Source organism: Dipodomys merriami, unplaced genomic scaffold (assembly GCF_024711535.1).
Source record: "Dipodomys merriami isolate MVZ:Mamm:240054 unplaced genomic scaffold, mDipMer1.0.p SCAF_102, whole genome shotgun sequence".
Taxonomy (NCBI): Eukaryota; Metazoa; Chordata; class Mammalia; order Rodentia; family Heteromyidae; genus Dipodomys; species Dipodomys merriami.
This window is the reverse complement of record NW_027202294.1, coordinates 3,719,748-3,862,096: the sequence shown is the minus strand read 5'-3', so window position 1 is coordinate 3,862,096 and position 142,349 is coordinate 3,719,748. Positions and strand designations below refer to the sequence as shown.

Below are 142,349 nucleotides of genomic sequence, written 5' to 3'. Positions count from 1 at the left end.
AGGCAGGAAAGTCCAAGAGACTCTTATCTTCACTCAGAAAAACCACTCAGAAAACCAGAAATGGCACTGTGGCTCAAGTGATAGAGAGCTAGCCTTGAGCTGAAGAGCTAAGGGACAGCGCCCAGGCCCAGAGTTCAAGCCCCATGACCGAAACAACAACAACAACAAAACTTGCACAATTCTAAGTGTTTGAACTTACTGTTGATAGGAGAGTCAGAATCCTTGATCAGAAGTATTTAGGGCAGTAGAATGGTATATTTGTGTTGTGCAGAATGGTGCTTAAATTCATGATCTTTGAAGTAAGGTAAACTCAAGTTTAAGTCTCCATTCTACTTTTGTGCTCTGTGATCTTTGGAAAAATAATTTAATAATGTTCTGCATCTCAGTTACCTGAATAAAACTGAGTGATAGTTTCTCCTCTGTTAGGGTTTTCTCTGGATTGGTGGGGGAAAATATATACCAATACCAAACCTGGTAAATAAGTGTTAATATTGAGATTGGGTAACTATGAATTTGACTTGAGGTCATGATTCAGAGGCATGATATGGCATGTCAGAAGAATTTCATTTCTGTACAAGAAAAAAAAACAGATACTCTTTGTACTGAATGGTGAAACCATCCCTTGACCTTCAGTTCTCTTTAGAGCATTCTAATATAGTCATTTATCCAGTATCTGAACATTCCTGATGAGGCCTTAAAAGCTACCGAAATATTGACATAATGGCATTTGGCACTCTGAGCCAAATTCTGACTCCTTCCTTTTTCCAGTCTTTTTTTTTTTTTTTTTGTCCTTAGTGGGGCCTGAACTCTGAGCTCTCCCCCAGCTCTTCAGCTCAAGGCTAGTGCTCTACCACTTGAGCCATTTGAGCCATTTCAGGCATTTTACTGCTTATGTGGTACTGAGGAATCAAACCCAGGACCTCATGCATGCAAGGCAAGCACTCTATCACGGAGCCACCTTCCCAGCCCCTTTTTCCAGTCTAATGTCACCATTTGAAACCCATACAGCAACTCTCTCTGTTCTTTGGATCTCGAAGCCCTCCCCAGTGCAGGCACCCTGTCTGGTGACTGAGTGGCCAGTCCTTTGGTGACACTTCAGGGATGAAAGTGGTGTTTGTAAAGTGGCCTATTTCATACTGGAAAGCAGTAGTGGCTCAGCCTTTTATGGAGTATAAGTTGTCCCTGCCCACCCATAAAGTCTCTCCCTTGGACCTACTTCTGTCCTTGGAGCAGAACAGAATCTACTACTCTGGAGGTAGGCAGATCTGCATTTGAATCCTGGCTCCATTGGGCAGGTGACTTCAACTCTCCAAGTGTGGAAAATAGGTTTAACAACAGCACTCACATAGAGGGCTGTTGTGGGATTAAATGAAAAGTAAATGGAACACATAGCACAGGTCACAAGGTAGGTATTCAGAGTCAGTGAATAGCTATTCTGGTCATTTCCCTGATAGATAGAAGGAAGATGGTCCTGTTGAGTCTTTGCGAGTTTCAGAAATCTCTGAGCAAGGTGTTCCAGTTTGACAAGCTGATTCCTCACAGAAAAACTAGACTGGGATCCTCATTACCTGAAGAAAATGGGAGAACTGAGGAAGGAGACTCCAGGAAAGAATAAGTTTGCAATGTTCTTCTTCCACAGGGCAACTGAGGACATGACCCCTGGCATGACCAATGGGTTCTGTGGGCAGTGTGTTCATAACATTTCCCCTAAGTAGGATAGAGTGATCTATGTGGGATGTGTACTTTGTAAAAGCTCACTGAAGCCCAGGGAGGTTCTGTGAGGCCCCCAGAGAGAAATGCTTCCCTTTCCCAGAAACACACTGCCTCTTGACATCTCCATAGGAGAGAAGTGGGGTTGGTTGATTGCAACAGGCAGTGGTTCTCAAAGTGAGAACCTATAGTGCCGGTGTTCCAGGAGATCTTGTTAGCAATGTACATGCTTGGCTGGGAGCATAGCTCAGTCTAGGCTTCCGGGTGATTCAGTTGCATGTTAGTTTGCTTATCAGTGCGGTAAAAAAGGGAAGAGTCATACAGGCTGACATCATCACCCTATGGAGAACTCTGGGCTCTCTCTGCCTTGTTTTTTTTTTGGGTCCGGTCGTGGGGCCTGAACTCTGGGCCTGGGTGCTGTCCCTCAGCTCTTCAGCTCAAGGCTAGCGCTCTACCACTTGAGCCACAGCACCACTTCCGACTTTTTTCTTTTTGCTTATGTGGTGCTAAGGAATCGAACCCAGGGCCTCATGCATGCAAAGCAAGCGCTCTACCACTGAGCCACTTTCCCAGCCCTCTCTGCCTTGTTTTTGACTGTAGATTTTAGTAGCCTGTAAGCCTGATGTCTGTCTGATATCCTGGCTGGATGACCTCTTAGGGAGACTGAAATCTGCCAGGAGCATTCCTGCCTCACACTGTGAGGTTACTGGCAAGCTGTCCTTGCTTGTTAGGGAAAGCAAGGTCCAGCTTCACTTCTCTTACCCAAGATTTGTATGAGTTTATTGTTCTCCCAGTTGGACTAAGGAATGTGTTCTAATTTCTTTCCAACATCTACTAAATAGAAGTTGTCTTTCACTATTTTGAGGACATTGCCATTATAGGTCAAATATGGAGTCATAACAGTCCGCTCAGTTTGAAAATGATTACTTATTTTATTCTTCTATTACATTTTATTTTATTTTTTTTTAGCTTCCTACTGTTGGTTCAGCCCAACAAACAGAAACTGAGAACCTAATAAATACCAGGTGCTATGCCAAATGAATGAAACTCAGCACTTTGTTCCTAAGCAACAGGCCGCAAGGTGACCTGAACGACTTGTTGAGCATCTACTGTGCTCCATGCATTTAAAAGACATCATCATTCATCTTCACAACATTATAAGAAAATACATTCACCATTTTACAGCTGAGAAAGCTGAGACTCAGACTTACAAACTTAGGTCTGTATTGTAAGGGAAAGCACTGGGATTTGTTTAGGTCACTCTGTTTCCAGAGATCATGATCCTTCTACTACACCAAGTTCATTCTGGGACATGTCTTCCTCAACAGAGCTATTATCTAGTGAACACATTTTATTTCATGCCACCAATTTATCCATTAGTAGCCTTCATGCAAAAGAAAAAAAAAACATTGTCCTGGATCCATTCTATGATTGTGTATCAGGTTTAGTGTTTCTTTTTTTTTTTTTTTTTGGGTCCGGTTGTGGGGCCTGAACTCTGGGCCTGGGCGCTGTCCCTCAGCTCTTCAGCTCAAGGCTAGCGCTCTACCACTTGAGCTACAGCGCCACTTCCGGCTTTTTGCTTATGTGGTGCTGAGGAATCGAACCCAGGGCCTCTGGCATGCAAGGCAAGCACTCTACCACTGGGCTACCTTCCCAGCCCCAGGTTTAGTGTTTCTTTAGTCTACATAATACTGAGAAAAATTCTTTAATTATTCTTTGCCTTTCATGACTTGATCATATGGTAAAATTAATAATAACAAATTACAATCCATAGGGGAAAACACTGAAGAATGCATGTGCAGAAACATACATATCAAATGCACACACATATGAATAAAGGAAGGGAGGAGAAAAGAAATCCCTTCTTTTTTGGGGGGGGGTCTGGTGGTGAGGCCTGAACTCTGGGCCTGGGCGCTGTCCCTCAGCTCTTCAGCTCAAGGCTAGCGCTCTACCACTTGAGCCACAGTACCACTGCTGGCTTTTTTCTTTTTTCTTATGTGGTGCTGAGGAATCAAACCCAGGGCCTCATGCATTCAAGGCAAGCGCTCTACCACTGAGCCACCTTCCCAGCCCAGAAATACCTTCTTGAAAGGAACAACAACTATTAAATGCAATGGGAGTGAGGGAATAAAAATCACCATTTAATAACCATATTAACTACGGTCATGGATACTGTAACACATCTGTGTACATCTCTAGGGCCATGCCTAACTTCATTTCCTGTGTCCTCTGGGGAATGCAGATGTGAGCTGTGAGAAGGACACAGCCTCTAGGGTTATTTAGAACCACAAGTAATAGAATACTTAGATAGTCTTAAAATGTTTCCTCACAAAACATGTTAATCATAGGAAAATTTCTCATAATACTTAGATGAAACCCAATAGATATCACCTTGACGAGGGATCAAGGTTAACACCAGCATCATGGAGACAATTTATACCTCCTGATATGATGTACTAGCCAGGGCATCGCATTGCATCCCCCAAAACATAAACTGACTTTGATCATGAGGAAACATGAGACAAAACTAAATTAAGGGGGCTGGGAAGGTGGCTCAGTGGTAGAGTGCTTGCCTTGCATGCATGAGGCCCTGGATTCGATTCCTCAGCATCACATAAGCAAAAAGAAAAAAGCTGGAAATGGCGCTGTGGCTCAAGTGGTACAACACTAGCCTTGAGCTGAAAAGCTGAGGGACAGCGCCCAGGCCCACAGTTCAGGCCCCACAACAAACAAACAAACAAAAAAACTAAATTAAGGCTGGGAATATGGCTTAGTGGTAGAGTGCTTGCCTTGCTTGCATGAAGCCCTGGGTTTGATTCCTCAGTACCACCTACACAGAAAAAGCCAGCAGTCGTGTTGTGGCTCAAGTGGTAAAGTGGTAAAGTGCTAGCCTTGAGCAAAAGAAGCTGAGGGACAGTGCCCAGGCCCTGTCTGACAAAAACCCCAGGTCTGACAAAAACAGACAAAAACAGACAAACAAACAAACAAAAAACCTAAATTGAGGGGCAATCTACAAAGTAAGTGTATACTTTTTTTTTTTTTTTTTTCCTTCATGGGGCCTGAACTCTAGGCCTGGGCTCTGTCCCTCAGCTCTTCAGCTCAAGGCTAATGCTCTACCACTTGAGCCACAACACCACTTCCAGATTTTTCTGCTTATGGGGTGCTGAGGAATTGAACCTGGGGCTTCATGCATGTGAAGCAAGCACTCTACCACTAAGCCACCTTCCCAGCCCAAGCGTATACCTTTTAAAAGTCTGCCTTTAAACCAGATTACTTACAGCTTCTCTTCTTTAGGCCTATGTATAGGATAGGGTGACTGAGAGAAATTCTGTTTTGTTTTTGTCATAAGTCCCTTTCCCAGGAAATATCTGTACATATCAGGATGCACTAAACATGCCCAGGTACTGTGTCTACTGCTATTCCCATGGCTACAGAGTCATTGACTCTAGAAGCCAGGAGGCTGTATTACCATTGTAAAGTTTGGGCCAAGGTTTCTAGAATTTGGAGGCACTTTCCAAAGGGCATAAATAAAAGACAAATAGAGAGCCGGGCACCAGTGGCTCAGGCCTGTAATCCTAGTTACTCGGGAGGCTGAGATCTGAGGATCACAGTTCAAAGCTAGCCCAGGCAGGAAAATGTTAGGTTTTTAAAAAGAGGTAGCCGAGTAAGAACAGCACCAGCACGTGGTATTCAGGTAAGGGGTAGGTTTATTCAATAGACCTGCTGGGACCAGGTAAGGTTGGCACTCCACGTGGCTGGGAAAGGCCTGGGAATGAGAGAGAGCTGGGAGAGAGGAAAGAGAAAGAGGAAAGAGCTAGAGCAGAGAGAGAGCAGAGAGAGCTAGAAAAGAACAGAGAGAGAGAGAGCAGAGAGAGGTAGAGAAAGGCAGAGAGAGCATCTGGGCCTGGGCTAGGCTTTATCCTGGGCTAGCACTTATCTAGGTTATGGGCAGAGAAAGGTGTGGCCACATCAAATTCAGATGTGACCTCAGCGGATGCAGATGTGACCTCTTCCAGGTGTCCCAGTTGCCTAGGTAACGCAGGTACTGGGTGGAGACTTTGCTGCGAGGAGAGTGGAGTCCGCTATCCATATAGGAGTGGACCTTACAGAAAGTCCATGAGACTCTTATCTCCAATTAACCACCAAAAAATGGGAAGTGGTGCTATGGCTCAAGTGGTAGAGTACTTGCCTTGAGCTGAAGAACTGAGGGACAACACCCAGGCCTAGAGTTCAAGTCCCACAATTGACAAAAAAAAAAAAAAAAGGAAGCACTATGTAATGCAGAAAGCTCTTGGCTCTGAGGAGTAAGAACTATGAGGTTAAGCCGAGTCAGGAGAAAAAGATCCATTTCTGGAAAAGTTGCTGAGTAGACTGCAGTCTTTCTATGTGACTTCATAGCCATACCCTTCCCTAATGCCACCATCAGCCTTCTGAGGCAACTTCAATGAGTAGGTCTGATCGGCACCTATCTGGGTACATCTCTTGTGCCCGGGAAGTGGGGTTTCTTGTCTCCTCTGGGAAATAGGTCAGGTTGAATTAATAGATTAGACTAGAGCTCAGGTGGAGGTGGATGAGGGATTGGAATGTTGATCTAGGAATCAAACCAGGAGTTAGATTAGCACTAGGAGTCACAGGAGAGGCTTAACTTCAAACTACATTTTAAAACAAGTCAGGTCAGGGTCTGGTTGAGGTCACCACTGGGTCATCTGAAGGATCCAATAGTAAGAGACTAGAGACTAGCTAGGAGTCAAGGAGTGAAGGGAAAGGTCATTCTAAGCGCAGGGATCAGGCTGGACCAAGCCCAACCCAACTGGTGATTCAGTTTTCCCAGGGCCTACTTCTGAGCATTGATACAACATCAGAGCCTGGCCATGGTTCACACTTCTTCATCTACTTTGACTACCTACTGCTAGGGGTGCCAGGGCTATGAATATGCAACAACTCCTGTGTAGTACACAAGAACTTCAGGGAAGACATTTTGAGCTACTATTATGTCTACTCAGCAAAGAGCAACTCCTCTTTGGTCTCTTCAATGGCAAAGTGTGAGTGAGTCCCTGATTGCCCCTCTAAATCTGGCACCAGCCCAGAGGAACAACTTTCACTGATTCTTTAAAATACCTAGGGATGGACACTTTGAGAGACTTGTGTTTATTTCTCAGAATCCCAACTGTGAGTTATGGAAGAGCTTGGCTTGTGTTACTCAGGAATGGAGGAAGTAGGTTAGCAAAGAGATCCCAGACCACACATATGTCACAGTCACACAGCCCCGGTAAGAAAGTCCATGAGACTTTTAGCTACAAATAATTACCAGAAAACTGGAAGTGGAACTGTGGCACAAAGTGGTAGAGTGCTAGCCTTAAGCAAGAAAGCTCAGGGACAGCGTCCAGGCCCCACATTCAAACCCCACGACCAAACAAACAAAAAAGTTACCTGAGAAAGAGGCTGATGCTAATCAGCCATTAAGAAAGCCTGCCTCCTGTATCATCTTTCCTCTTCACATATGATCTGGTCTCCCATTCCCTCCCCTTTCCTTGCCTCCCTTCCTCTCCTTTTCCTTCCCCTCTATCTGCTTGCTTGCTTGCTTGCTTCCTTCCTTCCTTCCTTCCTTCTGTCCTTTTTGGTAGAAAGTAGAAAAAAAAAAAGACCTTTTCTCATTATATAGTGAGAAAGGGTCTCACTATGTAGCCTAGGCTTGTTTCAAGTTCAAAATTCTCCTGCTTCAGCTTCTCAAATCCTGGGCCAGTTCCATCATATTTGGCATTTTGAGCTTTCATTTATGCACTTGATGCTGTTTTCCTTTTTTGCCTTTATGACCTATCCCATTGGATGCCCTACCTTTTCTCTTTTATTCATACATTCTGCCCCTTTATCTTTATCTCTTTTCAATTAATATGTCTTATTCCTTTTCTGATCTCGGCTTGGAAGTGGTTTATGGATTCAAGTTCCTTATGGCCCTTTAAAAACCCATATATTTGCTACTTTAAACCTTCTCTTGGCCTTTAGAATACTTACCCTACACCAGACGTCCTCCCTCACCCCACTGGAACCTGGGCCTGTGAACACTTCTGCAGGGGGGATGTTTCTTATGCATATCTAATAATGTGGTATTAAAACTTTTGTGTTTTGTCCCATAATTTATATAGCACTATTCTAACCTGACTTTTGAAGTACACCAATTATGATATCTCTTACTTACCTGTTAGAGAGTTTACAAGCTTGCTTGCTTTCCTTTTTTTCTTTCTTTCTTTCTTTTTTTTTTTTGGCCAGTTCTGGGGCTTGAACTCAGGACCTCGGCACTGTCCCTGAGCTTCTTTTGCTCAAGGTTAGCACTCTACCACTTGAGCCACAGTGCTACTTCCAGCCTTTTCAGTTTATGTGGTACGAGGAATCAAACCCAGGGCTTCATGCATGCTAGGAAAGCACCTTACCACTAAGCCACATTTCCGGCCCTACAAGCATTCTTTCTTAATTACAGCTAGCCTTTTGTGATGGGTTATCTTAACTGGCATTCTGATTGAGTTGAAAAAAACCTAGGAGATTAGTAACCTACATCTCTGGGTGGGTCTGGGTGGGGTTGTCAATGATGGTGATGTCTATGACCTAATCAATTGTTCAATCCATTGGTGAATTCAGAATCTTAACTGAGAAGTGCTAGAACTGGGAAGGTGAGGCCTAACTTGAAGACGTGGACCGCTTGGAGTGTGTCTTTGAAGGGTATGTTTTGTCCTGGCTCCTTCTCATTACTCATAATTCTCTCTTGTTCTTCCCCAGAGAGTGAGCAGCTTTGCTCCAGGAGCTCTTTCACCATGGGACCAGCCAACCATGGACTGAAACCTCCAAAAGTGTGAGCCAGAACAAATTTTTCCATCTTTAAACTGTTTCTCTGAGATTTTTTGTCACAGTTATAAAAACTTTGACTAAAATTTTTCTTTAATATGATATTCTAGCCCTACCATAACCTGGGTCTAAGCTTTTTTTGGTCGGTCATGGGGCTTGAACTCTGGGCTTGGGCGCTGTCCCTTCACTCTTCAGCTCAAGGCAAGCGCTCTACCGCTTGAGCCACAGCACCACTTCCAGTTTTGGAGTGGTTTATTGGAGATAAGAGTCTCACAGACTTTCCTGCCCGGGCTGGCTTTGAACTGAAATCTTCAGATCTCAGCCTCCTGAGTAGCTAGGATACAGGCGTGAGCCACCAGTGCCCGCCTGGGTCTAAGCTTTTGAAAACATTTTATGCATTAAGATATAGCACAATATATTTAATGTAATACAACAAAATACTCATGTATCCTCCACCAGTTTAGTATAGTTTAGTCCCTTTTATAAATGTCTCTGGTCACAAATTCTTTCCTAGTGTCCTGAATTTGGTGTTCCATCTGCCCAAGTATATATTGTGTATGTGTGTTTGTCTATGTTTGTATGTATTTATTCCTAAATTGTAGATAGAAGGTAATTTTGTTTTTTGTTTTTTGGGGTTTTTTGGGGGAGGTCTGGTCGTGGGGCCTGAACTCTGGGCCTGGGCACTGTCCCTCAGCTCTTCAGCTCAAGGCTAGCACTCTACCACTTGCACCACAGCACCACTTCCGGCTTTTTTCTTTTTGCTTATGTGGTGCTGGGGAATTGAACCCAGGGCCTCAGGCATGCAAGGCAAGCACTCTACCACTGAGCCACCTTCCCAGCCAATAGAAGGTAATTTAAATCTTCATATTAAATACTTCAAAATACTTAAATAGAATTAATTTAAATATTTAATTAAGTAATTAAAATATTTCCTTCATTTAGTGTTGTATTTGTAATATTTTCCCATAATGATACAGATGTGTCTGTGTGTGTGTGTGTGTGTGTGTGTGTGTGTGTGTGTGTGTGTATTCATTCCATTCTCTGGTTAGATACTGACTTTATTCCCAATGTATTGCTGTGAATATTCCATACCTGTTTCCTTCTTTCCTTCCTTCCTTCCTTCCTTCCTTCCTTCCTTCCTTCTTTCCTTCCTTCCTTTCTTTCTTTCTTTCCTTCTTTCTTTCCTTCTTTCTTTCTCTTTCTCTCTTTCTCTCTTTTTTTCTTTCTTTGTTCTTTCTTTCTTCCTTCCTTTCCCAGTCCTAGGGCTTGAACTCAGGGTCTGGGCACTGTTTCTGAGCTTCTTTTCTTCAAGGCTAGGTCTCTTATCACCTGAGCCACAGCATCACTTCTGGCTTTTTCTGTGTGTGTGCTACTAAGGAATGGAACCCAGAGCTTCATGCATATTAGGCAAGCACTCTACCACTGAGCCACCTTCCCATGCCCCATACCTGTTTTCTTGTGTATAAGAGCTTCTCTAGAATGGAATTTTTAGAATACAGGATAAAAACATGTGTTTTTTTAATTTTTACTTTACTATGCACTGATAAATTGTTCTCCAATATTATACCAACTTAGAGTTTCACCAGTAGTGTGAGAGTTTCCACTGTTCCACTTTCTCACCAACACTTGATACTATCAAACCCCCTTCCAACCTACTTTTGTAGCTTCAATTCCCACTGCCCTATTTCATGAATCTTTTATTCCTGCCAAGTTGTAATACTCACTGGTCCTTGAATGTAGCCTGTACTTAATTTCCATTCTCCCTCAAGATATTATTGAATAGGTACCCCTGTCAAAATTCCTGCTAAATGTCAGGGAAACAAAGGTAAAAGGGCAGGATTTCTGCCCTAGAGGAGATTATAGTTTGTGGGAGAGACAGATTTACAAACAGTTCTACAATATAACTGTCACAGTGAAAGTATGTACAGATACAGATCACACTATGCAGAGTGGCAAAGGAATGGAGGAAAAGTAGTCAGGGAGATGGGGAAGAGGGAAGGGAAGAACTTACAGAGGGAACTTGGCACCTTTGCAGTAATCTTTACCTAATAGATCCATCCCCTGCTTTTTTGTCCATTCATGATCAGCTTGAAGACCGGCTCCCATAATGCCCCATCACCCTTGGAAACAGCATTATATGACCTGAGTTATATTGTTTCATGCTGTAAATATTTATATAAATATACGTTACAGCCTTTACTCAATTATGATTTCAGTAATAGAAGACTGTTCGCCTTCATATCTTCATATCTCCCAGACAGCACAGACTTGTTGACATGCTGCATGGGTTCAGTTAAGGGCTTGTTGGGTGACAGATTAAAATGAAAGGGGATCCATTATTGCTTCCCCTTCTCCCACATACTGGGCTTCAAACATTTTAAGTAATTGCTAAAGTGGACTGCTGTTCACTGCTGCCAAACATAACAGAAAGACTTTTAACACAAGCACTCTTCCTAAGTCATCTACTAGTCCCTTGGTACAATGAACATGTTGTATAACACTGTTAAATTCTGATCAATCCACTCTAGTGTTCTGTTTCTTGCTTGTGTAATATTGCTACATTCTCCCTTTAAAACCTCAGCCAACATTAATCCTTGACCACTGTACCCCTCAGCAGAATGAAAAATACCACATATCTCTTTGTGTGGCAGAGGGGAATGTGACAGGAAGCTTGGGCTTGGAAGCTACGGACTTATATTCTCTAGACTAGTGTTCCTCTGTAACAGAGAAAGACAATTGACTTTTAGTATATACAAGAAATTAATTAAAAATATATTAAAGTCTTGTGAAATAAACTCAAGTTACTTATAGTCAAACTTTAAGGATCAGTGTCCTCATTGTTACTTAGACTTTGGAAGTGCTACTGAGAGCACAGAACCCTAGAGAGGGAGGTAGCAGTTGAACATCCAGAGACTATTTTTTTTTAATATTTAGGGAATAATTGTTGAAAGTCTAGTAGATGTCAGACTACTGTCCAAACTAAGCTCCTACCTCATATGAAAGCAGGGAATTTGATTCTGCGCCAGGGTATTGTGGGATGTGTCCTAGCTCCTAACTCCAGGTCTGTATGGAATAGAGGTTTTCTCCCCAATAGCTTTCCACACATATCTATTTACTAATAGTATAAACATGACATCAGAAAGCGATTAGAAGCTCTAGAAACTTACATGAATATCTTTCCATATTGATGACTTCACTCCCTGAGTTAGAATTTACCCTGCATCCTTCTCAGGTTTTAGGGTTAGCAAAATACAGAGCAGATACAAAGACATCTCAGAGCCCGGGTTGTCCCGCGTCACCTGGTGACCAGCCCAGATACACCTAGGTAAGCTGGGTTTGGAACCGCATCTACTGACAGGACTACCTGAGGAACTCCTTCAAACATGGATCCTTCATGAAGGAGGAAAAGAGGCCAGGATTTGAACATCTTAGCAAGAATCTTTTGATTTCCTTCACAAGGAAGTCCTATTTGCATATAGTCTTAGAACCAAGATGGGAGATGGGGGAGAGAGAAGTTTCTCTTCATGGAGGTATTTGCTTAACAACTACAATATGCTTTATTTTCTTTCAGTAGTTCACAGCATTTCTCTGTCTCTGTCTCTGTCTCTGTCTGCCTGTCTCTCTCTTTCAATTTAAGACTTAGTTGCCAGAACAACCAGGAGAGATGCAGAAAACTGGCCCTTTCACTCTGAGGTCGATGCTAACACATCTTTGGTCACTCTGATCTGGTGGAAAAAGTGAAACTCCTCACAATGTTTCTAGGATGTTCTCACCAGGCTTAGGCTGAGACTCAGCAAGGACTATGATTGGTTCTATACCTTCAGAACTGTAGCCAGAGTTGGGCCAGGTGGGGGCTGCCTCTACTCCCATTAGTAGTCTTCCTATCTGTGAGACAATGAATTTCTCTGTTGGCGCTCTACATTCTCACACCACTCTGCACTCTGACTGTAAAGAAACAGACACCAGACCCTTATAATTCTACACTTGCTATAATCTGAAGGGAGTGCCCTTAATTAACTTTGGTTTCACCAATTTATAGTAGCTCATTCCCCACAGGCTTGTAATTAAATTGAATGAGTCAAAAAAAGGAAAAGATATTAACCAAGGTTGTTTTTTTTCCTATGTCAGTGAAAGATACACTTTTATATTCATCCAAACAGAGCTAAAGCTATTTTTTTTCAGAATCCTGTATTTGTAATCTGTGTCACCAAAACTAACTTAAGGCCAGATAAAGTGTCTAATTCAACCTCCACAACACTGGGCTATGTGAGAATTTCAAAACGGACAAACGGCAATGAAATACCTCTTGTGTCGGCTGAGCATCCCTACTTCTAAGCTCTCAAAATTCTAGACTCTTTGACCTGTCAGGGACCTTAGCTCATGTGACTGCCTCTCAGTCTTGCTACCCAGGACAATTGTCGTCAAAACTGTTCCTTTCATATGAAATCAGTCTTTGGTGCAGCCAATTTTTTTTTTTTTCTTTTTGGGTTACTCCTTTGTAACCCAACTGCCTGAGATGGCTATGAGGGTGTGGGTGTGGCTGGACCCAATACTGACCCCATAGTTCTTTCTTCACAGTGCTCTGCTTTCATGCTGACTCTCATGAATAAAACATATTCACATGACATTTTGTACTTTTCCTTGTTTATTCAGTTTATGCAGATAGCCACTTCCTTTAGGCAAAAAAGCATCTATTCCACGTGTTTAATGGTGATGAAAAGAGGCCTGAAGAAGTTCCTGAACTCACTTAAGAGGATGCAATGGGGCACTTTCAGTTCTGGGATAATAAGCAAAAGTCCTGGACTCCGGGTGAATAATTGTCTGCTTCCTTCCTATTACAAGCTCATCCACTTTCCAGGACCAATACCTTTGTTATTCTGGAAATAAATGTCTGTGTGCCCTGTGAGGAGTAGAGACAGAAGGAGCATAAATTCAAAATCAACCTTGGCTACAGAGTGATACCTTATCATATATGTAAATGATAAAGAAGAGAGGAGAGGAACTGGGCATGGTGGCTCACACCTATAATCCTAGCTACTCAGGAGGCTGAGATCTGAGGATTGAGGTTCAAAGCCAACCTGGGCAGGAAAGACTGTGAGACTCTTATCTCTAATAAACTACTCAGAAAACCAGAAGTGTGGGACTGGGAAGGTGGCTCAGTGGTAGAGCGCTTGCCTTGCATGCATGAAGCCCTGGATTCAATTCCTCAGCACCACATAAGCTAAAAAAAAAAAAAAAAAAAAAAAAGCCGGAAGTGGCACTGTGGCTCAAGTGGTAGAGCGCTAGCCTTGAGCTGAAGAGCTGAGGGACAGCGCCCAGGCCCAGAGTTCAGGCCCCACGACGGACTGAAAAAAAAAAAAAAAAGAGAGAGGAGAGAAGTAAAGGAAAAAGGAAGGAGAGAGAGAGAATAAGAAGGGTTTCATTTTGACTTTTTAGAAAAATTCAAGCTTTGGCCAATTTGGAAATACAAACCTTTAGTAAGGTATGTTTGACAACTTTGTAGAGCCAGGTATCACTTGGAAGAATATATCCAACAGTGGGGTTCAGCCAGGACAGAGCTGCGATGGCCACATGTCCATCTGAAAGTGTGGAAAGGACTCATGGGCCTTTTAACCAGGTCGGGCCATCTCTAGTTGAGACTTTTGGCTCCAAATTGCCTGCTTGGCATGTGCTGGTTGTTCCCATAGCTGTGGCAATTTGGCTTATGAAACGTTTACCCGCAATTTATAATAATGTGACAAAAGGCACAGGCAGACCCAGAGGGCTTTTTAAACTCTACTTTCTTAATTTTTGTTAAAGTACAAAATAAAGTTAGCAGGGAAATTGTCAACAGACCTGCTTGACCATTTGCAGGGCCTCAGCCAGAGAACAAAGGAGGCTCATATCTATGGGCTTATAAAGTAAATGAACAAACTGGTAAATAAAATAACGTAATGGAGTGCTGGTGGATCATGCCAGCTTCTAGCTACTCAGGAAACTGAGATCTGAGGATTATGATTTGAAGCCAGGATTTGGGGCAGGAAAGTCCATGAGACTCTTATCTCCAATTAACCACTAAAGAGCTCAAATCTTGAGTGAAAAGCTAAGGGAAGGCTCCCAGGCTCTGAGTTCAAGCCCCAGTACTGGCCAACAGAGAGAGAGAGAGAGAGAGAGAGAGAGAGGGAGAGAGGGAGAGAGGGAGAGAGGGAGAGAGGGAGGGGGGAAGAATGGGAGAATGGGAGAAAGAAAGAGGAAAAAAACAATAATATAGCCTTATTTTTTTTTACATTGACACATATGCTCTCCTATCCTTGAAGGGCAATCTGGATTTAGAATATTAAATCTGAAAACTCATGCACGGTGATGAATAACTTAATCCCCACACTTGGAAGGCTTAAGCAGGAGGATTGCTAGTTCTCAATCAGTGGGGCTTGTTCAGAGAAAGCTCCTGTCTCAAAAACCAAACAGTCCAAAAGTGGTAAAAAGTAGATGTGTGGACAGACATGGCCCCTCACCCCAGCCTCTAGTCCCTCCTAAAGAGGAGATCACTTGAGATTACTGAAATACCTGAACTTGGGTCTAGCATACGCCAGGCTGCCTTCACATGGCACTTAGATTCCAAAACCTAGTACCAAGCAGTCCCCTGCCCTGCATGACATCTCCTCCCTGCTTTGAGGACTGTAGCACCCCATTCTATTATTTTTGCATGTAAAGAAGTGTATTTTAGTGTGCAATTACCATTAACTCAAACTTAATCTCCCATAATGGAATTAAATCAAAATTGCTCTTTCTCTTCTCTACCATTTTCATTGCCTCTGCTTTCTTTTTTCTTTCCTTCTCCAGCCCTATTTCTTTCATCATGAGTGATTTTAACCCAAAGCCCTTAGTTAAGCAAGGTAGCTGTCATCACCAAGCCAGTAGATGGATAAAGGGGCAGAGGTGTCTAGCATGATGTGTAGAAGGGCCAGACTAATAGTTGGGTTTCAAGGTAACTCTGATTATTGTTTCCTTTTGCCTTAGATCAGCCTAATCTTTATCTATGCAAGTCAAAGGATTTATTGTCAGGCTTGGTTGGCCAGTGGAATTCCATGTCTCACAGATGGGCCTTGTCAAAAGCTCTACCCCAAATATCAAGGAAAGAAAGGTCTCTTGAGGAATTTCAGCACAGTTCTGTCAGCCTCTCAACCTTTCCTTGGCAAATAAACTCGCCAGTGGATAGAGCAGGGCATATTTTAAAATAACTATAAAACCTCTCTCAGTCAGCTAAGAAACTAAAACAGTTAAGTTCTTGGTTTAGGCATGTGATTTGCTGTATATCATCATTCATATCTCCAACCTAGTTATTGAGACATTGGAAAACTAATAAAACTATTTATTAACATGCTTTACACAAATTTTATGTCAATGGCAAGAAGACAAGGTAACACTTCCTGTCCTAAGGATTCATTTGTTAGGTTTGTACATGCAGGCTCTCTTTGGAAACTGGAATGATAAAGTACAGATTTTGTTCTCAAATTTTCCAGAATTATGTGACCAGGGAAAGCTGGCATAAAAGCATCTCTTCCCAAGCCTTTAATATATAAATCCAGAGTCTCAAAATACTTCTGGCCCCCAAAGTCTCAAACTGACCCCTAAATGACCTTAGAACCTACCAGCCCTTCAGTCAGGAGACTGCACACTGCACTGCACTGCTGTGCCTGGCAGCCAGTTCTCAGTTCCATGCTGGAGGCCATGTCTTACTTGTGTGTCCCCTCATCCCTGCATGTCTATGTCCACTCATTTCACCCCATCTAAGAAGAGTTTAAAGTTGATTTGAGCAGAAATCTGAACTCAGGGCTAAACAAAACCAAATCCGTACCCAGAAAGCAGTGTCTCCATGGTGCACAGAAGGTGCACATCTTATTAGATGTGATAGCATAGAAATCAGGCAAAGTCAAGGGATAAGGGAATGAGAGGAACACTATCCTTTCAATGGACTTTACTAAGAGGAAACATGATTTTCTGGGTCTCTGCTTCCAACAAAGCAGTGCTCCCAGAAGAGCAGATTAGGAGGATTTAAGGGATTTAGAGGTTAGCCCAGAATCACCTAGGACTGGAACTTCAGAACAATGTCTTCATTTCCCCCTGTGTTTCCCCTTCTACTCAGGAAAGTTTTTCTGGCCATCACAAACTTCCATTAACTTTTCTGTAAACCATTCCAGTCTAGGGCTGGGAAGGTGGCTCAGTGGTAGAGCGCGTGCCTTGCATGCATGAGGTCCTGGGTTCGATTCCTCGGCACCACATAAGCAAAAACAAAACAAAACTGGAAGTGGCACTGTGGCTCAAGTGGTAGAGCAATAGCCTTGAGCTGAAGAGCTGAGGGACAGCGTCAGGCCCAGAGTTCAGGCCCCATAACTGGACCCCCCAAAAAAAGAAAAAGAAAAACCATTCCAATCTAGCAGAGAGCCCTTAAGTCTGCCCCCAAAATTCATTTTTAAAAGTCTTATTAAATTTCTTTTATTTTCTAACATTATACCAAGCAGTATCCATACAGGTAGGAATTCAACATGGTCCTCAACTTTAAAGAGCTTATAGTTTGGGGCTGGGAAGGTGGCTAAGTGGTAAAGCTCTTGCCTTGCATGCTTGAGGCCCTGGGTTCGATTTCTCAGCACCCATAAGCAAAAAGAAAAAAAAAATGCCAGAAGAGGCACTGTGGCTCAAGTTGTAGAGTGCTAGCCCTGGGCTGAAGAGCGCCCAGGCCCAGGACCAGACCCCCCCCCAAAAAAAAAAAAACAAAAAACAAAAAAACAAAGAGCTTATAGTTTCAAAATTGAAAGGATTCTGGAGACCTAGAACATGTTCTGGAATAACCAGGTGATTCCCTGAGTGTCTCTTATAGATAATGCCATCTTCGGAGTCAGTATTATTGAAACCAAGACCCTGAGTAGGCCACAACCTTAGTGATCACACTCAAATTTTCAACTGCTCTTTAAGGAAAGAGTGTTTGCTTCATTCTTCCTTTGATTCATTTCTGAGGTGTTTTTCCTATAGAAAGCCTTTCCCCTGGGTTGGGGGGGGAGAGCGGGGAGGACTGGGTGGGAGGGGCAGGGGGGGGGAAGATGGGAAGGGGAAACAAAGGAGGAGGCTACAATGCTTGATAAGAAATGTACTCATTATCTTGCCCATGTAATTGTAACCCCTCTGTACAGTATTTTCACAATAAAAAAAAAAAAAGAGGGGCTGGAAGGTGGCTCAGTGGTAGAGCGCTTGCCTTGCATGCATGAGGCCCTGGGTTTGATTCCTCAGCACCACATAAGCAAAAAGCCGGAAGTGGCGCTGTGGCTCAAGTGGTAAAGCGCTAGCCTTGAGCTGAAGAGCTGAGGGACAGCGCCCAGGCCCAGAGTTCAGGCCCCATGACCGGACCCCCCCCCCCAAAAAAAAGAAAGCCTTTCCCCTGATTTACATACATTCAGCAATCCTGAGAGTAATGGGCACGTCTGGTAATGAGCGTAGGGTGGGTGTGAGAATTTTCTGTTCTCCCTGATTCTCTGTCTTGTTTCAGGAGTCATGTGCTGTATTATTCTATAGAATTTATGTTGAAAATCGTCTTTGTAAGCTGGGTTTAACATTTCCTATTTGATTGATTCACTTGATTATTAGAAGAGTATATTAAAACTGTATTATCTGGGCTCCTGAATAAAAACAGTATTTGACAAAGACAGTCCAAATGAGACATAAATCTGAGATGTTTCGACTATGACAATTAATATTTATTCCTTTCTTCCATTTTCTAATTCTGCCTTCAAAATTGTGACTATAGTGAATTTAATCTATAATTTTCAAACCACTAGTTAACAAATGCCCAGTAGATTAGCATATGTAATGTGCATATGTATACATATATATGTATATAGTCTGTAAGCTCAAAATTAAGTTACATAGATATTCAGTATTCATTTCATTCTCTCATTCATACAACCAACATTTACTGGAGGTCTTCTAAGGGGAAGGTATTGTTCTATGTGTTCAGAATATACCAGTAAACTAAATGAAACCAGTACCTTTCCCCATGGAGCTGACTCAACATATAGTTGAGACTATATGTGATTCACCAAAAGTTGCAAATAACAAAATTTGAATGAACTCTGTTTTCACAAGGGAAAGGGGAGAACTGACCCAGACTTGCATCATTGGATAGTTACGGCATGACATGGTCACCAGGCCCCTAGGGTTGAGCTCAGGAGACATGATTGTAGCCCTGGCTCTCCAGATCCTCCTTGCTATTTTTGGTTCTGTGTTTCCTCATCTGTTATTTGGTGGCCCTAAATTTCATAATCTCAAAAGTCCCTTGTGGGATGGAATAGTCAATGATTCTAGGATATGTAATAGATATTTACTTGTTTAATTAAGATAAGTGTATATACAATGGAAGGTACAGACCACAGGAGCTCATTTGTTTATTTAATATTTACTTATTTTTGCACTGATGGGATTAGAATCTGGGGCTCTGTGCATAGCAGACATACTCTCTACCACAGAGCCACACCCTCAGCCCAGATTTGGGGTGGGGAGGGAAGGGTTGGTTTGTTTGTTTTGTCTTGCCATCCTGGGGCTTGAACTCAGAGTCTGGGCACTGTCCCTGAGCTTTTTTTGCTCCAGGCTAGCAATCTGCCACTTGAGCCACAGCATCACTTCCAGCATTTTTCTGTGTATGTGGTACTGAGGAATGGAACCCAGGGGTTCATGCGTGCTAGGCAAGCACTCTACCCAGCCCGAAATCTAGGTTTTAAGTAAAGAAATAGGTAGGACTCATCATAAACTCATACACCTCCATTAGCCACAGCACAATATAGAATTGTATGTTATATTTAGAGCAATGACCCTGAGGCATTGCAGGATGTTGAATCAGTAAGAGATTTAATCATGTTCATTAGACTACTTATTAAAGCAGAAAATAGACTGAGGCTATTTAGAGAATTTTCAAACAAAAAGTATCTTCTCATTAACCCATAGTTAATCAGAAACTCAATTAACCAATATCTTCTAGGCTTTACTTTTACTGTTTTCAGACTTATTTATGTTTCCTTACAACCATGACCAAATCACTGATCCAGTTTCTGGCCATTGCACATTTATACCATGAAAATCTATGGATTCTTTTTCCCTGCAACAATATGAAATGCTTCCTTGCAAAACCATTACAGCAAATGAAAACAGCCACTTCTATAAGAAATAGGCATGATTAAAACCATACGATTCTGAGTTTTGCACTAAAGCAATTTGATATATTGTATTAAGTATATGTGGAATTGGAAAACAAATAGAAAATAAGAAAACATCTACTTTCAAAGTGTCATAATCCTTCCTAAATTGTAAACATCTCTAAATATAAAGCTGTTTAGGAAGAGTTTCTGGAGCCATGCCCCTTCCTAGGGGGCTGAGGATCAGAAGGGCTGCCCAACTTGACTTACTATGTCCAAGACTCCAGAGCTAAAGCAAATTCTAAAATTTTAGTGGGCAGGTAAACTGGCTCAATTACGTGGAACAATAAAGCAAGTTTTAAAAGTGAGTTTAGTCTTATAATCGATATTTGATGGAAACATTGAGGGAGTTTTTTGTTTGTTTTTTGTTTTGTGTTTTGTGTTTTGGCCAATCCGGGGCTTGAACTCTGGGCTTACATGCTTCTTTTGTTCACTCTACCTCTTAAGCCACAGTGCCACCTCCAGCTTTTTTGAGTAGTTTCTTGGAGATAAAAGTCTCATGGCGTTTCTTGGCTTCACATCTCAATCCTCAGATCTCAGCCTCCTGAGTAGCTAAGATTAAGGTGTGAGCCACTGGTGCCTAACTTGAAGGAGGTTTTAAAGTGTGGTCCATTATATTAATTCTGTAGACTCATTTGTAGTCTAACTTTTCCATCCAAAACTATAACTTTTAGGTAGGCTGTGGTGGCACACACCTGTAATCCCCACACTTGTAAGGTACAGGCAGGATTACAAATTACACATCAGCCTGGACTACATAGCAAGATGATCTCAAAAAAAAAAAACAACAAAATTATAACTTTCCTTTGTGTCTCTAGAGTCATTCCTTTTCTTTAAACTGCTGTGGGGGGACTCATTTTTTTGATTATGAATATCTCTTCAAATGTTATCATCCACCAAAATATTTCCCTTTTGTGAAAATGCTAGCCTTCCTACATCTTCAGTTCATGCTGTCTTACATTTGACCCTCTATTTCATTTTCTGGTCTCAACTATTTCCTTTCCTTGTGCCACTGACATTTTTTTTCCAATGTAAATTTTACTATTTTATTTGTGAAAAAACTACAAGCAGAATTCATAAATAGACATTTCTATTTAAAGCAGGAAAATGATAAAGTGGCTTCTAATAACATAGTCGTGCACATGCCAGTAACAGGAATATATTAACATCTTTTATTTGCTAGACAAAGAGCAGTGCCCAATATAAATTTCCCCAAAACATTTAAGACCTGTGAATTTCTGACCAGTTCATAAAACCACCAACACTGACATTTTTATTCCTTTCCCACTTCTTCTGTACTCTTCACTCTTCTAAACCACCTTACGTCATTATTCAACCTATCAGCCTTAATGGTTGTTTAGTGCATATCCCACAATGTATGTGGCACTGCTGCAAGATATAAGAGATGTTGGCTTGGAGCTTGAAGTCCTAAGGCTTAGAGTGTGGTCAGGGATACAGCTAATATATCCAAGGAAACAAATCAATGAAGAAACCATTACACTAGCCCCCACAAACTTGGCTATCAGTGGAATGCTAGAGCTATTTAGAGTAGCTACAAGAATCAAAACAGAGAAATAAAGCCAAGCAACCATCTGCCAGGAAATGTTAGGCCAATCTGGAGAATAATACACTCTTCTCAGTGCTAACTCCTCACGTTAGGGCCTAAGTGCATCTATTAGAATGAAATCATTGTTGGCAAGGATGTAAATTAGTAAAGTCATTATGGAAAACATGATGGAGGCAACTCAAAAATAAAGAAAACAACAACAAATAGAACTACTGAATGATGTAGCAATCTCATTACTGGTTATACATCAGAAAGAGATAATGTCAGTATGTTGAAGAGTCTTCTGCACTGCCTTGCTCATTGCAGTATCTTGGGTATCCACATACCTAAATTTCCAACAAGGGACAAATGGCTAAAGAAAATTGGTATAAATACACTGTAGAATACTACTTTTTCCATAAAAAGAACACAATCTTGTCTTTTGCAACAACATAGGTGGATCAGGGGGTCATTATCTTAAAGAAAATAAAACAGGAACAGAAAATTAAACACCACATGATGCAAAAAGCTGAAGTTGTAGACGTTAGGAACAATATAATGCTCACCATGGGCTGGGGAAAGTATGGAGGTGGGAACTATGAGGAGAGACTGGTGACTAGATATAAGATAGGGGTTAATAGAAGGAATAAGTTCTGGCATTCTGTGATCAATAGAGTATAGTTTAAAATGATGTATCATGTATCTCACAATGTTTAGAAGGGAGGATTTTCAATATACTCAACAGAAAGATATGATAAAGGTTCAAGGTCATTTCAGTTACCCAGAAATGATCATTTTACAATGTGTACAGTAACCAAAATGTCACTTGTACCCTATAAATATGTAAATTATTATATATTGGTCAAAAATGTTTTATAATAAGATGAATAGTTTGTAACTATTTCCTCCCATTCTCCAGGCTGGCTCTCAGTTCTGTTCATTCCTGTGCTATGCAGAAACTTTTTAGTTTGATATAATCCCATTTGTCTCTTTTTTCTTTTGCTGCCTATGCATTTGGTGTCACTCCAAAATCTATCATGCAGACCTTATGTCTTGAAGTGTTTCTCTTATGTTTTCTTGTTGTAATATCATTGTTTTAGTTTGACATTTAGGTTTTTCATCCACTTTGAGTTGATTTTTGTGTGCAGAGAGAGAAAAGAATCTAGTTTTATTCCTTTGCATATGAAGATTGATATATAGGATATATAAAGAACTCAAACAATTTGACATTAAAAATATAATTTATAATTGGGGTAGGGTGTGGCTCAAGTGGTCAAACACTGCCCAGCAAGCACAAGGCCCAGCATCCAAACCCCAGTAACAGCAAAAACAGGGGAGGCTAAAAACTAAACAGATATAACAAAAAACAAATTTTAAAATGGACTAAAGAACTGCAGAGATACTTCTAAAAGATATAAAATAGCAAACAAGTACAGTCTCACCAATCATCAGAGAATGTAAATCAAAACTACAATTAGTTATCTCTTCCAGTTAGAATGGCTATTATTTTTTAAAAAGCAGTCAAAGGTATAGAGAAGGGGGAGACTCGTATATTTTTGTTGGTAGGGATGTATATTAGTGTAGTCATTATGGAAAACTGTGGACAGCTCTCAGTAACTAAAAATAGAACAACCACAGGGTCTAGCAATTCTCTTACTACATATAATCAAAGAAACTGATATCATTACCCCCCAAAATATCAACCATCCCCTGTTTATTGAATTACTGTTATTATTACCTGAAATATACAATCAATACAGATGACCTTCAGTGGGTAACTGAACAAAGATATAGATATAGGTACCACTAAATGAATAATGAAATAAGTCATAGAAAGACAAATGCCACATGATCTACTCACTTGTGGATACTAACAAGTTAATCTTACAGAAGAATGGAATGGAATAGTGGTCACCAGAGACTGGGAAGAGAAAAGGAAGGGAGGAGAGAAAGACATTCAATAAAAGGTACTAACAACATATAGAGTAGCATAATTGTTTTGATTCTTTAGTCCACTAAAGTTAAAACCACATCCTAAATATTTAAGCACATACTCCTTTGTGTGTGCTAGCACTGGGGCTTGAACTCAGGGCTTTGAAATCTTGCTTGGCATTTTCACTCAGGGATCTACCTCTTGAGCCATACTTCCAGTCTTTCCATACACTTAATTGTTAGAAAAGTATCAAATTCCTAATATAAAAGTGACTAATGCCCCAAAAGATGGAAACTCTTATTACTTTGATTATTATACATTGTATATTTGTATTGAATTACCATAATGTGCATTATAAAAAGACACAAATATATCTACATAAAAAGGCAGTTTATTTTTGTTGGTCCTGGGCTTGAACTAAGGGCTGGGTGCTCTCCTTGAGTTCTTTTGCTCAAAGCTAGCACTCCACCACTAGGCATCACTTCCAGTTTTCTAGGGGTGAATTGGAAATAAGAGTCTCATGGATTTTCCTGCCCTGGCTGGCTTTGAACCACATTCCTCAGAGTAGCTAGTATTGTAGGTATGAGCTCCTGGCTGCAGTTGATTTTTCTAAAGAAAGCATCCAAGTAGATTGGTGGATGTACATACATTTTAATACGTCTTCCTTCTAGTCGTATTAATTTAGGTGTCACTAAACATTCCATTGAAGGAAGTATGGCACAAAAATCAGAAGTGTGTGTGTGTGTGTGTGTGTCTGTCTGTCTGTGTGTCTGTGTGTCTGTGAGTGTCTGTGTCTGTGTGTGTGTGAAAGAAAGGGAAGAAAGAGAAAGTAAATTTGCCAGGAAGGAAGGAATCAATGAAAAGATGCAAAATTAGAACAATAATGTAGTGGCCTGTATGTCGTCAAGTAAAAATATCACAGACAATAGGATTGATCCATGAATTACTGCCTGACTCATGGGTACCACATAAAATAAATAGAACTCTTTTCCATGACATATCTGACAGTGGCTTCTATTATAGACAAATGTATGTTTACAAGTGTTTATATAGGGATTTGGGGACCACCATAGTTTTACCCTGATCATGATAGTTATTATCAGGACACATTATTATTATCAGGACACATTGACTTTAATCTCCTCACAAGTCTTGCTCAACTCTCTGTGCTTAGTCTCTTCCCAGCCTTTTCCAGTTTCACCAGCGGTGGTTCGTGGTTTCTGATCTGGAGCAGATTCTCCCCTCCATGCCCTGGATGTTCACTAAGATCATCCACCTAGGTAGGCAAAGGAAATCAGTATGTAAGAACGTGAGGACGTGCTGCCCCCTGCAGGACTCCTTGGTACCTGCAGTCCCACTATCTATTAGGACAGCGTCCAGTACTTTTCCACAGGCTGTTGTTTCTCTCCACCATGAGGCGCTGCTATTCCAAGTGTCATGTCCAGCCAGCTAATGGAAGCTAAACTTCACGACAGCAAGAATGAGAAGGGATTGGGAGAAAAGAAAATTAAGGAAGAAAGCTAACAGACTTCTTGCCAGATGAGGCTTCCTAAGGACCCATTGTTTCTAACTCATTTCAGTGAGGAAAGTTATTGCTTACTTCATTCTGGAATATTTGGTCTAACAGTTCAGAAACCTGGCTGAGAAACAGAATCACCAGGGAAATTGCTTTAAAAAATTTTTTTATTGTAAAGATACTGTACAGAGGGGTTCCAGTTACAGGAGTAAGGTAATGAGTACATTTCCTATGGAGCATTGTTACCCCAGCCTTTGTTTTTCCTCTACCATCCCTTCCCTCCCCACCTCCCCAACGATCCCCCCTCCCAAGTTGTAAAGTTTGTTTTCAACATAGTGTCTTGTACGTCTCATTGTTACGATTGGGTCATCCTTTTCTTTTTTCTTTTTTTTTTGGGGGGGGTCCAGTTGTGGGGCCTGAACTCTGGGCCTGGGTGCTGTCCCTCAGCTCTTCAGCTCAAGTCTAGCGCTCTACCTTGGGCCACAGCACCACTTCCGGTTTTTTTCTGCTTATGTGGTATGAGGAATTAAACCCAAGGCCTCATGCTTGCAAGGCAAGCACTCTACCACTGAGCCACGTTCCCAGCCCCACAATTCAGTCATCCTGTATCCTTATTTCAGCATTTTGTTATTTCCCTTCCCCTCCCCAAATTAGAAAAATGTATATACAAGATGTAGAGCTCCAGAATCAAATACAGTGAAAACAGGGGTTATACTATGCAGGAAGAACATACAAGAGAAACAAAAAAATTCACATAGTACATTAAAAACAACAGTGACAAAGAAAAAACCTCTTGTGTCCCTATCTTGGGGTTCATTTCACTTAGCATCATCTTATATGGTCATATGTACATAGCTTTTGACCTTTTCTGCTTGTCTAGTAAGATTATCCTAGACATATACTAGTTATTGCAAATAAGGGAAACCATGGGACTTGTTTCTTTGGGTCTGGCTTACTTCACTTAAAATAATTTTTTCCAAGTCTTTCCATTTCCTAAATAATGGGCAGTGTCATTCTTTCTGATGGAGGCATAGAATACCATATATATATATATATATATATATATATATATATATATATATATATATATATATATATAGTCACATTTTCTTGATCCATTCATCTACTGAGGGGCATCTGGGTTGGTTCCATATCTTAGCTATGGTAAATAATGCTGTGATAAACATAGTTGTGCTGGTAGCTTTAGTGTGGCCTTGTTTCTGATCATTTGGGTAAATGCCCAAAAGTGGGATTGCTGGGTCATAGGGGAGCTCTATGTATAGTCTTTTGAGGAACCTCTATACTACTTTCCAAAGTAGTTGAACAAGTTTACCCTCCCACCAACAATGCAGTAGGGTTCCCTTTTGGCCACATCCCTTCCAGCATCTGTTGTTATTAGATTTCTTGATTATAGCTATTCTAACTGGGGTAAGGTGGAATCTCAATGTTGTTTTGATTTGCATTTCTTTTATAGTTGAGCATTTCTTCATGTGCCTATTGGTCATTCTTATTCCTCTTCAGAGAAGTTTCTCAGAAATTGTTTTTAATGTACAGATGCTCTGATTTTATTACAAGAAACCCTGATCCATAAATTTGGGGAGGGATTGGGTCATCTCTCTTCAAAAAATCTCCCAGGATGATCATGGGTGTACTGTTTACAAAAGAAATGAAAGAGAGGAAGCTATTTTAAGGGCAATCAATCCTGTGTTTTTATAAATAAATAAACAAACAAACAAACAAAAACTTTTTTAAAAAGCCCATGGTACCAGGGCCCTGAGCTCAAGCCCTACAATTGAACAAAAAAACAAGAAAAAAGAAAAAGAAAAATCTTATTGAGAGCTATGTGTCCGCGAGTCTTTAAGAAGTGAGCACAAAGTTTATTGAGCATGCCCCTCTTATCGGTGAGGTACCTGCCTACTAGGTAGATTCTATTCAGTATTTCCTGAAGCCTGGTTCATGCAAAGGCTTTGTGACCCAACAGACGGTGGGTGCCTAGAACCTGCTTCCCTGGGTCCTCTGTGTACTGAACATCCCAAGGAAGGAGCCAGGGGACCTGGCTGTCCTCAGCATCATTCAGGGCTAGGTCTGAATCCTGAGTGACTTGCAAGTTTCTGACTAAGTTCACCTGAGGAGGCTGGGCTGCTCAATATAACAAACCCCTAGAGCATACTTGGAGAAACATGGCTTTTAAAATGGCCTAGTCCTAAACTGAGTACCAAAGCTTTCAGGGGCCTGGCAGACGATATGGGCATGTAAAGGGGAATGGAAACGGTTTGCCTTTTATGTCTTCTTCACCTGCTTGGAATCAATTTTAAATGCATTTTAAAATAATATTCTAGACAAATAAGATTTGTCTCTGAGTCCAGAGAGGATGAGGTACTTGCTCAGTGACTCACACTGTGGTAGAACCAACCCCAAAGCCTCTTGTTCAGAACCCCATCATGTTCTACCCCACTAACCTCCTTCTTTGACCCAAGATGAACCCCACAACTAATTTGGAAGAAGGAAAAGCAGCACTGAGAAATCCCAAGCCAAAGTACCCTTTACTCCCATCATTTGTCCAAACAGGACTTTTTCCTACTTTCTGTGCAGTCTTTGCTCCTGGCCATGAGCGTGGAGATCTCTCAGACTACGGACCAACAGCCCCAATGACAGGAGGTCCTGAGGAAATTGAACACTAGTAAGTGTTTTTCAGAGCAGCAGCCAAAAGCACCCTGTATTCTTCCTGGGAGAACCATATACTTCGAAACTGGGCAATCACAAGAACTATCATACTGCATTTGTCTTTAGAGATGACCCCACTATTTGTTAAGTAGAAAAATAAGAATGTAAAGTGCTAGAAAAGATAGAAAATGCTTGAAAAATATATGTCCCTATAGCTTAACAGTAAATACCTTAGTGTGGGGAGGGGCATAGGATTAGGAGAGGAGGGCTATTTCATTTTTTATTTTAAATACCTCTGGAGTTTTTAAACAAGTAGAATGTTTTATTTCTGAACATTTTTTCCAAAGATAAAATAAGCATTTTAAACAGAGAGCAGTTATGACAGTTCTCTAATCCCTCCAAATTTCTCCTAAACACTAGAAGAAACACTGTATAGCTGGTGTAAATACTACGTCAGAACCAGCAATAATTCATAAAGAGAATGAAGTAGGTTCAGCCAGGCCGATGTCTACCATGCCAGTCTTCTAGCTTATTCTCCCGCCTCTACATTTCTTCACTGTTCCATCCCTGTCTCACCCCTTGCCTGCATCCCTTCCACCTTTGTTCTCCCGCTTCACAGGCAATTGCCTGCTTGCTCATGTGATTCACCTTTAGAATAAGGACTGTGTCCTGTTGAACACCTACTATATGCTAACTAATGAATATGTAGTATTGCAGCTTAAAGATTATAGTATTTATAGAACCCAATGGAATCTCATGGTACCTCCAACTTCCATGTAAGATAGTATATTTAAACATGAGGCATATAGATTCCATTTCTAAGTATTTATTCAAAATAAGTAGAAATCTATGCCCAATAAAGTACATGTTTGGTATAGTTTGCAGCTTTAATGTCTCTCAAAGGTCCATATGTTAAAAACTTGGTTTCCTTCCTTCCTCCCTCCCTTCCTCCCTCCCTCCCTTCCTTCCTTCCTTCCTTCTTTTCTTTCTTTCTTTCTTTCTTTCTTTCTTTCTTTCTTTCTTTCTTTCTTTCTTTCTTTCTTTCTTTCTTTCTTTCTTTCTTTCTTTCTTTCTTTCTTTCTTTCTTCTTTCTTTCTTGCCAGTCCTGGAGCTTGAACTTGGGGCCTGGACACTGTCTTTTGCTCAAGATTAGCACTCTTGAGCCACAGTACTGCTTTTTCTCAGTAGTTTATTGGAGATAGGAGTCTCATGGACTTTCCTGCCCAGGCTGGCTTTGAACCGCAATCCTCATATCTCAGACTCCCAAGTAGCTAGAATTACAGGTGTGAGCCACTGGCACCTAACTAAACTTAACCATTTTTTTGGGGGGGGGTCCAGTCGTGGGGCCTGAACTCTGGGCCGGGGCGCTGTCCCTCAGCTCTTCAGCTCAAGGCCAGTGCTCTACCACTTGAGCCACAGCACCACTTCCAGCTTTTTTCTTTTTGCTTATGTGCTTATGTGCCTCATGCATGCAAGGCAAGCGCTCTACCACTGAGCCACCTTCCCAGCCCAACTTACCCATTTTTAAGTGTCATTCATTTAAGTACATCCAAATGGATGTGAATCAGATCTTACTTTTCTCTTTCTTCCTTAGCATGTCCAAAGATAGAAACCTTAGCTTTGAAATTTATATTAAAATGTTTTTATCTCCACTCTATAATGATTATATGCATAGTATTTTCATATTTGTTGTATAATAAACACATATTTAATCCAAATAAGGGATGATACAGATTTGAAGCAGGTTGACATTAAAAGGATTGGAAAGGCTGACTCCCCACAGGACTTAAAGTAGAACTAATAGGTATAAGTAAGTGGGATAGATATTATCAAGAATTGATTCTGAGACCTTTAATCTGGATGACTGGAATTCCATTAACAGTGGGATATTGACAAAGAGATCACTGACCTAATGGCAAGAACATAGCAATGAGCTGGGTAGCTCTAGATTTCTAATACCATTCTCCTTGAAGAAAAGTGGCTGATTGCCAGAAGCCAGGGGTTTAGGCCTGTAATCCTAGTTACTCAGAAGGCTGAGATCTGAGGATCACATTTCAAAGCCAGCTGGGTCAGGAAAATCCATGAGACTTGTATCTCCAATTAACCACCAGAAAACTGAAAGTGGCGCTGTGGCTCAAAGTGGTAGAGCATTAGCCTTAAGCAAACACAGGGACAGCACCCAGGCCCTGAGTTCCAGCCCCACAGCTGACCAAAAAAAGCTCAGAAACTGTGCCCAGGCCTTGAGTTCTAGTCCCATGACCAACAACAACAAGAACACAAAAAGCTGATTCTTATACAAGGGCAGAAAATGTATAAGATAAGCTAGATCATCCTGTAGTACCAGAAAGAATGGACATGCTAAGGAAGAAAAAGAAAAAAGAAAGAAAATCAAATCTTACAACAGTAGAGGTTTGTCAGAAAGATCCAGGAGCCAATAGGAAAAGGTCCCAATGGCCAAATCTAGGGCAATTTGAGTAAGAAAATAAATAATGCAATAATGGATTCTAGTCCAAGAGAAAACACAAGTGTCCATTATTTCTTAATGATATAAGGAAAAAACTAAAATAATGAATGAATAGAGAATAGATACATCTTCCATGGAGAAGAATCCTAAATAATTTTATGTGTGATATTCTGTCCCCAAGAATGTGGAGGATAATTTTGTATTTCTTTTCTTTCTTTCTTTTTCTTTTTTTCCAAGTCCTGGGGCTTGTGAACTCAGGGCCTGAATGCTATCTCTGAGCTTCTTTTTTAGTGCAAGGTTAGCACTCTACTACTTGAGCCACAGTGCCACTTCTGGCATTTTCGGTGTATATGGTACTGAGGAATCGAACCCAGGGCTTCATGCATGCTAGGCAAGCACTCTACTACTGAGCCACATTCCCAGTCTAGTCTTGTATTTAAGTCTTGACCATTCATCTGGACTTTCTTCCAAAGATTACAGAAAGGAGAAAAAGAATAACCTAATGGCTGAACACAAATCAGTGCCCCAGCCAGATGATCAAGGTCTACACTAACTGTGATAAATCATGTTGACAGTATGCACTCTTTATGATATGGCATACAATATGATATGATATGATATGATATGATTTAACTGGTTCTTTACCTCTATGGTCTTCCTCCCTAAACTTATAACTGCAGCATAACCACAATTAAACTAAGGGATATCAAACAAATACCTAACCAGTACTTCCAAAAACAGTCAAAGTAATCAAAAACAAGGAAAGCTTGAGAAACTACCATGGCCAAGAGGATCCTATATAGCATTGCTACTAAATGTAATGTGATATCCTTTATAGGATCCTAAAACAGAAAAGGGATATTTAGATAAAATCGGTGTATATATGAATACCATGTGAAATTAAGAATTAATATATTATTACTGATTGGTTAATTGTAAAAGCTGTATTGTGGCCGGGCGCTGGTGGCTCACGCCTGTAATCCTAGCTACTCAGGAGGCTGAGATCTGAGGATCGCGGTTCAAAGCCAGCCCGGGCAGGAGAGACCGTGAGACTCCTATCTCCAATAAACCACCAGAAAACCGGAAGTGGCGCTGTAGCTCAAGTGGTAGAGCGCTCGCCTTGAGCTGAAGAGCTGAGGGACAGCGCTCAGGCCCAGAGTTCAAGCCCCACGACCGACAAAAAAAAAAAAAAAAAAAAGCTGTATTGTGTAAACATAAAGTATTAATTATAGGTAGTAATTAAATGAGGGATAGATGAGAACACTTTATGTAATCTCTGTATATTTCTATAAATTTGAAAATGTTCTAGAAAATAAAATGTCTTTTAAAAATAAAGGAAATGGGTCTGGGAATGGGGCTTAGTGGTAGAGTGCTTGCCTAGCATGTATGAAGCCCTGGGTTCGATTCCTCAGTACCACATAAACAGAAAAAGCCAGAAGTGGTGCTGTGACTCAAGTGGTAGAGTGCTAGCCTTGAGCAAAAAGCTCAGGGACAGTGCCCAGGCCCTGACTTCAAGCCCCAGGACTTGCAAAAAGAATAAATAAATGAATAAAGTAAAATACAGGGAATAATCAACACATATAGCCAATACATAAAAGAACAAAAATTTAATAATAAAATTACAAAGTTTTGACCCAGACCTTTTACTTCTAGTTATATGACAGACTAAAAATCTGAACAACTCTCTCATCGAAAGTAACTGAAAATTCTAGACAAACTATTTTTAAACATTTTCTTAAATGAATTTAATGAGCTAACAAAGTAAGAAGGAACCATGTAAAGTCAAATAAATAAGTGAAAGTATGGGCTGGGAAGGTGGTTCAGTAGTAAAGCGCTTGCCTTGCATGCCTGAGGCCCTGGGTTCGATTCCTCAGCACCACATAAGCAAAAAGAAAAAAGCCGGAAGTGGCGCTGTGGCTCAAGTGGTAGAGCACTAGCCTTGAGCTGAGGAGCTGAGGGACAGCGCCCAGGCTCAGAGTTCAGGCCCCACGACTGGACCCCCCCGCCCCGAAAAAAAAGAAAGAAAGAAAGAAAGTAGCCAGGCACAGGTAGCTTATGCCTGTAATCCTAGCTACTCAGGAGGCTGAGATCTGAGGATCACAGTTCAAAGCCAGCCTCAGCAGAAAAGTCCATGAGACTCTTTTTTTTTTTTGGGGGGGGTCCAGTCGTGGGGCCTGGACTCTGGGCCTGGGCGCTGTCCCTCAGCTCCTCAGCTCAAGGCTAGTGCTCTACCACTTGAGCCACAGCACCACTTCCGGCTTTTTTCTTTTTGCTTATGTGGTGCTGAGGAATCGAACCCAGGGCCTTAGGCATGCAAGGCAAGTGCTCTACCACTAAGCCACCTTCCCAGCCCCTCCCTGAGACTCTTATCTCCAATAAACCACCAGAAAACTGGACATGGCACTGTGGCTCAAGTGGTAGAATGCTTGCCTTGAGCTGAAGAGCAGAGGAACAGCGCTCAGGCCCAGAGTTCAAGCCCCACGACCAACAATGTGTGTGTTTGTGTATGTGTGTGTGTGTGTGTGTGTGTGTGTGTGTGTGTGTGTGTGTGTGTGTGTGTGGTGTGTGTGTGTGTGTGTGTGTGTGTGTGTGTGTGTGTGTGAAAGTAGTAAAATAAAGTAAGTTCTGAAGAAAGGTAAGCTCTCAAGAAAATCCTGAAATAGATTTGCTGCTGTCTTTCTAGATGTGGTGGGGTCGGGGGAGAGTCTCTCCTAGCGTGGGGTTCAAAATTGCCTAAGTTAGGTTTGAAATCCCCAATGAAGACATAGTCTGGAGAAGTAAATAACAAAATATTGAGAGCAAGATCCCTAAATCAACTGGCCAGAATAATCTAGGTCATGAATTAGTTTACTAATTCTTTACCTTTTGCTTTAGTGGTAAGGTAGATCTGGCCAGTGAGTTCTGAAGCAACAGGAAGAGAACAAAGATGAACCATTACCTCTGGAGAATCAGTAAGAAAGGTGATGTGGATGCTAAAATGGAAGATGAGGACAATGGAAGTAAGATTAGAACCCTGGGAGAAGGCCTAGCATTGCCGGGGGGGGGGGGGGGGTCCTTACTCCCTAGGGTAACACTGTGGCTGCCACTTAGAGAAGTGTGAGGAAGGAAGCCCTCTTGGTTCTGTCTCCTGAAGTTAAGAGGGTAGAGATTTTGAGGGCACTTTAGTCCGGAAACCTCTTCCTTTCCCTGAAACCCAAATTCTACCTTCTTCTACCTAATTAGATCTATACGCTTTATAAGTAGTTTGTAGCAATGCAGTTAATCCTTTGACAAACCACACCCTTTGGTTCATACCTTACTAGACTGTGCATTATCTTCAGTTCAGAAATCACGCTTTGTTTTGTTTTGTTTTTAAATCCACAATGCCTCATGTGGGGAGGGACGATCACAGGTGCTCAATAAGTAATAGATGGGAACTCTTAAAAAGGAAGAAACACCAGGCTTCTCTATCAGGGGGCTCCAACACGGTATAAGTTTTTTTCTGCTGTTAACTATCCTCAATGCAAACGCATTCTCAAAGTGTTACAAGAAGCCATCAGGAAAGCACAGTGCCCTCTAAATGCCTTTTGGGGAGACCAGGCTGTCTGTGTGGATGTGTCTGTGTGTTTGTGTGCATGGGTGCAGGGATGGTGTGGTGGCTGGGGAAATGGAAGAGGGAGCAAAGGGACTCCAGGCAGCGATTATGTGGAGGGGATTTACTATGTCTCTTTTCCTCCACCCTCCCTTGTCCTCCCCCCCTTCTTTGTCCTCTTTCTCCTCGTCCCCTTCTGCATTTGTCTGGGAGGATCCTGGAGTGTTCTTTTGATCGACTCAATCTTTCTCTGGCACTTGAGTTCTGATTGGCTGAAGGACCTAGAGGGGGAAAAAACTTTAATTAAGTAGATAATCTCTTCTTTGGACGTTTGGCAGCTCCATTTCACCTCCCCTTAACTCTGTTTGGGATCGCTTACACACCAAGGAAGTTGGGCTCTGAGGAGGATTCCATCCCAATACCACAAGGAGAATACTGCCCCATCTTACTTCTCTGTCCCCCAATATTTCAGAATTTCCTCTCTGTCATTCCGAGGATTATGTTTCTTATGAGGCTTCCTGTGTTCATCTTTCTTCTCACCTGTGTTCTCCATCTCAGTCACACCTGGTAAGTAACCTGGACTCCTACCTGGAATTGGGGATATGTAAGTATATGTAAGATCTTATAAGAGAAAGTTCATTTTCCTTTTCAGAAATGTAAGAGGCTTTGATATCTCTCCTGGGGAAAAAAATTCTATAGAATAGAGCTCCTCCTCAGTTTATGGTTGACTTCAGCAAACCTTTAGGTCCCTTATCAATAAAGAAATTAATCAACACAAAAGAGACTCCTAGTTTTATAAATTACTGTGGCACAAATATTACAAGTGATTTGGGGAGAGATGGACAATAGCCTTATGGACTAAATCCTGAGGACTAATCGCATTGAGGACAAGAAGTGCCTCAAGCAAGTTCTATTGCACTCGATCTGATGTTGAGTGCTAAAGTCGAAATTCAACAATATCTGAATTTACACTTACTGACTTCACTTTCTTCAGAACATTCTAAGTAACTGCTCACATTGTTGTTTCCAAGTCATTAAAAGTTCATCTGAACTACTGAGTTGGTATTGGCTCAAGGAATATGTTCAGAAATCTGAACTACTCTACAAATGTATTTAATTTGTCCAACTTACAAAAAGTACTAAAAAAAATTACATTACTGTAGGTGAAATTGCTTTGCAAGCTTTAAACCACTGTACAAATGATACATAATTTTCTCTTCGTTTTCATTTAGTTCCTGAGACTAACATAAAGTATCAATACTTGTGATTGTTAATAAGCCAGAACTCAATGACATACGGGTGGGAAATGTGTGTTGTTAGAGTGCTTGGAGTTTCTTCCCAATTCACATATAATCATTCTCTCTCTCTCTCTCTCTCTCTCTCTCTCTCTCTCTCTCTCTCTCTGATAATCTGTTTAACCAACATACAGAACCAATTGCCCATAAACTGTCCAGGGAGCTAGAAGAGAAATGTCTTTGCTGAAGTAAACATCCTACATTAATTGAGAATACGTTCTTATAAATGAGCCTGGCCGTCTTTATTGGAGTTGATTTTAAAGTATGCCAACTTAGTACAACTGTTAGTAAGCAAACAAAACAATCTGTAACATTTCTAATTATATACAGAACCACCAAATAATTGGTCCATTTTAATTGGCATTTTCCTTGAATATTTCAACATTGAAAAAAAATCTCTCTTCTCTATGCCTCCTGAGAACAAAAAAGACAAAAGAGAGAGACTATTTCAGAGCATTTCTACTGGTGTTCAGTTCATGGTATTCTTCAGCTGATTCAGTATCAGCAAAAGAGAAACACGAGATTCCTTTCCCTAGTCACCAGGGCAGAGTGAAGAATTGTTCTATAAAAAATACCTTTACTGTGTGTTCCCTTCCCTGCTGAAGGGGGTCATGTCCGTTCCATTCCCATACTGACACAGCCACACTGAAAGGTGGCTGGGTTGCTTGTCTGTCCAAATTCAAGTGTCTGGATTCAAAAAGAGAAAAGAAAAAAAGAGATGTGAAAGAAAGTTCTAATTTAAAAACAGGGTTTAAGAACCTCTTTTTGGCTGGCTTAGAGGCAGAGGAGAAAATGTACAAATCTCCTATGTCATTCAGTTGGATTTTAATTGCTTTTTCCTATAAGTCTCAACTTGAATTAAAACATTTACACTTTGACAAGGTTCTGGTTTGGAGTAGTATTTCCAAAGTGATTGTTAAAATATAACATTGAATCTTGATTATTCTTATAATGAAACTATCAGGGTTTGTATAAGGTCATCTGCCCCTTTGTGCCAGGCAGAGAAATTTGACCAACCACCGCCTTTGAGATGTTTCTCTTAATACTTCATTATCAACCTTTTATGTAAGGATCTCAAAAGCATTTAACAAATAGAGATCTTACTATTTCTGCTTGGCTGTTCAATTGTAGGCCTGAAAATTACTGTCTAAAAGAGTTCATCAACAGAAATTCCTGAGCTTGAAAAGGGGGAAATAATGATGACATTTACCTACAATACACAGTTTCACTGGATAAATCAGTAAGAAGTTTATCTTTTAAAAAAAGAATTTGGACTCTTTGAGGAGAATTATCCTGTAGTAGCTTGAGAAAAATCTTTTCTCTTTCTTAGTCCTCATGGCTTATTTTAAAAAGAGAGACAGACAGAGAGACAGACAGAATGTATAAAATAGTCAAACAGATGGTGATGACCATAATGCTGCCCAGAAATGAACATTTGTGAATTAGAGTAACTTCTCAGTGTATAATGAAATTTCATCAACTTTCATTAACTTTAGTTTTGTTTTTTGTTGTATTGGAGATTGAACTCAAGGCCTTGGGCATGCTAGTCAAGTGTTCTATCACCGAGTTACATCCTAGCCCAAAAATCTGTGGGAAAGATTGTGGAAAGTCAATATATCCATAGTCTCACCAAGTTAAATTCTTGTTCTCCATCTATCTATGTATCTATCTATCTATCTATTTATCTATCTATCTATCTATATACACACATATAATATATATATGAGAGACTATTTTCAAATGCATATTATAAACAATAAAATATAAACATTTAAAACTGATTGAATACATTCTATTTTTGTTAGATTAAGTTTTGTCATGTGAACGTCTCCCCAGTAACAGGTATAGGAAGAACAAGTTCAGTGAAGGAAGGGTCCACTGCAGTTGTTGAATTAGGAAGCTATTCGCTTCCTCAGAAGGCTGGAGAGGTCTGGAAAGAGAGAAATGAAAGTACGGGGCAAGGACCTGCTTTGGAATCTGGAAAATACCATGCACATAAAACAGTCACTCAGCGAGTAGCTTCCCTGGTCCATTTTTTAAAAAGTATATGACTCCCCCGACCCCTGTTGCATCCTCCCGCCACACACACAAGAAAAGCCTGGGATGGTGAAGGGGCTCTAATGTGAGCAGTGCACTGCAGGTAGTCTGGGGCTTTGAGGCAGGATCAGAGAACTTCAGCTCCTGGTTTATCCTTAGTTTCTTCAGCAACCAAAGCCTGTGGTTACTTTTGTAGTCTCAACTTCTCTTGTGATGAATGTTAAGTAATAACTTACTATTAGAATAACTATTAACAAGATTTGTAAGGTCCTAGAAAGGGACACTTCATTGTAGCTTTCCGTATGGTACCAAACTGTGTAAGCAATGAGGAAGATACTGTGAAGTGTATCTCATTGTGTGTGTGTGTGTGTGTGTGTGTGTATGTGTGTGTGTGTAAATATGATACAAAGAGGATCTCCATTTTATGACTTACATTGAGGTAAAGAGAGCATAAGAAGGACTGAGAAGGAAGTTCTCTCCCCTTCCCCATTTCCTGGAGCCCATTTAGATAAATATTGTTTTATATGATCAGAGGGCAAAGGAGTTTTCATCCAAACCCTTTTTCTTTTATGGGAAGAGATTAGTTTTTCTTTTTCCCAATTGGACAATTGGTGAAAATGCTGCTGTATATCTGGTAATGCTGTTTTCTCTCAAGACTACTAATAAAATTCCTTTTTCCTAGGCTCCAAGGACTCTTTACTATTTCTGTCAGGAACACAGAGGAGAAATCATACGCACTTGAGAGTGAGGTCAGGACAATTTTCTTGGGCTAAGTCCTTATTTTTCAGAAAGCAGGTTTTTCTTACCAAGTAAAAGATCAAGCTGGGTTAACAGCTGGGGGAAACTGTGAGCTTGGTTCCCATCAATAGCATTCCCCATTGCCTCCCATTTGAAATATACCTGGACTCCGAGGGCCTCTTGAAAGAAATAGCATCCACTGTGGACAGACTTTGCAGTCTTATTATGGGTCTAACTTTTATGGTTTGTTTTTTTTCAATCTTTATTGTAATCCCTTGTTATTGATCATATCATTTCTCTGTGTGCTTCTTAGGCTAGAGTTTTCTCTGGGCCAAGGGAAATTTATACCATAAGGGGGTCGCTGAAACTTCTCATTATCTGACCTGCTCACATGCATGGTTTTGAATAGGACAGTATCCTCTGTCCCAACCAAAGTTCTTTTTTTTTTTTTAATCGGTTGTGGGGCTTGAACTCTGGGCTTGGGTGCTGTCCCTACACACTTCAGCTCAAGGCGAGCACTCTACCGCTTGAGCCACAGCGCCACTTCCCCAACCAAACGTCTTAAGAAGTCCCTAGTCCTGTCTTTCTATCAACTCTGTGTGTGAAATTCTATCTTCACACCGATCTTCCCTTTATTCCAAACGGTGATTACCTTTGACTGCTCTAAATCTCTGTCCTTCTCTTATATTCAGGCTCTGCACATTTACCCTGTCAGATTCTGAAGACTTTGCTCCATACTAACATCCAGGATAACTAATGGCACACCAATAGATGGTCTTCATTACCCTGCTTGTTATTTCTTTCCCTTTATCCCAGATTTCATATTGATTATTGCTTTAAGACCATTGTTTAGTTTTAAATTTAAAATTTTACATTATGGAAGTTTTCCTTTTCTAAACAACAACAACAACAGAACAGATATATAATGAACCCCTACAACTTAACTTCACCCATTATCACTTACTGACTAATCATGTTTCCTTTATACTTTCTGTTGCATTTTCACTCACATATTTTTCTCATAGTCTAAACTTTCCAAACTGTTCAAATTGGGAAGAAGAGGAAAAGAAAATGGAATCTCCTCTCGTGAGCCTGCGATCTAGGCCAGTAAGTAAAATGCGTCTGGGGGAGCATTGTACAGATGTGATTGCCTTTGGGGAAAAAAATCCAAAGTATCAGCAAAAAGAGATAAGTCATTCAAATGTAGGTTTGAATGTATTTCTGCTTAAGCAGTGGCTGGTTAGCAAGGACAAAAGAAATTTATGGTTGGGGCAGATTGAGGTTAGAAATTGTTTACTAACTACCTGGATTTACTTCACTGGATAGACAAAATGGTACTAAAGTACCCAAATCTGCTGATTTTGCTAGCTTGAATGTTTCACTTGTGTTTTACAAGATAATTCCTAGGGTTACCATATAACAAACCTTCTTGACATTGAAATAGTCAGTTTTCCATCTAGCAGTTTAAGGGAGAACATGAATTTTTTTTTTTTCTGTCTGTTGTGGGGCTTGAACTCAGGGCCTGGGCACTGTCCCTGAACCTCTTGTTTCTCAAGGCTAGCACTCTACCACTTAAGCCACAGCACTACTTCCTGTTTTTGAGTGGTTAATTGGAGACTTTTCTGCCCTGGTTGGCTTTGAACTGCAATCCTCAGATCTCAGCCTCCTAAGTAGCTAGGATTACAGGGGTGAGCCACCAGCAACCAACAAACATGAATATGTTTAAAAGTCTAGACCACAGGGACCAGGGTGACTAGATCAGGAAACAAGACAAAACTCTGCCTCCACAATGACTATGCAAGGAGCTACTGCAATGCCAGCCTTTTGGGGACAGTGGCCTGGTCTGCTCCTCAGCAGCTTTTACTTGGAGACCAGGGAGAGGGCAGAAAACAGCCCTGGGTCTCTTAGAGTCCTCATTGAAATGCCAAGTGCTGAGGGCTTTTCTGTAGCCTAGTGTTTCTCATCAGAGCTTGCTGCAATACACAAAGGAGGAAATGGGGACAAGGAAAGACAGCCTGTGGCTCTCTAAAATATCCGGGAGTACAGATGACATGGAGTTTCCCCTTCCAGGGGAAAACCTGAGATTTGTTAGGGAAGGAATCAGCCTGACATTGGTTTGTAGATTTGCAGAGTGCCTGTCACACAGTGGTCCTGGGGCTACTCATTGGCTCTTACCAATGATTACTTGGTAAAGACTGAAACTGAGAAAATATGGGATCTTAATATACATTTAATTTCCACAGTTAACATAAGGAGTATTCTTTTTAGAGAAGTACAGGCTACCTGTTCATACAGTTCTGTTTTGTTGTTTGTTTGCTTTTTTTTACTGTTTTGCCCATCTTGAAAAATCCTTCTCTTGGATCCAAGTTCCTGTCTCCAGAATGGCTGATAATAAGGTCCTGGTTGTGCAAAGGAATAAGTATGAATAGAGCTTGTGATTGACACTCCTGGCCCAGTACCTATCTGTGCTACAGAAAGGCACTATTCACTCATGGCTGCTATCACAAAATGATGTGATAAAACTATCTCCTATAATTTGTAAGTTTGGGGAAAACTAGCACAAAATAAGGAGAAATAGCTGAAAGTAACTGGACAGTGGCTTAAGCCCCCATCCACTATTAGATACAATGGCCAAAGAATGGGAAATTGGGCTGTGGGCGTGGGTCAAGTGGCAGAGCACCGGCTTAGAGGGATAGGCCTTGAGTTCCAACCTCAGTACCACCAAATATAAAAAGAAACTTATTTCAAAAAGTTTTGTGCTAAAACAAAGAATGGGAAATTGTAATCATCTCTGAATCCTCCAGGGCAATAAAGAAGGATTTTAACTATTAGTGTATGTGTGTGTATATATCTGAGTAATGAATGTTAATAAAAAATAAAACATGCAAATAAAAAGGGAGGAGAAAAAAAGGGAGAGGAGAGGAGAGGAGAGGAGAGAGAAGAGAAGGGAAGGGGCAGGGAGAAGAGAGGAGAGATCTAATTGTTCTTCCAAGTTCTTATTGCTGATAAACTAACTTAGGGAGGTGGGATTCAAAGTGTATAGGACAAAATATAGACCAGACTGTGAAATAAGGCATCACTCACTTCAGTACTAGTGACAGCATACAGAGATGGTCCTGAGACGTAAATAAATAGCTGCAGCATTAAAGACTCCAGAGGTAGAAGAGTGAATGCAGGGGTCAGAGGGCAGATGACCCCTGGATAGACTCAAACTTTGGTTGCCTCTTCTACCCCCTAATATAAGATTGTTCTAGTGTGGGGAAGATGGCCTTATGTCAGCCATGATGGCTAAGGAGCCACTTTATCCTGCAAAGGAGAGCAATCTCAACCAACTTTGGATGCTGAGTATAGGCGGATAGAGACAGCTCCTCACTGGGCAGTGTCCAGATAGAAATATGAGAGCTGCCAAGCCAGGAGTTGTGTCCTTCACAAATGAGAGAACATTCCCCAGGTTGTCACTGTGGCAGTGGAGAAGCTTTTCCAAAAGACTGGAGAAATCCTTTGTGTCTCTCAAATAATTCCATAAGTATTGATTGCCTGTAGGCTCCTCCTTCTCCTCCTTGGTCCTCCCTCCAGACCTGTGCTTTCCAAGTGGAATCTGAGGATGGGCCAGCAAGGCTGGCATCTCAAGGAAGTGTAGCACAGATTCTTGTCTTCCACTTCCCCTCCTCCCTGTCACTGCCACTGATGAAAACTCTCTGGGGTTTTGATCTGGGAACCTTCATGGGAAATATGGTCTCCAGGGGATTCTCATTAACTCCAGTGTGCACTGCTCTTTCTGGACTGAGAACAGCTTGTTCAAAGCTCCCTACAGCAAGAGACACTAGGGCTAGGAGCAGAGCAGGAAAAAGGTTTAGTCATGTCCTGGACAGGCACTGTCCAGGCTGCCTGCCGCCTGACAGCCTATGGGAATTGGTGGAGAGTGGCTCTTGCTCATGCATTGCTCCACTCACAGTAAGTCCTGGGGCATATCTGGGGGCTAGGCTGGCACCAGAGTCACCTCCCAGGCATCTGGGAACTTCAGCAAGGCTAAAGCATCAGAGTCTTGTTGAGTTATTATCCCATTTGTCTGCCATGCCTGAGTGCATGGGTTTGCTTTGGAGTCAATGGAGATTGCCAGCTCCCTAGGTTATAAGGAACCTGTGAATCTTTCTTTCAAATTAGCAAATTCTCAAAAAAATTTTTTAGCAAATTCTCAGGTGCTTCTCCAAAGAATCAGTGTAGGACTGGAAAGGTGGGAAAGTCAGGAACAGCAGCAACAGAACACTAGAAACTCCATTTCTACTTTTTTTGTTGTTGTTCCTTTTTTGACAGTACTGGAAATTGAAATCAGTCTTTTGCTTGAGTATTTTGCCACTTCAATCTTGCTTTTAGTTTTTGTTTGTTTGTTTGTTCAGACAGGATCTTGTACTTTTGCCAAGGCTGGCCTTGGGCTGCAATCCTCTTACCTCCTGCTCCTGAGTAGCTATAGGCAAGCCTAGACATACTTGACTTAGATCTTGTTTTTTTGAAAGAGACTCTTTGTGTAGCCCAGGCCAGCCTTGAATTCTCAATCCTCCTGACTTAATCTCACAAGTACTAGGATTCATCTTCTAATTGTTCCTTGCAAAACCATGGTACTCTTTGAAAGGATCATCCTTTGGAGGGACTCTGAGCTGGGCTAGCACTTGGATTTAGCATATCTGGGCATATCAAGAGGAATTGATTGGACTGCAGGTACCAGAAGTTGATTGAAATGAGCAAATGTGGAATCTTCCCAAGAGCACATTTGCTCTAAAGGAAGAGACCTGAAGAGGCCCAGAAACCAGCAGGTCACTTGACTTTGTTAATGGCCTCTCAGTCCAATGAAGCACTTGGAAGGTTACTAGGAGAGAATTGCTAACATTGCTAACATAATTTGATAGCAAAACTCTGGAAGGCCCTTTGCACAAATGACAGCCTTGATACCTACCAGGAAAACAAGTCTGGGGCTAAAGGAAATTTGTCCCCACTCTTCCCCCCCACCACTGAAATGAATGGACATTTTTAAAGTAGTTTTAGGTTTACAGAGAAATTGGACAAAAACTAGAGATTTTCTGTATTTCCCATTCTTGTCCTTCCATCCAGTGTCATTCCCCTCTCCCATTTCTTTGTTCAATGTGAGTAATATCAGTTCCTAGAAAATACACTCAGGGAAAGTGATGTCCCCAGATAAAGCAGAGCCCTTGCCAGGTAGATAGTTTTCCTGTGGACATGGAGACTTCTAGAAGGACGGGTTGGAAGAACAAAAGAATAAAATATAGCAGAGATGATGTGATAACTATCTAGGCTTCCTTATAAGTGTGAGTGAACGTCATTAAGACTCCAAGAAGTATTCACTAAGCCCGAGTCCTGGATCAGCAGGAGAGCTAGGGCCATGAGGAATCTGGGGGCAGGAGAGCAGAGCCAGCAGATGGCCTAGGACGATCACTCGGTGAGCATGTGATGCTGGCTTCCCACTCCATGCTCCTTTTTTCATCCATGAAAATGCAAGATAGAATCTTTCCTACCTGAGATGGTTGTTGTGAGAGTTCCATGAGCCTCAAACATGTGACACTTAGACTTAGCACAGACTAGACTCCCAACAAAGAGTATAATAGTTACTATGAGTCATTGTGAATAAGCCCTTGTAAGGACATGAGTCCTGGAAGTCCTATGTTGGTTGTTACTGTGTGACATGGAGTGTGTGTGTGTGTGTGTGTGTGTGTGTGTGTCTGTGTGTGTCTGTGTGTGTGTCTGTGTGTGTGTCTGTGTGTGTTTATAATACTAACCAAAGGATAAAAAATGCTAAAATATTTACTTGACAATATAAAAAACACTACCATGTTATTTACCACTCATTCCTAATTACCATGAAGCACACTGGCATTCTGCATAGCATTGTGGGTTGGAGTGACTTTGTTAAAGGCACTGATCTCAACAAATAAGTAACTTACTGTGAGACTTTGGGGATAGCGATTGTGACTTTTGAATTAGATATTTACTCAAGAATAAGTGAAAAAATTAAATACTGGCTTTTTTATCAAACCCACCTACTATAAAATTTAATCCCTTTAAAGAACAGGAATCGATATTTTTAAGAAATTTATATGTTTGTTTAACCCTCCCCACAACTGATTTTAGACATTTTTATATCCCCCAAAGAAACCTCTGCCCATTAGTAGTCATTTCCCTGGCCTTCCCCTTAGCTCTGACAGCTGCTAATCTACTTTCAGTCTCTACCAAATTTCTATTGTGGATATTTCCTATGGAGAGATCACATACCATATGGCCTTTTGGGTCCGAATTCTTACACTTAAAGTGATGCTCCTCTAGGTTGTATATATCAGTACTTCATTTTTATGGCCCAATAATTTTCCATTATTAATAGACTACATTTTGTTTATCCATTCATCAATTGAAAGACATTTGGGCTATTTTGCTTTGGTACTATTATAAGTAATACTTCTATATAATGTATATAATTTTGTATGTATACTAGTAGAATTTCTGGGTCATACAGTAGCTCTATCTTTAATCTTTTATCTTTGTGTGGTCTTGAGGTTGGAACTGAGGGCTTAAACTTACTAAGTAAGCACTACTTACTACTTGAACTGTACCTCCATCCCTATATTTAACCTTTTGAGAAATTGTCAGACCACTTTTAAAACTGCCTGCATTTTTTACAACCTTTGCCAACAATGTATGAGGAATTCTAATTTCGCCACATTCTAATTAGCCCTTGTGTTTTTAATTTTAACTCTGTTAGTAGGTATGAATTCTTGTTGTATTTTCACTTGTGATTCCATGATAACGAATGACCTGCTTATTGGCCATTTATATGTCTTCTTTAGGAAGATACCTACTCAATTCCTTTGAACATTTTTTTTATTTTTATTTATGTATTTTTTTGCTGATCCTGAGGCTTGAACTCTGGGCTTGAGCTTTTTTAAACAAGGCTGGTGCTCTCTACCACTTAAGCCATAGCTCTACTTCTGGCTTTTTGTGGCTAAGTGGGATAAGAGTCTGATGGACTTTCCTGCCTGGGCTGGCTTTTAACAGCAATCCTCAGATCTCAGCCTCCTAATAGCTAGGATTACAGGCATGAGCCACCAGTGCCTGGCTTCCTTTAAACATTTTAAACGAGGTTGTTTATTTTATTCTGCTTTAGTAGTTCTCCACTCTAGTTAATTATTTCTTATCAAATATATGCTTTGAAAATATTTTCTTCATTTCTGTGTATTGTCTTTTCACTGTCTTTTATTTTGTTTTGTTTTTTTTCCAGTTGTGGGACTTGAAATCGGGGCCTGGGTGCTATCTCTGATCTTTTTTGCTCAAGTCTAATCCTCTACCACTCTGAGCCACAGCACCACTTCTAGTTTTCTGGTGGTGAATTCAAGATAAGAGTCTCATGGACTTTCCTGCCTGGGCTGGCTTCAAACTGTGATCCTCAGATCTCAGCATCCTGGGTATCTAGTATTACAGGTGTGAGTCACTGACACCAGCCTGTCTTTTCACTTTCTTAATGGTATTTGGGGGGGGGGGTGTTCTGGTCATGGGACCTGAACTCTGGGCCTGGGTGCTGTCCCTCAACTCTTCAGCTCAAGGCTAGCTCTTCAGCTCAAGCCACAGCGCCACTCCCGGCTTTTTTCTTTTTTCTTTTTTATGGGGTGCTGAGGAATCGAACCCAGGGCCTCATGCATGCAAGGCAAGCACTCTACCACTGAGCCACCTTCCCAGCCCCTTAATGGTATTTTTTCAAGGGATTTATCTGGATTCTTTTTTTGGGGGGGGTTGCGGTCGTGGGGCCTGAACTCTGGGCCTGGGCACTGTCCCTCAGCAATTCAGCTCAAGGCTAGCACTCTACCACTTGAGCCACAGTGCCACTTCCGGCTTTTTTCTTTTTGCTTATGTGGTGCTGAGGAATGGAACCCAGGGCCTCAGGCATGCAAGGCAAGTGCTTTACCACTGAGCCATCTTCCAAGCCCCTTAATGGTATTTTTTTAAGCACAAACGTTTCTAATTTTAAAGAATCTCATTTTTTCTTTTTTGTTTTATGTGTTGTTGTTGTTGTTTTTTGGTTGCTTATGCATTTGGTACCTCTGAAAACCATTGCTTAATCCTAGGTCACAAAACTGTATGCATTGTTCTAAGAGTTCTGTAGTTTCAGCTCTTTAGCTTCCTTTCCTCCTGTCATTTAGATCAATGATTCATTTTGAGCTAATTTTCATATAAAGTGGGAGGTAAGGATCCACCTTCATTTTTTTTGCACGTGGATATTCAGATATCCAAGCACCATTGATTGTAAATGCTAAGGATAGGTAGGCTTTAGAGAACAGCATGTACAAAGGCATAGCAGCATGCATTCATGAATACACAGGAATAGTAACTGGCTCATCTTGACTATAGTATGTAGTCTATGGACAAATAGGTATCTTTCGGGATGGATGAAACTGGAAAGACATGCAGGATAGATTATGGAGGGAGTAGAGTGCCAAAAGTTGAAAAACACCAGAGTCAGGCTATTTTAGAAGACGGATCTAGCTGCAGACTCTTGGCAGGGTTGGAATTAGGTAAAGATTCTAAGATATAAATCAGTCAGTGGTACTTCTACAGTGGCTTAGATCAGAGGTCAGAAGTAAGGATGTAATGGTGAACAGAAAAGATGAACCAATGTGTAAACAAATATAATACTGGCATCCTCCCCACAGTCTTTGTAACTGATTGGAGAATGAGAGCTTATCAGAAGAAACTTGGGAAATTAGTGGTTCCATCATCAAAAATCAGTGTAGCTAGGAGCGAATATACTAGATGTACACTCTTTACAAGCTGAACCATTCTCTGTAGGGAAATTTAGTGTTTGTGTAGAAATATAATTCTAGATCTCAAGATAGAGGTGAAGATACATAAAGATTTGGGAGTGATCACATAATTATGGCACTTAAAACCATTTTTATAAAATGAGGTGAGCCTTCCTTTCCTCCTGTCATCCATCTAGCCCTCTCGGATGATATTTCTTGCTGCTTCTGTTGACTTATTTCACTCTCTCATTCAACAAATGGTTATTAGATGCCTATAATCCCCAAGTAATATTCAAATCACTATTGGTATAACACAAACCAAATTTAAAAAGTCTGCTTTATTAGAGAGTACAGTCTACTGGGAGGAAACAAATTGTAAACAAATAAATAGCTATAACCTAAAGTGTACTTTAAAAGTGCCATAAACACAAAGCAGAGGATGGGAGGGAGAAAGTTACTTTTTTTTCTTTTCTTTTGCAATAGTGGGGATTGAACCCAGAGACTCAAGCACACTAGGCAAATGTTTTACAACTGAGGTAATCCCCCAGCTCTTGGAGTTGACAATATTAAATAGAATAATGAAGGAAAGCCTCAAGAAGAATGAGTCTCCTAAACATTTTTGCCTGAGTTGGCCTTGAACAGTGGTTGTAATCTTACCATCCCAAACATCTAGGATTATACGAATGAGCCACAGTGCCCAACCATGGTCTTTCTTAAAGCTGGATATTTTGAATATAAGTAAACTGGCCCTGTGATTCAAATATGTCTTCAAGTATCTCAAGGATTAACAATAACACAAGTCATAGAAATATCCAAATGAGCCCTAGACTCTTAGCATAGATACTAAGGAGGCTAAAATCTAAGGATCACAGTTCAGAGATAGCCGGGCAAGAAAGTCCATGAGACTCTCATCTCCAATTAACCAGCAGAAAACCAAAGTGAGGCTGTGGTTCAAGTGGTGAGCAATAGCTTTGAGCAGAAAAGGCTCAGGGACAGCACCCAGGTCCTAAGTTCAAGCTCCACAATCGACAAAAAAAAAAAAAAAAAAGACTTACAGTTTTGTTCCATGAAAAGCACTTAATTCAATTTGATTAATTAATCCACTTGGCTAGACCAGGATATCATACAAATCTTTATATGTAACAGGAACTCCTAGACAAGGAGATACCTCTAGAGCTTCTGCCTTTCACTCCCTTGTGCCAAGGTAGAATCATCTCCTGGGAGAATCTTTACCCAGGCCTATGACAAAGCTTTGTCTTTTGTCACTCAAGTTGTGTTTGTTGTTCTGCTTTCTTTCCCAACAATGTCTACACTAATGGTGATGGGGAATTAATCTGTATCTGACCTGGTAATGTTCAAATGTTTCAAGGATTTTCCTGACATAAAGATTGCCCTTCTTGGGGCTGGGAAGGTGGCTCAGTGGTAGTGCTTGCCTTGCATGCATGAGGCCCTGGGTTCGATTCCTCAGCACCACATAAACAGAAAAATCCAGAAGTGGCACTGTGGCTCAAGTGGTAGAGTGCTAGCCTTGAGCTGAAGAGCTGAGGGACAGCTCCCAGGCCCAGAATTCAGGCTCCATGACCGACCAAAAAAAAATAAATAAATAAAGATTGCCTTTCTGAGTCTGAATACGTACTGTTATTGAGAGTTCATCATTTTATGTACACATCTAGATATGTGTTCATGTGTGTATGCAGCTGATACACCAGTCTTTAAGGATAAGAAATCCACCTCCAAACTCATCAGAGCTATGTCAATTATGAGAAGACAATTTAGTAGTTTTGAACTTCTTTCTGTGTTTTGCTGGCATGACCACACTTTAGAGTATTTTTTTTTCAGGTGATTTGGCTCTGTCCACCAAGCTTTAAAAGGCAGGGCTTTGTTTTTCTGGCTTCTGTAGTCTTCTATGATTTTCCATAACTTTTTTCTTCCAGACTCTTTTTTTTATTGTGAAAATACTGTACAGAGGAGTTACAATTACATGGGCAAGATAATGAGTACATTTCTTATCAAGCATTGTAGCCTCCTCCTTTGTTTCCCCTTCCCATCCCTTCCCATCCTCCCTCCCCGCCCCCTTTTCCATCTTCTTAAATAGAAGCCTCTAGTTTGTTAATATTGTTTCTGGAGAGCTAGTTATTTTGTAGGTATGTGTGTGTTACCTGAAGAGAGATCAAGTAAGCCATTTGACCTCTAACAAAAGAACTGATTAAACTCAGTCTTCTTTATCTTCACTCCCCTTTCTAGTGACATTTCAGTATCTTATCAGCCTTCAGAATTCCAAGGGTACAACCTACACAGAACAGCCCATAATGATTCCCAGGTTACTTTCTTTCTTTTTTTTCTTTTTTTTGGGGGAGGGGGAGGTCCGGTCGTGGGGCCTGAACTCTGGGTCTGGGCACTATCCCTCAGCTCTTCAGCTCAAGGCTAGCGCTCTACCACTTGAGCCACAGCTGTGGTGCTGAGGAATCGAACCCAGGGCCTCATGCATGCAAGGCAAGCACTCTACCACTGAGCCACCTTTCAGCCCCCCAGTTTACTTTCTTATAATGGAAAAATAACTTATTTTGATTAATTTGAAATTCCCATTCTGAAGTCATTCTCCAAAACTCCACCATTGCCGATCACACATATATGTACATAGATACATGTATGTGTACATATGTATATATGTGTGTGTATAAAAATAAGTGTAACTTTGAATTTTTATAACTATAGATTTTCAAAAGCTGCAAAGAAACTTTCTTTTTTTGGGGGGGGGGGTCCAGTCGTGGGGCCTGAACTCTGGGCCTGGGCGCTGTCCTTCAGCTCTTCAGCTCAAGGTTAGTACTCTACCACTTGAGCCACAGCACCACTCCTGGCTTTTATTCTTTTTTGCTTAAGTGGTGCTGAGGAATCGAACCCAGGGCCTCATGCATGCAAGGCAAGCACTCTACCACTGAGCCACCTTCCCAGCCCCTGCAAAGAGACTTTCAAGGGAGCCTCATGCATCCTTTCCACAACCTCCTCTAGTGTTAACATTTTACAACTGTTGTACAAAATCTTTAGAGCTTATTCACACTTCATATTTCTACCTAAATTTCTGGATGCATGTATTCCTATATAAGGGCATGTGTGTATGTTGATGTAGTTTTGCCATGTATGTGCTCCGGTATAACTACCACAGTTAAGACACTGAACCTTATCATCACCCCATGTTCCTCTCTTTTTGTGTTTGCTAGTTCTAGGACTTAACTCAGGGCCTTGTGTTCTCACTTGGCTTTTTTGCTCAATCCTGATGTTCTACCACTTGAGCCACATCTCCACTTCTGGCTTTTTACTGGTTAATTGGAGATAGACTTTCCTGCCCAGCTGCTTCAAACTGTGGTCCTCAGATCTCAGCCCCCTAAGTAGGTAGGATTACAAGTGTGAGCTACCAGTACTGGGCTTCATGTTAATCTTTGTAGCCACTTCTATCTGCTCATTCTAATACCCCAGCAACTGCTAATCCATTCTCAGTCCTATAATTGCATTATTTCACTATTGTTACATAAATGACTCATATAGAATGTATCCTTTTGAGGTTGACTTTAATCATTCTGGTTTCCTTGAGTTGTTGTGTTTATTAATAATCCATTCCTTTCTGTTTTTTGTTGATGGTATAGTTGTGCCACTGGTTTAGGATTTTGTTTTTGTTGTTGGAATATTGTGTTTCATTTTGTTGATGCAGTGCTGGGGATTGACCCAGGGCCCTTGAGCATGCTAAGCAATGCCATAATTTTTTTTAAACCATTTACCCTTAAAAGGACATTGGAGTAGTTGCCAATTTGGGACTTTTATGCATAAAGCAGAATGGCCACTAGGGAACAAAGGCCCGAGTAAAAGAAGTTGTTTCCTTGGGATGAATACCCAAGAGTGCAACTGTGGAGTCGTGTGGAAAATTCATTTTTAGTTATAAAAGGAAAAAAAAAAACAACTTTTCCAGAGTTGGATTTTTAAGATAGCCATCTCACTGTTCAGTTCCTCCTAGGTAGAAAAATATCCTTTTAAAGTCCCATGGATGGGATGGTAGGGGAAAAACAGAGGAGACAACAATGCTCGATAGGAAATGTACTCATTACCTTGCTCATGTAACTGTAACCCCTCGGTACAGTATTTTTACAATAAAAAACATACAAAAAATAAAGTCCCATGGAGCCAGAGAAACCTGGATCCAAAGCTCAGTGACCTTGAACATATGTTTAACTTTATTTTTGAGTTCAAGATTCACTATTTGCAACAAAGGAAGGGTAACATTGTCCAAAGAAAAAGACTAACTAACTTGTGAAATAGTAACCCCTCTGTACAGCTCCTTAATAATAACAACAAAATTATATTTTAAAAGATTCACTATTTGCAAAATAGAGACAATAAGTCTTGAGACAGGAAGTATTTAGCAATACTAACAAGTAAAACACCAAGAGTAGTGTGTGGTATACAATCATGACAGTGTGTGCTATACAATCATGACAGTGTGTGCTATACAATCATGACGGTATGTGCTATACAATCATGACAGTGTGTGCTATACAATCATGACAATGCCAGCTCTCTTTCCCCACCCTATACAAAATAATAATCAAACATTATTTTCTATTTTTATGGCACTAGAAATTATAATTTATTTTCAAAGTCCAAAACTATACTACCTTTATTCATATTCTTTTTTGCTTAGTTATCTTTATTAAGTCGTTATACATAGATATTTCCTTAGTAAAACTAGCTTCCCTTTCTTCCTATCAATGATACTTGATGGCATAATTCTTCCAATTCTTGGAGGGAGAAACAAGCTGTTGTCTCTCCACTGTACACTAGTATTTTTTTCTTTTAGGTCTGTGAACAATTTCCTGATGACAGGCCCAAAGGTAAGGGAAAACTTCTTTGAGTAATTCAACATTACTGATTTTTAACCTGACAGCTATCAATTTCTTTTCATTATAGCCACATCTTTTATAATTCTGTAGTAGATGTTATACATAGAAAACCTAAGGCACAGAGAGAGTTAGGACCATGCTTCAAAACACAGGGCCAATTAATGCCAGAGCCCAGGTAAGACTAAAGGGTATTTACTCTGACTTTATAGGCCATACTTTCAAGGAACAGAAGTCACCAGCCCTGCTGTGTCAGGCTGCAAAGTCATACATCCTTCTCCATGCATTGGAGGGATGCATTTCCCAGGCAATTCCAATGAAGAAAGAGCTTGACACAATCCTGCATGAAAGAGGATTTCCAGATCCAAAGTGTTTTCTTCCAAGTGGGCAATGGAAGGAGAAGGGCTGAAACTTCATGAGCTGCAGCTCATTTAGAGAGGCAGTTTGCTACAATAAATAAAGACTAGTGGGAACTAGAGTCTGATAAAACTGACTTTCATTCCTAGTTCTGCCATTTGCTGAGTACTTCACCTTCCCTTTCTCAACTTCCCAATCTATACAATGGCCCCTATTTCACAAGATCACTTGTAATATTAAATGAGACCATTTGTATAAAGGACTTACTCAACCATTATTTTGGAGGGATGGGTGAGTAGGCAGGAAGAGAGGTTGTGTGGCCAGTTTGGGGGAAAATACTTCCTAAGTTCAGGCTAAATTTGACTCTCTGTTCCTCTAGGCTTATCTTATCTACTCTAGTAGTGTGGCAGCTGGTGCCCAGAGTGGTATTGAAGAATGCAAATACCAGTTTGCCTGGGATCGCTGGAACTGTCCTGAGAGAGCTTTGCAGCTGTCCAGCCATGGTGGACTCCGCAGCGGTAAGGAAAGCCTGGTCTCAGCATCCTGGACCCCACTGGTCACAGTTTGGAGCCTAAAGGATGCCCCACTTTCTTCTCCATATACTTAATTGTCACTTGGTCTCCTTTCTCAGGAAATCTCCCTCTTCTGGGATCTCTTTTCTTTTCCATCTTCTCTTTTCCTACCTATGGAATTTTGTTCTTTCTTCCAAATCATCCTCACTGTTCAACGAATGAATCTGCTCTCACCTCGGTCCTATAAATAGCATCCTTGTTCACACAGTTGGCTATGGTTTCCCTCACAATATAAGTGATGTCAGGAGATAGGTCAGAGTCATAATTCATAATTACTCATAGGGTTTTTTTTAGCTCTTTTCTTCAGCAAGCTGAACAGAGAGGAACTGGACAAATGGAAACTAGGACTGAGAACAGATTTCCAGAGAAGAATAGTAACCATATCAATAACTGGAAGAACTGCCCATGAGAGGTCTTTGTGAGACTAGCTATGCATGTCCGTTACAATCTAGTATTCCAGGAGGAAGCAGGGATGGGTTCTTTACCATCTGGCTTCACAACCATGACTTTCCACACTTCTTTCTCAAACTCCCACCAAAATCCCTTATAATCAACAACAATAATAACAATGTCAGTCAACAACAGCAATAATAATGTCAACAATAGTCTAGTCATAAAATGTGCGATCTGAGGCTGGGCGCCGGTGGCTCATGCCTATGATCCTAGCTACTAAAGAGGAGAAGATCTGAGGATTGCGGTTCAAAGCCAGCTCAGGCAGGAAAGTCTATGAAACTCTTATCTCCAATTTAACCACCAGAAAATCATGTGGCGCTGTGGCTCAAGTGGTAGAGCACTGCCCTTGAGATGAAATGCTGAGGGACAGCGCCCAGGCCCAGAGGTCAAGACCCACGACTAAAAAAAAAAGGGGGGGGGCTGAAGTTAGGGGTAGAGCCGACTGTGAAGGAGGGAAAAGTACATTATGAAGTAGAGGAAATAGGATGGACTAGGAAAGGCAAGTGTAACAATGGCCTTCAAAGGAAGATAACCTGACTGGAATTTCTTGGGGGCCATCCCTTCCTCTAACTCTGGATTTTGGGTTCCTGTTAGCGAATCGGGAGACAGCATTTGTGCATGCCATCAGCTCTGCTGGAGTCATGTACACCCTAACAAGAAACTGCAGCCTTGGAGATTTTGACAACTGTGGCTGTGATGACTCTCGGAATGGGCAACTGGGTGAGTACAGATGTAGGATGGGTGGGTAGTCCAGCCCAGAAAGTTCACTTACAGAATGAAGAACTTGCTGAGTTAATGCTATAATCTTCTAAATATAAGGAAAATCATGGTGACAATTAGTGAATCTATTTGAGCCCAAGCCCCACAGGGTGGTCCTCTTCTCCCATTGAGTGCTTTCTTTATTTAATAACAACAGTAGAGGGGCTGGGAAGTTGGCTCAATGGTAGACTACTTGCCTAGCATGCATGAAGCCCTGGGTTCAGTACCACATACACAAAAAACGCTGGAAGTGGAGTTGTGGGTCAAGTGGTAGAGTGCTAGCCTTGAACCAAAGAAGCTCAGGGACAGCACCCAGGCACTAAGTTCAAGCCCCAGGACTGGCAAAATAATAATCTTTTTTTTTTTTTTTCTGTCAGTTGTGGGGCCTGTACTGTGGGCCAAGGTACTGTCCCTCAGCTCTTCAGCTCAAGGCTAGTGCTCTACCACTTGAGCCATAATGCCACTTCTGACTTTTTCTGCTTATGTGGTGCTGAGGAATCGAACCCAGCGCCTCATGCATGCCAGGCAAGCACTCTACCACTAAGCCACCTTCCCAGCTCCAAAATAGTAATAATAGTAATAATAATAATGACAACAACAACAACATTGGAACACCATGTCTTGCAGACACAATCTTCCTTTCCAGCACAGGGAACTTCCTTCCATGTTGCCTGTCCCGGTGTACTTCTCACTCACCTGCACTGCTTCTCCAATCCTCTGTGTCCTTTCAATTTTGTTTCACATGATTCACTTGTGCCCCTTGTCCTCCTCCAGCACGATTCTTCCCTTTCCCCCACTATGTTGTCCCTGCCAGACCTCAATCACAGGCTGCACACGTGCATTCTCTTCCCACTAAATAGGAGAATTCCATGTGGCAACTCCCTGCATAATTTAGCAGGGGATTGACTGAGACTGAAAGTGGTACCCCAAAGATGGCAAAAAAAAAAAAAAAAAAGGAAAGAAAAAAGAAACCCACAACGAATCTTCTAGACTGAAACAAATCCACCTTTCCTAAACCAAACACCACCACCCCAACCTATTTATAAACAGTGGCTCAGAAAGCTCCTTGCCTGCTCAATGACCTTCCCTGTCCTTTTCCAGGAGGCCAAGGCTGGCTTTGGGGGGGCTGCAGTGACAACGTGGGCTTTGGAGAGGCCATTTCCAAGCAGTTTGTCGATGCCCTGGAGACCGGACAGGATGCCAGGGCAGCCATGAATCTGCACAACAATGAAGCTGGCCGCAAGGTGAGTCCTGCAGGCCCCGGCATGGGTCTGTGGCAGCCTGTGGCAGGCGCGGGCAACTAACTCCTTGCGCTAGCTGGAGTGGCGCCCGGCACGGGCTGGGGGCCGGGCCTCTTACGTTCAGCTCTCCCCCCAGGCAGTGAAGGGCACCATGAAACGCACGTGTAAATGCCACGGTGTGTCCGGCAGCTGCACCACGCAGACGTGCTGGCTGCAGCTGCCCGAGTTCCGCGAGGTGGGCGCGCACCTGAAGGAGAAGTACCACGCCGCCCTCAAGGTGGACCTGCTGCAGGGGGCGGGCAACAGCGCGGCGGGCCGCGGCGCTATCGCCGACACCTTCCGCTCCATCTCCACCCGCGAGCTGGTGCACCTGGAGGACTCCCCGGACTACTGCCTGGAGAACAAGACCCTGGGGCTCCTGGGCACCGAGGGCCGCGAGTGCCTGCGGCGCGGGCGAGCGCTGGGCCGCTGGGAGCGCCGCAGCTGCCGCCGGCTGTGTGGGGACTGCGGCCTGGCGGTGGAGGAGCGCCGCGCCGAGACGGTGTCCAGCTGCAACTGCAAGTTCCACTGGTGCTGCGCCGTGCGCTGCGAGCAGTGCCGCCGGCGGGTCACCAAGTACTTTTGCAGCCGCGCGGAGCGGCCGCGGGGAGGCGCTGTGCACAAGCCCGGGAGAAACCCCTAAGGGTCTCTCCTGCCTCGGGTCCCCTGTTGGTCCTTGGCTTCTTTGAGAGACCCCAGTAATAGAGGAACGTAGGGAAGGGGAGCCTCGCGTTCCCAACCCAGAATTCCTGAGAGGCAGAAACGTCAGTCTCCCCGGAGCTTGCCGCTTTTCAGTTTCCTAGATTCCTCTGCCAGAGCCCACAGCGGGCTCTGCATGGTCTTTGCTACCCACACTTAGGTCTGAGAACTGTTCCTAAGATCCAGCGCTATTGATCTTTTTTTTGGACTAAAAGGAAAATAGGCATTCCTTCTCCCCTGCTCCCTCCACCCCCATTCTAGCTGCCCTAATGCCTGATCTAGCCGACCAAGCCTTGGGACCCGCAAAAACCCTTCCCAGACAAGCAGTGCCCAGGTAAAGCCATAGCCATTCTCTTCCCCCCTCGCCCTGTCTGCTTGCAGCTCTTCCCTATAGCTTCATTTCCTCCTGCAGAGCCCTCTCGGGAATTCCTAATGCTGTCTCTTTCCTCTTTCCCTGTAAAGAAGCCATGAGGAAACTAATCTGAGATGGAGCAAGCCGCAGGCAGAGGTGATTATGGTGGAAGAGAGAACCATAGAGCTCTTACTTAGTGAACACCAACTGTGCTGTTCCTTCTTATGACCTATGTCATTAGTGGATGTTACTGGTGGGGCAGCGACCTTTTTTTTTTTTTTCTTCTGGTCAGTCATGGGGCTTGAACTCTGGGCCTGGGTGCTGGTCCTGAGCTCTTCAGCTCAAGGGTAGCACTCTACCACTTGAGCCGCAGTGCCACTTCCGATTTTCTGGTGGTTAGAGAAAAGAGGCTCAAGGACTTTCCAGCCTAGGCTGGCTTTGAACTGCGATCCTCAGATCTCAGCCTCCTTAGCAGCTAGGATAACAGGCTTGAGCTACCAGTGCCCAGTTTATGACCTTTCTCTCTTTCCTTTTTTTTTTTTTTTTTTAAATTGGTCGTGGGGCTTGAACTCTGGGCCTGGGCACTGTTCCTGAGCTTTTTGTGCTCTACCACTTTGAGCCACACCACCACTTCTGGTTTTCTGGTAGATAATTGGAGATAAGAGTCTCAAGGATTTACCTACCTGGGCTGACTTTGAAATGGAATCATCAGATCTCAGCCTCCTGAGTAGCTAGGCTTACAGGTGTAAGCCACCTGGGACTGGCAAGGGACAGTGACCTTTTTAAACAAGTATCTACACATCTAAGTGGCATGTGTACCTCAGATACACCTTCCCCCCTCCCACCCCCCCCCCAGCAAGAGGTCTTGGAAACTGTAAGGGGAGATTGATTACTTATCATTTCCTATCTTTCGTTTATTTTGGTCAGTTGTGGGGCTTGAACTCAGGGCCTGGGTGCTGTCTCTGAGCTCTTTTGCTCAAGGCTAGTGCTTTACCACTTGGAGCCACAGTGCCACTTCCCATTTCCTATCTTTCTCCCTTCTCTTACCAACCAACTTGAACTAAAAGAGCTTTCCTCAAAGGAGGTTTGTTCCTCTGAGCCAAGATTGGGGTAAATACACACACCTGCTCTTTACCTCCAAGACTGGCCACAGGTAAAAAGGTGAGCCCTTTTGTTTCACTTACTTGGTTCCAAATAGGGATGATTTGGGCCTTTGGATATCCCCCTTCAATAAGGAAACTTCCTAAAATCAAAAGTGTTGCCAGTAGGACTCTCAACACCTTGACCTTTAATTTATTGTAGCCATTGTGATATGTGCCCTTTTCCCCAGGCCCTGAGCTTATTCTGGGGACTCTATGGGTCGGGTGGGGTGGAAAATATAATCTCCACTCTCTCTCCTCCCTCTACCTTGGCTAGATACCATCTTTGTCCCTGAGCCTTGCTTCATTGATGGCCTAAATAGCCTGACTTGACTGAGGCTAATCTGCAAAGGATTAGTAAATCATACACATAAACCTTCCACTAATACCTTTTGCTCAGAACTAAGAGCTTGCTGCTTGTGATGCTTGACTTATTGGTTCCGTTCTCAGAAGGAAGCAGTTCAGGGGGAACTTGTTTATGAAATAGGGCTCTGGGAAAGATGACCCAAACCATAGCAGTCCCTCTATAGCCCAAGGAGCTTTCCAGCCTGCTTCCTACCACAGGCTAATCCTGGGTTTGGGCACCCAAGAAGTTGTTCTGGACAGAACTGGTCAAAACGCTAGACAACCTTATCTCTCTTCTCCCAGAGTAGGAGGGAGTGCAGAAGTCACAAAAGCCAAGGCTCTAGGGACTAGCTAGCCTGGAAGAGTAGTCTATACCATTTTCTATACCAGACAGTGGTGAAGTCAGCCTTATCCCTACACATCTTCTGGTCCTACTTATATCTACTGGGAGAGAGGTTCCTCTGTAGCATTTCCTCCGTACATTTCTCCCAGGCTCTTGGAGCTTCACCCTTATCTGTGCCTCTTGACTCTCCCAAGTTACTTTTCTTCCCTGATCAAGCAGCAGCGCTCACTAACACACTGGCAGAGTCTACTTGGAAGACAGCTAGAAAACAGCAAAGAACAGTGCCGTAAAGGAAAGCTGCAGGCAGTCTCTCAGCATAAAATTGGAATTTATCAAATTCAAGTTTGGTAACTCCAAGTCATGTTGTCAGAAAGTTCTTTCATAAGTTACTGTTTTATATTCCCAAATCGATATGATTGACATCAGATTTATCCCAATTGTATCTAGAAAACATTGCCGAACTACCTTAGATCCGTATTGCCTTTTTTCCTTACATGATCCACTCATTTGTTCATTCCGTAAACACCGGAATGTGATAAACAGCTCACCACACCCCTGCATCCACGCTTCTCATCTAAGCAGGGCTACATCAGCAGGGCTGCGTCCCCTCCACAGGTGGACAGAAGTGCTGGCTAGGAAGATACCTTGTAGGTCAGCTAGTCAAACTCTTTGTGTGTTATTTAAACTGATGCTGAGGAAGATGACTGGCTGGTAATTTAGTGTGGGACGAATCCTGGAACCCAGGCCCCTTCCTTCCCGTTGTGTGCACCTTAGGAGCCATCTGTTTGAGCTTGAGGACAGAAGCAGAGGGGGGTCCTGAGAAGTGACAAGAACACTGGGAGGGATAGGCAAAACACTGTCTCCTTCCTGTCCCTGGCCTGTGAGCCTACACACAGGCAGGGCTTTCTTTTCTTGAAAAGAATCCCAGCCTCAACTGGCCTTAGCAGCGGGTCAGGGCAGAGACAGAGAGAGGGTCGTCCTTGGCGCGCTGGTGGTGCTGCTGCTGGTGGGAGGGGAGGGCAGGCCAGGGCACTTGCCTATTGTGAGTCTGGATTGGATGCTTCCACTCATTCATTTCCTTTTAATTAACCCACATTCCTGGAGGAGAAATATTTATGTTGGCTCCCATAGAGGCAATCCTCAGACTGGAAAGAAGGGGGAAGAAAGCCTGTCTTAGCAAAACAATATCTCTAAAGAGCTCAAGAAGAGAAAATAGGGGAACAAAATGCCATTAAAATAGCCTTCTACCCCCACGGGAGTCAATGAAAACTTCATTTCACATGTTAATCCGCCACTCCGCCCCCTTCTCTTCTCACAACACCTTTTCCGAAAGTGTTTGGGAAAAGTCTTTGCAGTCAGTACACAGCTCCCTGCAGCTCAGACTTCTCCTTGTGTTAGTTCAGGGCCCCAAGTGGGGCTCTCGCTCCAGCAGAGGCTTTTTTCAACCCCCCTTTAATTTAAACAAAGACCTCGGAGTTCATCAACCTCCCACTGAAATTCACAGCTGCTGAACAAACTAATCCCCTCTCCCGGCCTTTCTTCCCTTCAATGGGCTCTTGGCTTCAAAGACACTTTGGGAAAGGACTTTGCTGGGGCTCACACTGCTTCATCAATAGAAGTTAGTGCAAGTATTATCTGAAGAGCAAGTGGCTTTACAAACAAATACAGCCTAACAATCCCTCCCTCCCAAACACACACATCTAGCCTGCAGACATGATGGGATCCACAACAGGATTAGGCTAGTACCCCCTGCTTCACACCCAGGCCCTTTGTGCAGCTGAGCTCAGCCCTGAAGTGGTGTGGAGGAAACCCTGTAGCTGAATATCAGGCAGGATGGACATGGACACACACACACACTCAGACACACTCACATACAAGCAGTGTGGCCACAGATGCTGCAAAGGAGAGTCTTGCAGCCTAAATCTATGGAGCTGGACTTGAAAAGGTTCCTTTTTTCAGCTCTCTTGACTTCTTGTGTCCTCTTCCCAACCTCTCCCTGCCTTCCTAGGGTATAGGGAACAAGACCGAGACGATTCAAAAGACAAGTAGTGGCAAAATAAGACCTAGAGGAGACAATGATTGGGAGATGATGAAGAAAACAAATCAAAGCAGCTTTATTGCAGTATTAAGTACATCCATATATCAAAGGCAGAGTTGAACCATGAAATGCAACCAGAGAAGGCAGCCCTGAGATGGGTGATAGCTGAGAAGGAGAAATTATTCCAGGATGGGAATTTAAAAAAAAAAATCACAGAATGGAGAGACTGAGGCCTTGGGCTGGGCTCAAACCTAGGTGGAATCAGGGGCAGTTCCGTGAAGACTGTGGTCCCCCTGTTTTTATCTCGTAGTTCAAGACAGTTCCCAGCAAAAGGCAATGCACCCCTTCTATCTGTTCTCTAGCCTAGCCCAACCTGAGTAAAGCAGACACAGAAAAGTTCCACTTCAAACAGGCCAATGTTCTCTGTTGGTTCTGCTAAGCACCCAACCCTCCATGACTTGCTCAAAGGCTGAACAGCCAGCTTACTCTCAGTCCTTGGGGCTATGGATGAATATAGACCTGGAAATATGTAGTCAGAGGCCTGAGAAGATAAGGACCAGGAGTATAAGTCCCAGAAAGGAAAAACAGGAAACCCACAAAGTGGGTCACAGAAGAGGTAGACATGACCCTAACCCTGTTCGTCCTCCCTGAAGCTTCTAGAACAGAATTGTTTCTTGGGGAGAAGACATGCTAGCGCAGGTCTTGTCACTGGACTGTATGCAGGGAAGTAGGACCTGGCTCTACACCCTGCCTACCAGGGTGCATAGAGCCCAATGTTGCAAGGCATAAAAGGGGTAAGTTCAGGCACTCAGCTGGTTTGGAGTCCACCACATCACATACCTGGCAGCTAGGGACGAGGGAGTTGGAGAAACAAATACAATCTGTTGAAAAACCCCCCTTTTCTGCAAGGAGGAGTGAAGCAATGGCAGCAGTGGCATCCTGGGAGGAGAGGCTGCCTGGCTTAGCCCTGCAGCTTCTGCGCGATGCTGAGGACGGCCTTCAGGACAGGCATGAAGCTGGACACCTCGCTGAAGCTACTGCAGCTCACCACATGGGCATGCACTGCAAGGCCCTGTGCAAAATTTCCTGCATCCACACATCGGGCAACTTCATGGAGCCCAGCCAGGACAGGGGGTGAGAGCTGTGGAGGGGTTGACCCTTAGGTTAGTAAGCCCCTAGCCGAGCCCCTAGCCTGGCAGCCTGGAAAGGATAACAGGACTGAAGTGCCATAGCCTGGTCCAGAGGAGGTGTATATTTTGGGGGGTAGGGGAGGTCAGGGAGATGTATGGAAAGAAGAGACACTGGGCTTCCTTTGTCCACTGGTGGTGGTAAGGAGGCACAGGCAAGAGAGCACAGCCAGACACCGGTGGCTCACGCCTGTAATTCTAGCTATTCAGGAGACTGAGATCTGAGGATCACAGTTCAAAGCCAGCTGGGGCAGGAAAGTCCATGATCTCCAATTAACCACCAGAAAACCGGAAGTGGTGCTGTGGCTCAAGCAGTGCAACACTAGCCTTGAGCTGAAGAGCTCAGGGACAGTGCCCAGGCCCAGAGCCCAGAGTTCAAGCCCCATGACCAAAAAAAAAAAAAAAAAAAAGAGCACAGCTAGGTACTTACTGTCCCCTCACAGAGCTTCTCATAGAGATACTCTAGACGTTGGGCTGCCTCCTCCAACTTCCTTTTTGTCTTCTGCAGGAGAGAAATAGATTCTGATCCACTCCTAAGTCTAATACTATTGGGGACTATAAAGAACCACAGTATATAAAAGCTAGAATGGCTCCATATTTCTTCATTTCAGAGGAGGAAGTGGAGGTCTACACATGGTAAGGGACTTGCTCAAGCTGACACAGCCAGAGAATGAACTGGTAGTTTTCCTTATCTCTGGTTTTACCCTCCCTCCAGTACTTCCTGCTGCCTGTAAGTCTCCATGTGCTTTGATCCCCCTATTAGGAGCTGAATCTCAGACTAGACTCCAAGTCCCTCCTCTACTCTGCAAGACATCAAAGAAGTATAGCACACAGTCAGCCTAACTAGGAACAGTGAGGGAACTGGTCTACACCTGAAGCCAAGTGTTGAGAAGGGCATTAGGGGAGAACTTAAACTTACTAAGTCAGTTGCAGATAGGGAACAGCGCTGGAGAAGTGCCTCAAAGCTGACCTTCAAGGACTGATGCTCTGGAGGCAGCTCCTTCCTTTCCATCTCTTTAGAAGGCTGCTGTTGAAGTTGCTAGTAAAGGAGCAAGGAGAAAGGAAAGACAGGCAAGCTGCCCTCATGGTTCCCCTAAGATCTAGCCCTCAGAAACCCAGGGTCATACTCTTCCCTTTAGAACAGAGCAAAGAGGTCCTATTATAGTAAGGACATCTTCAGTTCTGCTGCTACCTGAGGAATTAGCCAAGCTACCACTCTTCTACACCCAAGCAAGGATGGAAGGTTTCCCAGTGGGGAGGAACATGTCTTCCCTGTTACCTGTAGGTTACGTTCTCCTGGAGCTCCAGGGGGAGCATGACTTACACTGGAGACAGCAGGCTGTTTTGGCTCATGGCCAATGCTCATAACTGGAGCAGTAATAGGTGCCAGAGGCATAAATGTCTCTGGCAGCTAAAGAGAAAAAAGGGACATGAGTCTAAACAGAGAGATGCCATAGGACCTGATTTGGGGAGTGATAGACAAAGGATATAGGAGAGTGAGTGGGAAGCTGGGAAATGGAAAGAGTAGGGAATGTGGATAGGCAGGAAAGAGGGCAACACTGAGGGTAAAGACTGATTGCAAGAACAAGGACAATGTGGGAAGGCTAAGGATAGGGCTGGACTCTGTAAGTAGGTAGGAAGCGAATCCTAGGGAATTAAGGGAGTGAGTAGAGAAAGATGCACTCACCGTTCTCCTCTGGAGGTTTCCCCTGGGGCCTGGAGCAACCTGCCGGGAATCTTGAGGTCCTATAAAATAAAGACAGGGATTTTTAGGGGTATGGTCAGGAACATTAGAAATGCTTGGTCTAAGGGCTAGTGGCATGGCTCAGTAGTATCATAGAAGCCCAGCAAACATAAGGTTTAAACACTAGTACCATCAAAATAAAATAAAATTTAAATAAACACACAAATGCTTGATCTTAAGTCTGGTTCAGTTATACCTTCCTATGCAGATGAGCCAAACTCCTAGCTGACACTCCAACCCACAGGGAAGGGAAGAATGTGAGGTACTAACCACAAGAGGGAAGTCATAGAAGGAAGACTTACCTGGACAAGGAGTCCAGATGCCAGCATTTGGGAGGGTACTAGAGGGTGGAGCATCTGGCCCTCCAGGAGGATAAGTCATTGGGAAACAAGGAGAAAGGGCTGGGGCCTGGGAACTCAGAGGTCTGGGACCTGGTGGTCCCATAGGAGGTAGAGGAAGTAATCTAGGAGGTTCATGTAGGAAGGTAGAACCACGCTGCATGACCTCTGAGGATTCCATGGGTGGAGGAAGACTAGAAAGAGGCCACATTCCAGGCAATCCCATAGGGTTTGGAACTTGAGCCTTTTGTCCTATCAGCTGTGGCTGAGATAAAGCTGAAGTAGAAAAGAAATGGGTTATTTGCCACCATAGAATTTGAGAGAGCTTCAGAACTCATCAAGGAGGAATAAGTCAGCAATGACAGAAGAAAGCCAGGTGTACTGGCACACCCCAGTATATCAGCTACGTGGAATCTGAAGAAGGGAGGATTCCTTGAATCCAGGTGTTCCAGACAAATCTGGGCAACATAGTAAAACATTACCTCAAAAAAAAAAAACCCTCAACTGTTAATAGTAATGAGTAATTAATAATGTGTATAGAGAGTTATAATTTAGAAAGTACTTTAAACTATATTCCTATTTGTCCCTCAAAATAATCCTATAGGACCAAAATGATCAACAGAAGTATTTTAATATACTGCAAAAAGGCTCAAAGCCTTCCAGCTATGAGAGAACATGAGGGATTCAATAAGGGATAGTATTAGGAATTCAGACTTAAACTTCCAAGTTATTTTCTTTAAAAAAAAAAACAAAACAAAACCAAAAAACTCAGCCAGGTGCAGTGGCTCATGCCTGTAATCCTAGCTACTCAGGAGACTGAGATCTGAGGATCAAGTTCAAAGTCAGCCCAGGCAGAAAAGTCCATGAGACTCTTATCTCTAATAAACCACCAGAAAACTGGAAGTGGTGCTGTGGCTCAAGTGGTAGAGCGCTCACCTTGAGCTGAAGAGCTGAAGGACAGCACCTAGGCACAGGGTTCAAGCCCCACGACCAACCCTCGACACCCCCCTCCCAAAAAAAACAACCCTTTTCTTTCTAGACATGAACAGATGGATTTAGGAGGCAGTATGTCTATCTTTCTGGAGATCTTTATGCTACACAGAGAGATCTTCACTCAATCACTCACCAGGCCTTACCCCAGGGCATAAAGGCAAGGGCTGGGCTGCCTGGAGTGCAGGTGCCCCAGGAGCCCTGGAGTAACTAATCGTTTGTGTCATGGAGCCCTGAAAAGGGCTAGGATGGGAAGGTGGCAAAGGCATCACTAGTGAGGGCTGAGTTATGGCCCTTGGCCTTGGAGAGGAAGATGAGATCTGTAAAGAGAAAGAGGGTCAGCTCTTAGAAAACAAGTAACTGAAGTAAGTAACTGAACTAAGAGTAACAATATAGAAAATTAATGAAACAAAAACTATTGAAAAGAGACAATAAAATTGATTCATTTTTGTAAAAACTGGTCATGATAAAAAGAGAGGGCCGAGGATGTAGATTGGAGACACAGCACATGCCTAGTAAGTGACTGGTTTGGGGTTAGATCAATGCTGGGGGAAAAAAAAGATAAAAAGGGAGAAGACGTTAGGTATCAATGCTAGAGATGCAAGAGGGATATTACAGTAGACTTTGAAACCGCTAAAACAATACCAGGAAATAATGTCAGTTACTAAATTCAGTAAGTTAGAAATGGGAGCAATTCCTCAAATCCACAAACTTCCAAATGAAAGATAAACAATATTCCTATATCCACTAGAGAAATTGAATTTGTATTAAAAAGCTCACTCCAAGCTGGGAGCCAGTGGCTCACATCTGTAATCCTAGCTAATCAGGAGGTTGAGATCTGAGGATCACAGTTCAAACCCCCCTGGGCAGGAAAGTCCATTGAGATTCAAGTGGCAGAGAGCAAGCTTTGAGGGAAAAAAAATAAGTTTAAGGACAGCACTCAGACTCTGAGTTTAAGCCTCAAACCTGCACATACACACAAAAGGGCATCCCAAGCCTAAATAGCCTAAGCGTTTTCATTGGAAAAATCAAAATTCAATGAATTATCAAAATTTAAAAATCTCTTCTAGAAAATAGAATGAGCATTTCCTAATTCATTTTATGAAACCACTATTATCCAAATACCAACACTGCACAAAGATAGCTCAAAATAAAACCACAGACTAATATTTCTCATGAACATAGATACAAAACTCCTTGACAAATTTTTAACAAATCAAACCCAACAATGTGTATAATAATAATAATGTAATAATATTATAATAATATGTTTAAAATAATATTCCAAGTTGGGTGCTAGTGGCTCAAACCTGTAATCCTAGCTCTTTAGGAGGCTGATATCTGGAGGATGGTGGCTTGAGGCCAACCTGGGCAAAAAGTCCATGAAACTCCATCTCCCAAATAACTGGCAAAAATCTAGGCTGGAGGCATGGCTCAAGTGACAGAGTACCAGATGAGCAAGCAAACTGAACAAGCATGAGACCCTGTGTTCAAGCCCCAGCACCACCTAGTGATAATAATAATAATAATCTACAACCAAAAGGGGTTTATTCCTGGACATGCGGGGCTGATCTAATATAATTTAAAATAAACCACTATAATCCACCATATCAGGAAGATGCAGAATAAAAATCAAATAAATTAACAACGTTTTACCTGGGCAGGCTGGGATCCCAGTCTATAAGATGTCTCTTTAGCATGGGGGGTAACTCCAACAACAACCCGGGAGAAGGGGAAAGGAGGAGCCTGTTGGCCCAAGACAGCTGAACCTTGAGCATGAAAAAGCCGATCTCTCAGCTGTTGAAATGATGGCTATAAAAGTGGTAGTAAGAGATGTTAAGTAAATTAAAACAAGAAACTATCTTCTAAAAGCCTGGCCTCTTTTAGCAAACTTCAGATGATTCTCTATAACTTCAGATGGTCCTCTATACCTTAGCCACCTTAGACTCAGAGTTCCCTAATCCTTGCCCAATACCTGCATACCTCCCTCCTGGCTGTTCTTTCTGCTTGGAATGTCCTACATGTGCTGATAAAATACTTCTCGAAGGTCCAGCTCAGCTTGTCTGGGCCACTGGAAAGCCTCTCTTGACTTCTCCAACAAACTCAGGGTCTTCCCTGAAATACCACAGTTCTTAGTATAAGTTTCTGTTACAGCTCTGCAAATTACTGACACCTGATCTCTCTCCATAGATTGTGAGCTGTTTGAGGATCATCATCCTATTTATCCTATGAGCTTCAGCATTAACACAGTGTCTGAAACACTGAAGTGCTCAGCCCATGTTAAATGATGGAACAAAATGATTTGCTTTTTCACTTGGCCCCAATTACCTGAGCACAGTCACTGGGTAGGAAGCTCATAGCAGTAGACAGGCTGCCCTGAGCTGCAAGGAGGTTGGCATACTGGGTGATCCTGTATGTTGTGGTAGGACCTGGGGTCTCCCTGCCAGGACCCTGCAGTAGCTCCAAGCTTCTTCTAAGGACCATCACTTTCTCCATCAGGTCCTATAGAGAAAATGGTGAGGGTGGCAACCTGTTGAAGGTATGTCCTGCTCTCTCAGTGCAGGTGGCTCATCAAGAAATATTCTACTATGGATAGAGAGGGAAGGCACCTTGCGGCTTCCCAGGTGAGTGCAGGAGGCCATGTTGTATTAGAGAGGTAACACAGAAGGGCCACTTGGCCTCAGTTCCCAAGAGGTTAAGGTTGGGCTCAAATGGACCCACCAGTATGTTCAATTCATGCATATATCTACCATCTCTTTTGGCTTTCTTTACCATTTCTACTAGAATATCATCAAGCACACTCATACTAACTCTTCCATGCAAGACTTTTGTCTCCTACCTTCATGTACACCCACAGAGCACAACTGAAATCCACCGAATGCTTCACAGAAACTAATAAAAAATCCACACTCAAACTACATAATCAAACTATAATGTGAAAGCAGCTACTGCTCAGTCTCCTTGGAGGAAAGGGATGGTATTTCGCCCTGGAAGAAGACTCCAGACACTGAGGGGCTTTTGTTCTTGGATAGGACCTTGGTTCCCACCTTACCAGGACACCCGACCATTAGCCTCCCCTAAGAGCAGCCAGAACCCTGTGAAGAAGTACCTGCAGAGCCATGGGGGATGTGGCCTGGGAGGAGTTTACACAGCACTCTACCAGCCGCTCCACATTCCCTGAGCACACGTAGCAGAGTCTGGCCTCAGAGGTTAGTGCCCTGCTGCCCTCCTGCTCCATGCGAGTTCCCAGCATGTCTGTGGAGAGATGCAAACTTCATGGGTGGATTTAATAATGAGGCTAAACTTGACTTACAGTGAAGGCCCAAATTCTTGCATCAAGAAGTGACATGTAGGGGCTGGGAAGGTGGCTCAGTTGAGTGCTTGCCTTGCATGCATGAGGCCCTGGGTTCGATTTCTCAGCACCCATAAGAAAAAGCTGGAAGTGGTGCTGTGGCTCTAGTGGCTCTAGTGGTAGGGCACTAGCCTTGAGCTGAAGAGCTGAGGGACAGCACCCAGGCCCAGAGTTCAGGCCCCACAACCCACCAAAAAAAAAAAAAGTGCCGTGGCAGTGAGACAGAAGTTAACGGTCCCTACTGGAAGCTGGGGCATGAATTCTAGTCCTTGCCTCCAGGCTGAGCCTGACGTCAGTACAGGCAGCAGGCCCAGCCTCCCAGAGGTCAAGCTGCCTCTCAGCTTCCTCCTTGCTGGAGCCACACCCAAACACTAGAGCCACACCTACCACAGAGCTCCGGAAATTTCTCTTGCCCTGAGTATGTCAGTAGCAAGGCCAATGCCTCTCTCCAGTTCTTCAGACTACAGGCACATACCAGATCCTTCCAATTCTTCTGCACAACACAGGCGAGAAGCTGTAATGGGCAGAGAAGGAAGGAAGCCCTCAGCCATCCTTGCAGCACAGGCAGCAGGAGTCACACACAGGGACGTGTTAATAAAGCCTTCCAGGAGCAGGCCACTTGAAGAGGGCGAGCAGCGAGGCGGATGGTTAGAGTAGAAAGATAGAGGCAGACAGATCATTAGACACTAGTCCCAAGATGTGGGCTTCTACCTGACAAGGTCCAAGTAATTGCCTCCCTTTTTCACCCGCCTGATTAGCAGTTACCGGAGAGATTTTGGTTCTCCTCTTGGTGAAGTAGCGCTCCTGTGTCCGCTTCAGCAAATCTGTACCCCCAGCCTGGGCCAGTATGATAGCTTCAGCAAAGCACTCCTCCTTCAGACACAGCTCCACAGCAGGGCCCAGTTCCCCAAGCAGCAGAGCCTGGCTTAAGAGTCCATCGGTGTCTGCAGGCAGAGGCATCATCTAGCTTCCAAATTAGCCTGTTATCCTGCTCTCACTTCCTGTCCCTGCAGAGCCAATCAATGGCTCACTCCCTCTGTCTCCATATCACATGGCTTGCTTTGCTCCAAAAACTCTGAAGCTTCATTTCCTGAATAGCAAAATGGATTGGGATGCCCCGGGAATAACAAGGTCCAGTAGTACCTCTCTAAAGACAGGACTCAAAACCAGGGAGGACCTCATGTGGTATATATATCACAGGTGTGGCATGTGCTCGCTCGACAGGGCGGGGCAACTGTCCCTTTAGTAAGGATTGGAAAACAGACCTTGGTAGAAGACCTTCCAAAGAAGGACTCATCCTGAGTCATTAACTCCCATTTCTTTTTTTTGGGGGGGGGGGAGTCCAGTCGTGGGGCCTGAACTCTGGGCCTGGGCACTGTCCCTCAGCTCTTTAGCTCAAGGCTAGCGCTCTATCACTTAAGCCACAGCGCCATTTCCGGCTTTTTTTTCTTTTTGCTTATGTGGTGCTGAGGAATCGAACCCAGGGCCTCATGCATGCAAGGCAAATACTCTATCACTGAGCCACCTTCCCAGCCATTCTTGTATGAGGAGCAAGAAATATTTCTCTTTCTTCTCCATGTTCCTCTACTTTAGCCCTGTTATACTAAAATAAATCCTTCAAAACAAACAAAAGATCCAATGCATGAAAATCTACAACCAAAAGAGCTCTAACTGGTAAGAGACCCACCACTATTTAAGAAGATGGGAGGAGCTGGTGCCGGTGGCTCGCGCCTGTAATCCTAACTACTCAGGAGGCTGAGATCTGAGGATCATGGTTCAAAGCCAGTCCGGACAGGAAAGTCCGTGAAACTCTTATCTCCAATAAACCACCAGAAAATCAGAAGTGGCACTGTAGCTCAAGTGGTAAAGCCCTAGCCTTGAGCTGAAGACCTGAGGGACAGCGCTCAGGCCCAGGGTTCAAGGCCCACGACTGACAAAAAAAAAAAAGGAGGGAGGCAGAAAAAAAGGGACTGGGCCACAAGTCTAGGCCTATCTGCTCCCAAGCAGAGTTTCTCTCCCTCAGGTCCCAGGTACCTTCTGTGATGGGGATCTCCCATGGAGTCATGCTCTGAGGGACTAGCTCATCAAAAAAGGCTGAAGAAGCAGAAACTTCATCTGTGGTATGTTTGGAGGCCTATAGAAGGAAGGACAAATGTGACGATGTATGAAATGAATACCAAATAAAGAGAGCATGCTTAGTCGCCCTCTCTGAGAACTCTACTGTTTGGTCCTTAGTGGGTAATACTAAAAGAATACCCAGTAAGGTTTAAGGAAAGTCCTAGTTATGGTTCAGGGACAGTTATGTTCACTCTTAGCCCAAAAGCTGATAGGCCCTGTGTCTTACTTTGGTTCCAAATAGTGAGTAATTTGAAGATTTCTGCAGAAGTTAATCATTTACTAAGAGCAAAGCAAAGAGCTAGCAAGGAGAAGATGCTCTAAAGACAGGCTCCTATGCTACCCTAGGTCCAGTTGACTAGGCTACCATACCTGACTGCCGAAGGCAGGTCGTCTGGTACTGTTGAGGTAATCTCCTTCAGGCTGAAGGCTCTCTCCTGACCCTACATTATTCTTCAGCCACATGCCCACCTGCAAAAAGTCTAATGAGTACCTCTCTTCCCACAGTAAAGTCAAACAAGCCTTAGGCTTTCCTCCCACTTCCATGCCCCAACATCTGGACTCTAAGATCCCTCGTCCCTTTTATTGGGAACAAGCCTAACTCCAGAAGGTAAAAATACTCATTTATGAATTAAGTCCAGGAAGAAGTGTTCTAAGATTTCTTCAAGCAGAATTCTCTTATTTTCCATAATATAGCTATCTTTCAGATGTGAAAAGCACATACCTTCTTCTGAAGCTCATCTTTATCGTATCCTAACAGCTTTAGGAATTTCGCTTTGGAGTCACGCTGTAAGGTCACCTAAAGAATCAGAGAATATACAAGAGTCTCCATTAAATGAATGTGAATGACCCTCATCTTTACACTGTGGTGGATATCTGTGCCAGTATACTCTTCAATACAGTTCTGTGTACTAGCATTATCCTGCTGAGGGCAGGATAATTTTTTTTCTCTTTTTTTTTCCTCTGGCCTATGGGTAGTCTTAGCATATCCCTTTACCACTTTCGGTAAGAGTCTGACCTTCAATTGACCTCCTACCTCTGTTACCCTGGTAAGATGGTAAGAGTAAAATGTCAACTGTTTTGAGGCAATGGGGTGTGTGTGTGTGTGTGTGTGTGTGTGTGTGTGTGTGTGTGTGTGTGTGTGTGTGTGTGTGTGTGTGTGTGTGTGTGTGTGTGTGTGTGTGTGTGTGTGTGTGTGTGTGTGTGTGTGTGTGTGTGTGTGTGTGTGTGTGTGTGTGTGTGTGTGTGTGTGTGTGTGTGTGTGTGACACTAGCACTGACGCTTGAACTCTAGGCCTTGAGGCTTTTTCACTCACCAGTGGTGTTCTATCATTTGAGCCACACCTCCACTTTCACACTTTCAGCTTTTTTTTTTTTTTGTGAAAATACCGTACAGAGGGGTTACAATTACATGGGCAAGGTAATTTTTGTTGGTTAATTGGAGATAAGAGTCTCTTGGACTTTCTTGCTAGCCTGTCTTCAAACTGAGATTCTCAGATCTCAGCCTACTGAATAGCTTGCTTGTGATTGGCAAATTGCAGTTGTCCTGGAGCTATGTAAATTACAAATAACTGGTTGGGTGCCATGTTCAGGGCTTCTCTGGTTGTAGTGACTTTTGTTATTGAACAGTTCCCTTGCAGGGACATGGAAAGCAAATGATGCTTTGGGACTGTTGGCTCCTGTGATCAAGAGGCTTCTAGCCAGGGCAGCTTGCCCATCTCATGTCCTTGCATCTGAGAAGCCTTTGAAGAGCTGAGGAAGGGCAATGAATTGCTGCAAGGGATGCTGAAAGGACTTCCATGGAGTCTTGCTGATGCTACCTTGAGGACAAGCTGTGGTCCCTGTCCCCTATCCATCTGAGGACACTGATGACAAGAATGACCTATGTAGTTTTGTGAGTCTAAATAGTCAAGTCTAGTGTAGTTGAGAAGATTCCTAGCAGAGGTTTCCTGGAGACAGTAAACAAAGTCAGCTTCCTATTCAGTGTCCCAAGACTTCCTGAAGTTCCTTTCATATGGGTCAGCTGGCCTTGGCCATTCATTATTCCACGTGAAACATGAACTCTGACCACAGTTTTTCTCATAGTGTCTTTGGGCTGGCTCCTCTTACTATGCTCTTCCTTGGGAAATGTTCCACCATATTCAGCTTTAGAAACCTTCACAGAGGGTACAGGTGGTTCATGCCAATAATCTTAGCTATTCAGGAGGCTGAGATCTGAGGATCATAGTTCAAAGCCAGCCTGGGCAGGAAAGTCTACAAAAACACTTATCTCAAATCAACAGCAAAAAGCTGGAAATGGAGCTGTAGCTCAAGTGATAGAATACCAGCCTTGAACAAAAAACTCTAAGGGACAGTGATGCAGAGAGAGAGAGACAGAGACAGACACAGAGCAAGCAAGCAAGAAACCATCATGGGGCCAGTTGCCAGTGGCTCATGCCTATATTCCTAGCTACTCAGGTGGCTAAGATCAGAGTATCTTAGTTTGAAGCCAGCTGGAGCAGGAAAATATGAGACATTCTTATCTCCAATTAATTAGCTTTTTACTAAAAAGCTGAAAGTGGAGGTACTGATCAAAGTGATACACCATCAAGTTTATGCAAAGGCCTGGCATTCAAGCTCCAGTACTACTGGCACAAAAAATAAGAAGGAACGAAGGAACGAAGGAAGGAAGGAAGGAAGGAACAGAGGGAGGGAGGGAGGGAAGGAGGAAGGGAGAATACAGTCACCAAAGGCTGACTTCCTGATCAATCCTTCTATTTTCTTTCCCACTCCTCAGCTTATATCCTATTTATATCAAAAATATCATTTCTTAAAAGATCTTCCCAGACCATTTCAAATTCTTTTGTCTCCTAATGTGTACCTTCATAAATCTATACTATATTTGAAGCACATGGCTTTCTTTTGCATTTTTCTTTATAATTCCCAAAGTTATACAGTCTTTCCACCACCTGACCAGTCAGTTTCTTTCCTTTCTTCTTTTAGATCTCTCATTTGCTCACTTTCTTTAGCAGATGTAGCACTCCAACTTGACACTATGTTAGAACTGGAATGGAATCTCTGCCTCCAGAATATAATGGCACCTGAACCCTGGGACAACAAAGATTTACCTTGGGTTACCTGAAACAAACTCAAAGCGTTTTTTTATAATCATGTGCCCTTCTAACTAATCTTCCTTCCCTTCTTTCTCTCTCCTTCTTTTTTCTTCCTATCACCTATCTATCCTCTGGCATGATACTATGAAATCCTTTACTTTGGCTCTGATATCAGCAATAGGGATTAATGAAAAATAACTTCTCTTGTACTCCCATCTTCACAAGTGGCCTCCAACCTTCTGGTAGAACGTGAAGATTCTGTGTCAAAAGACACAGGAAAAACCAATATGGCTTAGTTAGGCCTTTTATAATCTGGGTTACAGTGTGGCTGTGTACCTCCTGGAACTGACAGGCATTAGAGTTCTGAGCTTTCAGGAAACATCTCTGAACAGCCTCCTACCTTCAGGAACTCCCAGAGCATCTTTTCACTTGGCAGTGAAGCTTGCTGACTCTTGTCCTTACAATAATTCAAGAGATTTCCGGATCCCAAGGCCTCCTGCAGCTCAGCTGACTTCATCAGGAATTCAGATTCTGTGGTGACTTGACTCAAGAAGACAAGGCGGGAGCAAGGCTGTGTCACCTGCTGGACAGGGGTGCTGGGAAGACCAAAGGTAACCAGCTTCCCCCCAAACTGGTGAGAAAAGGTAAGAAGAATAAAAGTTATCCTCAAGCCAAGAGCTAATACCAAGTCAAGATCACAGGGAAGGCTATAAATCGGTCAGGACTAGGATAGGAACTCAGTAAAAAGAGAATTCCTGGAGGTGGAATAGGACACTAAATTAAGTACTAAATGTGTTCCATATCCAAACCAGTCCTGCATTCTTAGTGTCACTAAGTTAACTTAAAATGTCACTACATAGGACTCATTTTCTCCTTTCCTGTTCTGGTACCACCAGTCTTCCAGCACCTCGCCTAAACAAGGTATATTATCATAATCTATACCCAGTATAGTTATATCTTCTCTCTTCTAGCTCAAAGTCTCTCATATTGAGCCCCTCCACCCCATTTTGTGCTAGCACAACTCGATTACTAGGACAGTTGGCTAGCCTTCATTAGTTTCCCTCCTCTATCCCCTTCTATTCCACCTATTGCTTCACCAAACCTGTTCCTACTTAGGAGCTTTCACAGGTCACTGCAAGGTGCTTACACGCCTCTGCCTGAATTGCACTAAACCCCACAAAATCAGAGCCAAGCCTATTTCCCCAGATGCTCTTCCTCTTCGCTCATTTAAGTGATTATATCATATTCTTAAATATCCAGTATACTCCTGTTTCTATGCCTTTACCCACAAAACCAATGGGTTTTCAGGCTCAAAGTCTTTGAACAGAGGAATGACAGAATAATATTGACTTCTTTCTTTGTATTCCTTGCAACTCTCCAGATATGTGAGGGTTAGAGACATCTCAGGTAAAATCTCAGGATGCTACAAACAAGAGTTCTAAAGCAATTTCTTTTAGACAGCTCCAGCATAGCAAGCAGGGTAAAGAGTGACGGCATCAAAAGAAAGTCTGGAATCACTGACAGCTTGGGAGATGCAATGAGACCTCACCTGAGACAGAGGTGGTGAGAATAATCCTGAAGTAAGGAGCAGGTCCTTACTAAGCACATGAGAGGCTCCCATATCCAACCACACCATAAACCCATGGCACTTACAGCAAATGAAACACCTGCTGGCCTTCTGATCCATTTGGGAGGCTTTTTTAGGGGAGGTGGCAATGATGCCTGAGCCACTTGCTCTGGCACCTGCAGTGGTGGAAGGGGCTGTCCTTTGCTGAAAGAAGAGGAGATCTGGGCAGAAACAACACCTGCATCACAAACCTGATTAGTCAAGAACTCCACCTACAAATTCCATTTTAAGAGGGATCCTTGAGACATCCAGTTTAATCTATAAATGCAAGACTGCCACTTTTCAGGAGATGAGGATGGGACCGAGGGTGAGAGGGGGATTTCCATGCAGGAAGCTCTTGGGAAGCCTACTACATTGGCAGCCTAAGTGTGATACAAAATGAATCTACAACTGAGGGGGGAGATAAAAGACAATCGATATTGCTGAGAGAATGGTTCCAGCGTGGAGGTCTAATGTCCCTGAAATACTACATAGAACATCCAGTAACAGGAGGCAAAGGTCTCCTTCTATTTGTGGCAGAAACTGACATCAGAAAGATGGACACAGGAGCACTGGGTACAGCCCTCCAATTCCCCGTGTTTAGTCTCTCTTCAACAGCCCCCATTTCTTCCCAGGTCACATAGGCTTCTCTTACCCCCATACATAGTCCCTTCCCTGGAGCACTTCCCACCAAGCCCCTCAAACCTTGTCAGCCTGTCCCATGTGCTGGACTTCCCAGCTCCTCCCCATCACAGAATACAAACTGATCCAGCCATCGAAGGAGGCAGCAGAGAATGCTGGAGGGTTCCGAGGACACCACTGCACATCAAAGCACCAGCTGCTGTCTGTGGGTAGTGTATATACCACCTATCATGTAGAACATAACTGTGAGGGATCATACAGCTCTGGAACCCTGAATTAGGCGAGGCCACCTGAAATATGCAGCTGGGACCCCACCACCATCTCATCTCCATCCAGGTATACCCACAAAAGGGCCACCTACCTCACTGCTCCCCAGGTTCCAGCAGAAGATCTGGCTGTCCTTGGCACTACTAAGCAGCAGCTCGGAGTCAGCTTGGTTCCATGACATTGATAAGATCCCTCTAAAAGAGAAACACCTATTACGAGGAAGCTGGCCTCTCAGCTAAATCTCAGCCCTATAAAATGAGTGGTCATATTTCATTTCACAAGTGAGAAAAAGGAGGCTTTGAAAAAATGAAAATCCCTTTCAGATACCTGCATAGCCACAATACAAGCCAAACCCCAGAGGCTGGGAATTGTGTGCTGCTCTTCTTGCCCTCCAGAGATCACTGCTAAATGGCCTGCTTTTCACCAATCAGAGTAGAAGTATGTAAAAGTATGAATCACACAGACACCTATCCTCCTGGTGCTTTCAGAACAGAAGAATAAACACTGAGGACCTAACCTTCAAAGTCCCTAAGAATGTATGAAGGTCTTTCAGCTAGAAAGAACAGGTGGTGGAACCACTTCCTCTGCTGAGGGTCGAAGGACTACAGCTTCCAGGGCAGATCTGTTCATGAAGAGGTAGTAACCAAGCTGCTTTAATTAATGGGAAGTCTTGGAGGAAGCTACCTTATCACAAAGGGAAATGAATATTATCCTCAGATCTGATGCTAGGAAAACTCCTAGCAGTACTGGTATACTTTGACTCAAAGGACCACATGTTAAAGGCTTGGTCCCCAGAGAGGTGTTTACTAGAATGCAGCAAAATCTTTAAGCAGTAGGACCTAGTTATTGGTCACTCAGAGCACACTTCCTCCTTTCTTTTGCTCCCTGGCCAGAAGGTTAACCATTTTCTTCTGCCCTGTATTGTGCCATGATTTGCTGCCTTAATACAGGTTCAAAAGCAACGGGGCTAATAAATCATGAACTGACATCTCCAAAACTGTGAACTAAAATAAACCACTTTAATTTTATATATTGTTTTTTGTGCCAGTCCTGGGGTTTGAACTCAGGGCCTGGGTGCTGTCCCTGAGCTTTTCTGCTCAGGCTAGCACTCTACAACTGTGAGCCACAGTTCCACGTCCAGTTTTCAGGTGGTTAAATGAAATAAGAGTCTCACAGACTTTCCTGTCTGGGATGGCTTCGAACTGCAATCCTTAGAGCTCAGCTTCCTGAGTAGCTAGGATTACAGACATGAGTCAACTGTGCCCAGCTAACCTTTTTATTTTTAGAAATTGATCATGTCACTAGTTATAATAGTGATGGAAAGCTAATACAGAGACTAGAAATTGGTTCAAATGTTTTTCATTACCCCACCCCCAACTCCCATCCCCAGAAGTTACATGGACTTGGCAGGCTCTTCTCCATAACCTTAGGGTCTAAAGGAACGTCTGTCTCTTGGTTAGGGCTGGAGCTAGCGCTCACTCTACAATGATTTTGAAGCCAGAGAGGATGTTTGGTAGCTAAAGTGAGATGTCAGTTGCTTCGAGGTCAGTTGTGCCCTGCAAGCTCCCAGAAGACGTGGGCTGTATTTAAGATGCTACCTGCTGTGGTTCTCTAGCACTTTCAGAGGTGAAGAAGCAAAGCGCAAATCCCACAACTGAATCACTGGGAGTCGGTCATCTTCTGAGCACAGCACTAATTGGGTGGCTATGTCTGGGTGCCAGGCCAGGCAGGAGCAATTCATCTGTGAATAAAACAGGTCACACTGAATAATGTAATCTGATTCTCTGATTATGAACTTTTGTTTCTCAGTAGGAATGGAACCACTCTGAAGGTACTTTTTGTGTCTCTTCTGTATTGAGAATACCATAGCTATCAGGGAATAAGTGATAGCCATAAATAGGTAAGCTTCCAGATCAGCTCTATTTAGCTTCCCTTAGCTTCCCCCCCACCCCCGTCCCCGCTAGTCCTGGGGCTTGAACTCAGTGCCTGGTGCCATCCCTGAGCCTCTTTGTGCTCAAGGTTAGTGCACTACAACTTGAGCCATAGCACCACTTGTGGCTTTTTCTGAGTAGTTTATTGGAGATAAGAGTCTCACAGACTTTTCTGTCTGGGCTGACTTGGAACCACAAACCTCAGATCTCAGCCTCCTGAGTAGCTAGGATTACAGGCATGAGCCACCTTCGCCTGGCAGCTTTTACTCTTAATAGGAAATCTGCTAAGGGACCGAATCCACATGTCTAACACTCAAATGTGGATTCCTGGCCTCGGATTCCACAGCCATTCATTTTCCTTCCAGAAGCCTCAGCAGCTTGTCATCAGAGAGAAGCCAGGGCCCAACACCCTGAGCTCTGGCCTCCACCACTCACCTTGCTGCTGTGATCACTGACTTTAATGATAGGCTCGTTCTTCCTGAGATCCCATACAATTGCCTTGCCACTGGGGTGAGCAGAAGACAGAATGTGCTGGACTTGGTGGTTCCAAGCAAGTGCCTTGATGTCTTCTGAGGGCTGCTGAGTTAGGATAGCAAGGAAGAACAATTTGTCACTCCCTGGACCAAGTGGCACTTGCCCTTCCACTGCTCCCAACTACCCACAGCAAACCCATGAGGCTCAATAGTCCCAGGAAGGGAGCCAGGAGTTAAATTTTCACAGGGAGATCATTTGGCATATTGGTGTAGAAGTGAGGGAGGTGTGTGTGTGTGTGTGTGCACGCGCATGTGTGAACGTGTGCACGTGTATGTCTAAGAGAGAGACAGAGAGAGAAACATCTGGACTCAAGTGTAGGGACTCAACTTGCACTAAAAACAGCCCTCTTGGGGGGTGGGGGGTGGGGGATGGAAAGGGATGGGAAGGGGATACAAAAGAGGAGGCACCAATGCTTGATAAGAAATGTACTCATTATCTTGCCCATGTAATTGTAACCCCTCTATATGATATTTTCACAATAAAAAAATAATAATAAAATAAAATAAAAATAGCCCTCTTGTCTAGGACAAAGAGAGAAGGAAAAGAGAAGGAAAGTGAAGGAGAAAAAAAAAAGTTTGAATACCCAAGACTCCCAGAAAGAGGAATGAGGCAGAAACAGAAAACAGTGCTACCTTCAGGGCATACAGTGCTGAAATCCATACTTACCTCATGATAATATGAGCATAAGACAGAGAAACGCCAGGAAGTATAAAAGATGGGACCAGTCACAGACTGACAGAGAGGCATAGAAATAAGATGCACCAGATCTCAAGTACGTATGAGAGCCACAGATGGAGACAAGGCTGACCCACCCCACCAAAAGGACAATAGTATGTCAAAGGTCTTTCTTTCACTTCATCTCCACTGTTCTGGACGTGTCCAACTCACACAACCTATAGTGTTATGTCACTCCTACTCCTTTCTCAGTGTCTTTTGCTCCCAATTGCCAACCACTCCGCACATACACCCTTCATCCTCCTTCCAGAAGCTCTCTGAACAGCTGTCTGCTCCACAGACAGCAAAACTCCCAGTCCCACCCTCCATCCCAGCTCTTCTCTAGCAGGGAGCATGTTAATCTGTGGGGTTTTATTGCCCTCCAGTGGTAAAGACTGAGATCTCTTGTGCTCTGGCTGGTTGCAGAATTCAAGACTTAACCTGAGACAGCTGCCCAACAGGTTACAGCAACCCCAGGTCAGCCTCCTCACCTGTGACTTGGATCCTGGGGTCATTGGCAACCCCAGGTCAGCCTCCTCACCTGTGACTTGGATCCTGGGGTCATTGGAACACTCAGGTTATTCAAATCCCAAATGAAGATTTCAGAATCACTAGCTCCTGAGGCTAGGAGGTTGCCCTGTGTGAATAAAAGGCATTTGGAAGTGTGCTATCCCAGAAACAGAAGAGCAGGAAAGGGAGGAGACCCGCATTTGGGATAGTTAAAGTTTCCCATTACAACCTCAAAAGGGTTCAGAATTTCAGCCTGGAGGTATAAGCAAATGCTTCTATTTAGATCTGCTGCTCCATGGCTTGGCTATATTTGATTAACGGAAATTAGTACCTGGAAAGGGTTAAAGTCGAGAGCCCTGACAGCCCCTGTGTGCTTCTGTCTCTGGGCAATCACAGGTTCCTTTCCCGAAGACAGGATGTGGGTCACATTGTATAGAGTAAGCATGCCATTGTCCCCGCCGCCTGCAATAACCCCAGAGCTTTCCAGAAGCCCATTGCCAAAGCTCCCCCAGATCAGCTTGTGAAACCTACAAAGAGGAAGAACTGGTATCAGCACCAACTTCTGTCCATGTCTGCATGCAAAGGGCGTCTTTGTCAGGCTCTGCCACTATGCTGGCACCCTCACCCTCAGACAGGATCTGCCTAGCACCTTCATTGCCCAGAAAAGGAATGTCTCCTTTGCCTGGTTCTGACTGTCCTCTGGGAAAAAAAATATTCCATCTGTGTTACACGAGAATCCAGGAAGCCCCTTGCCTCTATCTTATATGAATATTTGTTTGTTTTAAGAAGATATTAAAGCCAGGCATAGTGGCTCAAGCCTTAGGAGGTAGAGATCAGGAGACTGTAGTTGGAGGCCAACCTGGGCAGAAAACATAGTGAGATTCTATCTTGTCCAATGGCTAGGTGCATCAGTGTGCACCTGTCATCCAAGAGACACTGGGAAGCATAAAATAAGAGGATTCCAGTCTAGGCTATCCCAGGAATAAAGCAAGACCCTACCTTGAAAGTAACCAACCCCAAAAGGGAGTTGGCAGGGTGGTTTAAGTACCTGCCTAGCAAATGTGAGGTCCTGAAAGAAATTGAATCCTATGAGCACTCTATTAGGTGATTTACATGTACAAGCTGGCTTCCAGTTCAGCACTCCGTAGGTATTATTATTATCCCCATTTTCAACTAAAGAAACAGGCTTAAAGAAATTGTTAAACTGCTGTTCACACAACTAGAAGTTCAATCTTATTTTATAGCTAGAAAATAGCAGAGTCTAGATTCATATTATTCTAAAGCTTGAGTCACAACATCAAAAAATACTTCCTCTCATTGTGAGAAGACCAAGACTCTCTTGTGCCTGATTCAAAGCAGCCTCCATGAGAAAGGCCAATTGCTGTCCTTTCCTCCTTCAAATTGGAAGTGAGGAAAAAAAAACTTGAGGCCTTCCCTATGCTTGGACTTTTCCATGTGTCTGGCTCACTGCAGCTGTCGTGAGCAATGGGCCAGCCATACAAACATGGAAGCATGAAATGCTAGGTGCATTAGCACCAAGGAAATACTTTCTGGCTTTCTGGGAATACGTCCAAAAAGACAGTGCCAGTCAAAAGAAATGGATGTGCCCTGGATCCTCTGTCAACAAGTATGGGCCCCCTGAAAAGCCCCTTGGGAAGCCTGGCAGCGCATCTACCTCCTACTCTACAGTGGCTAGCCAACAACATTTTCACAGTTCTTCAGATAAGCCAGATTTCCACACAAAGTGATGTCACAAAACCTTTAGATGCAATGCAATATTTCCACACTCTGGGAATAGTGGGCAAAGAATGGAGTGGTATGATAGGACAGAAACTTCCTTGCCAGGCATTCATACAGAGCCAACCTGACAAGTTGCAAACCAAGCTCTAGTTCAGGCTGGGCCAACATCTAAAGCAGACCAGCAGAATGGACACAACAGTAGCTCTGGTGCTACCTTCAAGCAGAGGTTTAGGTAGGCAGGAGCACTGATCTTCATGTAAAAGAAGAAGGTATATTGGCTCAAATGGCTGGCATGTCACCCAGGGACTAAAGCAGCCAGAGATGCCAATTAACAGATCATACAGGAGATACAGTGTATGGCTAGTGCAAATACTCACACAGGCTTGCAGATATTTCAGTATGGTCAGAGCACATGACATCCAGATCAAAGTAAAATGACCTAAGCCCTTAAAAGTCTCCATAGGGTTAGAGAGGTGTTACTTCAAGGAGCAAACTGCATAACCTAGAGTGTGACAAAATAGGTTTCTTTTTATATGCACAAAAAGTTTATTTGTGCTGTTACCTGCCTTGCAGGAGGACATGTTAGTCAAGTTAAGCAAGGAAGGAGACTATCACTCAGTGGGCTCAAGGAGTGTCAATCATCTCTGCCCTCCAGTGGACAGGAAATGAGATAGTCATGGGGGGAGAGGAGTAGCAGGGAGAAAATATGAGAAAATGGTGATAAATTGATATAGCTAAGTAAAGGTCACAATTGTTTATTATACTCTTCTATAATTTTCCTATAAGTTTGATTTTTTTTTTTTTTGGGTCCGGTCATGGGGCCTGAACTCTGGGCCTGGGCGTTGTCCCTCAGCTCTTCAGCTCAAGGCTAACGCTCTTCCACTTGAGCCACAGCGCCACTTCCGGCTTTTTTCTTTATGTGGTGCTGAGGAATCGAACCCAGGGCCTCAGGCATGCAAGGCAAGTGCTCTACCACTGAGCCACCTTCCCAGCCCCTAAGTTTGATTTTTTTTAATATAGTTAACAAACAAAAATGATAGAATATCTTGAAAATAGGAAATGAGAGGCACAGGGAGGAGGGACCTCTTTTTGTTGATGAGACAGAATCTCATTATCGCTCAGCCTCTCACATGCTGAGATTGTAGGTATATACTACCATCCCAACTAGGAAGGGGTGAATTTTTAAAAAACATGAGAATAGAGCTGGGAAGGTGGCTCATTGGTAGAGTGCTTGCCTTGCATGTATGAGGCGCTGGGTTTGATTCCTCAGCACCCATAAGCAGAAAAAGCTGAAAGTGGCTCTGTGGCTCTAGTGGCAGAGCACTAGCCTTGAGCTGAAGAGCTGAGGGACAGCGCCCAGGTCCAGAGTTCAGGCCCCACGACAAACAAACAAAAAACAAAACAAAACATGAGAATATAGGTGGAATTCTCTGCTAACACACTAATGGCAATGATAACAATAATGACAGCTAGACTAGAAATTACATAGCATTTCAGAATGATGGGTAGTATCTAAGGGACATACAGGTTCATTGATTCCCACCAGACCTCATAGAGCAGAATGTCCAGAAGTACATCATCACATTTGTAATAGAAACTCCCAAGTGATTACAAGTATCCAGGGCTGGAAGCACTGCACTATGTATATCAAACTGCATACTGGCTTAGAGAAAGAAGGGAAGACAATGAATTTCAAAAAAATAGAACAAGGCTGGGAAGGTAGCTCGGTGGTAGAGCGCTTGCCTTGCATGCCTGAGGCCCTGGGTTCGATTCCTCAGCACCACATAAGCAAAAAAAAAGAAAAAAGCTGGAAGTGGTGCTGTGGTTCAAGTGGTAGAGCGCTAGCCTTGAGCTGAAGAGCTGAGGGACAGCACCCAGGCCCAGAGTTCTGGCCCCACGACCAGACCAAAAAAAAAAAAAAAAAGAATTAGCTCATTCCTTTCAAGGTCCTTTCTGATATGCTTACAGAAAGCCTAAGAATATCCCATTAAAATTATGGACAGATCCTCAAATGCCCATTTCTCAAAGATACAGGCACAGGAAATATGAAAGATGTGAACACTGCACAGCAAAGGATACTATCATAAAGAGATGCAGGAGCTCAGGGTGAACATTAAGAGACCTTTCATTATTAGGGCAAACAACACAAAAACAGAAGAGGGTCTTCTGCCTGAATATTTAACTAAACTCTTACAGAGACCAAGAAATGCACAAAGGGTTCATCAATGATCAGTTGGAAGACTGCCTTCTAGACCAGTAATCTCTAAGGTAAGGTGGGCAAAATAATTCACCGGGCTATAGAAAAAAATATGTATATGTATATAAAATCTAAAAGTATATAAAACATAGATTATTAATAGTATAGTAATACACGCTTGTTATTTATATTGAATATAATTTGACCATGATACATTTATACATTTTTTTCTGATAGTACAAAAAGTTACAAACCATTGCTTCTGACTGTAAGCTCTACCTTTTCCAAACCTCTAAGGAACAGAGAAAGTTTGGTGTGGTGGCTTACACCCTAATGCTACTCAGAGGGTTGAGGTGGGAAGATGATCAGTTCAAGGCCAGCCTGGTCAACCTATCTATACCAAATTCTAAAAAGAAAATCAGCGGGATAAAAGAAAAAAGGTAAGCTTTAGACACAGATAAGTCTAGACTTAAATTCTAGCTTCTGAGTTTCTCATACTTCCTAGGTAAAATGGAAATACTGATACTTATCAATAGAGTAATTTAGAAGAATGAGTATAGTATAGACGGCTCCCAGTATACTAAGTATGTGCTCAGTGAATGATAGTACTTTGTTTATCAGGCCTTCAAGACCTCCTTCATTGTAACCTCTTCTACCAACCAATTAGGAGAAGAATGAATGATCTTTCCTCATTGCTGTTACACAATATCACCCATGAAGTGAGCATCCAATCAGCACCTAATAACAATGAGGAGAGCACCTTTCACTCTCCTCCTTGTTGGCAGACAAGTGTGATATTGTGTAATTCTGTTATCTTCACAAATGCCAAGGGAGGAAGGGTTTAAAAACAACCCCAAGTACATGGAGTTCTAGGCTTGTGTGAAGCGTGGTTATCACATGCTTTCTGCCTGCTGCTGCTGCTGAAGATGATAACCAGGAAGGTGGAGGGTGGGCTATTTGTTTTTAAATCCTTTTGCAAAGTATGCCCAAGATTAACTTTTTCTCAGAAAAGCTACCTTTTCCCCCCACTGTGGCCTTATAATCCCTGAGATGTATTCACTACTCCCAGGATTCCTCATCAGTGTCTGGGTCAAGATCTTCCCTGCACACTCATTTGTAGTGCAGAGTACCTGTTTGAAGAAGAAAGGACTCCTTTGTGTTTCAAGTGCAGAGAAGGGTCCCTGAAATCAACCTCAAAGATCTCCAATGTGCCATGGGTGCTAAAGGAGGCATCGAGCTGCTGGGCAGATGTTCCTAGGCATAAGAAAAGGTAGAATATAAGCAGCAATAGTTATAGATGTAAGGAACAAATGGGTTAGGGAATGCTCCATAGAGTAGATGTGCCTGGCCTTGAGCCTTAGTCCATGGTGGCTGCCAGGTACCCTAAACCACCTACTATCTCCCTTGCTTATATTGTGAGCCATCTCACCTAGCTAAAGATTTCTCTGATCTCATTCACAAAAGAATTCTAGATGCTGTGTCTCCCCTCAACCTATATACTTCCAGGGTTCTAGTCCACAGGATCATCTTACCTGTGGCCAGATACACAGGATACTGGCTGGCTGGGCTCCACACTTGGACAGCTGGCTGCTCAAGTTCCTTCAGCTTCATGGTCAATCCTGTAGGTGGCAGGAAACTAACATGGCCTTGGCCCACTGAAAATAGAAACTAGTAAGCATAAGAGCCAGATCCAGGGAACATCCAGAAACACGAGATCTTGTTTCTCTCCAACATGAGATGGGGCAATTCAGGGCAACACAGGGTGACTTAATGAACTGTAAAAGTAAAGACAGTCCAGTTACCCTATTACTGGAATCTAATTTTTTAAAAGTTCACTCTTTAGACCTGGGCTCCGGTGGCTCACGCCTGTAATCCTATCTACTCAGGAGGCTGAGATCTGAGGGTCGAGGTTCAAAGCCAGCCCGGGGAAGGAAAGTCTGTGAGACTCTGATCTCCAATAAAACACCAGAAAACCGGAAATGGCACTGAGCTGAAGAGCTGAGGAACAGTGCCCAGGCCCAGAGTTCAAGAACCATGACAAAAAAAAAAAAAGGTCTCTTTCTCCACAAAGTTGTTCTTCATGTCAATTGTTTTTCATCTACTACTTCTAATCACCTAGTTGTTCAGCCCAGAAACCTGAAAATTATCCTTGATCCCTCCTTCTCCTTTACTGTTTCTAATACATCATTTTGGCTCCCTTTTTTATGTTTACCTCCGAAATGGTAGTCTGTCTACTTTCTATGCCCAAAGCTCCCAGCCTATTGGAAGATACCATCATTGCTCACCTGGATTACTGCAGTAGTCTTTAACTAGTTGTCTCCTTGATACTCATGGAATCCCCCAAATCCTTCTCTACATCATATAGCAGGAGTGAACTTCTAAAACAAGATAATAAGAATTTGGAAACTCCATTCATAAACTCTTTCTATAATCTATTATACACTGACAGTAAAATTCTAGTCCTGGGGCTGAGAAGGTAGCTCAGTGGTAGAGTGCTTGCCTCACATGCATGAGGCTCTGGGTTCTATTCCTCAGCACCACATAAGCAGAAAAAGCCAGAAGTGGTGCCATGGCTCAATGGTAGAGAGCTAGCCTTGGGCTGAAGAGCTCAGGGACAGTGCCCAGGCCCAGAGTTCAGGCCCCACGACCGACAAAAAATAAAAATAAATAAAAGAAATTCTAGTCCTTAGTTACCACTTTATCTTTTACTACTTTTCCCTTTAATATGTGTGCTCCAGTCATCTTAACCTTTATTCATTTTATGACCTTTTCCTATACTAGAGCCTTCGCAGGTGCTTTTCCCTGTATTCTCAATTCTCTTCCCTTTGCTCTTTCCATGACAAGGTCTTTATTATATCTTTCCCAGTTCAGCGGCTAACTTCTTCAGACCCACCCAATCAAATACAGCCCTAATCTTTTTCTTTTTAGAAATGTATACTTATTCGCATTACATTGTCCAACTCCATAAGAGCCAGCACCGTGTCTAATTTGTTTCTCCATGTTATGCAAGTGCAAAGACTAAAGGCTGACAAATAGTAAGTGTTTGATAGATATGTGCTGAGTAAGTAGGCACTCACTTTAACTCTGTGGTTTCCAATCTAATTCTAATATATATTCTAAGCCCTATCTCAACAGGCTAACAAAGGAGCAGAAAGGCTTTTTTTTTAAAGTGAAGGCCGCTGGCATGGCTCAAGTAGTAGAGTGTTCAGCTAGTAATCGTGAGGTTCTGAGTTCAAATCCTACACACACACACACACACACACACACACACACACACACACACACACACACACACACACCTTAAAAAAAAGGAAACTTTGGACCTACTGGGCCAGTCAGGGGAGTGTCTCACCTATAAAAACAGGATGTAGTATTATTTCATCTCTTATATACTTTCCAGTTTGGAGGCTGCCGGGGTTCTCTAAATGAAGTTCTATCAGGTAGGTGTCCTCCGAACAGCTGCACGCTGTACAGTAGTATAGTTGTCACCGGTGCCACCTGCTGGTCTTAATCATTTTCACATTTCTGGGGCAAGATCTAATATCCAAAGTAAGACCTGGCTAACAATGGTGGGTTTAGGGTGCACATCTCATTTACTTCTCTCGATAAAGTCCACTCAACTGCTAGCTCCCTTATACAGAAGACAACTGGCTAGGCCAAGCTGTGAATGCCAGTACGCATCAAGATCCCATACTTTGAACCATTAGACTAAACTCCAGAAAGTGTTTAACTCGCTGACCGTTCAGGAAGTGGGAAAACGGGCTTTTAATCCGCTTTGTTCAAGGCCGCCCTGGGGTGGGGCGAGGCCGGGCGGCGGCGGGTGGGATGGAGGCGGGAGGCTAGGACCACTCCACCCAGGGCCTAGCACACCCGCAGCGCAGGGCAGAGCCGGAACCCCCGGGCGCGGTGACTGGGAGGGGGGTTCGGGGCCAGCCCAGGCACCAGGAGGACGGGAAGGTGCGGGCACCGCGCTTCCCAAGAAGACGCTCGTGGGGCGCTTGCTGCCGGGCGCCGGGACCGAGGGGCGCCCGAGCCCTACCTGACACTGCGCGGTGGGCGCCGCCGAGAGGCGCAAGGGCCGAACCCGAGGGGACCGGACCCCGGGGCACCGGCCCGGGTCTCGGCCTCGAGAGAGCTCCCGCCGGCGGCGCCTCGGGTTCCCCGCAAGGTCCCGGCGCTCCGGGAACCCCAGGCCAGCGAGGGGAAACCCACCTGTAAGGAGGGCCGGGTCAGGGGTCAGGTCCTCTCAAAGCGAAGGGCTTTAGGGTTCAGCCAGCGCTGTGGACGGCGCCTGCCGAGGGCCAAAAGTAGTCCGGCTCCGGCCAGGCCGCCACGCGCCACCCGCACGCTGAGCCGAGCCGAGCCTGGTGCTGCGAATCTCTGTGAAAGCGCCGGGCTCCGCTGACCGTCGCGCCTCCCTGCCTGCGCGGTGACCGCGCAGGGCTCCCGCTGCAGGTCAGATCCTACACTGGTAAATTCTGCTCTGTTCAATTTGAGCCAGCCTCGGGACAAGCCTATGAAAAGAGAACATGCTAACTCAATTCATTAGCTAATTAAAGCTCCAGAAGACCGGATGGACACTAGCTCCGGGGGCTCTCAGTGGAATCCACTTAGTTGAAACGGCGAAAAAGCAAGCCAGAATGGGAGTCACTGGCCGTGCCATTGCACTCCTGCAATAACGCGCGTCACCAACTCTTGGTTGAATTAGGGAAGCAGGTGTGAGCAGGGCGAGACTACAGTAGATCGGGGGCATGAGATGGGTTCGCTGTCTTGCTGCTGCAAGAACAGGTCAAGCAAGAAGGGGTCAAACTGGAGGCGTGCCAATGGGGACTGTGGAACGCGGGCTCTAGATTCAATTTCAAGGACATCTGGGAATGATTCAGAACTTGAGTATGTATGCATGACAATGATTGCATTTGGCATCTAGCAATATGGAACCCCTGGGACAGCAGGCAGAGCTGGATTTAAGTTAGAAGACTAATAGGATAATCCAGATAAGAGGCTATGAACCCCTGTGGTGATTGTAAAAAAGAGCTAGCTGGACTAGGAATGTGGCTTAGTAATAGAGTGCTTGCCTAACATACATGAAGCCCTGGGTTCTATTCCTCAGTACCACATAAACAGAAAAAAATGGGAAGTGGCGGCCTTGAGCACAGAGAGGCTCAGAGATAGTGCCCAGACCCTTAAGTTTAAGCCCCAAGACTGGCAAAAATAAAAAAATAAAAAAAAAAAAGAGCTAGCTGCACAGGCTCTTGGGACTGATAACATAAGGAGTTCAAGATTGTTAGGGCTTTCAGATGGAGAGACTAAAAGAACAAGTGCTATCATAGGAGAGGGGATGTGAAAAGATCATATATGCACTTTATGTTGGGGGAATTGTGAGATTTTCAAATAAAAATGCTAAGATCTTGGACCTGATGATTCAAAAGTTCATCTTAAATCTGGGTGCTGGTGGCTCTCACTTGCAATCATAACTACTCAGGAGGCTGAGATCTGAGTGAGGATTGTGGTTTCAAGCCAGCCCAAGCACAAAAGTCTTTGAGACTCATTATCTTCAATTGACATCCATCCCAACCCCCACCAACTAAAGAGAGCTGTGGGTCAATTGGTAGATCATTGAACAATGCCCAGGCCTGAGATCAAGCCCCAGAACCAGCACACGCAAATGTACACACACACTCACACACACATTCATTTTACAGCTGAGCAAGAAAGCCAATCAACAAACAGCTCAATGCTGAATTCAAACCCCAGTACCCACACAAAGAGGGTGAAAAAAGGAGCTAACCCTCAAGTTTGTCTTAATGGATTCTTCGATTCTTCCAAATTCTTCTTCGATTACTTCCAAAGCTGAGATACAGTTACCTGATACTGGAGCCAAACTCATTGGAATTCTTTTCATCTAGACATGGGAGTTTAGAGACCAGACAGAAGGTAAGTTATACTGTTATCTGTGCTTGGACCACTTTCTTCTCATTCAACACTCAAATGTCTTTCTTGAACTTTTTTTTTTTTTTTTTGGTCAGTTGTGGTGCTTGAACTCAGGACCTGAGTACTGTCCCCGAGCTCTTTTGCTCAAGGCTAGTGATCTACTGTAGAGAGCTGCGAGAGGCCGCACCTGGAAGATGGCGCCGGCTTCCGCCCTCCGCCTTCCCGATGGCGAGTGCTCTCGTGGTAAACAACTCCTGATATGGCTAAGGCGAAGAATCTGGCTTGCTTCTGTGCACCTGAACCTATTGGCGGTTCCCACGTGGCGTATCAGGGTTGGCTACCCAGCGGGTATTTAAGGCTGTGGGGAATTCTCCCCGGGGTTGGGGTCAGAAGATTACTAAAAGGTCCTGAATAAACTGCGGAGAGAAGAGTCCGGTGTCGCGCCGTCATTACCGGCCGAGGCGGTAGCGACACGTGGTGGCCCGTACGGGGACTCAGCCACAACCCCAACGAGGACTCAGAACTCTCTGTGGTCAGGGTGGTGCACCGGTAAGTTCCCAGGTAAAAGGGGAATCCGCCACAAGAGCGGGGATAAGTCCCCAGGTAAAAGGGGAATCCGCCACAAGAGCGGGGATAAGTCCCCAGGTAAAAGGGGAATCCGCCACAAGAGCGGGGAGTAAGTTCTCAAGTAAAAGGGGAATCCGCCACAAGAGCGGGGGGATTTTTGCTCTTCTCGGTAGATAAAGAGAGAGTGAGAACCCGGGGCTAGTCAGTAGAGTAGCCAAAAGTGAAAGTAAAAGCTTGTTTACCAGCTTTAAATGTTTGAAACATGGGCGCTTCTTTTTCGCACCCAATTTTTTTGGCTCTCAATGAGCTACTGCACTCAAAAAAGTTAAAAATAAAAAAGAGTACTTTAGAGAGATTTTTGAATGAATGTGACACCGTTGCCCCATGGTTCGCTGTCTCTGGAAGCCTCACGGTGGCCTCTTGGGAGAAACTAGGGAGGGACCTAGATTTTGCCTCTGAACGCTTAAGAGCGGAGTGAGACCAATATGGAAACTGATAAGAGGCTGTCTCGAGGACCAGCGTTGCAGTGAGGCGGTAGAGAATGGTCAGGCCGCCTTAGAAATGCTGCAGGAAGAAAGATCAGAAAGGGCAGACAGCGAAAAGGAGGAGAGCAGGGGGAGGTCATGCCCTGATTTTGCCGAACTAGAGACCTCTGAGTCTACAGACTCAGAGGAATTACAATCAATCATAGAACAAATAGAAAAAACAAAGATAAGAAAGAGGAGGAAATGGAAGGAGAGAGAGGACCCAGATAAAGACGAATGCACGCCCTCCGTGCACCGCCCCACACCTTCGGCCCCTCCGCTCTATGCGGAGGACCCTGGAAGTGGCAGCCCCGGCTGTTCTTTCAGCCCAGGAGTGTGGAAAGCGGTCAGAACCGAGTTACATCTAGCCTGTCCAATATTTCAGGATCCACAGGGACAGCGGTATCATGAACCCTTAGATTTTAAGGTGATAAAATCTTTAGCTGAGTCTGTGCGGACATACGGAATCACAGCCTCCTTTACTGTAGCCCAGGTGGAGGCCCTAAACAGACATTGCATGACACCCGGTGATTGGAGTGGGCTCGCACGAGCTTGTTTGAGCCCAGGTCAGTATTTAGATTGGAAGGCCTTTTTGATTGAATTTGCTAGTGAAGAGGCTGCGGCCAATCAGGCTGGGGGAAACCCAGCTTGGGACAGAGATATGCTGCTTGGACAGGGGAGATTCGCCAATCAGCAGATAGGCTACCCGGTCCAAGTTTATGAACAAATCAATAAAATTGGCATAAAGGCATGGAAGGCCTTACCAAATAAAGGCGAGGTGAGTGGCAATCTCACCAAAATCCTGCAGGGCTCTATGGAGCCGTTTTCGGACTTTGTTGCTCGTATGGTTGAGGCCGCTGGCAGAATTTTTGGTGACCCCGACGCAGCCATGCCATTAATTAAACAGCTTGTTTACGAGCAGTGCACTAAGGAATGCAGAGCCGCCATAACCCCATATAAGAATAGGGGACTAGAAGCATGGATGAAAGTTTGCAGAGAGCTGGGCGGACCACTAACTAATGCTGGATTAGCTGCTGCTGTGGTGCAATTAACCCAGAAGAATGAGGGCTGAGAAGGTGGCTCAGTGATAAAGCGCTTGCCTTGCATGCCTGAGGCCCTGAGTTCGATTCCTCAGCACCACATAAGCAAAAAGAAATGAAAAAAGCCGGAAGTGATGCTGTGACTCAAGTGGTAGAGTGCTGGCCTTGAGCTGAAGAGCTGAGGGACAGTGCCCAGGCCCAGAGTTCAGGCCCAGGAAAAAACCTATTTAAAAAACGCTGCAAATTTGTCTAAACAGTTGTTTAGTTATCTTTTAGGTAATTGAACTGGGGAGTTCGACAGCCTGATGGAACAGCTCAGGGTTGCCATCGTCGTGGTGAACTCGACCCGAGTGGATGCCGGATTGGCGGAGGGGTTATCTTCATGGATCTCCGCTGCTATGAATCATCTAAGGAGGGGGCGGGTTTGGGAGCCCTGACAGGCCTCCTGGTGTTAGCCTCCTTGGTATGTCTGTGGTGCATTTGCCAAATTAGAGGTTCTCAGCGTCGCAGTGCAGCCATGGTTATCCAAGCCTTTACAGTCATTGGAGCAGGTCAGTCCCCCTAAGCGTGGCTTGCCACTCTAAAACAATGAGCACAGATTGCAAAGCCAAAGTACTGCAGTCGAGAGGCATGAGTTTTGCCCTCGAGGAGAGCATGTTTGATTGCACACGGGTTCGATTCGCCTTTTCCCGTCCTTGTGAAAAACGAATCAATGGACAGGCTGAGTCATCCCTAGAGAAGGTACCCTCTGGGAGAAGGCTTGTATGCAGTCCTTGCAATTGCACAACAGGGATCAGACCTCTGTTCTCATCTGTGTTCTTTAAACAAAAAAGGGGGAACTGTAGAGAGCTGCGAGAGGCCGCACCTGGAAGATGGCGCCGGCTTCCGCCCTCCGCCTTCCCGATGGCGAGTGCTCTCGTGGTAAACAACTCCTGATATGGCTAAGGCGAAGAATCTGGCTTGCTTCTGTGCACCTGAACCTATTGGCGGTTCCCACGTGGCGTATCAGGGTTGGCTACCCAGCGGGTATTTAAGGCTGTGGGGAATTCTCCCCGGGGTTGGGGTCAGAAGATTACTAAAAGGTCCTGAATAAACTGCGGAGAGAAGAGTCCGGTGTCGCGTCGTCATTACCGGCCGAGGCGGTAGCGACAATCTACAACTTTGAGCCACAGCACCACTTCTGGCTTTTGAATGGTTAATTGGAGAGAAGTTTCACAGGGACTTTTTTTTGCCTGGGCTAGCTTTGAACTGCAATCCTCAGATCTCAGTCTCCTGAGTAGCTAAGATTACAGGCATGAGGCATCAGCACCCGGCTCTTCACCTTGATTTTTAATTGCTAAGTTCCTTTTCTAGGAAACTACTTGAAGGCAATTACTTCTTGTTCAATTTTGTATCCCCAGGGCCTGTCAGTGTCTGATACACACACACACACATATATACAGATGTTTGCTAAAGAAGTGATTATTAAATGCTTCAGAGGACAATGAAAACATAAAAAGTCATGGGCACCTTCAAAGTGTGGCATTTCAATAGAGGTATCAATTCATAATCACAAAACATTCATTTTGTGTGAATGTGTCTGTGCTAGTACTGGGGCTTGAACTCAGTGCCTGAGTACTGTCCTTTTGCTTTTTGGTTCAAAGGTGGCTTGAAACACACCTCTACTTCTAGCTTTTTGCTGGCTAATTGGAAATGAGTCTCACAGACTTTCCTATCTGGGCTGGCTTCAATCGATTCAGATCTTAATCTTCCCAAGTAGCTAGGACTACAGGACTAACTACTTGTAACTACCATTCTCTTTAACTCCCTGGACAGCCACTAAAGTATTTCTATTTAATGTGAATGGGCTTGTTTCTATGGGTCATATTTAACTTATCAGGCAATATGGTAATTTAAGAAATTAATGCAAGAACACAAAATATAGGCTGGTTTACTTAGAAACAGATGCATTGATTATAGTCATTGGGAAAATTCATTTTATGATGTTTTCAGATCATCTTGGATAACCCTCCAGTCTTAAAAGGTTCAGAAATTATTTTCCCTCCAACAGAGCCTGGGCTCTGTCCTTGAGCCTTTCTGTGCTCTACCACTTGCGCCACAGCACCATTTCTAGATTTTTCCAAGTACTTTATTGGAGGTAAGTCTCATGGACTTTCCTGCCCGAGTTGGCTTTGAACTGTGATCCTCAGATCTCAGCCTCATGAGTAGCTAGGATTACAGACAGGAGCCACTGGCGCCCAGCTTCCTTCTGCCAATTCTTATCCTCCTTAGAACTGATTTGTCCATCTGTATTTCCTTGGATTTCATACTTCCATAATTCCTCATTAGTCATCTTTGTATCAATCACTTCTACTTAATATGCCTTATCCTATAGTCTATGGAGTACTGAACAGGGCTACCTTGTAGGTTATTCTATGGTAGTTTTTTTTTTTTCTCCTAAGGCAGACTCCATATATCCCAAGCTGGCCTTACAACCAAATGGCCACCATTCCTGGCTTCCACAGCAATCTGCATGAACTACTGTTGTCACCTTTTTTTGTGTTTGCCAGTACCAGAGCTTTCACTCAGGGCCTCAAGCTCTCAGCTTTTTCAACTCATGTCTAGCGTTCTACCTCATGAGCCACACCTCCAGTCTGGATTTTTTTGCAGTCTTAATTGGAGAAAAGTCTTGTGGATTTTTCTGCCCAATCTGGCTTCAACATCTCAGCCTTGGGGGGAAGGGGGGTAGCGGGGAAGATTGGGTGGGGGGGACGGGAGGGGGAGGATGGGAAGGGATGGGAAGGGGAAACAAAGGAGGAGGCTACAATGCTTGATAAGAAATGTACTCATTATCTTACCCATGTAATTGTAACCCCTCTGTACAGTATTTTCACAATAAAAAAATTAAAAAAAAAAATCTCAGCCTTCCCAGTAGTTAGCATTACAGGCATAAGCCACCAGCACCTCGCTCAAATCCATATTCTTACAAGACCACAGATAGGTACAGGCTTCGGCTGGTCCTCTGAACACTTACCTAACCCCATAAAGTACTTAAGACATGTTGAGTACTTAAAAAAAATTAACCATTATTATTAAAAGGGTCTGATTGGTGTGATTGGCTGTTTTGTTTTCTTTCTTTTGAGAAAGGGTCTTATTATGTAGTTCAAGCTGGCCTTGAATGCACAATCTTCCTGCTTCAGCTTCCTAAGTGCTGGGACTATAGGTGTACACTATCATATTTTATGGGAAATAAATTGTTCCAATGTAGGAAGTTGAGAATGCTATCTCTGCCAGTGGACCTCTCAACCACCTGCACAGTTCCAGTGAAATGAACAAATTAGAAAGTTACACACAGCATTCCTGCTCCCATCCTTCTAATTTCAGAGCAGGAAAACAGAATGGTAGACAGTAGGCAGGGAGAAAAATTAAAAGGGCGAGAATGGGTTTCTTCACAGCAGTGACTAGTCCTGGGGAAATGAGGCACAGATATCACAGCACTGAGTTTTAATAGGGATTTTATTAAGGTTAAATCTCTAGGAATGAGGGAATCCTAGTTTGAGGGCACAAAAGCCGGCGAAGCCTCCTCAGATCTCATAGTGAACCACTGGTTCAGGTTCTTTGGTGGGGTCACCGCCTCGTTCCAGGTACAGATTATTATAAGGATATTGCTTTGGCCCCTAAGAAAAAAGAAAGATAGGTCAGTAAGAACAGCATACATCCAGCCAATACCTGGCTAAGCTCCACTCTGAGTTAATGGGTACATAATAGCTTCTAGTCAGACACAGCTGCGCTAAAATTGAAAGAGTAGCACTCTCTTCCTTGCTCAGCCCACAGCACAGAAAGAGCCTAGATTGTAAGAGAAGTGCTGCCTACCATGTGAGTGAGGAAAAGGAAGAGAAGAGGAAAGGGAAATGTGGGGAGGGAGGAAAGGAGGGAAGACAGGAAAGAGTGAGAGAGAGTCAGTCAGAGCTTTCTAAATGACACGATGCATCCATCCATCCCACTCTCTCTCTGGGTCAAGACAGACTCAATCTCCTTTAAGTCACTCAGCCTCTAATGGTTCTACCACTAAAGTGGCCTAGCAAATGAGGCGTGCAGGAGCAGCAGTGGGGGAAAAGCACAGAGGAGACACGGCTGGGATGTGCTTTAGGGGCTGCTGACTTTACCAACAAACAGCTGTCGGAGGACACAGCTCAAGGGGAGGAGAAAGGGTGATGTGTTTACAGAACTGAAAAATGGAAGAGCCACACTGTGTTTTGCTCTCCTGAAGTGAAGTTAGTGCTCACCCTAACTCCGTGTGCACTCTCCAGCAAGGAACCCTTGAGGCTTGACAAGAAGGCTCGTGTCAGTGCACACAGACATATACCAGCTTCCTTCAGGACACTGGTTACCTATCTCTGCAAAGGTAGCACAGCAAACACGGAAGCCTCTCTGCCTTCATTTCCTCTTCCAATCCATCCTAGAGATCACTCCCAGATTAATCTTCTTAAGAATCCAGCCTCCATCTATCACTCTTTTATTCTAAAACCCCAAATGGCTCCACTCTACTACAATTAGATCAAGTCACCCCTGCAGCTCAACTCTTGGTACATAGGGTCTTGAGCCTGGCCCATGGTAGGGGCTGTATACATATCTATTGAATACATCACCACACTATCAAGTCCAAATCCCTTAGCCATTCAATAAAAGCTGTCTGACTTAACTAAGCAACTCACTTCACAGTATTTTTTTTTAACACAGTGATTTCCAAGTGTAGATCTGTATCAGAATTGCCAATCACTATCAGATTGTTGAAAACATTGATTCTAAAACCCTACTATAGAGCTGCTAAATTGGGATCTCCAAATAGGGCCTAGACCCTGAATGTTCAGCAGCTTGCTAGTTTGTTACCTAGGAACTACTTTATACCCTTATTCTATCTCACCCTACTCTTTCCTAATGGAGGGGAAAATGTTTTCTCCAATTTCTCCCCACCACCCAATCCATTTTTTAGCATCCAGTTTAACCCTACTCCTTGATGGGAGCTCATCTCAGTTTGCACAGACATTCACCACATGCATTTATACATATAAACCACGTCAACCACCACACTATTTGTTCAAATGCTGCTCTGTCATTTACCTAAATTTACTTAAGCCTTCTTAAAGGAAGAATGTATTTTCCTTGTCCTTTATATTCTCTAAATTATAACTGTTTGAGTAGATTTTTCATTGCCTTTAGTATCATATAGAAAGTGCCCTTCATATGTCCAACAAAAGCTAAGGTTCTTAAGCTCTACATTCCTTGACTTGTCTTGCAAACTACTCATTGAAATAAACTTGCTAAAGTACACTCCTCAAATGGCAACTCTGAAGACTAGCCAGCTTCCACATTCTTACTCTTCATCTAGTGCTAGAGTACTTCTATTTAGACTGATCTAAGAAGTAGGGGTGAAGCAGTGTTTTAGTACTTGTGCCAGTCCAGGAGTTAAGGCCTTTCTATCTTTCTATCTCCTAAGACTATAAGAAGCCAAATTTGGCATTGGCTGGTTATCTACTCCAGACTTCACTCCCTTAAGACAGGGGGCTAAAGTTATGTAATGAGGGGAGTACTTCTCAGATACTCACCACAGGCTGGTAGCTGGGAAAAACGTCTCCAACCCAGAACATGAAAACCATGAAAGCCACGAAGCCAAAGAGCTGCTTACACATGAGATCCCAAGAAACAGGTGTGGGAGATGTGTCCACTCGGTTCCTGATATACATGTCAATGTCCCAATGTAACTGAGGCAAAAAGGCAGATAATTGTCACAAAGTGCTCTTCCTGCAAAAAGCAGGTAGTTCTGTGACTACACACTAATACAAGGCTTGACAGAAGCATTTCACTGCCTGTGGGCCATATTCTGAGCATTAGGTCTAAGACACATGGGCCCACGGGACTGGATGCTGTCCTGTCTCAGCCTCACCAGAGAAAGCTCAAACATGAAATATACAGCTTTCACAGTACTAAGCTTGGACTTTTCTTCAAAGTCCCCTTATATGGGCCACATGTGAAACCTCAGGTCTCAAATTACTGAACTTGCTTCTGTGAGCAGGTAAGCTTAGTGTTAACTGGACAGAGAAGTATCATTGGAACTAATAGAAAATCCACAGGAAAACACAAGAAGGCTGGAAAGAAGGTAAAATGGGTTATGGTTTTCTCACCGGCTCACCCCAGTTCGTCCTTAGGTCCGTGTGGTCCCATTGATACCATGGATCCCTCTCATGCTGTGAGCGGTCAGGGAGCTTCGGATAATCACCATACCTGAGAGACAGTAAGAACTTCTGGAAAGATCCATGATCAGTCTCAGACAATTCAGAGTCCTCATCTCAGATATGAGAAACCAAGTGATAAATATAAGTACTTTGCCAAAGGACAAAAGAACTGACTCTTCAAACAAGATCTCAAGTTCTCACCATTAAACACAGAGCAAACCAAAAAAGTCCTAATTGAAAATCAAAAGCCATGCTTTTCTTTCTTTCAAAGAGTTGTATAATTCTATAATATTAGGGCTAAAAGAAAATTTAAAAACCAATTGTTCAGATGCCCTCATCAGGTACTAAATGAAGATAAAGTTTGGGTCTGACTCCAAAACCACTTGGGATTAAGAAAACGTGTATACATTAGAAAAGCATTATTTTCATAGCAACTGTGTTTCTAAGCTGGCACACATCTCCATGTCTCAAGCAGGTCATGGAACCTCTTTCTTAGCTGGATCAGATTCACCTTATACAGACTGCTACCAGTCCAACACACAATTAAAAACGAATGGTAGCAATTCCAGAAAATGACTGGAAAGCCAGAATAGGGGGTACTCCCTTGCCTTGCATGCATTAGGCCCTGGGTTCAATTCCTCAGCACCACATAAGCAGAAAAAAAAGCCGGAAGTGGCGTTGTGGCTCAAGCGGTAGAGCACTAGCCTTGAGCTGAAGAGCTGAGGGACAGTGCCCAGACCCAGAGTTCAGGCCCACGACCAGATCCAAAAAAAAAAAAAAGAATAGGGGGTACTGAATCCAAGATTGAGTAAGTGACACCAGGACAGGAAATGAAGGGGGTTGGTAATTTAATCTGCTTAACACTTGCGGCGATTTCCACAGCTCTATCAGAAGTATATGTATATATATATATATATATATATATATATATACATACACATATATGTATATATATATACATACATATATACACACATATGCACATAAGTATACACACATATATATACATATATGTGTACACACACACGGGGTGGGGGCATACACACACACAGAAATAAAGAACTCCATCTATAAATACGGTTCTCATGACAGGAATCCAGCCCCAGCCTCGTCGTGTGCCTGGATGACAGCACCTGAGCCCAGCAGCTGCTCAATCTAAATGAAACTCGGCGCTCTGGATGAGGCCAAGGAAAGGTTCCTGCTACTCAGGAGTCCTCGGGGGAGTCATTAAAATCCCGGCTTTCTCTTTGGAGGAAACAGCTAGAGCCAAGGAGAAAATTGCAATCCTCTGGGCTGCAGCTGCTCACTCACTCCCGGCCTCCGTCCATCAAGGAAAGCACCCCCACCGGGTCAGGGTCCAACACCCCAGGCAGCGGTCCTCTCGCATCACTATTCGGGGGCAAGCAGACCCTCTCTACTCACCCCATGCCATCATCCGGGTAAGGCTGGTAGTCTTCCACACGCATGTTATACTTCTTGGCGGCGGCGGCGCGTTCTTCGGGGGTCTTGGGATAGGGCCCCGGCAACATGTCTTTGGTCATGTGGAAAGCTGAACGGCAGAAGAGGCCATTTCAGACAGACTCCGCTCTGCAGCGGCCGGGGAGGCTCCCACCTGCGAGGCTGCAGAGGCCGGAGTCCCGGACGCGGCCGGAGCCGGGATCCCTTTTTCAGGATATACGCATGCGCCCTCCGCCCCCCCCCCCACGGTACCCACGATCTCCCTTCCAGACGCTACGCATTTCAGGCCTCCCCTTCCCACACCAAGGACTTTCCCGTTTGCGCCGACCTGTCCGTGCTCCTAACGGCACCGCGCTCCGGCATGTCCTTTGCAGCCATCGGACTCCCAGGACCCCTGGCCTCAACGCCGCCATCTTCACCTTCTTCGAGGTTCCTCTCGCGCATGCGCAAAGGCCAGCGACGGCGGCTGAGCCGGGCCAAACGCAACCGCCCAAGCGCGCAGCGGGGGGGGGGGGGGGGGGGGAGAAGGGGGGGGAGGGGAAAGCCTTCGGGCTTCATCCCGAGCGAGCTTTAAACGCGGGCTGCAAATCAACTAGGAAAGTGAGCAGGAGGAAATAACAGGAAGGAGAGAAAAACCAGGCAGGTGACTTCGTTGCTATTTCATGTTACTGCGCTCCTTTCCTCCCTCATCTAACAGAAACATATACTGAGAGAATGGGGACTCAGAGCCTGAACACCTAAGGTAGACAGCTGACCAGGAGCAATACAAGTAAGACGAGCTTTATTATTATTATTATTATTATTATTATTGTCTGTTGCCTTTTTCTTCTCCTTTACTGGCCTTCCATCCCCAGATGTGGCCATCCTTCAAATTTAGGCTCTTGGTTCCTAGCTTCCTACTTTCCAGCCACCAAGCAGTGTCAAACTCACAGCTTACAGCTCTTTCCATAATGGATATGATTCCTGAAAGAGATGTCCAAGAGTCTACACTTCTCAACACTATTGCATTGGGCTTAACTTCCCAACACACACGTTTGGAGAACACAGCTACATCATGTCTCATTGTTATCATCATTTCGATGATAATAATGTTAACTATCTTTTTTGAAAAAAAAAGCTTAATTAGGAAGAATAAAGTGACTATATGCTAATGTGAACTAGTAGGGTGTACAAAAATGGGCCTAATAATTTTTCTTGTTATTATTACCTTTTATTTGAAAATACTGAAAACAGGGGTTATAGTTACAAAGAGTACATTTCCCTCACTCTCACCCAGTTTTTCCTTCCCATCCCACTCAATAGTTGTATAGTGCATTTTCAACATAATGTCCTGTAAGTTCCATTGCTGCGTTCGGTTAGTTGGTTTGTTGGCATTTGATAGTCTTTTGAGACAGGGTCTTGTTATGTAACCAGACTGGCCTTGAACTTGATTTTCCTGTCCCAAGAGGGCTGGGATTTGGAGTGTGGGCCATCACATCCAGCTAATTTCCTTTCTGATTACTTCCAAGACTTGGATTTGATTTACATGCATCTTGTTCTTTCCTTAAACCTGGAAATAATGAAAACCTTAGTATTTAGACCCTACATCCAGCCATAAGAACTTTTAAATAAAGCACTAGAGGTCACTGATACAGCCTTTTTTAAACCAGTGTTATTATGTGGGTTCCATGGTTGGCCACTAATAATAGCATTGATCTCATAGCAAAATATAATCAAATAGGAGAGATGGTGACATAGGCAAAAAATAAAAAATAAAAAAATCAAGTGATGCTAAGCAAAAGAAAAATGCCCTTGATTTTTCATTTCTAAGAGATGGGGAATATATAATTTGAAGGCATGATTCAGTATAAAGTATCTTCTTAGAAATCATGAATCCCTGATTTCAAACACTAGTACAGAGAGAGAGAGAGAGAGACAGAGACAGAGACAGAGAGAAAGAGAGAATTTGCTGTGTTGCTTGCTTATGCTGTCCCTGAATCTCAAATGATTTGCTCCTGTCTGAGCCTCCTGAGTTCTTGGGACTCTAGGGAGGTGTCACAATGTACCTCATGCATGATTTTGCAAGATTTGAATATTCTTTTCCTTCCTTTTTTTTTCTTTTTTTGTCGGTTGTGGGGCTTGAACTCTGGGCCTGAGCCATGTCCCTCAGTTCTTCAGCTCAAGGCTAGCAGTCTACCATTTGAGCCACAGCCCCACTTCCGGCCTTTTCTGTTTATATGGTGCTGAGGAATCCAACTCAGTGCCTCAGGCATGCGAGACAAGCACTCACCACTGAGCCACCTTCTCAGACAGCCTTTCTTTCTTTCTTTCTTTCTTTCTTTCTTTCTTTCTTTCTTTCTTTCTTTCTTTCTTTCTTTCTTTCTTTCTTTCTTTCTCTGTCTCTCTTTCTTTCCTTCTTTCTTTCCCTCCCTTCCTTCCTTCCTTCTTTCTTTCTTTCTTTCTTTCTTTGCCAGTCCTGGTGCTTGAACTTAGGGCATAGGCATTGTCCCTGAGCTTCTTTCTCTCTTTCTTTTTTTTGCCAGTCCTGGGGCTTGGGCATGGGCATTGTCCCTGAGCTTCTTTTTGCTCAAGGCTGGCACTGAACCACTTGAGCCACAAGCCACTTCCACTTCTTTCTCTTTATGTGGTGCTGAGTAATTGAATCCAGGGAGCCTCATGCATGCTAGGCAAGCACTCTACCACTAAACCACATTTCCATCCAAAATTTGTATTTTCCATTTAACCTTTTGCCTGAGACTTAAGAGCAGTCTTTTTTCCGATATCTATCCATGTGTCTTCCTTAGGTAGGCTTGCTTCTCTCTCCATCTATGAGTCTAATGTCTAAAGTATAGTTACACTTATCTCCTTCTTTGCTTCCTGTGTAGACCTGGGTACACTAAGGCAATATTTTGTCGATTGGCTTGTCTGTGACCTCCCCCCTCGCCCCCCTCCCCCGTCCCCCCCTTCCTCCCTTTCCCCTGTTTCTCTGTTGAGGGACCAAGGTCTAGCCCTAAGTTTTCCAGGGATGGAATCTAGGCTGTAGAGCTGTCAGTCACCAGTAGGTGGAGCTCCTTCTCCACGTGCCCGAACCACTCTGTTTCTCAGTTCATCTCTATGGTTTCCGTTGTGGTTTCGGCCGGAACAGGCGGGGCTTCCGCTTCTTAGCTCAGAGATGGCGGCGACAGCGGCGGAGGCTGCTGGTTCGGTTTCTGGAGAGCTTCGGGAGGAGGCCGAAGCCCCAGGCCCGGCCTGGGATGAATCTCAGTTGCGCAGTTATGGTTTCCCGACCCGACCCATCCCACGTCTGAGTCAGAGCGACCCCCGGGCGGAAGAGCTCATCGAGAATGAGGTGGGGGGCGGGGCCCCGCCTGGATCGGGAGGAGGAAGGGACCCCGCGGGGCGGCGAGGCCGCAGGACGCGGGCAGCGGCGGGGGGCTCGCCCGGGTGTGGACTAACGGGACCTCGGGTGGTGGGGAGACCTGGGGAGGGCGGCGGAGAGGTGGCCGGTGAGGAGCTCGCGCTGCTTGAAGGGAGAAGTGATTCTGAAGTTGTGAGTCAGGGAAGTGAACCCACCTACTTCTTGGAATTCTTGCATTTCCTTCTTTTCACTTGGTGTCTTTGGCTTAGGAGCCTGTGGTGCTCACTGACACAAATCTTGTGTATCCTGCCCTGAAATGGGACCTTGGATATCTGCAAGAGAATATTGGCAATGGAGACTTCTCTGTGTACAGTGCCAGCACCCATAAGTTCTTATACTATGATGAGAAGAAGATGGCTAACTTCCAGAACTTTAAGCCGAAGTCCAACCGACAGGAAATGAAATTTCATGAGTTCGTTGAGAAACTGCAGGATATACAGCAGCGTGGAGGAGAAGACAGGTAAGTTAGCAGACTTTGGTTTTACCAGTGGATTTATGACATCCGTGTTTCTTTCCTGTGCTTGTGTGAAGGTGTGGCAGAGTTAGGTGAGTAAAGATTGGACTCTGGCTTTATACTAAGGGGTATTCTTCCCTTCTACCTTGTACTTGGTGGTTTGGGGTGGGCAGCAACCAGTCGACTTTCTAGCTTGAAGGATATGAAAACTATTAGACCGAGCTGTGGATCTCTAGTGTCTCTTTTTCCTCAAAATGATGGAGAGTCAAACCTGGCTTGAGAGGTGGGTCAGATGATTGAAATTAACAAACATATCTGGGTGGAAACTAAGAAAACTGAAGGGAAATCTTTTATTCAAAGTGAGGAATAATTATTTTGTTTATAGGACAAGTCTTAGAATTGCTAGATGTTCTGTTTGGTTTTTTTTTCAAAAAAGCTCAAAATGAGGATTCTTATTTACAGTCTTTGGACTTTTAAGTGTGGGCACCTATTCAACTTTTAAAAAATTTTAAGCAGGAGGCTAAACAAAGTTATTTCTCATTAGATTTATCCCTAAAACAATTTGCAGGTCTTATAAGATACTGTGCTGATTATTTCTCATTAGATTTATCTTTAAAATAATCAGTTTGCAGGTCTTATGAGATATTGTGCTAACTGGAGACTGTTCATGCTGAAAAGTTATGTGGTTTGTTGTGATTTGGGGCTAAAGGATAGCAAGATCCACTAGAGATGAAGAAGATTGGAAGTATACTTAAGGGGTAGAGCACATGCCTAGCAAGCACTTGACTTGAGTTTAAACAGGGTACTATCGATAATAATGATTATTATTATAATAACAACATTGCCTTAACCATTACAATTTTAGGTTAAGTATTTTTCTTAGAACCAAGACAGGGCTGCTTCTGTCTCTTCTTCAACTCTGCCCACTGTGAACATCTCTGGTAGAGTTTTCATATTCGTTGAGTAACATATGACCTTCCTCAGATACGTAAGGAGCCTGTGTTTGCACCTGATAAGGCTGTAGAAAGCTGCTTTGGATAGCTGGTTAAATCAGTTAAGATAAACTAGACTTCAAGTTAGAGCTCAAGCTGGAGACAAGAAAGGGTCTTTTCTCCCTTTTATACATGTTCATTATAGGTGAAGTCATCTTGTTCTTACATCATCTTGTTGATTCCTGAGGTCCAAATTGGCCCAGAAACAGTTCTAGCTGTACCTTGGCAATTGCTGTGACAGAAGGAAAGATGGGATAGTTTGTACTGTCTCCTAAAATTACAGCTGGACACAACACAAGTCAATTCTGTGAACACTTCATTGGTCAGAAAGTTAAAAAAGCCAATCTAATTTAAGTGGGCGCAGAAAAGTGCATCTTCTATTGAGAGGGACAACCTCCTGGTAAACAGGAGTGCAGTCTACCACAATGGTCATCAAAGGCCAAAGAAGATGTCAGGCCTTAAGAGCCTCTGGAACAAATGGCTTTGTGGATAAGCTTCTAGGAAACCATAGAATCACACATATGTATATCTTTGTGGAGAACCTTGGTTTGTTCGTTTACACTAGTACTGGAGCTTGAAATCAAGGATTTGTGCTCTTAGCTTTTTGCTCAAGGTTGGTGCTCTACTATTTCAGCTACAGCTCCACATCTGGCTTTTTGCTAGTTATGTGGAGGTAAGAGTCTCTCAAGGGGCTGGGAAGGTGGCTCAGTGGCACAGCGCTTGCCTTGCATGCATGAAGCCCTGGGTTCAATTCCTCAGCACCACATAAGCAAAAAGAAAAAAGCCAGAAGTGGCGCTGTGGCTCATGTGGTAGAACGCTAGCCTTGAGCTGAAGAGCTGAGGGACAGTGCCCAGGCCCAGAGTTCAGGCCTCACGACCAGACCCAAAAAAAAAAAAAAAAGAAAGAAAGAAGAGTCTCTCAAATTTGCCTGGGCTGGCTTCAAATCACAGTTCGCAGATCTTAGCTTCCTGAGTGAGTAATTAGGATTACAGATGTGAACCACTGGTACTGACTGAGCCCTGAGTTTTTAAAAGGATAAAAGACTTAAAATGATGTTTTTTTTTTAAGAAACCTGTTCAGAGAATGCAAGAGAAGAATTCAGTTTTGTGAGAATCCACATCGGCCAAGATTTTCATGACTGTAACTGCTTGAGATGCTGGTGGTTTATATTTTCAGATGTGGGGAGGTCATGTTGGGTACTTGTGTGCACACGCTGATGGAATTTTTTTCTTGGGGAACATAGGTTGTATCTCCAGCAAACTCTGAATGACACTGTGGGTAGGAAGATTGTCATGGACTTCTTGGGTTTTAACTGGAACTGGATTAATAAACAACAGGTAAAGCGTGGCTGGGGGCAGCTGACCTCTAACCTGCTGCTCATTGGCATGGAAGGTAAGAAATATCTTAGAAAGTAGTTTGGCTTGAAGTCATTCAAATCTGATTTCTAATTCTGTCTCTATCATTATTAGTTCTATGTCATATAAGAAGTCACTGAACTTGTTTTAAGCCTCAGCTTTTTCATCTGCAAAGGAAATATCATAAGATCTTATAAACAGCTATGGTGATTAAATGAGATAGTGTGTAAAGCCTTTAACCTAGTTTCATGCCCTCTTAAAAATAAGTTCCTGGGCTGGGAAGATGGCTCAGTGATAGAGTGCTTGCCTTGCATGCATGAGGTGCTGGATTCGATTCCACAGCACCACATAAGCAGAAAAGGCTGGAAGTGGCGCTGTGGCTCAAGTGGTGGAATGGTAGCCTTGAGCTGAAGAGCTGAGGGACAGTGCCTAGGCCCAGAGTTCAGGCCCCATGACCGACCAAAAAAAAAAAAAGTTTGCTTTTCTCTTTCTTAGCTGTTCTTTGGGTACATATGCTGAGATATTATAACGTCTGAAATGCTGCTGCTACCTATTGGCTCTCTCTGGTTTTATCCTAGCAAAAAGGGAAATAACCTTTTTCCAATGTAGATTCAACTTTATCTTTTAAATGTTTATGGAGATGAAAATTCAGAAATAAAGAAGTTTGTAAGTCTTTCTTCTATCTCTCTCTCCCACCTTCTCATTTTCTTTTCCTGGAGGTCCTATTGTGTGTGTTAGTTGCACACATAAGCAGATTTGTGGATGTTTTCTGTTTTTCTCTTGAATAAACTCCATTTAGGGAAGGAGCACTATATTTGGGGCAGGCTCATTGTCTCTTTCTCTTTTTTTTCTTTTTTAGATGTGTGTATGTGATTCTGGGAATTGAACTCAAGGCCTCTTACTTGCTAGGCAAGTGCTATACCATGCCTCAGTCCTTATAGTCTCATTTTTATTTCCACCAGTAAAGGCCCTCAATAGATACTTAGTGAATGATGAATACATTTTTTGTTGTTGTTGTTTTTTGTTTTGTTTTGTCAGTCGTGGGGCTTAAACTCTGGTCCTGGGCACTGTCCCTCAGCTTTTCAGCTCAAAGGCAAGTGCTCTACCACTTGAGCCACAACACCATTTCCGTTTTTCTGGTGCTTCATTGGAGATAAGAGTTTTACGGACTTTCCTACCTGGGCTGGCTTTGAACCACAATCCTCAGATCTCAGCCTCCTGAGAAGCTAGGATTATAGGCCTGAGCTACTGACACCCAGCTTTTTGTTTCTTTTTTAAAAATATTTTTTATTGAGATTAAGTGATTACATAAATTTCACAATATTGTAGGATAGTGATTCTTTCTTTTCTTTTCTTTTTTTTTTCTGGTCCTGGGGCTTGAACTCAGAGCTGGGGTACTGTCCCTAAGCCTCTTTGTGCTCAAGGCTAGCACTCTTATTACTTGAGCCACAGTGCCACTTCTGGCTTTTTGTAAGTAGTTTATTGGAGATAAGAGTCTCATGGACTTTTCTGCCCAGGCTGCCTTGGAACAGTGATCCTCAGATCTCAGTCTCCTGAGTTGCTAGGATTTTTTAAAACAAAGAATCAGTAATTGTTCATTGGCATTAACCTGATTATTGAATTCTGAAAATTCTTAATGGTCTTTGCTTTGGATTTGAAGGTTTCTAGCAGTGCAGCTTACAAACTGACACATACGTGCTCCTTTGATGCCACTTCTTAGTTGTTTTGCCAGGGGGCAGTCAGTTCTTCTTCCATGATTCAGAGTTTTTCTGTCATTTTCTTTTCCTGTGGTAGGTGGGGCATAGGATTCCTTAGGGAGAAATGGGAGAACAACTGTCCTTTGAGGTCATATCGACTGTCAGCATTTGAGAAGGCAACTGTCTGGGCATATCTAGGCTAGGCTAGAGAATGTTTTCTAATGCAAGGATTCTGCAAATGGTACAGAGGTAACTTCAGTTACACAGGAATAGATGGAACATACACACCAGGTGATATAATATACCTTATTTCTACATCACTCTCTTCTGTAGTCTGATAAACTTCCCTTCAGTGAAAGTCACAGCTGCATTGAGCCCAAGTGTTGCTGTGGGAGTGTTATATCCCACAAATGTGGTAAAGTGGGAGCTTCAAAAGACCTACCCAAAGCAAGGACATATTTATACAACTTAAATGACTGGTTAACTCCTCAGAGCAGGTCATGCATGTGTTGTTGGTGAGTCGTTTGTTTTTTGTTTTTGGGTTTTTTTTTTTGTCAGTCGTGGGGCTTGAACTCTGGGCCTGGATGCTGTCTCTCAGCTCTTCAGCTCAAGGCGAGCACTCTACAACTTGAGCCACAGTACCACTTACGGTTTTCTGGTGATTTTTGGAGATAAGAATCTCAAGGACTTTCTTGCCCGGGCTGGCTTTGAACTATTGATCCTCAGATCTCAGCCTCCTGAGTAGCTAAGATTACAGGTGTGAGCTACTGGCACCTGCCGGTCAGTCATTCCTAACTGTTTTACTTCCCTAGAATTCTTGGCATAGTCAAGAAGAGTGCAAGTATATGCAGTATATTACCCTGTTTGATGTGTGACTATTGTTTTGATGTGCTTTTGCCTTCAGTAAGGGCAGAAGCCATCTTTTAGGAAAGTTTACCTTGCTACCTGATGATGGACTCTTGCCTAGTGATAATTTGCTGGACTTAGTACTCATAAATGTAACATTTAATTTGCTAAAAGTTGTTATTGCAATTTCCATGATTCTGCCTAAAATTTGATTTGGAACCATTAGCTGGTGGAAGTAGACTGGATTTCTCTCTGGCATTGATTGGGCTCTTTGTTTAACTTGTGTAGTAGAGTTACTTCTCCAGATAAGAAAATGTCTTTCTTTCTACAGGAAATGTGACACCTGCTCACTATGATGAGCAACAGAACTTCTTTGCTCAGATAAAAGGCCATAAACGATGTATCTTATTCCCTCCGGATCAATTTGAGTGCCTCTATCCATACCCTGTCCATCACCCATGTGACAGACAGAGCCAGGTGAGCTTGAGTGGAAGAGGGTGTGGAACTCCAGATTCTAGGAGTGCCTAGAAATCAAAAGCTTTTTGTCTTTCACCTTCCCTATGGTAGTAATGCCAGATTTGGATTAGTGGCTAGTATTGCCTTAGATGAAACCCTACAGGATAATTCCACAGTGTGGCTCACATATTCCAAGCTCTTGTGGTAGTCCCCAGATGTTTACAAGTATAAACAGCCCATAGAGCTAATTCTTGGGGGGCAGACTCCGTCATGTTGGTGGACTCAGGTTACTCTGATTGGCTTACAAGTTCAAGGAACAAAACGTTCCATTGTTTTAACCATTGTTACATGCTGTTTCTTTTTATATGGAAGTAGGTAAATAAAAGTGAGATATATCACAGTATAGTTCATGGACCTAAGTAGGCATATAGTTGACTTGGTGGCTATCCAAAGACACCCCTTCTTTCTTGAGGTGGAAGCTGCATAATTACTTCATACAAGTCTTACTTGGTTAGAATTTTTTTTTGGGGGGGTGCGGTTGTGGGGCCTGAACTCTGGGCCTGGGCACTGTCCCTCAACTCTTCAGGTCAAGGCTAGCACTCTACCACATGAGCCACAGCGCCACTTCCGACTTTTTTCTTTTTGCTTATATGGTGCTGAGGAATCGAACCCAGGGCCTCGTGCATGCAAGGCAAGCACTCTACCACTGAGCCACCTTCCCAGCCCCTGGTTAGAATTGTTTAGAGGAAAAAGTTTCTGAGGCTTGGACTATGCATAAATCCTAATTTGGGCCATTGAGGTAGTCATCAGACCTCAGGAGCATTGAAACCTAGGATTCTTTATCACTTGATATTCAAGTATGCACTGCTTTATGTAGATGTAGTTCTTCGAGAAAGAAAGCAGGTTTAATGTGCTTTGTGTTCTACTAGACATAAATTCTGAAGACTTCTTTTTGCCAGTCCTGGGCCTTGAACTCAGGGCCTGGACACTGTCTCTGGGCTGCTTTTTGCTCAAGGCTAGCACTCTACCACTTGAGCCACAGCACTACTTCGAGCTTTTTTTCTGTGTATGTGGTACTAAGGAATCGAACTCAGAGCTTCATGCATGCTAGGCAAATACTCTACCACCAGGCCAACTTCCCAGCCCCATAAAAACATTTTTTAAAGGCATCTTTTTCAAAGTAACTGGCACATAGTCACTGGTAAAGATTGGGTGATTGACTTTTTTTTATTGTAAGGGTGATGTACAAAGGGGTTACATTTATATAAGTAAGGTAATGAGTACATTTCTTGTTGAACATTGTTACCCCCTCCTGGTGATTGACTTTTATTTTTTCTTTTTCTTTACTCCCTTAGGTGGACTTTGACAATCCTGACTACGAGAGGTTCCCCAGTTTTCAAAATGTCGTTGGTTATGAAACAGTTGTTGGTCCTGGTGATGTTCTTTACATCCCAATGTACTGGTGAGGATGAAGCTAGGGTTGGGGGCCTCTTGAGAATCTTTCTCATTCCCTGAAAAGCTTTATCTGTGTCCCTTCTGAGTTGTGGCAGGATTGGTCTTAGGCAGTCTCTAGGAAGGTTGGCATATCCAGATGTGAGCATGCGTACACGTCGGGGAGATAATCCTGTCTATAGGAAAAGAGAACAATCTGCCAAATCCAGAGACTTATAGCTGGAAAAACTGTTCTTACGTGCTACTAAGAGACTAGGTTACTTTGTGTTTTAACAGTATGAGTATGAATATGATATCTTTGCTGTTTCCTTTAACTGGATTTTACTGAGTTTTCCATCTCCTCTGAAATGTAACTAGGAGCCTGTTTGTTCTCTTGCAGGTGGCATCACATAGAGTCATTATTAAATGGAGGGATTACCATCACCGTGAACTTCTGGTATAAGGTGAGTATGTCTGATTGTTTTGCCCAGATGGAACTGGGGCTGGGGTGAAGTAGGTCTAATAAGTGGTTTGGGCTGGGTTAGATGGTTGGTCATCCCTAGGATGATTCCCAGGTTAGGTGAGAAGCAAAGGGATAGAATTGAATTAGTTTCTTACAAGAATAGTATAGAAGCATTGAGGTGATAATTGAGTCTGCTGCTAAGAGCATTTCTTGAGCTGCTGCTTCCTTTATAGGGGGCTCCCACTCCTAAGAGAATTGAATATCCTCTCAAAGCTCATCAGAAAGTGGCTATCATGAGAAACATTGAAAAAATGCTTGGAGAAGCCTTGGGGAATCCACAAGAGGTAAGACAGGGTTGGTGCAATATTCTCCAAGGCTCTTCTTTGTCAGTATCTGATATCCTCTCTTCATAAAGGTTACGAGAATGTTTGGAAAAGCCTTTTCTGTTGAGAACTGGGTGTGACTGACGGATCAATTATAATCTGTTCCATGCTAGTAGTAATGTCCCCCAGGGGGCTTATGTGCCAGCTGGGGACCCCTAAACGGATTCTTCTGGAATGGGAAGTGGGCAATAAAGCATCTTGTGCTCTCCCAGCTGGTCCAAGCTCTAGGTAGCTTTGCTTTCCATGCAGGTGCATCTCTGGCCCACTGAGTAAACGAGGGAAGTTTGTATTTATAATACTCTTTTTTCTTATAAGAACCTTAAGCATTCAAGCCCCACAACCGACAAAAAAAAAAAAAAAAAAAAAAAAAAAAAGAACCTTAAGCATTCAGAGATGCCTCTGGAATGGGGAAGTAGCACCAGGCATAATCATAGGTATCTTTTTGTTGAAGATAGAGAAACATTTAACATTCCTCTAGAACATTAGAGCAACATGTAGGCATACTCTCGGGTATTTGGAGCTTTTTAGCTCCTCCAATCTTTTCTTGTCTGGGTGCTACTTGCAGATACAGGGTGGTATGTAGTAAGCACCCCCCACACACACACCCGCCATGATCTTCATAAATAAATTTGATTAGATTGCCCACAGGATTGAATGTGAGCCTTGTCCCTGACTTTGGCTGGGCATTAACTATCTCTAGGTACACCCAGCCCAATTCCAGGCAGTTCTGATCCTCCTCTGTCTCTTTACAGGTGGGCCCCTTGTTGAACACAATGATCAAAGGGCGATACAACTAGCCTGCCAGGGGTCAAAGCTTCCTGCCAGGTGACTGCTATCCCGTCCACACTGCTTCGTTGATGAGGACAGGAGACTCCAAGCACTAGTATTGCACGCTGCACTTCAATGGACTGGACTCTTGCCATGACCCTGGAGGCAGGTGTTTGGGGCAAGGCAAGGGTAGCTGGTACTCCAATCCTATTTTGAAAGACTTCTCACCCTTGCCTCTTGTGCCCCAACACTTTCCTTCTCTGCCTCCCGAAAGTCCTGCATCCAGTGTGTGGAGTCCTAGCTTCTGATTGTCATTATGTCCCTCTGTGTTAGTCTGTCAACCTCGGGTTATGTGAGTGTATGCATGTGTGCATGTGTGTGCACACATACATGCAGGTATGTAGTTGATCTTTGTTCCCTCCTCCTGGGTCAGGATGTCACTTCTGGCTCTTAGACCTATCTCCTGTAGCCTCAGTGCCTCAGCCTGAGAGAGAGGATATGCTCCTACACTCCCACTGCTTCTGGACTGCAGAGCCAAAGCAGTTTGTCCATTAGGTCAGTCTGCTCTAGCCAGTTTTTACATTCAGACTGCAGGCCAGATAGAAATGGCTGTTGAGACTCTACTGAGGAGATGAAAGGGAGGTTTATCTTTGGGAGCCTAGATAGCTGTCTAGTGGAAGAGGACTGGACAGGATTCCAGCTGGGACCTACAATCTTAAGCCATACATTGAAAGGAACCTTAGGACATAAGAACTAAGAATTGTGCTTATGTTCTAAGTTGTGGACACATACAGCTTTTCTTTTCTAGCACCAGCTCTTGCCCCTGTACTATCAAGAGAGTTAGCATGGCTAGGGATGTTAACCTCTTTGTGCACACGTGCACGTGTGCATTCATTTGCACATGTGTATGTGTGGGTGTGTCCAAACTAGCCAGCTTCCTGCTTACCAAGGTTCTTCACTTGCTTACCTTGTCCAGTGTGACAATATGGTTTGAGTCCCTGAATACTACAGCTTTTTAACTCAGATTTTAGCTATTCTGTATTAGTCAGGTCTCATTGCAACCTGCCTAAGGCTGACAGGCAGTAGCCTCCAGATCCTATCCCTCTTGTCCAGGCCATGTCTCCTACTACTGCTGAGCTTTTTGGCTGAGTAGATCAAATGGGGTCAAGCTTAGGCAGCTAACTCACTACCTTTTATCCACCATGGGGCAAGGGCAGAAACACATCCTTGCCTATTAAAGCCAGCGCCTCTGCCAGACCCCACTGTGATGTTCTTCTACACCCTCAAAGAAAGGGGTAACTGGTAGAACATGAAAGGAGAGTTTCCTTTTCTGTTAGTAACTACTCATGGGAACCCTTCTCAGGGCTGCATCTTACAGCTAAGCAGCTAAGTATTGCACAACTCAGAGGGCCATCATTCACATCTATTCAGTGGGGTATTTGGGGCCCCCAGGAAGAGAGGCGGCCCTTTGTCTATTAACTTCCAACCCGTTCTCCATCATCCATTGGAAGTCCCTCCAGAGGTTTACTTCTGAACTATGGCTCTCACGTGTGAAGTTCCATTTACAGTGCCCTGATGGACTGAAAAGATGCATGTGTATGTGTGTGAGCACCTGTGTGTATTTGGGGTATGTGTGTTCATTTTAGTGCCCCATTCTGGGGTTCTCTGATATAGTATGGATTTACAAACCCAGTACCTTCTCAAGTATAGCTGTTTAAAATACAGCCAATGCTGGGAAATGTGATTACAGTGAACTCCATGCCTCCATTTCTTTCAGGAAAGAGGAGTGCCACAAAGAGCAGGGCAGATGAAAGATAAACTTGGCCACGGTCACATTGGAAAGCTAGATTATCTTTGTTCTCAACAAGTGTGCTGCCTTTCTGCTCAACTCTCAGAATTGTAGGTGATACACAACAGGGTGCTATGGATTGGTCTTTACAAAGAAGAATGCTGACAGGCTTGCTGTTAGGTGGCTGAGGGGAGGAAGAAGGAAAGAAGGCTGAGACCTTCACAGCGTCAGTCCTAATCCTTAGATAATACAGCAGCAATTCCTGATTTTTAGATACATAATATGTGCCTAGTGCTTTTATCTCTCTTACTGTCATGCAAGGTAGGTTTCCCACTTCACCAATGAAGAAATAAGCTCAAAGAGATTTAGTGATTAGTAGCAACCAAGTGATATTTGCAACACCTCATCCTCCTTTTCCACCAAACTCCCCATCTTCCCTTGATTCCTTGTTCTCAGGCTTCAGTCAGTGTCTTCAGGTGAGCTAAGACTAAGGGTACAGGAAGTCCTTCTGGGCTCCACTAAAGACACCTGGTAAAACTGCCTGAGAAACCATATAACAAGCTAAGCGTGCTGGGGACCATTGTGTGGGATGAAATTCTAGGTCCCTGTGCTTTGCTGACAACATCCAGGAGCTCCTCCTAGCAGATCTCTGCATCAGAGTTGAAATTCCAGTTCTAGATGTAAGAGCTTTGGTTTACATTCTGTTGGGTCACTTACCCCAGGGAAGAGATGGAAGTGCTCCACCTACCTGGAGTTAGGGTGGTTGGGGCTCAAATTGTGCTTGCAGCAGAGGAAATGTTGCTCTAACTCTTACCCCATGTCCCATTCATTACCCCATCCAAGCTAGTGGTATGGCAGTCAGATGTGACTTGGACCTGTCTTCAGGTCAGCCATATTGCAAGCTCCTATTTCCACATCAGGTACAATATAAACTACTGTTTTGTGAAATCAAATATTTGTTGGGGTGGGGTGGGTGTTGGAATTCTGGAGGAGGAGGGGCTGTTCTGGGCATCCGTCGAGCAGATGCCCAAGATGCCTGGGGGAGACCAGCTTCCCCTACAAATCAGAGCTCTAAATTACAAGGTTTTTACCAACGCGAACAGTTGGGGGAAGTCGTCTGCTCTCATTTGCGTAATGGTTTCTGTCACTGGTGATTAGACACAGGATGAAGGAAAAGAAATTTGACAATTAGGAATGAGCGATCATTAATCTGAATCTGTTAGGAGACAGAAAGGGGAATGATCCTTCCAATGGGCCAGCCCAGTATGGGAAGACATCCCTCCCTCCGTCCCCCAGAGACTCTTGGTTCAAATATTCTTTTCTGGTTTCCACAAGTGGGTGGAGCTTGTATTTCTTAAAGGCAGCCTGAAGTGGATACAGAAACAGACTTCTTTGGGAAAGAGCCAACAAAGATGGGTGTCAAACACAAGCTTTAGGGCATAGGTAATAATAGAGTAGTTTTTCCATGTGTTTACTGTTTGTGGGAAAGTGTTTTCTGCTAGTCAACACTGATGATTCCCCACCTGTGACAAGTATTTGTCAGCTTCCAGCACTACAGAGTTAAGAGAAAAAGCCTGTGAGTTTTTTTTTTTTTAATTAAACCAAACTCCAGGAGCTTCTGCTTGGAGAAGAACCCCGGTGGGAAACTGGTCACTGCTTCTGTGTATGTTGTTGATACCCTTTGTAGACAGGGACTTTATTTAGAGAGGAGGAAGATGATAGTGCAACGCTTTCTCCAGAGAAGGACTCATCCTGCAGCCTCCCAGCAACATTGATTTCCCATCAGTTCCCATCAGTGCCATCATGACTATGGAGGGTACTGGGTCTTCTGGTCACAGGTTGTGAGCCTATGATGAGGTTAATTAACAGACTGAGTCTTAACAGAGAAAACCCATGTCTCCTGAGTTCTCATCTCTGATCCTTCAAACTTCAAAGTCGGTATTTGCACTAAGTGGTATTCCTCAGTTTTATGGTTTGCATATGCTTTTGTGGTTTGTAGTATGCTTAAATCATAGAATCATTCAAGGATGAGAGTGAGGGTTCTCTTTCATACCGACTCCCTAAGAATAGGCCTCTCACATTGTTAAATTCCCTACCTCTGGGTCTCCACCCATCAAAATCTGGTGCAGAATTTAGCAAGGGCTACAGGCAGTGACCATTCATGCCTAGATGGGGTGGTGCAACATGTGCATGGAAATAGCTTGGGGTACCAGAGGCCCTGGCCTTTTTCAGTCCATGACCTCTTTCGGACCTCCCGCTGCTTATCCTCTAGTCTCTGCCTACTTCTCTTGGTGTCTTCTCAAACTGCCTGCTCTAAAGGGATGCTTCAACTTCCCTTTCCAGAACTTTCTCCTGCCAGGCTCTCCAGTGGCCCCTTCACCAAGACCCTTTTCCCCAAAGCTCTGGCCTCAAATGTTTGGGTAGATTGGTTTTAGGACCCTTCTCTCTGGGTTCATATCTATTTATCTTCTATTTCTGACCTTAGATGGATCAAATGGTTTATCCCTAGTTATTCCCTGTGTGCTGTCTGCTCTGTCCTCCGGCCATTCCTTGTCAGTTTGTAATTCTGGTTCAGTTTGCCTCACACTGGCAGCCTTTTCTGCGTGTCCTTCAGTTGTCATAGCTCATGGGATCCTGAATAGAGCCTTGCTAAGCACTTTTGGGGCTTGGCTGGGGAACAAAGGCTCAGAAACTGTCAGCGTTGGGGCTCATGAACCAATGACTAGTGAGGTCTCAGATGAGACCTGGTGGTGGGGAGGAGGTGGCAGTTGGTCAGGAAACTAAGAATGGAGCAGCACTATATAAGCCAAGGTGGAAGAACTGAACTTTGTGTTGCCATCTAAATGTGTCTGTGTGCCTTAGGGCTCAGCAGTTCAGGGATGGTCAGGGGGCATTTTATGAATGTCCTAATTTATCTCAGGTCTTTGGCTCAGTGTCAGCAAGTTTGACCTCTGCAAGTGGTTGCTGGAAGGGAAACTGTTTTAAGTGTCATGTCAGGAGTAGAGGTCTCAGGTGAGAATGATCTTGGAGGGTAGGAGAACAGGAGAATGAGATTCCATGGCCAGCTTTTTCCAAGACTGTTCTCCATTCAAGAGTTTTCGAGTACAAAAGCTGATTCAAAAAGTTAATTTTGCCTCCCCACCTAAAATTTGGTTTCATGTTTCTGAAAAAGTATGCTTAAAAAAAAAGTAGTTGTACAAAGGCAGTGTGTTCTTTAACTTTCAAGAAGAAACAATCTAGCATAGAGTTTGAAAGCATGGGTTTTGGAGTCAGATACCCTAAATTCAGATTTCTAAACTTTGCTGCTTATCACCTGGATTTGAACTCTGCTGATTTGCTTAATCTCTCTGAGCCTCAATTTCCTTAACTATGATATGTGGGGGTGGGTACCGGGATTTTGAAAATATCTACCTCAGGGTTGTTGGATTAACTAAAATAATGTCTGTAAAGCTTTAGCACAGTGCCTGGCAAAGCACTTAATAAATGGTTGTGATGGTGGTTATATTCATTATGTGACTTACTCAAAGGTTTGGTTTTACTGATGCTTAAACAGATCTAAGTAATTCTTTTTCTCAAGGAAATTATAGAAAAGAAAAGGAAAAATACCCCTAAAGCTATCCATATAAGTTGGGGGCAGACTGGAGTCTTGATACCTAAACCCGTTCTAGGCAAATGGCTGATGTGTCTTCTGCTTGGTGAGCCAAATACCTGCTGCACATAGCAGTGGGAGCTGAGTGGTTCCCCATTCCAGCTGTTGAAGCTGATGCCTCTCACCCTAAAGCACTGCTCAGCTCCTGGGCAGGGCTCCTCATGGTATCAGTCCCCTTCTGCAACCTCTGGCTCACAAGCACCTCATTGCACTGCCATCATTAGAGAGCTCAGATTCCTTTGAGAGAGATTCTGTTGCCGTCAAATCAAGCCTCTGCTTTAATTTGTTTACCTGTTAATGTGTCTAAATTATAAGTTAAGGTAGTTGTAGGGCAGAACATTAGAATTCAAAAAAAATGTATGAGTGGAATATTAGCTATCATTGGTTTCCACTTCTGTCCCAAGCACTTTGCTAGTCCTTACCTCTGGGCATTCAGTTCAGCGAGGGAGGTGGCTGGAGTTGGGGGCTCATGAAGGAGAAGCAGCTGAGCCATTCAGATGCTTATAGAGGGTAGGTTTTCTGCGGGAAGTAAAGTCAAGAGTTGGAGTAGCTACCCAGAGATTAGGGGTACCTGATTTGAAGACAAAGATTGTTCCCATGTGTTTAAAGAGTTTGCTGTGAATCACTCCAAGGAAAGAGCCAGATAGGATATATTCCCCCAAAAAGCCAAGAAAACTAACTAAACTTGCTTGGGTCTACATCTGCAGAGAGGACATGCTCACTTCCACTCTTCTTATCCTCGGATTGGGATCTTATTTGGAAGAGTAGTGAATCAGGTTCTCACATTCCAGCCTGAGATATATTCTGGCTGGTTGGGATTCTCTGCACCTTCTTCAATGCATTCCCACTGACCCGTTTATCTCCACGTAAGCCAGGGCTCTGTGACTCAAGGCAAGATGTTGCCTTAGACTCTGGCACTAGCCCCCTTGGGAAGACACCTTGTGCCAAGCCATCCCTCTAGGCTGCAGGCCACTTGGAGTCACCTTGCAGTCACCTCTTTCTAGATAACTGGCTCTGGGACTTGGCTGCCTTCTCTTTGTCCTTAGCCAATTTTTCTGTTTTATTCCATTTGCTTAAGACCTACTCATTTGATCATTGAGGTCAATTCTGTTTTTCAGTGAAGCTGTGCTTCTTAAGCCAAAATTTAAGGTATGTCTGGGCCAGGTTTCCATTCCTTCTTGACTATGTAGTGTGTACGGGAGAGGTTGAAAACGAAGCCTTTCCATACTGAGTCTAGCATACGCATGACCTGGGCAGAATGACAAACTGCCTGAAACTCAGTGTTCAATATACGTGAGAATAACTACCCTCCTTCTTCAGGAGCAGCAGTCCTTAGCATCCAGAGGCCTCTTCAGCTTCTGTCTTTACCTCTAAGCTCCACAGCAGAGCACAGGTATGAGCACCCATTCCTGTCATGGTACCAGCCCCTCCCTTCTGTGAGACACCATCTCACCATTGCTATCACTGGCGAATGAAATTTTAAATCTTCTACAATATTAAAAAAAATACATGAAATGCTGAAAATAAGACATCAACATCAAACCTGCTCCTCTTCCCCTCTTCCTGCCAGGGCTGGCAAGGAGGCACAGTAAGATTTGTTTAGCATTGGCAATCAGGCAGGAAGAAGAAGCTAGAATATGTGCAGAGAGCACAGTGGTATGGGATACAGGAGACAGATTACCATGGCTGCCAAAAGGAAAAAAAAGTTACAGGAGGGACTGGAAATCCATGAAGGGCAGAGATGGCTCTACTAGAGCAGAATCTTGAGAAACAGATCTAGGTTCTTTACCATCCTTTTTTTAAATTTTGCCAGTTCTGAGGCTTGAACTCTGGACCTGGGCACTGACCTTGAGCTTCATTTAGCTGAAAGTAATACTCTACCACTTGAGCCACAGCACCACTTCTGGCTTTTTCTGTGTATGTGGTACTGAGGAATCTAACCCAGAGCTTCATGCATGCAAGGCATGCACTCTATCACTAAGCTACATTCCCAGCCCCGAGATCTAGGTTCTGAGTTGCTATCTTACCCCAGTGTAAAGGGGCTGGGATGGTGTGTGTGTGTGCGTGTGCGTGTGTGCACGCATAGGACATAGCTGCTAAATGAAAGAAGCACAGGCTCAAGGGTATTGAGCCTAAGTATGGAACTACATGCACTTTGGGTAAGTATGTTAGTCTCATTGAACTCTAGTCTCATCTAAAGTTGGTTAATGATATTGCTACTTTTATTGAGTTGGTAGATAATATATGTGAAAGCGCTCTTTAAACCAAACATGGTATAAATACTGGATTGTTATTGGGAGTAGAGGTTTTGGAACACTTTCATTCAGAATTTCAGAAATTTCCAGATTAGAGCTTGTCACAGGCCTAGTCAGAAATCAGTAAAGGAGCAGCTTTTCAGTTAAAACACTGCCAGCATTTGACTAGCAAAACTTAAGAAAGTAAATGTAGTAAGCAAGAGAGTGAGTTTCAGAGTGATAAAGGACTAGGTTTGAATCTTGATTTTGCCTTTTCCTAACTATAAGAATGTCATATTACTTGGTGTCTTTGAGCTTGGAATTCTTTTTTTTTTGGTCCGGTTGTGGGGCCTAAACTCTGGGCCTGAGCACTGTCCCTCAGCTCTTTAGCTCAAGGCTAGTGCCCTACCACTTGAGCCACAGTGCCACTTCCGGCTTTTTTCTTTTTGCTTATGTGGTGCTGAGGAATCGAACCCAGGGCCTCAGGCATGCAAGGCAAGTGCTATACCACTGAGCCAACTTCCCAGCCCCTGAGCTTGGAATTCTTAACAGGTCCCTTCATGTGGCTATTGGGAATGAATGCGAGAATTCAGTTGAAACAATTAACTCAGTTCCTGGTGTCCATTAAGTGCTCAATAAATGTTAGTTCCCTTTCTTCCATTTCTTTTCTCCTTAGGAAGCATCTAGTTTACCTAGTGGAAAAGGGAGGATTCAGTTGTCCATGTCTTAGTGCAAACAATGCCAGATTTCCTTTTCTTTCTGGGGTAAGACTAGTGGTCCCAAGAGAATCTGTCTGAATGGAAAAGAATCATGGAATGGGGTAGGGCTCTACAATATTGGACACAGGGTGGGTTCTCTGGTTATCTAGTCAGTGTAGAGGTGGGGTGCAGAGGGTAAAGCCAAGAGGTGAATCTTAAGAAAGGGGATGAGTGCCATCGAGTACCTGAGTGGAAAGCCAGTTAAGGACAGAACACTAAACTAATGGTGAGGAAACCAGAATTCCATTAGCAGAACCTCAGAAACTGTGACTACAGGTCACATCCAGGTTGTGAGATAGATCCTGTATTTATTTGAAAATCTGTAAGAGTACTGTCTCTATAGAAAAGAATAAAACAAATCAGCAAGAAGCAAAGACATCTTAATTATTTTCAGAGCCAAGGAAATCTATCACCCAGTGCAGGTATATGACTGTCACCTATGTGGAGGGATAGCCTTCTGTGAGGGCATGCAGTTAAGTGCTGAAAAGAACCAGCCCATAATAATCTTGATATGTACTGGAAGCCATGAGATAAGGCTTTAAAAGTCTGTAAATAAGGGCTTCTGGGTCCCTCCAGAATCAACCATTACTCCAACAAGAGTTTCTGGTTATTTTGTAATCTTAGTCACCTGAGAGGTAACTCGTGGAAAGTGGCCTCAGTTGTTTTCTTGATAAGCTTAATGATTGAGTCCTTAGAACAAAGAATATGCTTAACCCACGTAGCATTAAACTCACATCATTACTGTCTGATTTATGGAATATATGCAGTTTTTTAAAAGACAATCTCACTATAGCTCAACCTAGCCTCAAACTCTTGATCCTTCTGACTTAACAGCCTCTATAGAGTGCTGAGCTTACAGTCATGTGCCACTGTGTCCAGCTGTTGAAATTTTGTTTTAAACTCTTGACATATGGAAGAAAATGTATATTGTTAAGTTTTTTTTTTAAGTTGAAATCTCTTGAAGTTTCTGTGTAGTTTTGGAACATTTAAAATGGCAATGGTAAGGCTAGGATGTAGCTCAGAGGCAGAGCACTTGCGTAGGCAAGTGCAATGTCCTGAGTTTGAGCCCCAGTACCAAAAAAGAAAAGGCAAAATTTTTAAAAAGTTTTTTTAAAAACAAAAACAACAATAAAATGGCAATGTTGGCTGTACTTATAAATTTAATTTGCTAGGGATAGTAATAAGTAGCTGGGAAGGTTTGATTTGGTCAGGTAAATGAAATACTTGAGGAAATCAAGTATATTAACCTTTTAGGTGTCATTTAAGTTACTTAAGGGAGTTTAATGTAATTTGGATCAAATATTTAATCAAATTTCTTTGTTATGCACAAATAAGTTTGTAACCTAAATTTAAAAACTTTGCAAAGAACTAAGACTTTGAATTTGGAACTTTGAAATATTGAATGGTTTTAAAGACAACGTAACTTCTGAGTGATTGTTTTTATAGATCCTAGAAGTCTCTCTCATAGACATTAAAAAACTCAGAGGAATAATTTTTAATCCATGTTAACTTAGCCTTTCCAGTAACTAACAAGTGACAACAGTTAAAAGATGACCACCACGCGTCACATCAGAGCCCCAGAATGTTTTTGTTCGGCTCATAGCAGTTTTTGGAAGGTCTTTCAAAAAGCGGATTGACAACATTAAAGGTAAAAAACTTGGTATTTAAATAAATTTCTGACTAAATTTATCACCAATGGAATCCTATTTCCCATGTGATCATTGGCTGGAACTAAATGGCAACTGCCCCCCTTGTTAGTGTTCCTCAGGTGGTCCAATTCCACTCTTCATAGAACTGTACACCTGGTTTGCCTCTTGTTGACTTGTATGATCTACACACACACACACACACACACACACACACACACACACACACACACACACACACACACACACACACACACACACACACACACGTGTATATGTGAGGCCTCTGAACTTCATTGGGGTTCCTAGAAATTGATGTTGTGTAACTTCAGATAAGGACCTTAAGAAAAGTAGAGACTCGGACTGGGAAGGTAGCTCAGCAGTAGAGTGCTTGCTTCATATTCATGAGGCCCTGGGTTCTATTCCTCAGCACCACATACACAGAAAAAGCCAGAGGTGGGTGCTGTGGCTCAACTGGCTAGCCTTGAGCTGAAGAGCACAGGGACAGCACCCGGGCCCAGAGTTCAGGCCCCACGACCGACAAAAAAAAAAAGTAGAGACTCTAGCCTCTGCTCTCAGTCTATCCAACTAGGATCCTTCTCTGACCTGGCTTCAGGACTTCTAGCCCCTCAAGGAAACATGGGAAGTTCTCAGACTCAGATCTTTCAGTATTCCTCCCTGGGACCACACTCTGCCTATACCCTGACTCTAGGTGTCAGTTTCTGTGAACTTTGTTATTTAGTTTGACCACAGTCTGCCTTTGGCCTGATGAGTCCCAGGCTCTTGCTTTATAAGGTTCTGTAGCCAATCTTTATGGCCTGTTTGTCTTGCATCTCTCCACCATCACTGCTTGGAAGCCAGACTACTGCTGAAGGTTTAGAGACAGAAAGTGAGAATGGAAATCTGTAGATTCTCAAGCTGGTGGCAGAGCTAGCCACAGTTTAAGGGGCAGCTGGTAGTGTGTTGGTAAGGGAAGCTACTGCACAATTGTAGGTAGACAAGTCTACAGAAGAGAATGTAAGAGTGAATTAAGGTTTCAGAAGAGTCATGGTGTGATAGGATAAAATAGCAAAGACAGCCAAGGAGCTCCTGAAGCTCAGAAACATTGAAGTGATTCAGGAGGGGGCACCACTGGAAATCTATCATCCTCTAAAGTTGTGACTGAACAAATGATGCTGGAGGGTTGGAGGGGAAAGAAAGCTTGGGTGTGATGCTGAGGACACAGCCTGGGGCAAGGGAAGTTTCTATAGACATGACCTGGCAGACAATCTGAGCCAAATCCCCAGGAAGGTTGGTGAAGTTCCAGGTCCTAGTGAGGGTTGATTAATGTATTCCCAGCATCCTAGGCTATAGGGACATCTCCAGCAGTGTGCCTTGGGGCTCAGGATGGTGTTCTCGCTGACATTTTTATTGACAACTGAGCAAGGCAGCAGGCTCATCAGGTTTGCAGGTGATAGAGCTAGGAGGGGCAGTTAATACTTTGCATGAAAGAGTCGGGATTCAAAACGATTTCAACAGGCTGGAACACTGGGCTGGAACCAACAAGATTAAATTTAACAGGGATAAATGTAGAGTCCTGCACTTAGGTTAAAACAAAATCAATGACATAAGTACCAAGTTGGGGCGGGGGGAGCAGGCCCAGCTTGACAGCAGTTCATGGAGAAAAGACCTGGGGGGTTTAGTTGACTGCAAGCTCAATATGAGTCAACTGTGTGATGTGACTGCTAAAACTCTAATACAGTCATGTGTTACATTAACCAAGCCAGAGTTGGATCAAGGAAGGTGTTCTCAATGCTTGCTGAGAGGGTCTCCTATGTCTCCTATCCTATTCTGACGGGCTTCGTTTGTTATTTTTTTTTTAGAGCTCAGTAACAAGTGAGAATGTGCTCCATAGGCATCCAGTGGGAAATGGGTGTGAATACTGTCAGAAACTTGCCAGGGCATCTAAGGTGTTCAGGTTTCTAGAATGGATAGGAGTCCTTAACCCAAGCAAAAGTGATTCTATTGGAAGCACCTTTTGGATTTAGAGAAAACATGGGAGTCTGCTCATCATCCTGTGGGTGCCCGGTTGGTGCCGACCTGTGAATCTCATTTCTTGTCTTCCTGTGGTCAAGGGATTAGGGATTCGTTAGAAGGGGTCTGGGATGAAGGTGAGCATAGGAGTGGAGAGGAACCTGGCGTTTGGACCCCAAGCACCATCTTTCTAGCAGGCTCCCCTGGGACGTGCTGCCCCTGCTGTGGCCACTGCGTGGCGCAGTCGCTCCACGCTGGGATCCAGAGGCGATTACAGGAGCCAAGTAGACGACCGGAACACAGCTGCATTTCCCACACTCACCGCTGAGGAGAGCCCACACGCCCGCTCCGCACAGGTCAGGCAGAAAGGCTCCTGGCGTGGTGGGAAGAAACTCGCCTGCGGTCCAGACACTGTGGTATCCAGATGTGACTCCTATTTGAGGCCACTCATCCCTGTCTCCCATATTGTTGTGGAGTCCACGGTGTAGACGACCTCTTGTGAGAGCTCATGGTCCCCAGGACCATGAACTCAAAGGTGACCTGGAAGAACCTGAATTCCTATCCTTGGCCACTGACTGGCTGTGTGACTGTCACCAGTTTACCTCAGCTCTGGATGTCTTGGGTTCCTTAACTGTTGAAAGTAGAGTAGTACTGTCAATTTCAGAGTAGCTGGAAGTAAAGAATCAAACATCTAGGGCAATGGTTCTGAACAGGTACAAGAATCACCAGAGTAGCATTGGGAATTACAGATTTCAAGTTCCATCTTCAGAATCATTTAATAGTTCTGAGTGGAGCCTGGAAATCTGTACTTTTAAACAGTTTCTCCTGTGGTTCTGATGTGCTCTGGCCACATTTTACAAAGTTGACATAGGACATAGAAAGCTACCCAATACATACTCGTTCTCTCCCTTAGACCCATGCTGGGTCTGTGTGACCATCGTGGGTCTGGACTGATGGGAGTGTACAGGCTTGCTCTTAGGTGACAGGATGGTGGCAGGAAAGGTCGTGTCTATATGTGGGGACACAACACTCTCCCAGTGTATATTAGCCCTGGGGGAAGGGATGTACTAAAGGCCATGGGAAGGCTTGTATTGGTACTTAGGTAGGTGATGCTTTGGTGGTAGGGTTATGGAGCAGGGGTGACAGCCCAGCAGTGGTGATGAGGGTAATAAATTGTTGAAGGAAATGGAGTCAGAGAGGAAAAGATAGAGAAGGGGAGGAAGCAGAAGGAGAAGAGAGTACCTGGAGTTTTCTTGAAGGGCTGGAGATGGGGGTTTGTTATATCCTGAGCAGGCCAAGAGGACAGGAAAAGAAGACTGTGATGCTTCATGAAGCCCCGTGGGGGCAGCCATCCCTTGTGAATTGTGATGAAGTATTGAGCCCCAGGAGACTTGACTATTCTCTGTTCTGGATTAAAAGAAGCAGGGATGCTCTTTAAGAGCTTTGAGGGGGACCTTTCCTGGTTCACCCAGGATATATAAGCGAAGCTGATTTTCTTGTTTGTTTTTTAATGTATGATAACTTCACAAACCCCTTTCTGTTAAACTCAAAGCAAAGGAGTTCGTTTCCAGGATACTCTCCCCACTTCTGCCTCCACACACAGTTGGTCCATGGAGTAAACTCCCAGAAAAGGAGGCAAGGTTCTCAGCAGCTCATGAACACATAGCTATCTGCTAACTGAAGACAACCTCAAGAAATTCGGAAGTCCTTCCAAGAGGAACGTTCTAAAAAAACCCACTATATTCCAAATCCTTGAAAAACAGAGCTGGAAGAGAACTTGCATGTCATCAGATATAGTCTCTCACTCCTGGAGAATAGACACTGTGAATGCTTAGCCTTGTAAACCTCTAAGGATCCCAGCACTGGGTGTGGGATACATTACTTAGAGAAAAGGGAGATGGAGTGCTTACTCAGGTGGAGTCAAAGGTCATAAGATTCTGCAGGCAAACCCCTGGGAGATCAGAGGTGTCTTAAGAGTCTACAAAGGAAGGCTTTTTGGAGAACAGCTAGAGTTACACCTTAAAATGGGTAGGGTTTTTTTTAGTATGTTTTTCTGATATGAACAATTGGGAGAATGTGACATGTTGGACTACAAAGGAGTAAAGTGCAGAAGCCAGAATTTACCTGGAGATTAGAGGATAGGAAAGAGACCAGGTTGGTTAGAGGAAGGGACTCCTGAGGGACAGAGGGAAGGAGATGGCTGAGAAGTCTTGTTATTAGAGGATCTGTGGGACTGGGACCAGAGGAAAGAAATTCAGGGTTGGGTTCTACTAAGTAGGGCCAGTGAAGATTTGGCAGGTGAGAGTAGCCAGGAAGATTTCAAGAAGAGAGAACAGAAGAGGGCTTCAGATGTAGGCATGTCATCAGTACAGGAATCAAAAGAATGGTGGCTGGAGCAGAGTGCTCAGTGATAGAGTGCTTGTCTAGTAACCTAGTATGGACAGGAGCCCTGGCTTCATCTCCATCATGGGAGTGGGTTGAGTGTCACTGAGATCAAAGGAGACAAGAAGGCTGGTCACCAGGGTCAACTTTGAGGTGTTGGATATACATGTGGTGAGGACCCGGCCAAGGTAGTTACAGTTGGTGATGAAGGGGTCAGTCAGTTGGTAGGAGTTGGAGAGGAAATGGCAGTGTAGACTGCTGCAGGTTAGCCTTTAAGAAGTGTATTGGAGATAGGCTAGAATTTTGGAAAGGAAGCACAGGAAAGCTTTGTTAGCTAGAGGAAGAGAAGAGACAATTGGAGAGGGGAGAGAGTGAAGAGCTAAGTTCTAGAAGGGAAAGGACAGGACCAGGGCCTGGAAGAAGCCAAAATCTAGGAAGATGGGAAGAAAGGAGTCAAATAATGGGGCTTAAGTTGGACCCAGGTTTTGATCTCCAAAGTTGCTGTAAGGGTCCTTTAAAGTCAGGCTATGCTGGAGGGATGCAGAGGAAGAGATGAAGTTACTCTCATGGAGAATTTGGTTGGGAGTCAAAGGAGCAATCTAGATGTCTGTGGTGTGGCTCAGTAGGGCTGATGTACAATGGATCTAGGCTGATGTTCTGCATCTGGAAATAGGTTGTAGCAAGCAAACCACCATGGCATGCTTTGATTAGAAGAGGCTCAGGGCCAGGTCACTTAGGAGAAAAAGGGTCTTCACTGGGAGAAGGAGAAACCAGTATAGATGACCATCTAGCTTGGGGGTCAAGAGCTGGGGCCCTAAAGTGAAAGGCCTGAGTGCCAATGTAAGCTCATTAACATTGTCATGTTTTTAAGTATCTGAGGCAGGCTGTGGATGGAGAGAACATGAGGAGGTACAGGAAGTATATATATCTGCGTTGTGCCAAGCACTGTTCTAATTCTCCAAAAACTCCCATGAACTAGTTGCTTTTTTTTTTTTTTTTTTTTTTTTTTTTGGTCGGTCATGGGGCTTGAACTCTGGGCCTGGGCGCTGTCCCTCAGCTCTTCAGCTCAAGGCTAGTGCTCTATCACTTGAGCTACAGCGCCACTTCCAGTTTTCTGGTGGTTTATTGGAGATAAGAGTTTCACGGACTTTCCTGCCCAGGCTGTCTTTGAACCATGATCCTCGGATCTCAGCCTCCTGAGTAGCTAGGATTACAGGCATGAGACACAGGTGCCCAGCTACTAGTTGCTATTTTATTATTACCATTTTACACATGAGGAAACAGAAGCTCAGAGAGAGGAAGTAAATTTGGTCAAGATCACACAGAAGTGGTATTTGAAAGTTTTGTGGGTTTTTTTCCCTAGCTTGTGCTATGCCTTTTGTGGGTGACTTTGGACAAAATGTCTCCCCTCAGTTTCCTTATGTGTAAACCAAAAATAATAGTAGTACTATCTCACAGGGATAACAATGGAGAGAAGTGAATCCATGTAGAGGATATAGTGTGTAGAAAATGCTGTTCATGGGAATGCTGCCATTGTCATTGTGGTGACTCCAGAAAGTAGGGAGTTAAAGACAGGTAAAAGAAGTCACAGACAGGCTAGATGGGTAACTCAGAGAGCCGTGGAGGAAAAAGCCGAAGAACAACATCCAACAGTGGTTCTTTGTGTGTGTGGGGGGGTTACTAGAGCTTAAATTCAGGGCCTTGGCTCTGTGCCTTAGCTTTTTTGCTCAAGGATGGTGCTCTACCACTTGAGCCACAGCTCTACTTCTGGCTTTTTTGGTGGTTAATTAGAGATCAGTCTCATGGACTTTTCTGCCTACGATGGCTTTGAACCACGGTCCTCGGATCTCAGCCTTCTGAATAGCATAAGCCACCAGTGCTCACCATTTTTTGCTAGTGTGAGAATGAGTGGATAGAAAGTGGGCTGGTCTGGATTTAACAAGTGCATGATAGTGGAGAAGGATTCTGGGAAAGATGGGCTGGTTTGAGACTCAAGGTGATCAGTTGGAAGTCAGGACTGAAGTACTGTTTTGGGAGTCATCAATCCACACCCATTGAGTACCCTGATGCTCAATACACATATAAAATAGAGCCCCTTTGAGGATCATTCCTGTAGGGGTGCTAGTTGAATTTGAAGTCCTGCTTGTAGATGAGTTCGCTGTGGGAGGAGGGGGAAGCGCTGAAAACCTCCAGATTGAGTCAGGCCCAGGCTCAGTCTGCATGTAGAATTGAAGAGCTGCTGGGGTGGCTGCTCAGAGAAGCTGGAGGATTCAGCTATGGCAGCTCAGGTGCTGCAGGAAGGGCCTTGGCGTGGGCTGTTTCCAGAGGGACTTGAGAGAGTGGTAGGGCAGAGGCTGGAAACAGTGGAGACTGCCAATGAGGGAATGGGCTAGAGGGAGAAGTTTGATAAACAGGATAGAGTTGGGGCTCCAGCGGCAGGTTGAAGGGAGGAGTGTATATGAGAGGTAGATGCTGAGATGTGATGGGGAAGGGAGGAGTTTCTCGGTTCTTCTCTCAGCTAAAGGCTCACAGGGAGCCTATAGGTACAAAGTAGTACATTTCTCCCAGCTCTACTTTCTGACCCCTCCCTGCCACCTTCCCCAACTTCTCTCTCTCTCTCTCTCTCTCTCTCTCTCTCTCTCTCTCTCTCTCTCTCTCTCTCTCTCTCTCTCTCTCTCTCTCTCTCTCTGTCTCTCTCTCTCACGCACACACACACACACAGTGCTTGAAGCTATTTCCTCCAACCTTGCCTCAAGAAACATGGGGGAAAAAAAACATCCTGTATCTGATTTCCATCCTCATCTATATCTCTGCCTTTCCTACACTGCTCTCTGGATTCTCAAGGAGAAAGTTTAGTCCCTGATGTTGGCTCAGTAGTGGTGTAATAGATGGTGGCTCATCTCCATTATCTCTCCGTGTGTGTGTGGGGGGGGCTTTATAAATGGCTTCCCACACCCTCCCCCATCGTCTTCTACCACTCCAGACCTTTTTGGCTATTGCTTTGATCGTTATCCCTCTGGGAAATGGTGTCCTGCCCCCTGCCTTCATCAGGCCCCTGATTCCTTAGAGTCAGTCACCAGAGTTAGGAATATGCATGGGACATTGAATCCTCCAGTGCTCAGTGCTTCCTTCCCCCAGGAAGGAGGTCTACTTAGATAACTGCACCAGTGGCTTGTCATCCTAGCTAGTCAGGAGACTGAGATCTGAGGATTGCAGTTCAAAGCCAGCCTGGACTGGAAAGCCCACGAGACTCTTCAGTTAACTACCAAAAAAGCCAAAGTAGAGCTGTGGCTCGAGTGGTAGAGTGCTAGCTTTGAGGGGGAAATATTAAAAAGCTCAGAGACAGTGTCCAGGCCCAGAGTTCAAGCCCTAGCACCAGCACCAAAATAATAATTAGATAACTGCTATCTGACTGTGTTGGAATTATCCTTGCATCTAACTGCATAATAATAATATCCTTGGAAGAATTGGAGATCACCCAGACCAGGGGCTTCAAAAGATACTTTAATCTTAGAAACCTCAATACTGAATGTATAAATATACTTAGGCACATATAAAAGCAGAAATAAGGGTGAAGCTTGCTCACCCTTGTCCCACTGTCTGCCCATACTATCCCTGAATGCTTCTGAGAAACTCTAGGGCTCCACAGAGCTCCCAGAGACTCACTCAAGGTCACATAGAGCAAAAACAACCATTCACATTTTTTCCCCCAATTCAGCTCCTGCAGGACTTGCCTCTGGCCTGGCATTAGCTCTAGTATTCTTTTATGTACTTTGACTTTGTCATTCATTTGTACAGCAGATATTTATGGAGTACCTGCTGCATGCCAGGTATACAGGAAGCACTTGAGATTGTTAGGTGCTGGTCCTGGATGTCATTGGGAAGTTGAAGCAGACAGTTTGCCTTATTCATAAGGCTTTCAGTCAGGACATGATGCTGGAGGCAGGTCAATAATACCTGTGAGAAGTGCCATGAAGGAAGCTCAGTGGTGTACTAAGGAGGCCTTGTTAGGTCAGACTTCACCTAGATAGGAAGTGACCCAGAGTTGGAGCTAAAGATAAACCAGAGAATGGAGGAGAGGAGAGTGATACTGTAGAGGCATCAGATGGCAGGAGAGAGAGGACAGAGTAAGAGAATAAAAGAATGTCAGTGTGGCTTGAACTTGGAAGCCATGACTGATGGACAGGCAGGTTTTGGAGCACTGCTGGGATTCTATTCTAAGATTATGTATCAAAAATATATCTTTAGCTTCATGGCAGGGGTGACCACACTGTCCATATTAGGTGCCTTTATTTCCAAGTCTATTTGCTTTCTGCATCTCTGACTTCAGTTACATACTGTTTAGGGTACTCTTAGCAGGACTTATTTCCAATTTTGGTGGTACATATATTTTGGTTCTAAAGTGTGTATTTATGCATCCTAGTGTGCAAATATGTTGCCAGTATAGCATGTATTCAGTAAACACTAATATTTTGTGGGGCTTTTTTTGTTTGCCACTGTCCCTGAGCTGCTTTTGCTCAAGGCTTGCACTCTAGCCTTGTGGCTAGCACAGTGCCACTTCTGGCTTTTGTGTTGTTGTGATACTGAGGAATTGAACCCAGGGCTTCATGCATGCTAGGCAAGCACTCTACCACTAAGCCACATTCCAGCCCTAAATAGTAAAATTTTAAATGCCACCATGAGTCAGATATTATTCCATGACCATTATGGTCAGCCAGTGTCACTGGCAGTTGTGTGTCCTGTGTCATGTTGGTACCTTGTGCCATTGTGTGTCTGAATGCATTGATGGGGTGCTCTGGTGACTGCCACTATGGGTAGCTATAAATCCAGAGGATAATGAACTTCCTGGGACTGTTGGGAGCTCTGTCTAAAGCCCCTTGGGGGTAGTGCCTCAGCCTGGAGGTTCTAAGGTGTTATAGGAGCCCCCCTCATGGATGCTGAGGAGAAGAGGGGATGTGTGTGTGTGTAGGGGGGCACTAGGGCAACCAGTGTTGGCCAGACAGGGCCACATTAATAAAGAGAGACCTGGGGGAGGGAAGGCCAGGGCAGGCGGCTGTGGCGGTTAAGATGAAAGTGTCCCGGCTGGCGGGCAGGCAGGTGGCCTCTCCCCTACCCTGTCAGCACTTTTTAATGTCCCCTGGGTTAGAATGTGTGGGAGGAGTGGGACAGGACTAGAGAAGCTGGAGCTCACCTTTCCCAGGCCCCAGAGGAGGTGGGGTTTTGGTGTGGTGGGAGGAATGCAGTTCATAGGTGTAACTGAGAGGAAGGGCCCGGCCATGCCCTCGCTCTCCCCACTTACTCATTACTCTGACTCAGCCCGTCTGGAGGAAGCAGGATAGAGAAGCAACTAGAGAAACAGAAAAGAAGGGTATAGCTCTGTGTAAGGCATGGGCACACGCCCACATGCACACACACACTTAACAGGCTACTATCTGAGCTATATATCTTTTATTTGTTTGTTTTATTTTATTTATTTTTGGGTCCGGTCGTGGGGCCTGAACTCTGGGCCTGGGCGCTGTCCCTCAGCTCTTCAGCTCAAGGCTAGCACTCTACTACTTGAGCCACAGAGCCACTTCTGGCTTTTTTCTTTTTGCTTATGTAGGGCTGAGGAATCAAACCCAGGGCCTCATGTATGCAAGGCAAGCTCTCTACCACTGAGCCACCTTCCCAGCCCATTTTTTTGTGTTTTTTTGTTGTTTATTTGTTTGTTTTATTGGTTGTAGAGTTTGAACTCAGGGCCTGGGCGCTGTCCCTGAGACTCTTTGTGTCAAAGCACTCTACCACTTGAACTACAGCACCACTTCCAGTTTTTGAGTAGTTAATTAGAGATAAGAGTCTTACGAGGACTTTTCTGCCTCAGCTGGCTTCAAGCCATGATCCTCAGATCTCAGCCCCCTGTATATTTGAGCTGTATATTTGAACCAGAGAAAATAATTGCCCATGATGCTAAGTTCATGAGAATGAGCAAAACCCTATGTACCTTTGTCTTCAGCTCTCTGTGGGAACTTAAAAACATAGGCTTGGGTCCTGTTAGTGTTGGGTCAGTCATTTAACCTCTGTAAAATTTGCTGCTTCATCTCTGAAGTAAGGGTAGGTAAGTCTGTTTCACAAGAGGATTAAGCCAATAGAAAGACCCTACTGGAAGTTACTCTTTTTTGGGGGGGGGGGTTGTTGTAGGGCTTGAACTCTGGGCCTGGGCACTGCTCCTCAGCTCTTCAGCTCAAGGCAAGTGCTCTACCACTTGAGCCACAGCACCACTTCTAGTTTTCTGGTGGTTAATTGGAGATAAGAGGCTCATGGACTTTCCTTGGGCTGGCTTTGAACCACAATCCTCAGATCTTAGCCTCCTGAGTAGCTAGAATTACAATCGTGAGACACTGGTGCCCTGCATAGAAGTTACTCTCTCTATATATGTACACAGTTTTGATTTAGCTTTTTGTTTGTTTGTTTGTTTTGGCTTCTGTGGTGCTGGAAATGGAATCCAAGGCCTTGCGGAAGCTAGGCTAGCGTTCTACCAATTGAGGCAAATCCCAGGCCCCAGTGTCATTGTTGATCATTACATAGGGGCTACATCAGGTGACTGTGTGATAGTATGGGGCTGTCTGGGGGGCCTGAAGGTCTTTGTGGATCCATCACATTGGATATCTTGTTCAAGGGAATAAGGATGTTTGCACCTGTAAGCCCTTTTCGATGAGTTTGATGGGAGTATGTAGGTATATGGATGGACATCTGGTGGCTACATCGAAGTATATCCCACTTTCCGGGGGATCCCAGGCTCTGCATGTGTGTGTTTGTTCTGGATTCCTTTGTGTTTCTCAGAATACATGGGAGGTTCTCTGGAGTGCGATGGATGTATGCATCTTGGAATGTGTTCTGGCCGTGTTGGGGATGTGTGGGGATAGCATTGGTGTGTCTTTGGGCCCTGTGTGTGTGTATCTCACTGTGAATCCTGATATGAATGTAGCTGAATTTGCCTTTGTCTTGGTCGTATGAGTGTGATGGCGGTGTGTGGTGCCTTGGTGTGGCTGTGTGTGACTGTGTGTGTGACAGTGTGTGTGTGCGCGCGCCGTGTGTGTTTGGTGAGCGGCTCTGCTGCCTTAAGCACCTTTCGAATACATTGGCCACAGCTCATTGAATCCTTTAACAATCTGACTCTGCTCTTCCTTCCCCGTTTTTTCTAATTCAGTTCCTCTTATTACAAAAATAAAAAATAAAGCACTGCCCCTTTCCAGTGGCTGGCCCTGCGGAGCCCCCGCCTCGGGACCAGCCTCGTTTCACTCCATTTCGGAGAAAACGGGAAGTCGGTAATTTTAAAAAATATTTTCTACTTTATTTGGGATTTAATGTTCTTACAGAATCCTGCTGCCTCTCACTGTCTCCCCCATCCACCCCAGCCCCACATGCGAGAGGCGTAATGGCCCGTTCAGCATATTAGGGGAGCCAAGCGCACGCATGTGTGTGTGTGTGTCTGTATATGTGTGTGTGTGTGTGCACACTTGAACAAAAACACACAGAGAAACACAGCAGACGGACATACAAATAGCAGCTCAGATATATTCTCAGACATAACCTCAAGCAAGCACTTTCCCTAATACTAAAACACCATACAAGAAACCCATTCCCAGATCCACCACCACACTTAAGGAAACAGACCTAGGAACCATCGAGGGAGGACTTCTGGGAACATAGATGAGAGATAAGAAGGAGAGATGCTCATTTTAAGAGACAGATGAAAGTGACTTCTGTGCTATAAAGGAATGTAAGTGGAGTAGATGGAGAGTCTGATTATCCCTCAGCTAGGTGTTACCCCATATTGTACCAGGAAACATTGCATGGTCAGGAAGTGGTTATTCAAGGTCATGAAATAAGTCAAGGTTAGATGTGGGCTGAGTGCTAGTGGCTCATGCTTGTTAATCCTAGCTAGTTAGGAGGTTGAGATCTGAGGACTGTGGCTCGAAGCTAGTCCAGGCAGGAAAGTCTATGAGACTCTTATTTCTAATAAACTACTCAGAAAAGGCTGGAAGTGACACTGTGGCTCAAATGGTAGAGCACTAGCCTTGAGCAAAAGAAGCTGAGGGACAGCGCCCAGGCCCTGAGTTCAAGCTCCAGTACTGGCCAAAAAAATTAGCTATGGAACCAGAAATAATTATGTGCCACTTCCCTGTGTCCCACTTTTAGAACCCCAGAGTGGTAAACTGCATGCATGTGCACATGTATGTGCATTTCTTTTTCTTTTTTCTTTCTTTCTTTTTTTTTTGTCAGTTGTAGGGCTTGAAATCTGGGCCTGGGCACTGTCCCTGAGCTCTTCAGCTCAAGGCAAGTGCTCTACCACTTGAGCCACAGTACCACTTCTGGTTTTCTGGTGGTTAATTGGAGATAAGAGCCTCACGGACTTATCTTGCCTGGACTGGCTTTGAATGGTGATCCTCAGATCTCAACCTCCTCAGTAGCTAGGATGACAGGCATGAGTCACCTGCACCCAGCTGTATGTGTGTGCATTTCTGTATGATGTGGTTTTGAACAGCCTTCAGTGCAATCCATCTATTAAGCCTAGCAAATGTTTGCACAGGTTGACAGAACCTGTATGTCTCTATAAGTGTATATTTGAAAAACTATGTACACATACACATGAGAGTGTCCATCATAGTATATAAGGCTGTATAAGAGGCAGGTGTGGTGGAATACCCTTGTAATTCTAGCACTCAGAAAGCTGAGGCAAGAGAATCTCAAGTTCAAGGCCAGCCTAAACTACATAGCAAGTTCCAGGCCAACTTGTGCTATATAACCAAACCCTGTCTCAAAACAACAATTAAAAAATCGCCGGGCGCTGGTGGCTCACGCCTGTAATCCTAGCTACTCAGGAGGCTGAGATCTGAGGATCGCGGTTCAAAGCCAGCCCGGGCAGGAAAGACCGTGAGACTCCTATCTCCAATAAACCACCAGAAAAACCAGAAGTGGCGCTGTAGCTCAAGTGGTAGAGCGCTCGCCTTGAGCTGAAGAGCTGAGGGACAGCGCCCAGGCCCAGAGTTCAAGCCCCACGACTGACAAAAAAAAAAAATGCTGATGCTGATGTTGATGCTGAGTTCGTGTAGGTATGGCCATGAGCAGACATGGAAGGCCCTGCTCATCTCAGTATTCCAACCCACCAACAAATAGTTGGCACATAGCAATACATAATAAAAAAGTTGTTCAAGAGTGACTACATGCTCAGAATCACTCTATGGAAGCCCTAGCTTGGGAGGACCTGGCCACTATTGGTGGGGATGACAAGAAAATCAGTCTGGACAAGAGCAGAAGAGGAGAGATGGTACATCTGGGGTAGTATGGGGAGGTAGCTGACTGTGCTGCCACACTTATTATGGGTTTTGTGGTCAGTGTTTCCCCCCGGATAATGAGTTTCACTTGTTAGTTCAACTTTTCTATGGGACAAAGAGGAAACAAAAGAGTTGTCTATTTGTTGCACATAGGACAGGAAAGGGAAAGGTGTAGTAATGGACAGAAACTCAAGATGGCTAGATTGCATACTGACTAAACACACAAACTGATGAGATTTATTTCTAGGCAGACCAAAGACAAATAGAGACATAGATAAATAGATGTACAGATAGACACATCAACTGACATGGTCGGCAGGGAGCTAAACAATCCTGGAGAGTGACTGACAGATAGGCCAACGGACAGGCAGACTAATCAATAGACAGATAGATGGATAGCTGATTTCATAGAGAAGATGGATGTACAGAATGGAGTAGGCTCTGGTGATAGTCTAACAGTCATGTCCCAAATTCTACTTTCTCTTTGCCAATGGAGCTCACTTTTGTTTGGTGTTGCTGGTCAAAGTGCTTTAGGGAAAGTTGAACTCCTCCATTATTCCAGAGATGAATTCTAATTAGGAAAACCACAGAGATACAATTTCCATTGTTGGCGATTGATTCAGAATGGCCGTGAAGCTGAGAACCGGTGGCTTACGACTTTAATCCTAGCTACTCAGGATGTTGAGATCTGAGGATTTCAATTCAAAGCCAGTCCAGGCAGGAAAGTCCATAAGACTTAGCTCTAATTAACCACTAGAAAGCTAGAAGTGGCTCTGTGGCTCAAAGTGGTAGAGCACTAGAGACAGAGCCTGGACTCAGAGTTCAAGCCCCATGATCAACAAAAAGAAAGAAAAATAATGTATGTGCTGAGATCTGGTGCAGGTGGCCCTCCCCTGTACTGTATTAGAGAACATTTTTCTTATTGTCTAGGCCCCTTTGGGTTAGGTCATCTGTTGCTTATGGACAAAAACATCCTAATTGCTATCTAACCCAACTGACAATTTCACAGACACACAACTAAGAAATGGAGAGATAAATGAAAGGAGAGACAAACTAATACAGAGAATGACATACAATAGAAAAATGACTAATAAAAGACTAGTAAAGAGATAGTTAAGAATAATAAACAGACAATAAACAGGTTCTTCAACTGACAGAGAGATGAGCAAGTGGTAAATAGATGGAGCTTAGCTATGTAGTCAGATTGAATTGTACTAAACCAATGGAAATAAGACTTGGAAGATAGCGGCATGGGTGGAACAACTGGCAGATGGAAACATGGTAGACCCACAGACACTGACACCTTCTCAGGAAACCACCAGCCTGCTGTGGATTCTCCTCAGTGCTGTTGTGAACCTCTGTACACGATGCTGTCTTAGCCCTTATCTGTTTTTGTCATTCTTGTTTATTCATCCATGGCCACAAATTCCTTGAGAAAATGAATCACCTCTCTCTCTCTCTCTCTCTCTCTCTCTCTCTCTCTCTCTCTCTCTCTCTCTCTCTCTCTCTCTCTCTCTGTGTGTGTGTGTGTGTGTGTGTGTGTGTGTCGGTCAATCAGTAGGTGGGTTGGACCATAAGTCCTGCAGCTTGAATTCAGGCCTATGTCTGTCCCTTAGCATTTTTGCTCAAGGCTAGCGCTGTATACCATTTGAGCCCACAGTTCTTTTGGTGGTCAACTGGAAATTAGTCTCATGGGCTTTCCTTTCTAGAATGGCTCTGAACTGTGAACTTCAAATCTAGCCTCCAGAATAGCTAGGATTACAGACATGAGCCATCAGCACCAGATCATGTCTACCTTTAATATCTTTAGTACAGGACAGAGCACACAATAAATGCTTAGTAAATATTTACTTTTTGAATGAATGGCTAGATGGAAGGAGGGACAGAAGGCAAGAAAGAGGTAAGAGAGGGATAAGTAAGTAGGTGGACAAAATGTGGAACAGATAGGTAAATGGACAGTTAATTTGGCAAGTGGATTGGTAGATTATCAGGAAAGCCTGGTAGTGTGGTCATATAAAAATAAACATTCTTATTTCAGACAGGCAGATGAAACAGGGTGATCGGTGTATAGGTCAACTTTCTCTGTATGTGAGAGATAGGGGAGAGGGAAGGGAAGGGGAGACAGGGAGAGAGGAAGGGAATGAGAATGAATATGGGTGAATATATCACTGAAAGACAGGCAGTTACACTATGGATGGATAGATGGATAACCAGCAAGATGGTTATATAGATCAAAAATAGGTGGAAAAATAAGTCAGCAAGTGGACAAAGACAGGTACTCAAACCTAGGATTGTAGACATATGACTTGTTAGATCAATTCAAAAGCTAAAGGAGAGAAATGGCACATGCTGGCACATATGGACATAGAGATAAACTAGAGAGCTGATGTTTGGACAAATAAGCAAAAGTCAAGAGACCCTGCTGGTTATGCTTATCGCCCCTTACATATTTCCACTGACTATATTGACTCTGGGGGGAATAAAACTCAACCTCCCTCTCTCTTTTTCCTTCCTCTTCTCCTGCTCTAAGTGTTCCCATACCTGTAACTCACATTCTGACTCCCATAATTAGGAATGCATTTGTGTGACTGTCCCTGAGCAGGACTGGATGTGGGATAGTGGGAATCCTGCAGAGAAACTCTTTTTACCTGCATCTCCACTTGTGTTGACCTCAGGCAGCCTTTCCCCACCCACAAGCTAAGTTCTGGCCTAGGATTCCTTTCCTGCCCACTTGTCTCTTTTTCCTCCTACCAAGATTTAAGAACCTGAAGTTAGACTTCTGAAGTCACCCTCAGATCTATTCCTCTCCAGGGCAGGGAGCAGCCCCTCTCCCACAGAGGAGGAAATGAGGATGCACCCAAGGTCTCACAGCCAATGAATGGATGATTTGGGGGCTGTACTTAGGTTCCTGTGGTTCCACAGCTCTGCCTTTTCTAAGACACAGGGCTCTTTCTCTGATTCCTCCAAGATCAGGGATTGAGATGATGACGTTTATAATTAAAGAGATGCAATCTGCAGTGCTGGTGTTTTGGGTGTTCACATGGTCTTGACTAAAAATATGAGTAACTTGTTTTCCAAGCAGTCTCAGCATGTGAGAGACAAGGTATAGAAATCTCACTGCTATTCTAAAATCAGTGCTCTGACCTCACAGTTTGGTTTGACTATTATTAGAAGTGGGGGTCAGGTGAGTACTGGCAAACAGCAACAGTCACCAAATTAATGACTCACCTAGGGTCAGGAAGTCCACAGCCACCTGGACATGAATTAGCTGGTTAAGAAGCCATGACTGGGTGGATCAATGGAGACAAGGTTTTGTGGTTTATTGCCATACTACACCTCAAGGGCCAGGACTTGTGGGGGATGACTGCCTTTCTCCTTGGTGCCCCAGCTCTGGATGGCTGAGTCTGCAGAGAGCTCAAAGCCTAGCGGAGGAGACATAACACTGCAGGCCTCTCAGGGAGCAGGTGCTAAGATGTAAAACCCTGTGGGAGGGAGGAAAAAGAATCAGGATTGAATTAAGACATAATGGATTAGGAATGGTTACTAGGCTTTTCCCCAAGTGTGGTCAGGATGCTCGGGCTTTATAAAAGAACCTTCCAGGGGCTGGGAAGGTGGCTCAGTGGTAGAGCGCTTGCCTAGCATGCATGAGGCCCTGGGTTCGATTCCTCAGCCCCACATAAACAGAAAAAGCCGGAAGTGGCGCTGTGGCTCAAGTGGTAGAGCGTTAGCCTTGAGCTGAAGAGCTGAGGGACAGCGCCCAGGCCCAGAGTTCAGGCCCCATGACCGGACCCAAAAAAAAAAAAAGAACCTTCCATGAGCTTGGAGGAAACTGGATTTTGACCAGATCCAGGTGGTACCGGTCATGAGGATGTGATGCAGCAGCCCCAGAAAGTGAGCATAATGGCAGACACAGCCCAGTGCTCAGGACTATTGGCAAGTGTCCTCAGCAAGTACGGAGACATCCCTCATGGAAGGGGGTCTAAGTGCATGTAAGTGTATACCACAGGCACTTTACTAAACCATGGAAGACAGGAAGTCAAACGAGAACTCCAGGCTAAGACAACATCAGGACTGAGTTTAGAGAAAAGGCTTACCCAGGTGACCAAACCTTGAACAAGGAAAGCCAACAGAAGGAACAGGATGTGCTAAAACCAGAGGCAAAGATGACATAGGACAAAGGGCAGGTTTAGATCAAAGGTTCTTCTCTTCCTTGTTGAAGAGTTTGAGCTGTTAATTAAGTAGATAAGGATCTCATAAAGGATTTTAGGATGATGTATGACATATTTGGAAGTTTCATTTTAGAATAATCTTGGTACTGCAACTTACTGTCTAATCTGGTTACTATAATGGAGGTAGTAACAGCTACCTGTATCTTAAAGTTGTGAAAATGAAGTGAGATAGCATAGGTCAGGCTGGTCTGAGTGGCCCTGAGTATAAGAATGGTTGTTCTGATTGGCTCTATCAGACCAGATCAAGATAGGAGACAGAGCCAGGCGCTGGTGGCTCACGCCTGTAATCCTAGCTACTCAGGAGGCTGAGATCTGAGGATCGAGGTTCAAAGCCAGCCCGAGCAGGAGAGACCGTGAGACTCCTATCTCCAATAAACCACCAGAAAACCGGAAGTGGCCCTGTAGCTCAAGTGGTAGAGCACTCACCTTGAGCTGAAGAGCTGAGGGACAGCGCCAGGACCAGAGTTCAGGCCCCACGACCGACCAAAAAAAAAAAAAAAAAAAAAAGATAGGAGACAGATGGCTACTGCAGGTATTAAAACATGATAAGGCTGAGATAGTAAGAGCTTTGTTGGACCTGACAGAGCACATCCATAATTCCAGAGTTGGGATATTTAGGCAGGAGGATCATTCCAGGTCAGTGTGGGCTACATAGTAAGAGTCTGTCTCAAAATACATACACATACATACATACATACGTAAAACTCACATGACTTAGTGAGAATATTTGGACCCATTGGAAACACCAGTGTATGTAAAGGAAACATTCCAGAAAAGATAACCACATTTTTTTAGGTACTAAGGATTGAACTAAAGACCTCAAGGCTAGTGCTCTTGCTCCATGTTGTAGTCCTTTTATTTTTAATTTGTTGCTCAGATATGGTGTGAAGCTTTTACCCACTCAAGACTTCATTCTTCCTACCTCTGACTCCTGAGTGGCTGGTATTACAGGCATTTCTTACCATACCCAGCCCTACAAACTACATTCTTACCCAGTCTGCATATGATTTCAGGGGTTCTGAAGAATTCCAGAGACTCCTCCAAGGGCCTGGCCACTGGTCCATGGATTCTAAATCAAGAATGTGCCTGTAAATAGTGTATTGAAGGGGCTGGGAAGGTGGCTCAGTGGTAGAGCGCTTGCCTTGCATGCATGAGGCCCTGGGTTCAATTCCCCAGCACCACATAAGCAAAAAGAAAAAAAGCCGGAAGTGGCGCTGTGGCTCAAGTGGTAGAGTGGTAGCCTTGAGCTGAAAAGCTGAGGGACAGTGCCCAGGCCCAGAGTTCAGGCCCCACAACCGGACCCAAAAACAAAAACAAAAACAATAAATAGTGTATTGAAATCCTATGACCTTGGACCCATTACTTATCCCCCAGGCAGATAAAGAAATTGAATCTTTAGGGCTGGGAATGTGGCTTAATGGTAGAGTGTTTGCCTCGCATGCATGAAGCCCTGGATTCGATTCCTCAGAACCACATATACAGAAAAAGCCAGAAGTGGCACTTTGGCTCAAGTGGTAGAGTGCTAACCTTGAGCAAAGAAGCTCAGGAATAGTGCCCAGGCCCTGAGTTCAAGCCCTAGGACTGGCAAAAAAAAAAAAAAAAGAATAAAGAAAGAAAAGAAAGAAATTGAGTCTTTATCTGTAAGATGAGGAGTCATAAGTAGAGGAAAACATAAAGAAACTAACATCATGCGCTATAAAGATTGTACCCTGTTTGTGGGTAGAATTTACTCTCATTTTGAAAGTAGAGGGATGGAGAGGTGGTTCAAGAAACTTGTCTAGCAAAGTAAACAGGATTCAATAAACAAAGGACAGCCACCCACTTTGTTGTATCATTGCTAAATAACTCCATGCTCTTGACCATATATTGGATAGATATATGCACGCAATGGAAGGAAGCCAGGAGGAGGAACAGAATAAGTGGGAAACAGATCAACATACAACAAAAGGGCCCATCAGCTGCCCTGGACATAGAAGAAAAAGAACTAAGCAACCCAAAGACAGGGATGGGAAGGGTGGAATGAGAGGGAAAGAGGGAACAGCCTACACTAAGCAAAAGGAAAGAAATGTAAATATCACCTGATGTGGAAGAAATAATTGTATTGTCAAAGCTTATAGAATTCACAAACTTTATAGACCGTGAGAATGACAATTTGCCTTGTGAAGGTTAAAATCACACAATACTGTGAAATATATAAAATTTATATAATCACCTAATCTCAATTTTTAAAAAAGTGAGAGAAGGGGTGGGTTAGGAGCTATGGGTGACACTGTTGTAAGACACTGTATTCATATACTACTTTGTAGAATGGGAACTTCTTTGTACAACTACTTAAAGATATAATAATAAAAATGTAAAAAAAGAAACTTGTCTAGGACATAGCTCAAGTGGTAGAGTGCCTTTGTAATAAGCACAAGGCCTTGAGTTCAAACCTTGATGCTTTTAAGAAAGAAAGAAGACAGGAAAGGAAAGAAAGGAAGGAAGGAAGGAAGGAAGGAAGAAAAAGAAAAGAAAGAAAGGAAGGAAGGAAGAAAGAAAGAAAGAAAGAAAGAAAGAAAGAAAGAAAGAAAGAAAGAAAGAAAGAAAGAAAAAGAGAGAAGGGAAGGAAGGAAGGAAGAAAGAAGGGGGCGGGGCAGGAAGGAGGTACCCAAATGTATGAGTAAGTAAAGGAGCAGAATTGCCTCCAATCCTCCCAGGTATAACATCGACCTTGTCTGCTTGTCCGCCCAGGTGTGGTTAGGGTACTAGTGAACATGAAAACTGGCTGGGAACTGGACATTACTTAAACAAATAGGTACCCCATTGGTCACTCTGTATCTTTTGTTTTTGTTTTTTTTTTTGGTCCAGTTGTGGGGCCTGAACTCTGGGCCTGGGCGCTGTCCCTCAGCTCTTCAGCTCAAGGCTAGCACTCTACCACTTGAGCCACAGTGCTACTTCCAGCTTTTTTCTTTTTGCTTATGTGGTGCTGAGGAATCAAACCCAGGGCCTCATGCATGCAAGGCAAGCGCTCTACCACTGAGCCACCTTCCCAGCCCTACTCTGTATCTTGAAGTCCCTATTTGGCATTTGTTAATGTCCCTTCCCCTAACCTCAGTCTGCTGTTTCCTTGTTTGTGTCATCTGTTATTTTCCTTGCTTTTCCTAACTCTTTCTTTAACCTCTTTCTCTAAACTCTTTCCCCTTCTTCCACAACTTCAATTTTCTATGACCTCTAAGCAGATGACTCTCAAATCTCCACTCTAGTCCAGGACCTTATTTTACCTAAAACGGTGGGTTTCAGACATGACTGTGCATCAAAATCTCCTGATGTATTTGTGAAGCATAGATTTCTAGGCCTCACTTCAAGGGTTTTAGATTCAAGACAGTAGGCCTGAGTGAGACCACACATATTCACATACAGTAAAATAGAATTCACATACAGTAAAGTGCACCTTTTTTTTTTTTTTTTTTTTTGTCAGTTGTGGGGATTGAACTCTGGGCTTGGGCGCTGTCCCTCAGCTTTTCAGCTCAAGGTGAGTGCTCTACCACTTGAGCCACAGTGCCACTTTTGGTTTTCTAGTGGTTTATTGGAGATAAGAGTCTCACAGACTTTCCTGCCCCTGCCCCGGCTGGCTTTGAACCGTGATCCTCAGATATAACCTCCTGAGTAGTTAGGATTACAGGCGTGAGCCATAAGCACCGGGCTGAGTGAACCCTTTTTATTGTTGTTGTTGTTGTTTTGGTGCTGGTCCTGGGGCTTGAACTTAGGTCTGAGGTACTGTCCCTAAGCTTTTTTTTTTTTTTTTTCTGTTGTCAGTCATGGGTCGTGAACTCTGGGCATGGGCGCTCTTTAGCTCAAGGCTAGTGCTCTAC

At 43.8% G+C, this 142,349-nt stretch overlaps 4 protein-coding genes across 15 annotated transcripts; 2 read left to right on the top strand and 2 right to left on the bottom strand.

Moving 5' to 3' along the window:
* The first annotated feature begins 8,376 nt into the window (after positions 1–8,376).
* Positions 8,377–56,515, top strand: Wnt8b (Wnt family member 8B). 2 transcript variants are annotated; one of them, XM_069993733.1, is made up of 9 exons: positions 8,487–8,554; positions 33,933–34,027; positions 37,475–37,541; positions 38,556–38,637; positions 51,175–51,208; positions 51,951–52,089; positions 53,191–53,316; positions 54,457–54,599; positions 54,733–56,515. In XM_069993733.1, exons 5-9 carry the CDS (start codon positions 51,194–51,196, stop codon positions 55,276–55,278), a joined length of 969 nt encoding a protein of 322 aa, XP_069849834.1. In that variant the 5' UTR covers positions 8,487–8,554; positions 33,933–34,027; positions 37,475–37,541; positions 38,556–38,637; positions 51,175–51,193; the 3' UTR covers positions 55,279–56,515. The 2 variants fall into 2 exon arrangements, with proteins under 2 accessions (XP_069849840.1, XP_069849834.1); XM_069993739.1 differs by lacking the exons at positions 8,487–8,554; positions 33,933–34,027; positions 37,475–37,541; positions 38,556–38,637 and adding an exon at positions 8,377–8,424.
* Positions 56,516–59,605: 3,090 nt separating this feature from the next.
* Positions 59,606–86,838, bottom strand: Sec31b (SEC31 homolog B, COPII coat complex component). 11 transcript variants are annotated; one of them, XM_069995278.1, is made up of 28 exons: positions 86,722–86,838; positions 85,862–86,015; positions 84,795–84,887; positions 84,042–84,164; positions 83,640–83,763; positions 78,904–79,099; positions 78,604–78,699; positions 77,250–77,390; positions 76,482–76,624; positions 74,978–75,077; positions 74,680–74,841; positions 74,022–74,156; positions 72,769–72,999; positions 70,002–70,076; positions 69,650–69,748; positions 69,197–69,296; positions 67,928–68,106; positions 67,550–67,676; positions 66,920–67,065; positions 66,139–66,312; positions 65,467–65,622; positions 63,947–64,130; positions 62,785–63,096; positions 62,426–62,484; positions 62,018–62,149; positions 61,658–61,777; positions 61,169–61,240; positions 59,606–60,692 (listed from the first exon to the last, which is right to left on the bottom strand). In XM_069995278.1, the coding sequence occupies exons 4-28, from the start codon at positions 84,118–84,120 to the stop codon at positions 60,513–60,515; spliced, it is 3,522 nt and encodes a 1,173-aa protein (XP_069851379.1). In that variant the 5' UTR covers positions 84,121–84,164; positions 84,795–84,887; positions 85,862–86,015; positions 86,722–86,838; the 3' UTR covers positions 59,606–60,512. The 11 variants fall into 11 exon arrangements, with proteins under 11 accessions (XP_069851379.1, XP_069851360.1, XP_069851314.1 ...); XM_069995259.1 differs by having other exon boundaries at positions 77,250–77,393; positions 84,042–84,128; XM_069995213.1 differs by having other exon boundaries at positions 77,250–77,393; positions 86,722–86,837.
* A 7,210-nt stretch (positions 86,839–94,048) lies between these two features.
* Positions 94,049–98,689, bottom strand: Ndufb8 (NADH:ubiquinone oxidoreductase subunit B8). Its single transcript, XM_069995200.1, has 5 exons — positions 98,570–98,689; positions 98,206–98,332; positions 96,733–96,832; positions 96,157–96,312; positions 94,049–94,227 (listed from the first exon to the last, which is right to left on the bottom strand). Exons 1-5 carry the CDS (start codon positions 98,652–98,654, stop codon positions 94,135–94,137), a joined length of 561 nt encoding a protein of 186 aa, XP_069851301.1. The 5' UTR covers positions 98,655–98,689; the 3' UTR covers positions 94,049–94,134.
* A 113-nt stretch (positions 98,690–98,802) lies between these two features.
* On the top strand, positions 98,803–120,615 carry Hif1an (hypoxia inducible factor 1 subunit alpha inhibitor). Its single transcript, XM_069995187.1, has 9 exons — positions 98,803–99,010; positions 101,366–101,569; positions 101,848–102,098; positions 104,329–104,477; positions 107,315–107,460; positions 108,795–108,901; positions 109,271–109,334; positions 109,567–109,677; positions 110,469–120,615. The coding sequence occupies exons 2-9, from the start codon at positions 101,393–101,395 to the stop codon at positions 110,511–110,513; spliced, it is 1,050 nt and encodes a 349-aa protein (XP_069851288.1). The 5' UTR covers positions 98,803–99,010; positions 101,366–101,392; the 3' UTR covers positions 110,514–120,615.
* The last annotated feature ends 21,734 nt before the right edge of the window (positions 120,616–142,349 follow it).

Coding starts and splice junctions, on each gene's coding strand:
- Wnt8b (XM_069993739.1), top strand. Junction 52,090..53,190: donor CCATGGTGGACTCCGCAGCG/GTAAGGAAAGCC, acceptor GGTTCCTGTTAG/CGAATCGGGAGACAGCATTT. Junction 54,600..54,732: donor ACAATGAAGCTGGCCGCAAG/GTGAGTCCTGCA, acceptor CTCTCCCCCCAG/GCAGTGAAGGGCACCATGAA.
- Sec31b (XM_069995259.1), bottom strand. CDS start 84,120: ATGAAGCTGAAGGAACTTGAGCAGCCAGCTGTCCAAGTGTGGAGCCCA. Junction 63,097..63,946: donor ATGCCCTGGGGTAAGGCCTG/GTGAGTGATTGA, acceptor TTTCTACTTCAG/CTTTATCTCAGCCACAGCTG. Junction 61,778..62,017: donor CAGGAGAACGTAACCTACAG/GTAACAGGGAAG, acceptor CTCCTTTACTAG/CAACTTCAACAGCAGCCTTC.
- Ndufb8 (XM_069995200.1), bottom strand. CDS start 98,654: ATGGCGGCGTTGAGGCCAGGGGTCCTGGGAGTCCGATGGCTGCAAAGG. Junction 98,333..98,569: donor GCCGTTAGGAGCACGGACAG/GTCGGCGCAAAC, acceptor TCTGCCGTTCAG/CTTTCCACATGACCAAAGAC. Junction 96,313..96,732: donor GGACGAACTGGGGTGAGCCG/GTGAGAAAACCA, acceptor TTTTTGCCTCAG/TTACATTGGGACATTGACAT.
- Hif1an (XM_069995187.1), top strand. CDS start 101,393: ATGGCGGCGACAGCGGCGGAGGCTGCTGGTTCGGTTTCTGGAGAGCTT. Junction 104,478..107,314: donor GCTGCTCATTGGCATGGAAG/GTAAGAAATATC, acceptor TTCTTTCTACAG/GAAATGTGACACCTGCTCAC. Junction 107,461..108,794: donor CATGTGACAGACAGAGCCAG/GTGAGCTTGAGT, acceptor TTACTCCCTTAG/GTGGACTTTGACAATCCTGA.